This window comes from Phascolarctos cinereus, unplaced genomic scaffold (genome assembly GCF_003287225.1).
Source record: "Phascolarctos cinereus isolate Bilbo 61053 unplaced genomic scaffold, phaCin_HiC Scaffold_1;HRSCAF=81, whole genome shotgun sequence".
Classification (NCBI taxonomy): Eukaryota; Metazoa; Chordata; class Mammalia; order Diprotodontia; family Phascolarctidae; genus Phascolarctos; species Phascolarctos cinereus.
The window spans coordinates 12,298,846-12,443,024 of record NW_027555514.1 but is presented as its reverse complement, the minus strand read 5'-3'; the positions used below and the strand labels follow the sequence as shown (position 1 = coordinate 12,443,024).

Here is a 144,179-nt window from a genome sequence, read left to right as displayed (position 1 = left end):
CCTTGCAACAGTGGGTTGAGGTAATAGTTCTTGACAATTTGAAGTGCCCCCAAAGAGGGAAGTCTAATGAATGGACTTCCCCACCCCCAACTGTAAACACAGTAATGGCCCATAGTAAATCTGTTTTATAGACCCTTCTCTGCTGTTTTAATTTCTCTGGTACAATAGGGAGGGGATTTTTGAGCAGCTGCAAAACATCTCCTAGGGAATGTCCAATATTGTTTTTTAATCTAACAACAAGAATGATGAAAACAAAACCACTTGGTTTTTACAGGCATGACTTCTGATTTACCTATGTGGTGATTGATCCAGCTGATGTGACAGACTAGCATTTTCATAGCTTTTAATAGCTTTGTGGCTCCAATTCTTAGCAAAACCATGGAAGGTGGGAGGGAGGGAGGGAGGGAGGGAGGGAGGGAGGAGAGAGAGAGAGAGAGAGAGAGAGAGAGAGAAGAGAGAGAGAGAGAGAGAGAGAGAGAGAGAGAGAGTTAGGAAGACTATGTGATATATCTCTGTGCTTAAGGTGTCATAATTTCTGAAATAATAGTGGAGTGGTCGAATCAGATATCTAAATAGTGGAGATAACTGGGCCTTTGCACTAGGATGCTGAATTTGGAGGCCATTGCCAGTGTTGGCAACACTTTGGCCCAGTGGGTGCAGCTTCTCCCTATTCTGCTCTATTCTTCGCAGCCTTCACAGTTATCCCTGAAGCAGTGGCCTCATGTTAGTGAGTGTATTGGGGTCCTCCTCCAAATGAGAATGCCTTTTGTGGGACTTGACTTGGACATAAATATCCCTATTGACCTTTCTGGATAGATTTTCTTCTATCTCTGTGTCTTATCATATACTTTTCCTATATAACTGTTGTTCCAGGGATGTCTGTCACATGAAGGGCTCATATGGCTTCAGGTGTCACACTTCATTTACCTCAACAATGCAAACAAAAGCGTGAGATGAACCTCACCACTTGATGACCCGAATGGCTCTTTAGCAAGAACTCCTACTTATAGTTCTCTGGCTACACCACATTAAATGGCAGTTAAAAGAAAAAGAAATTAAAAAAAAACATGGGATATTGTCACAAGATTGAGACATTTTGGGGTTGAGAGGCAGAGATCAATTTTAATGTTCCCATCTTGGCAGGGAGGAGAAAGTCCTATGCTATTCTCTTCTGTGGGGATAATGGAGATGAGTGAATATGAGACTGGTAGAAGCTTTGTTTTGTTTTGTTTTTTTCTTTAGGAGTATCAAGGAGTAGGAAGACTAATGCCCACAGGTAGAAGAGATCAGCTTTTTCCTTGCTGTGGAAAGAGCATTTGGTGTTATTGGAGCATATGCTGGAAGAGATTCCAGTAGGGGCTCAGAGAAGTGGACAAATAATTCCTACTATGCTTGATATGTGCTCTTTGCTTCATGTTGGGGTATCGATAAAATAATTCAGAAATGCCTCAGGGTTTGGCTAGTGATATTTAATCAACTGTGTGTTAACAGTAGAACAGGGGCTTCAGAGGGTGCAATGGAAGGCTAGGGTGGAGCAGGATTGGGGCACTGGAGGGATAAGACTATCATTGACCAGGATGAGGGACTGTGAAGTCATAGTCAAGGAAAACAGTTTTGGCTTTGACATCCTATGTTCCCTAATCCCTGGGATTCTGAGTAGCCAGCAGGTAGGATACTGTCACAGGCTTCACACTAGCAGAGGTAAGCTGATTCATTCAATTCCTGATCAAGAGATAGACCAGCAGAGATGATAGGTTTCTGGCCCTGATTGCTTATTAATGCAAGAGTCAGTCAAATCAACAAGCGTTTAAAGTGTTAAGGTTCCAAAGGGCAAAAGACAATATTTCAGTAGAGGAAAGGCACCAGAATTCAGGGTGATTGGAAAAGGTTTCCTGTAGAAGGTGTGACTTTAGCTGAGACTTGAAGAAAGCCAGGGAATCCAGAAGGTGGATATGAGGAGGGAGAACCTTCCAGGCCTGAGGGACAGCCAATGAAAATGTCTGGAGCTAGAAGCTAGTGTGCCTTGTATCAGAAAGAGGAAAAAGGAAGTATTAACTATATCTCAGAAAATGTGGAAGGGAGTAAGGTGTAAGACTGTAAAGGTAAGAAGGGGCTGGCTATAGAGATTAAAAGCCAAACAGATGATTTTATATGTGATTGTGGAGTTAATAGGGAATCACCAAGGTTGATTGAATGGGGAGGGGTGTGACATAGTTAAAACTGCCCTTTGGGAAGATCAGTTTGGCAGCTGAGTTGAGGATGGATTGGAGTGGGGACACTAGAGGCAAGGAAACCAAGTAGCAGGGTATTGTAATAATCTGGGTCTGAATTAGAGGACCTAGCTCAGAGTGGTGGCAGGATTATAGGAGAGAAGGGGGAATATGTAAGAGATGTTACAAAAGTAATTGTACAATTTTGACATGCTTTGGGAACAGAGCCAATGTGGTGGGGGCAGGGTGAGGCCAATAAGGATTCAAGGTTAACACCACCTAAGTTATGAATCTGGTGATCTCAATAGTAATAGGGAAGTTAGGACAAAGGGTTTGGAGGTGGTGGTGGTGGTGGTTGGGTAGAGTGACAAGTTCAGTTTTAGACATGTCGAGTTTAAGATTTCTATAGGACTTCTAGTTCAAGATGGGAGACTGGAGGCCAAGAAAGAGATTAGGGCTGGACAAATATATTTGAGAAGATAACTCAATCCATAAGAGCTGATAAGATCACCAAGTGAAAAAGTAATGAAGAAGAGAAAAGGACCCAGGAGAGAACCTTGGAGGAGATATCCAGGGTTAGCAGATGTGACCAAGATATCTAATAGTATTCTTGGGCTCAGTGTTTATGGTGGCTGGTTGCTCACAACTAAAATCCAAGCCCAAGTGAAGGCACAGTTTCATTGATTATAGAGTACTGACATTGTCTCAGCACTTCAGATTGGGGGGGATATCTTAGATAGCATGGTGGGGATACCAATAATTATAGCTCTCATTTATTTATTGTTTAACAGTTTCCAAAATATTATTTTTCAATCTGAAGAAAACCCCACCTCTCCCTTCAACCCCAACCTTACCCCCATCCCACCTCTCCCTTCTAATTGAGAATGAAGGAAAAACACAATTCTTGTTACAAACATGCCTAGTTTGGCAAAACAAATTTCTGTGTTGGGAGTGTCAAAAATATATATGTCTTATTCAGGAGGTCAGAAGCATGTTTCATCATTAGTCCTCTGGAATCATGGCTGGACGTTACTCTGATATGAGTTCTGAATTTTCTCCAGTTGTTTCTCTTTGTCATATTGCTATCTCTGTATCATATTGCTGTCTCTGTAGAAATTGTTCTTCTGGTTCTGTTCATTTCACCATGTATCTGTTCATACAAGTCTTAGTAAGTTTCTCTGAGATCATCATCTTCATCCCTTCTTACAACACAATAGTATTCTATCACATTTATATTCTAGAACTTGTTCAGCTATTTCCTAATTTATGGGTACCTCCTCAGATTTCCATTCTTTGCCACCTGAAAAACAGCCATATATATTTTTGTGTATCCATAGTTAGAGTGTATTTTGCTTAATACTAATCCTTCCCTTAATATCCTCTTCCCCTAATTCACCCTTCTCCCCTTTATTTCTCTGTTGAATGAAATCTATTTCTGTGCTCAGTTCTCTCTGTCTCTCTGTGTCTCTGTCTCTGTCTGTCTCTGTCTATCTCTCTGTCTCTCCTTCCTTCCTTTCATCAGTTCAGATGAGAATGAAGTGCAAGTGTCAACCTCCCCTGACCCCATGGTCTTTGTATTGACTTCTACATGCATTCCTCTAACCTTCCTTTACCTTCCCTACTCCACCCCCTCAGTATATTCTTCTCCTCTTTTACATTCTTTTCTTAAGATCAAGACATAATGAAGGCACTCCCAAATCTTCTGTCTAATTAGATTCCCATCCCATTTGGAGCCCAGATGGTACCTATTCACTTGAATGCTTTGACTAGATTCTAGAAACCAGTGCTCTAGAAACTATTCTGATATTGAAGAAGTCTTTAAGATATGGAGCTGTGAAACCACAGAAACACCCCAGGTAGGGTGTTTTATTTATTGTTTGAACACTGACCTCACAAAGCAGCACATACCAGTGCTAACTGTTAGACGTTTCTTGCATGCATAGAAAGGAAACCTGCCTTCATTTGGCATTTTAGCCCATTGGTTCTAGGTCTTCCACTGGAAGCTACAGTGTCTCTATTTCATATTATAGTCCTTCATAGTTTTGAAACCAGTGATCACATCCTCACCTAATCTTCTCTTGTTCCCCATGTGACGTGAATTCCAGACCCCTCCCCATCCGAGAGATCTCTTCTGTACACTGTCTAGTTTGTCAAGATCTCCTTCAAAATGTGGCATGGAGGACATGACATAATGCTGACACTGTCCATCATTTAAAAAAATGGCCCCAGAATCTATCCTGCCCACTCACAACACTATTGTGTGCTTAGAACTTGGGTTTGCTTCCCAGCCTTTTGTTTGATTTTTGCTGTTTGCAGTAACAATCTAGGCAAGAACATAACTTATGTGGGCTAGAGGGCTACTTTCTGAGCCTTGCACAGTCTCCTCGTGCATTTCCTTTGATTTTTGTTTGGGTCTTCAGTTTTCTTGGTTTAGGGGACTCCCTGCCAGGGAAACTCCTACTAATGCAGATTGACCATCCAGTGATTGAGTGCAAGGGGCACTGAAAGGTTAAGTGATTTGTTCCAGGTCCCCTTGGCTAGTATTCATTGCAGGCAGAAATGGGACCCAAGTCTTGCTGCTTCCAAGGCTAGGCTGTCTCCACTATGCCTGCCATACATTCCAATATTCAAAGAATGTTGGATTTCAATGTAACCAAAACCAAAACCTGCCAGCACTGCCTCCCGACTTAATCTCCACTTCTAGTAGACTATGACTCATGAGTCTTGTTCTGCTGCATTTCTGCCCAGCTTATAAATTTGTCTTGTTTACTTTTTGTTTTTAAAGCCTAACTCACTGTTCCTAATGCTTGCCCCTATTGAGTTTCACCCTGTTTTTGCAAAACATTTTTTTTCCCCAAAGCTAGGCAGCTTGGGATGGCTCAGCAAGGGTATGCTTTTCCATGAGGAGCAGCTAGGAAAACTTGGTCCAGAGGCCATGCTGATGTTGCAGGGCCCCTGGGGGAGGGGAGAGGAGATGATTTGATTTTAATAGATTTTTTTTTCTCAAGATGACTGAAAGTGCTCCTAGGTTTATCTCTAGCTTTTGTGGCAGTGATCATAGCCTAGCCCCACTGATATGCAACAAATATTGTGATTTCTGACAGTGGGCTCCATTTTCTGCAGTTGGGTTTAGGGATTTTATGGATAAGGGCCCTAGCTGAGTCCTCACTGCTTGCATCATCTCTCTTAAGCAACTGATGAGGCTGGAAAACTGGTAAAGAATGCTACACCAGACTCTGGAAGAAAGAAAATAGCTCCTTATTTCCCTCCCCCTCAAAATAAACTATACTTTCCCCAATTCTATAGACGACTTATCTGTTACTATGATACCCCAGTGAAATAAGGGCAAATGGTTAGTCTCAGCATAGTCGGTTAGTCTCAAAGAGTAAGACCCAATCAAACATCCCCAGAACAGTAGAACAGTCCTGGGCCCAGTGGGTACCTAATAAACTCTGATTGAACTGTGCCTTAGCCTTCTCTGGCCTCCTGCTTAATAATAGCTTCTCCTTTTGACCAAACACACTCCTCTGTTTAGTAGTCTTCTGATGAACTTGTCACACCATATCACGTGTTAGGATGAAACAGACTGGCTCAGTTAATAGAGAATTGACCTCAAAACCAGGAAGACCTGGGTTCAAGTCCTGCTGTAGAATTAAGGTTCTGGTAGGTCACTTAGGTTTTCAGTGTCTCCAATGATGCCCCCTCACATGTTTTAGCATCCATATTTTCCCAACCATCTACGTGGCTGAGGGTTCTACAATACTATGATCTCTGAAGAATAAGTCAATCAGCAAATGTTTTTGGACACATATTCTGTGTCAGTCAATGTGCTCTGATTGACATGGCAGATCACTTGAATGGTGAAGGACATGTGGTAGATATAACTAAGTCACAGCCTACAAAACATGATCATATGGCCACAAAAAGTGCTGTGAAAGATGGCCTTCAGGAGATTTGTGGTCAGAAAAGAACTTTTCAGCCTCAGTTTCCTTATCTGTGAAATGGGCATAAAGATACCACCTATTACCCAGGGCTGTGTCAGTAAAATAAGATAATATTTGGAAAGTTCTTTGTGAACATTAAAGCACTATTTAAATCTTAGCTAATATTATTCACAATATTTGATCATTGTATTTCAACACAAATGATTTCTCTTATATTCCTAAGTATCCTGTTTCCTGCATTTATAAATGGAATTCTGAGAAGGGCCATAGGCTTTGCCAGACTCCAAAAATTCCATGAAACACATAAAAGAGGTTAAAAAGGAGTGGGCGAAGGCCCCTGGGACATTGGATAGATTTATGGGCAGGCATGGATAGCAATCGTATTAAGGGGCAAGAATCATAACTGAAACTCTCTAGGCCCCAAGTTGCAGAGCAGATGTTGATCAGCCTTTGTAGAGAGACTTTCTTGGGTGGGAGTTCCTTATACCCATGAAATCACAAGGCTAGCCTCATTCTCTCCTATCGTAATGTGTGTTATACCTCTTTGCATTACTGTCTAGTTTCTCTTCTAGACTAAGAAGCTTAGTGTTCTGTCTCATCTACATGTTGATTCTCCCTGCCCTTTTCCAGCTAAAGGACTTTTGCATATTGAATGAATGGAAATCTAACCATGCTACCATAAATTCTTGGAGTTACATAATCTCTCTTGAAAGAAATGCTTCTTGTCATTTGGCAGGGAAATAGAGTTTTTTTCTGCTCTCTGCTTCCTTGATTCTAGAGAGATCTGATAGGGAAAGAGGCACAGCAACTGAATGGAGACAGCTGGCCTGCTTCATGCAGGCCTCTAAAAATGCCACTGGTTTTGGGTTGCTTGCAGTTAGTAATGAGAATCCATTAGAGGGATGTCACTGTTATCTCCCAACTTGTTTCATGTAAATGTTTATATTATATATAGTTCTGATACCACTGCCTATGTTTATCCATTATAAGAAGCCATCATTTTTTGAAATAAATTTCTTGATTAAATTTGGTACTTGAGTGGATTTACGATGTAATTGATGTGTTGGCTTTTTTCTGTCCATAGAGGTCGTGATCCCTCCTTGCCTTCTTAGCCGTAAGGTGGCCTATATTCTTCCTTAAATCCTCCACAGGGAACCTAGAAGTCTTATTCCAATTCTTTTAATGTGTGGCAAAGAGATAGAGCATTGGACTTGGGGTCAGGGAGACATAGGTTTAAATCTCATCTTTGACACTCAATAGCTATATGACCTTGGGTAAGTTACTTCCTTCTCTTGGCCCCTGTTTCCTAATCTATAAAATGGAAGTAATAATACCTACAGATATTACCTTATAGTGTTGTTGTAAGGATCTAATGAAATAATGAAAGTGTTGTGAAAGCCTTGAAGTACACTAAGGCAGTTATCTTCCTTTCTTTCACATTTTCTTCTTCCTCCTCCTCTTCATTGTCTAGTTGCCTCCTTTACCACCCTTTCACTGGCTAACATTTTGCTTTGTGGGAAGAATAGCATCCTAACCCCCTTTCCCCATGCATATTAGTTTTTATTTTCTTAAAAGCTATAGGAACCATCCTCAAGACATGGTAGCTTCAGGGGACTAAAGACTCAAGTTGTTGACAGAACTTCTTGATTGCCTGAGTCTAAAACACCCACAGACTCCCAGGAGCTGCCTCTGCAGTTTTGCTGGTAGAAAACAGCGGTCAACTCAGATACAAGGGAGCCTTGCTCATCTGAAATATCTCGAGGTATTCTTGATGCATATCTTGGTTGAATATCCTTTTCCTGCAATGACTAAATGAATATTTTCATAACTGTTGAATGACCAATGGATTTCCTATTTTGTTGCAATATCAAACATAAGCTACCGGGAAATGACTTTAGGTGGGACAAGCTTGGAATCCTCTCATATTCCCAACTCACTGGTCTAGGTGGGAGAGGTGGAATCCTCTTTGCTCTGCAATGCCATTCCAGACTCTCCCTCAAACAAGTTCACTTGCCACCTTTCCCCCTTTGAGTTTCATGCTGGCCACATTGGTCACCCAAACTATAGCCTAGATTATTAGATGTTGACCCTCAGGATGATTTCCTTCTCTCTTCAATAAATTCAGTGCCTAGTTCACAGTCTTTCCATCCTCTTTATCTCCTACTTTTATACTATGGGAATTCAACATACATACTGATGGTCCTTCAAACAGCCTAACTTCCCTGTTCTTCAAACTACACCATTCCCATAACCTACTTCTCCTCTCCACTTCAGCTACATGCAGACACACTCATACTCTTGACCTTGCCCTCATCCATACTTGTTTTACTCCCTCATTCACAAACTTCATGTTTCCTTTATCTGATCATAGTCTTTTATCATTACATCTTTTCTTTGTCTTAAAACCTTTAACCCTATTCTTTACCTTAACCATGACTTCTATTCTCTCCACCCCTCTGTTTTTTCGCCTTTTTTTTTCATTGGCTACACTTCCCTCTCTACTCTATTTCTTCCCCTTGGAGAGATAGAAGCTTTACACCATCCATTACTTTCAAATCCATTGCTCTCTTGTTCTATTGCCAAACATGTCTTGCCAAATGTCCACCCACGCCAACTGTCAACTCTACTACCCTCGACCTCCTTTGTGCCTATTTATGTATTAATAACTACAGTTACAGAAAAAACGTAAAATCGCGGTGATTGGGGCCACCAGAAATTTGTGCTCTCTAATCCCAATAGCACCCCCCACCAACTGCTGCAGCAAGGCAAATAGTATATTCCTCCCTAATTGATTCACTGTCTCACTGTCTTCATCCACTGTTCCAAATTTTCTCATTTCTCCTTAAGACTCCTGTCACTTTCATCCTCTCAGTTACAGAATTCCCCTTGGAATTTCATGGAAACAAGTTGTTTGTCTCGAGCTCATTCTTCTCCCCTTTCTTCATTTCATATCTTCAGATACCTTCTGTCACTTGAACCTGCTTCACTCTAGTCTTAGATGAAGAGGTGGCCCTTCTCTGTGCCAAAGCCAACCCTCTTACATTCAGCCTTTTTTTATGATTCATTTATTTGCTTTTCTTTTTAAATTTTGAGTTCCAAATTCTCTCTCCCTCCTCTCCACTTTTCCCCTCACCTACTGAGACAAGCAATAGGACATCAATTATATATGTGAAATCATGCAAAACATACATAATTCCGCCTCGATCCCATTCCCTCTCTATTTCTCCAGCAGATTGCTTCCACCATCATCCTACTGTCTCACTAATCTTCAGCATAATAAAAGAAGGTAAGGAAAAAGGAAGAGAACCTATATATTCCAAAATGTTCATAGCAACTCTCTTTGTGGTGGCAAAGAAGTGGAAATTGTGGGAATACCTGTCAATTGAGGAATGGCTGAACAAGTTGTAGTATATGATTTTGATGGAATACTACTCTGCTATAAGAAATGATGAGCTTAATGAGTTTAGAAAAACAGGGAAAGATTTGTGCAAAAGAATGAAGAGCAAAATGGGCAAAATTAAGAGAACATTGTATAGAATAATAGCAATATTGCTTTAAGAATAACTTTGAATAAATAAGTTATTTTGACTATTTTAAATACCCAAATAACTATTAAGGACATATAAAAAAGATGCTATCTGCATCTAGAGAAAGAACTGATAAATAAAAGTACATTTAGACTAATTTTACACACATGCATATATTTATGTATGTGTATCTTATTTGTGCCTAATGGTAGTCATCTCTAGGTGGGGGGAGGGAAAAAAAAGAAATTTACATCATAATTTTGTTGTATATTTGAAAGAAATAGCAAGTTGTGCATACTAGATTGGCAGTTTCACGTGCAAGCATCTTTTTTATTGCACTGTTATGGCACTGCTTATTTTATTCCATAAATTAAAAATAAAATTAAAAATAAAAATAAAATCTATGTCTCCCTTGATACTGGACCTTTCCATGCTGCCTACAAATATGTCTGTAATTTAATAGAGAAAGCACACATAGAGACAAAAAACAACCCTCACTTATCCCTCTATTCCTGCTTAGCCACAATTCTTTATCTCTCCTCTGTTTCAGAGCTAAACTTCTTAAGAAAGCAATCTCCACTTTTAGTTTCTACTTCCTCCCCTCTAACTCTTTTCTAAAACTTAAAATCTAGTCTCTGACTTCATCTTTCAACTGAAACGGATCTCTCCAATGTTACCAATGATTTCTTTTTCAAAATTACTTTATTTATTTATAGTTTTCAATATTCACTTCCACAAGATTTTTGAATACCAAATTTTCTCCCCATCTCATCTCTCCTCCCATCCCAAAATGGCATGCATTCTGAATATCCCTAATCTGTCCTCCCTTCTATCTCTTTCCCCCATTCTCTTATCCCCTTCTCCTTCAATTTTCCTAGAGGGCAGGATAGATTTCTATACCCCATTTCCTGCATATCTTATTTCCCAGTTGCTTGTGAAAACAATTTTTTGTTTTATTTTGTTTTTAAAATTTTGGGTTCCAAATTTTCTCCCTTCCTCCCTCCCCACCCACCCTCGTTGAGAAGGCAAGCAACTTGATATAGGTTATAGATGTGTAGTCACGCAAAACACTTCCATAGTAGTCATGTTGTGAAAAACTAAGTATATTTCCCTTCCTCTTATCCCACTCACTATTTATTCTATTTTCTTTTTTGACCCTGTACCTCTCTAGAAGTGTTTGCTTCTGATCATCCACTCCCCAAATCTGTCCTCCCCTCTATCATCCTGTTCTCTTGTCCTCTTCCCCCCTATTTTCTGTAGGGTAGCATAGATTTCTGTACCCAATTGAGTGTGCATGTTATTCTCTCCTTAAGCTAAATCTGATGAGAATAAGATTCACTCATTTCCTCTCACCTTCCTCTGTTTACCCTCCACTGTAGAAGCCTTTTCTTGTCTGTTTTATGTGAAATAATTTGCCCCATTCTACTTCTCCCTTTCTCCTTCTCCCAGTATAATCTTCTCTCATCCCTTAATTTTATTCTCCAGATATCACCCCTTCATCTTCAACTCACCCTGTGCCCTCTATTTATCTATTTATCTATATATACATGCATATAATTTTTCCCTGCAACTACTCTAATACTTACAAAGGACTTATGAGTTATAAATATCATCTTTCCATGCAGGAATGTAAACAGTTCAATCTTAATAAGTCTCTTATGGTTTTTCTTTCTTGTTTAACTCTTCATGTTTCTCTTGAATCTTGTATCTGGAAGTCAAATTTTCAATTCAGCTCTGGTCTTTTCATCAAGAATGCTTGAAAGTCCTCTATTTCACTGAATGTCCATTTTTCCCTGAAGGATTATGCTCAGTTTTGCTGGGTAGGTGATTCTTGGTTGTAATCCTATCTCCTTTGCCCTCTAGAATATTATATTCCAAGCCCTGTGGTCCCTTAATGTAGAAGCTGCTACATCTTGTGTCATCCTGATTGTGTTTCCACAATACTTGAATTGTTTCTTTCTGACTGCTTGCAATATTTTCTCCTTGACCTGGGAGTTCTGGAATTTGGCTACAATATTCCTAGGAGTTTTCCTTTGGGGATCTCTTTCAGGAGATGATCGGATTTTTCAATTTCTATTTGCCTCTGTTCTAAAATATCAGGGCAGTTTTCCTTGGTAATTTCTTGAAAGATGATGTCTAGGCTCTTTTTTTGATCATGGCTTTCAGATAGTCCAATAATTTTTAAATTCTCTCTCCTGGATCTATTTTCCAGGTCAGTTGTTTTCCAATGAGATATTTCACATTGTTTTCTATTTTTTTCCATTCTTTTGGATATGTTTTACAGTGTCTTGATTTCTCATAAAGTCTGTAGCTTCCAATTGCTGTATTCTAATTTTTAAGGAAGTATTTTCTTCAGTAAGCTTTTGTACTTACTTTTCCACTTGGCCAATTTTGCTTTTTAGGGCATTTTCTCCTCATTGGCTTTTGGACCTCTTTTGCCATTTGGGTTAGGCTATTTTTTTGAGGGTTATTTTCTTCAGTATTTTTTGAGTCTCCTTTAACAAGCTGCTGACTTGTTTATCGTGATTTTCTTGCATCACTCTCAGTTTTTCCTCTACTTCTCTTACTTGTTTCTCAAATTCCTTTTTGAGCTCTTCCATGGCCTGGGACCAATTCATATTTTTCTTGGAGGCTTTGGATGTAGGGGCTTGGACTGTGTTGTCTTCTTCTGGTTGCATGTTTTGATCTTCTTTGTTACCAAAGAAAGATTCTGTGGTTTGATTCTTTTTTCTCTGCTTGCTCATGATCCCAGCCAATTTCTTGAGTTATAAACACTTTGTTAGGGTAGGAGTCTGCTTCCAGTGTGGAGAATGAGCTGTCCTAAGCTTCAGGGGTTTTGTGCAGCTGTTTTCAGAGATACTTCTAGGGACCTGAAAATTTTCAGTTATTCCAAGGTGGTATGATAAGGGGCGAGGTGTTTACTCCTTTCCTGGCCTGTGCTCTGGTCTATGAGTAACCACAAACACTCCTTTCTGTCTTGGAACTATGAGGAGAATTTTCTCTGTGCAGTCACTATCAGCTCCACCATACCTGCACTCCTCATCGCCCCAGGACTGCCACCCAGAATTATGACCTAGATCTGAGCAAGGGCAAAGCAAGAGAATCCTGCACAAGCAGAGAGAACCTTGCAATTCCCCTGTGATCAGCCACTCAATTTCCCCTCAGTCTGTGGGCTGTAAGCTTTGGAGGCAGCTTCCCTTCCCGGGGCCATGCTCAAGAACTGGGACTGGAACCCCATCACGCTTCTCTCTCACCACCACAGAAACAGACTTTTACCACTGACCTTCTAAGTTGTCTTTGGTGTTGGTGGGTTGAGAAGTCTGGAAACCGCTGCAGCTGCCTGTGATTCCTCTGAGGCCTGCTCCAGGTTTGCTGAGGCCTGCCTTGCCTGAGCACCCATGCTGAACTGCGCTCTTCTCCCAGCCTAGCGTAATATGCCTTTCTGATCAACCATCCAGGTTGTCTTGGGCTGAAAATTTGTTTCACTCTGTATTTTTGTGTATTCCGCTGCTTTAGAATTTGTTTAGAGCCATTTTTTATAGGTATTTGGAGGGGTTTAGGGGAGAGCTCAAGCAAGTTACTGCTTTTATTCTGCCATCTTGGCTCCGCCCTCCTCTATTATCAATGATTTCTTAATAGAGAAATCTAATGACACATTTTCCTCATGTAATAAAATACTTCATAGTTCCATGGCACTTCGTGGTTTACCAAGTATTTTTCCTTAAGTAACCATGTGAAGTGGGTAAGGAGAAAAGATTAGTATCCTTATCTTACTGAGGAAGTAACTGAGGGGGAGTAGCTGTCCATAGGGTCACCCAGCTAGTCAGGAATCAATTCAACAAACACTTATTGTGTGTAAAGCACCATGCTAGTCATTGGGCATTCAAGGAAAAAAATAAAATTATCCCTTCCCTCATGGAACTTGTATTCATGAGTACACATTTTCTTTTCTTTCTCTTTCTTCTGATTTTTTTCCCCTTCCCCTTACTTTCTCTTCCCTTCCCTCTCAACTTCACTTGGCTTAATGAACTCTTTGTAAGGAAACTATGTCTATTCCCAAACTTAAGAGTTCTTGAGTGTTGTTTTGGAAAATGTGAGGTTAAGTGACTTGGCCAGAGCCACACAACCAGGATGTGCTAGACAAAGGGTACAGATGAGTAAATACAAACTATATACATATCAATCCAAAGTAATTTCAAGATGGTGAAAGTGTTCACAGCAGAGACATAAGGAGAAGCTTTCTGTGGGAGGCGGCCTTTGGGTTGTACTTTTAGAGACATTAGAGATTCTGAAAGCTCTGAAACCAGGAGCAAACCCAGACCTCTTGATCCCAAGATTAAATTCTCTTTCTATGATGACATTTGGCTAAATGCGAATTTTAACAATCTCAAGATCACCTATACAATTCTATCCCTCAAAACTTTACATTAATCTTAACTATATGGTTAACCGAAATCCCAAGTCATAACAAAGGAAAAATGACAGCAACAACACCTGGTCAGCCAGTGTATTGGAAAAATTCTGTTCCCTTATCACAATACTGGTTGTTGAATACTTGAGGATTTTACTCATTAAATTAGCACAATTTATAATGTTGGACCAGATGATGTTGGAAGGTGATCAGACATCAGCCCAAGTAAGTGCGCAGCAATCATCCAATTGACATTGAAGGCTAACCTTGTATTCCATGAAGAACCACTCAGGCTCACCATTCTCATCTGTGAGCAATGAGGTGCACTCAGTCCTTACTTCAATGCAGTGAATTCTGCTGATTTTTGAAGTTTGAGTCCAACTGGCAGGATTCTTGTAAGAGAATTTCACAGCTTTATCACCCCATCTTTAGGTCATATCTCACTTCATCCCTGAAAGTTAAGACTTTTTCAAAGAGCCATCAATGGTAGAGTCCTATAGTTCTGATGATTTTCTTCTTAGACAGGTATTATGGCTTGGAGAGGTGCCTGTTTGGCTTTCCTTTGACATTACTACTTGTGTGAGATATTGGAAAGGTGATCACATCACTCCAAGTGTCTGTTTTCTCATCCAGTAAAGCACTATTGGACTTATTTTCTACGTCTAGTGTCAGTTTCTTCATTTTTAATTTGGAATAGTGAGAGCACCTGCCTTACAGAGTTGTTATGAGAATCAGATGAAATAACAAGTTTGAAGATTCAGCTGAACCTTACAAGTCATCCCAGTTCTTCTGCTTATGATCTCTTTGACCTTGGTCAAGTCACCTCACCTCTTTGGGACTCAATTTCCTCATCTGTAAAATGAGGCTTCAAGGGTTGGGTCAAAACTACCTACCTGATTTTGGCTTTGATACCTTAAGTAGGTCAGAGCATGTCTTAATCAATTAACCAGCCAGTCAATAAATTGATCATAGGCTTTAGACTAAGTATGAAGAGTCTTTGAAAGTTGTTTATTGAAGTGAAATAATGACAGATAAGAAGCCAGTTCAGGAGGTATTTTTGTCAGTCCCTATGGGTCCTGAATATAAATATTGAGTAAGCTGGAATTGAGGAGTTCCAGAAAGTGGGACAAGTACAGCACCCCAGCAAAATCCACTAGGAAGCAGTACCTGAGTTAGGAGCAGGGGCAGGGGCAGGGGCAGAGCAGAAGTAGGCTTGGCTTTGGCCTTAGGGTCCCATATATCCCTTCCCACTTTGGCTAGAGAGATCAGTGCAAGCTTCAAAGGGTCTGGAGGAGGTTAGACATCCCAGTGACCCTTGGGTGTCCTAGCTCCATCCCTGCTGATGGCAGCCTCTGTACTGGCCAAGGACAGAGGGCATAGATACATGTTCCTACAAGATAGGAGGAAAAGAAGGACACCATGACTAAGGGGGAACTTCTTGATCATCCCTTGGGGATTAAGGTGATTAAGGCCTGTACTACATGCAGGGAGGAAGCCTAGGTTAAGAGAAATGATGGTGCTTGCCCATGTTCACTTAAGCAGTGAGTGGAAGAGCTAGGATTTGAATTCAGGACTTTGGGCTCCAAATCTAGTAATCTTTATATTAACTTTATGTTTATTTATAGTTATATATTTAGATTATGTAATAGATAATAAATATAAGATATTTATAACTTTATATTAACCTATCCTCCAATACACACACATGCTCACACACACACACCTTAGCTCTATTCTCACTTAGAGTAGCTCAATGATTCTTTCCTCAATTCTCTCAAAACATTCCAAGTCCACCATTTCATCAGGGTGGGCACCACCTCCCCCAATGTCAGTTTCAACCTGAACCAAGCTAGGCTGTTCCTCCCCCAACAATGTGTCTAGGTTCCTGCCCCCTCCCCAAAATCTCTGGCTTCATTGGACGCGTGTTTCACTGTCAGAGTCTCTGAGAAGGCAGGGACCCATGCCCCACACAATGAGACATGGGAGGAGGATTTGCTTTGGGGTGTTGATTACTTTAAAGGAGAGGACAATAAATTCATCACAGTCCTCAGGACAGGGAAAATAAACTCACCTTGAAAACACAGGCAGTACAGTTTACATAAGCCCATGACAACTATATTCAAAAGAATATGTAAAACAAAACAAAACAAAACTGGTCCAGTGTCCTTGTGGTTCTCTGATGCAATTGTCCTCCCCTTCACACACCCTACAGCCCAGTGAGAATGGCTTTTTCCTTTTGCTCACCCATTCATTTCATCACCTAACTCAATGTCTTTGCATAGATTATCTCCTGTTGCTGTAATGCTCTGCCTCTTCAGCACACCTAAGACTCCAGAACTCTCTTTAAAGAAAAGAGCAGGTGCTCTCTCCTATGTGACACCTTCCCTGATTGCAGCTGCTGCTAATGCCTGACTTTTATGTTGTATATAAATATAAAAGTATTTGTGAAACCATGTTCTTGGTTAGACCAAGCATTCTTAACCTTTTCTGTTGCCATGTCCTTGACAGTCTGGTGAAACCTATGAACCCATTCTTTGAATTCTGTTTTTTTAAAAACATAAAATAAGACCCTTCCCTTCCCTTCCCTTCCCTTCCCTTCCCTTCCCTTCCCTTCCCTTCCCTTCCCTTCCCTTCCCTTCCCTTCCCTTCCCTTCCCTTCCCTTCCCTTCCCTTCCCTTCCCTTCCCTTCCCTTCCCTTCCCTTCCCTTCCCTTCCTTTCTTCTCCTGATAGAATGTAAGTTTCTTGAGGGCAAGGACTTCTTGATTGTTATCTTTGTATATCTGTATATATGCCAAATCACTAGGTGGACTTAAGTTTCAGTGCCTTAAATCCTTTCACCTTTATGGTATTGTCAGAAGCCAACTTCAGGCACAAAGGCATCATTTCCTATTTATTGTTGTCTGTACTACCTTGTCGAAATAACTTTCATCTTCTACTTAACTTAATAACTTCATTTTTACTCCCAAGAAAATAAGTGGGACACACTCTGAAATGAAGGAATATAGCAACCTCGAAACTACTCAAAAGGTGGGATGAGAAGAGTTAGCTTTTTTTCTGAACAGAGGAACAAAATTTCTTTTTAGCGCTTATCAATTTACTTGTGACAAAGTATTAATAGACCTGCTGACCCTACTAAGGGCAGCTAATAATGGAAGGCCTGAAGTGAGGAAGATGAGTCTTCCTGAGTTAAAAATACACCTTCAGACACTTACTAGCTGTGTGACTCTTGGAAAGTCACTTAACCCTGATTGCCTCAGTTTCCACATCTGTAAAATGAGTTAGAGAAGAAATGGCAAACCACTCCAGTATCTTTGCCTAGAAAACCTCAAATGGGATCACAAAGAGTCAGACATGACTGAAAAACAACTGAAAACAAAAATATGCATATGCCTAGCTCAGTAGTCTGGTACATAATAAACCTTGTTGATGGACAAATGAATTTCTTATTTGACTCTGAGAAAATTCGTCTTGGCTCTCACTAGTGTGGTACGACTACACCCAAGTAACTTTGGAAGTCAGCAAGACTGGGAGAACTCTCAGCAGGAGCTCTCAGACACTACTTAAGAATGTTTGGCCTCTGATTTGGGGCTTATTTCTATGCCCATTGGCATGTGGGGAGCCATCTGTTTCCTATCTGGTAGGAATTTGCATGAGGCTAACTGGACAATCAGTTGAACCTGCTTTGGACCCTTTTGAGATTCTCTTTCCCCTCTTAAGTATCAAATACTCAAGTCTGGCATGGTTTGGAAACTTTTGGCTCAAATCTGAGGATCTCTTTGCTGAGGGGGCTGTGCCAGGGCACTCAGTCCACACCCAGCACCTTGAAATGCTTCTTTCTAAAACACTCTACAAAAAGCTGAAGAACTCAGACTCAATCTCTCCCAGGTACCTGCTAACTTAGTCCTTCATAGTTTAGAAAAAATTATCTTTCTTAGTTCTGTACAATCCTCTTGACCTTGTCAGAACAGAGCAGCAGATTTCTCTTCAGTTTTCCTCTTTATTTTCTTTGATTTTATTTATTTATTTTTCTTTCAAGTGGGGAACAAGAAGCAGAATCAATGTAAGGATGGTCAGTTTCATAGGTATGTCCCAAAGGGATGGAGATGCCTCTGATGTCCCTGCCTTCACCTCCTGAATAGTCCCTTTACCACCCAAAGCAGGTTGGTCCTCCCGCTCAGAACTTGCTGGTTTCCTTCAGCCCTGTGTCTCTAGTAAGGTCCAATGGAACCAGCCCTGACTTGGGAGTCAGGAGAATCAGTTTCACACTCTACTTTCAATATGGCTAGACATATTGAATCTCAAAGATCCTGTTTTTTCCTTTTCCCCTTTCTCTCAGTCTTTAATTGGGGCAGGAGGAAGGTGATTACCACCAGTGACACCAAAGATGAAGGAGGGCATCATGCCATTTTCTAAAATGCTCAGAAGTGAACCACAGGAAGTTCAGAAGGAAACTGAAAAAGGTAGTTTTGAGAGTCAAATGGAATTTTGTATCTACTTAAAGAAAAAAAAATAAGTATTTTAAAAGGAGATTCACTGTTTTATGTAGAATCTTCCTTTTGTGTTCTGTCATGAGTAAGGTTACGCTCAGGGAAGCAGGGTTAAGTTCAGAGTAAAAGAAAAATAAAAACTAGGGGGTCGGACTCAATGGCCTTTGAGTTCCCTTCTAGCTCTAAAACTGTAGTTTTCATTGCTCTCTGGTGCTGATGACGATGAGGATGATGATGATGATGATGATGATGACGAGGAGGAGGAGGAGTAGCGTAAATGATAAGAATGAGTTATATTTATATAATACTTTCCATGGGACCACCTCTTGATGTAGAAGGGCTAAAATTTCATTTCTTATGTTGTGGAAACTGAAGCCATGATTAATGAAGTCACTTGCCCAAGGTTACTCCATTTTTATATGGCTGAGCCAGGACTCAAAGCCAGGGCTCTTGGTCCTCAGCCCTGAGTGCCTTCCATCATAGCCCATGACATCTCTGTCCACAGCTTCATGATTAGTTAGTATCACTGTGATTGACCATCTTAGACAACTGCAGCCTACAATTATTACTTGAATGAATGAGTACCCAGACCAAGGCTTTCTTGGGGTTGGGCTAATAGAAAAGTATTTTCTCAGCCAACTCTCCCTTCCTCCTTTCCATAGAAGGGAGTCCATGGGTGTAGAACATTGATTATACCATCACAAATTTTTTTGATGTATTGTTCAGTCTTGCTAATAAAAAACTTTTGTTCATTTTTTTTTCTTTTTAAAATCTTTGTTGTAAGTGTTTACTCTTTTGGAGGCTTGGAAGAAGGAATACAGAGTGAAATCTAGGCAGACAAAGAAAAAAATCTTTAAAAAAAAAAGTTCTTTTTTTACCTGGAATAGTTAAGCCTCTCTACGTGGCTTGCATTCAAAACTATGGCCTCCAGCTTCTTAACTGACCAAGATGAGAAGACATTCCAAGAGAGGGCAACCCTTCTCCTCCATCCTCCACCCCCCCAATTAAATCTCCTGAGAAGTTTAATTTTAGAGAACAATCAAATAATGTTGAATTTTTCTAAGCTCTTTTCTTTCCTCCCTCCCTCCCCACTCTCTCTCTCTTCTTTCCTTTCTTGGAAGTATGGTAGAGATTCTTAACTGTACTGATATCTCTTATGTTGGCTTCCATCTTAGGGGTTATTAAACTTTTTGTGTCACAGACCCAGTGGGAAGTCTGGTAAAGTCTACAGAGATCTTCTTAGAGCAATGGTTTTAAGTACACAAAATAAAATACATAGTATTACAAAGGAAATTATATATATATATATATACGTATATATACATATATATATGTGCGTGTGTGTGTGTCTGTGTGTGTATACATGTGTATGCATACATATATACACACACACACACACACACACACACACACACACACACACACACATACATACTTGTTGTTCTTCCTTCCCAAAGAGGACAAATGACATCACTGTGTCAGAGTCAAGTTTCAGTGTATATTTCCTCAACTCTAGGCTAAGAATCCCTGTTTTAGAATAAGCCCAAATAAGTTATCTGACACACACACCCCAGCCTCACTCCAATCCATTAAAACAATTTCTTTAATGCTTCATATTTGTAGACACAGTATTTTAGAGCTGTAAAGAACCTTAGAGATCATTCAGTTCAAACCTCTCATTTTACAGATGAGGAAACTGAGGCTCAGAGGGGCCTAAGGGGTCTTGCCCAGAGTACTACTTACCCTATAATAGAGCCCAGGTCTTAAATCCTCTCTTTAATTACTGTTGCTCATCATGAAAGCAAAGGAAAAGTTGTCTAGGTCAGCACTTCTTGACATATGGGGTCATGTAACTGAATTTGGAGGTCGCAAAAAGTTTGGCAATAATAAAAGATTTCTGAACACATAACGACCCAAAATTAATTCAGAATCAAGCAGATAATGAATCTGAGGTGTTTCTGGCAGCGTTTGCATATGTTGCATTGCACAATTTCACTGCAGCCTTGGTTCTAAACACACAGCATGCGCACTTTTCACTGTGCATGCCGTCACACCACGCAACAGCACCGAATGCTGCCAGAAACACGTCGGCTCAGATTTGAGACTGTTGTATGTTATGAATTGCAGTGTTTTTACTGTACACACAAAATTGTTAAATGAATCTTGGCTTGGGATTAGGACAGAATTTCCAACAATTTCTGAAATGGCCCTAAATATACTTCTGCCATTTTGTACTATATATTTATGCGAGGTGGCATTTTCAGCATTGACAATTATAAAATCAAAATATCGATCAACTCTGAAAAACATCGAACATGCTCTACATCCTGCAGTATCAAATATTCCACCAAGATTTAATTCTTTATGCAAAAATAAACAAGCCCAGCCATCTCATTAGTATGCAAATTTACTTTCATCTTTAATAAATGATAAAAACCATATGTACACCAAAGAATTGTTTTAAAATAAATTACTGATAAGAAATCATAAAGAAAATGTTTGATTTGTACACCTATTTTATATACCTATATACTCAGGGTTGTGTAAAAATTTCTCAGGTGAAAAAGGGTCATGAGCAGAAAAAAGTTTAAAGAGCCCTGGTATAAGGTGAGAATGATTCCCAATGTTCAATGTTTCCAGGCCCCCTTCTATTACTTCCCCTATAAGTCATCTCCCCACTTGACCTCACAAGGTTGATGGTTATTGCTCAGGCTGAGGTAACTTGTGTTTCTTTCTTTCTTTCTTTCTTTCTTTCTTTCTTTCTTTCTTTCTTTCTTTCTTTCTTTCTTTCTTTCTTTCTTTCTTTCTTTCTTTCTTTCTTTCTTTTTAAGGCAGTTGGGGTTAAGTGACTTGCCCAGGGTCACACAGCTAAACGTAAGTGTCAAGTGTTTGGTCTGAGGCTGGTTTTGAACTCAAGTCCTCCTGATTTCAGGGCCCCTGCTCTATCCACTGTACCACCCAGCTGCCCTGGTACCTTACATTTCCAGGCAAGACATTGGATTATCTCTCAGTGCCCTTAGTAGTGTAATGGGGAGTGGCAGAGGGAGAGGGGTGTCATAGGCCAACAGTGCAAATAAAGACTCTACGAGAAATTCCTTTAGACCATTATATTTTTATTTAAAAACAGACAGCAATTAATCTCAATTAAACATTGATTTTTAGAATGTTCCATCTATGAAAAATGGATCTCCCAGTTGTTATAAGCTCTGTTAGAAAAATAAACATCTCACAGGAAGCTACAGTGTCAATTCATTAATAAATACTTCAACATAGAAGTTAGTAGTCAGCTAGAATTAAAAGTCAGACACATAAATGACATTAAGGGAAGTCAAGGCAGCCATTGCATTTTTCATTGTTATTACAATTCTTTAATTTTAAGTATCAGTAAAAGCTGGAAATGAAAGACTTGGTAAGTTTAATGAGAACCCGGTTCTTTTCCTAGGAGCTATTTTAGGTTCAAAATTCTTCAATTAGAAAAAATCCAAGAGCTTTAAATTTATTTTTACAAAGGTAGTATAGGTTAAAAATGTGAAAATTTAACAGAATAAAGGCTAATCTATTGATAATTTAAGAACATTAATAAAAAGATTTTTTTTACAGAGGTTGAATTTTAAATTCCTTCAAAAAATACAAGTTAAAAGTAAAACAAACTTTAATTTCATATTAAATAGAGTTTCACTGAATTTTGGTGCTAATTTGTGCAAATTTGATTTTCCCCATAATTTAAAATTCAGACCTCATATGTCTACCAGCATTCATGGCCAATCAGCTCTGTGTCCTGCTATTGTGCGAATGCAGGAGGTCCTGCCTACACAAGAACAAAATCCACAGGTGGAACAGAGTTTTAGACAAATGAACAAACAAACAAACCTTTCTTGACTGAAAAGGAGCAGGAGATCAAAAGTCAGACAACTTTTTAACAGAGCTCTACGTAATGTAAGGGGCTGAACAGGCACTGAGCAGGAGCTCCTTTTTGGAGGTGTGGGTACATGGGGGTAGAACATTGCATACAATGTCACTTTTTAAAAATGTGTCCATTTTGCTGAGATTTCTCTCTTTTTTCTTTTCCTCTCAATCATTAGTTTTATTTATTTATTTTTGTTATTATAAGGAATGGCTCTCAGGGAGGGGGAAAAAGAGGAGGAAAGATACAGGGAGAAGTCTAGGGATTTTTAAAATCAAAGGAAAAATTGATTTGAAAAAACAAAGCCTAACTTACAAATTCAATTCAATTTGATGAGTATGTATAAAGTACCTGATACTATAAGGTACTGAATTAGACACTGGAGATAATAAAGACAAGAAAAGAAACAGTTCCTGCCCTCAAGAAGCTTATACTCTGCTAGGGGGAGAGCCATCTTACCCAGAAACGAATTCCAAGGAGGTCAGAGGGTAAAGTCACCCTCAGCTTCTTGTTACCCAGGGCTCCAGTGCATTCAGCCCATGACTCAGGCATTTCAAATAACCTATATGTGAAGTTGGATGGGGAATAATGACCCAGAGTTGTATGTGGACTGATGTGGGAGCGAGAAAAAAGGAGGAGGGTAGAAACAGAGACTGAGGGGAAGGCAGGGCCAATGTACTCACCCTGAGCACAGATTGCATCGTACCATACTGACTACTTGTCAACAAAATGAATGATAACAGAAATTGACATGACGTGAAGAAGGTAGATAAGACACAATTTCCAGTTACACATTGGCTTTCTGATATAATGGGCTGTCCAAGAAAATCTGTCCTAAAGTGTACTCATAAATGAAGGCATCAGAAGAGTAAATCTTCAACCAAACTTAGGCAAGCTCTTTTTTTTCTCTGAAAGACAACTTGCTGTGTGTGCATCCTGTAAATAAGATCGGGGAATAGCTTACCTTTCTACAGCACTGTTAAGTTTTGCAAACAGCTGACTGTCACCTGGCTTTGGACCCTGCTCTCAGGAGACAGTGACCCTTGAAGACAAGGAGGATTTTACCCAGCCTCCACAAAATTCAAGAGGCCTGACCTTGACCTTGAACTAGGAAATGCTGGGAGGCCAGTAGATCCAGAGGAGGCCATGTTCTGGGGGAGAAAACAGGTTATTATTGGTCCCGTTCTCTCTCTAATTCATTGCAGCTTCTCCTGCAGCCACCTACAATGGCTTCTTTCACAGCAGCCAAGATGTAAAGACTTGTGGCATCCTATTGCAGTTCAGTGTCAAGGGCAGAATTTGGGGAACATTGGGTAAAACCCATCTGGCCTGGAGGCCTGTTAACTGCCCTAATCTCTTGAATAGCTGTGTTTTCTAGGTGGAACACATTCAAATCTTTCTCATTTGATCCTCACAACAAATCTATGAGGAAAGTGCTAGTATTATCTCCATTTTACAGATGGTTTGAGAGGCTAAGTGCCTTGCTCAGGGTCACTTGGTCAGCCAATAAGCATTTATTAAATGCTCAATGTGATGTGCTAATAAGCAGATGTCCAGCTGAATCTGGACCAGAATTAAGACCCAGCTTTTCTTGGCTTTGAGTCAAGCACTCTCACCTCTCCATTCCTCCCATCCAGAACATTTACATGGGATGCTGGGCAATGGAATAGATGCATTGAGTCATCTCCTGCTCCATTGGGAAGTGCATGAGAGCTGTCTGCATTATTCTGTTCCTCTGAAGCAGTCATAAGGCAGGCTGCATGATCACTTCACAAGCATCTCGAAGAGAAATCAGTCATTGGCATTCATATAAAAATAGCACTCCTCTCACATTTGGTGTAAGGGTCACATGACATAATATCTGTATTTTTGCCAACTTTAAAGTTCTGCTAAATGTTAGGGACATTTGCAGGTTTGTAAAATGCTTTAATGTAAGAGCTCAGTTGAGCCACACCCCTTACATATATGTAGGTAGGAAAATAATTACGTATTCAAGGACGAAGTGACCCCCAAGATGGCACTGCATGAAAAGAAACCCTGGAGTCAACTTAGGCAAGAATGTACAATTGAGGAATAGTCTTTGATCAAATATGAAGTACAATAAACAACAATTCCCAAGTAGAGTAGTGCAGTGGGGAGAAGATACTGGCTTTGCTACCTACTATTACCTGTATGACCTTAGGCAAGTCATTCTAGACTCAGTTTCCTCATCTATCAAATTAGGGTGGAGGATTGGATTAGACTAGGTGACCTGTGAGAACCCTTTTAAATGTATATTTGTGATCCTATGTGCTTTGATCTCTCTTTACAAGAAAGGAGGAAGAGAAAAAGGAGGAAGGAGGAGGAGAGAGAGAGAGAGAGAGAGAGAGAGAGAGAGAGAGAGAGAGAGAGATAAGAAGAAGAAGAAGAAGAAGAAGAAGAAGAAGAAGAAGAAGAAGAAAAGAAGAAGAAGAAGAAGGAGGAGGAGGAGGAGGAGGAGGAGGAGGAGGAGGAGGAGGAGGAGGAGGAGGAGAAAGAGGAAGGGAGGAAGAGATTAAAGGAAAGCTAAAAATGTATATTTCTTTGGAATGAATGCTAACTAATGATAGAAGCCTTCCCTAGGAGAGTACTTCTGGCTATGCTTGAGAATTTCTCTCTAAATGAACTTTCCTCTAGGTTCAATCAGCTGCGACTGAAGATATACAGACATGTGGTAAGAACCTTGAGACAAACCTTTCTGGATGCAGTGCTTCATGGGCCCTGTAGTAATTAACTTTAAGCCAGAGCTTTCCCCCCTGGGTTTCCTTTTTCTTTCAAACCCTGGCTCCTTTGTTTTCCCTTTTTATGGGTTCATAAGAGAGTGAAATCTCCAGTTGGACACTTTGGACAAAAATTCAGTTCTATTAGGAATGTCTGAAACCATGAGAGAATTCATATTCCTCAATAAATACCTTTCAGCTAATGAACTGAACCCTGACTGCATCCCTAGCATATAGAAGAGAAAACATAGACTTTAGAAGAGACTTTGAGGGCCACTGAGTAAAAGCCCTTCATTTTATAGATGGTGAAAATAAACTCAGAGGAGTTAAGGGACTTGACTAAGATCACACAGGCAGTAAATGACATAGGCAAGATTTGAACCCAGATTCTCTGATCCTAAAGTTGAGTTTATTTCTGCTGCATCACATCACTTTATGTACCTTGTAGTGTGTGTGTGTGTGTGTGTGTGTGTGTGTGTGTGTGTGTGTGTGTGTGTAAGAGAGAGGAGAGAGATTTCTATGTACTTATTTATCTGGGGGAGCACAAACACTGTGCCATACCAAAACAATCTGCAAGGTCTTCATAAAACGAATCCTTAATTTTCAGTTCAAAGCAAAGGGGTTTTTTTTCTTTGTTTTTCTCCCTCCTTTAATCAGTCACAAAAAGTTTCTGTGGTAACATGAGTAGGAACTAGGCTCTATTTACATATGTTAGCCAATCTAATAATACCCTGTTTCCCCCTCACCTTTTAAATTAATTAAAAGACATTAACATTTCCTTTCAAATCAAAAAAGTCTAAATAATTTAAGAAAAAACAAAAAAAACCCTAATAAATAATTATATATCTAAGAAAGAACAAGCATGGTAGGTCATTATGAAACAGAGATGCAGTTAAGTAACACACCGTACTTCACTCTTAAGAAAAATGGCTTCCACCCTCCTTTCCTTTGTTCCTTTCTTCCTTTATTCCTTCCTCCTTTCCTTCCTTCTGTCCTTCCTTCCTTCCCTCCCTCCCTCCCTCCCTCTACCTCCCTCTCTCCCTCCTCTCCTTTCCTTCCTCCCTCTCTCTCTCCCTCCTCCTTTCCTCCCTCTCTCTCCCTCCCCTTCCTTCCTTCCTTCCTTTCCTTTCCTTTCCTTCCTTTCCTTTCCTCCTCCTCCTTTCCTTCCTCCTTTCCTTTCCTTTCCTTTCCTTTCCTTTCCTTTCCTCCTTCCTTTTCCTTTCCTTTCCTTCCTTTCCTTTCCTTTCCTTTCTTTTTCCTTTCCTCCTTTCCTTTCCTCTTTCCTTCCTTTCCTTTCCTTCCTTTTCCTTCCTTTCCTTTCCTTTCCTTCCTTTCCTTCCTTTCCTTTCTTCCTTTCCTTTCCTTTCCTCCTTTCCTTTCCTTTCCTTTCCTTTCCTTTCCTTTCCTTTCCTTTCCTTCCTTTCCTTTCCTTTCCTTCCTTTCCTTTCCTTCCTTCCTTTCCTTTCCTTTCCTCCTTTCCTTTCCTTTCCTTTCCTTTCCTTCCTTTCCTTTCCTTTCCTTTCCTTTCCTTCCTTTCCTTTCCTTTCCTTTCCTTTCCTTTCCTTTCCTTTCCTTTCCTTTCCTTTCCTTTCCTTTCCTTTCCTTTCCTTTCCTTTCCTTTCCTTTTCCTTTCCTTCCTTTCCTTTCCTTTCCTTCCTTTCCTTCCTTTCCTTTCCTTTCCTTTCCTTTCCTTTCCTTTCCTTTCCTTTCCTTTCCTTTCCTTTCCTTTCCTTTCCTTCCTTCCTTCCTTCCTTCCTTCCTTTATTTGTCAGGTGAATATAAAGTTTTTGATGCAGCTGAGCTTTGGTGCTGAGAGGCCTTTGGATCTCAGGTCACTTCTTTGGGAACGCTAAATTAACCCAGGCACCACAATTGCCTGGGTCCAAGGGATTAATCTAGAAGACACTACAACTGACTACCAAATCGCACAAGTTTTCACATTCAATCAGTGTCATAATTGAGAATATTTTTATAATATTTGAGAGATTTGATCATTTAAGGAATTTCAGTCTTTCAAGAAGCCAACCTTAGGAAGAATCCAATAGTTTGACCAAAAGGAATAAACAAAAGTCCAGCCTGGAATCATGCCCATGTTGGGGGTTACAGGGACACATCTTGGGGAATTAACATCTATAATTCTGTTTGATTAAAAATAATTCCCATATACATGTATTTGCTACCAATGAAATTTCAGTTGTATGGACACAAAAAACACCAAATGCCCCATTATTTGGAAGCTCATTAAGGCCTGATCAAATCTTTAGCATTTTTCACTTGTTCACAGCAGGCTGGTGCTATGTGGGCATGGCAGTGAGCCCTCGGTTGGACTTTTGTTCATCTGGAGATCTGAGCTCATTTTAAATGGGTTGGGAGAATAGGTGCCAACTTTTTGTCAGGACATGATAAGGAAACAAAATTTAAAGTGATTATTTTTGTTATAGTTGCTCTGGACCTGTGATTTAACTGGTAGAAGGAATTCCCAAAAGGCAAATGACCTCTAGCAATGAAGAGTCTCACCTTCTCTGCCAATTAGAGACAGAGGCAGAGTTACAACCTGGGGCCCTTGAGAAGGGAAGTGCCTTAGCCAATGCCATACAGCTAGGATGTGTCAAGGACAGGACTTGAACCCAGGTTGTCCTGACTCTCTGTTTACTCTGCCACACTGCCTCTTTTGAACATGTTTATAAGTATATGAAAATGAAGATGACATCTCCACTGAGGAAGTTACCAAAAAATTAAGCAATCAGGTAGGTAGTTTGGGATAGTGGCAATTCCTTTTGTTAATAAGTTTGAGTTGAAAGGTGATGAGGTCCCTTCTAACTGTCAAAGTCTGTGATTATGTATATTTCAGAGCTTCTCATACCCAACAAGTTTTTTGGGAGCATTTGCTTCCTTTCTCTCCTTTATTTTGTGCATTATGAGATATAGATATACTTATATCTATATGTAAATATATATAAATATGTGTATATTTCCAAGAAAGAAACAAAAAAACCCTTTATATTTTGATATTAATTTGTAAGATTTAGGAGGTAGCCTATTGTATCAAAAATGAAAGAAAAAAAAAGCCCTAGCTTAAGAATGAGAAGATTTGGGATTTTGGGTAAATCATATAATCTCTTTGGCACTTCCAATTTCTTATCAGTAAAATATGGAACGAGAGGAAGAGAAAGTCAGACTACAGGATCTCTAATACTCTTTTATCTTTTTTAGAATCTCTGATAAGTAAAGGCAGCTCAGGTCCTATTTCAATAATAGGGAACATATTAGTCCTCAGGCTAGTTTAGCACACTGATGGGGAAAAAATATATTGAAATCCAGTTTGTATGGCAAAAATCGGTGTATTGCTTTCCTAAGTTAAAAAAAAAGATGCAGTCATTTGGTGCTTTGTCTGATAGCACAATTTTCATATAATGTGCTGAGGTTCAATTTCACCAGCAGGACAAAGGAAAGGGTACCATGCATCTAGCTGATCAGGTGAGAAAATCCCAAACCCCAAAGCAATAAGAAATGAAAGGATGGAATTCTCTAGAAACCTGATGCTTTGATACAGGGTCTTTTTATCGACCACTTAATTATTCCCAATGAGAAGAGACTCCATGATACTGGCACTCAACACCCTTGATTTTCCCAGTGGCAGTAGCTAAGCACGTCCTTGATCCAGTAATTTATGGCATGCATTAAGATGAAAAGATCAAAAAACCAAGCAGGAAACACCTCTGGAATTAGAGTTTGTAAAAAACAAAACAAAACAAAACAAAAACCCACATATATACACAAACAATAAACAACAAAAACAGACAACAGCAACAACAACAATCCTAGAGTTTAGAAAGCAAAATCACTTACTATGAGATGAAGGTTGCACTGACCTACCACCAATTATCTATCATCACCTATCACCAAAATACCAAGGTAGAGTAAACAATTCAATCTGGATGTTTTCTCTGTTCAATTCAATTCAGTTTAACTCATTAAGCATTCACACCAAGTGCCAGGCTATGGACAAGGCATTGGGGAGACAGAGAAAAAATACAAAGTAGTGCTAGCCCTTAAGGAGTTTACATTCCACTTGAAGTTCAAATATGTATAAAAAAAAGTGTAAACACCTGGTTAATTGAATTAAAATAAAAACCACTTTTCATTTGGAAATTTGGTGATGAATGAATATAACCCAAGAAAGGACTGTACCCTTGTAGTATACAGTGATGCCAGAGTCATCTCACAGAATTGTCCTTTCCAGCAGGGAAAAGGGATGGAGGTTAGCTACCTGTAAAGTGAGATCAGTGCTGTTCAGATCTACATTCTATGCTGTAACTAAATAAGTTATATATTACATTAAAGTGCTAGGACAACACTAGTCTCAAACAGTAGTAAGCCACATTTCTCTTTCACAAAATCAGCAGCTATCACATCCAAAGGCTATGTCACAATATGGAAGCACGTCAGTCTCTAGCAGAACTTTCAACCACCAATGGTGTGACCAAAGAATATTTGGGCACCTCCTGCCACTTTTCAATGTGAAGACTTCTTTTTTAGGAGATGGTCATGGAGAAGGTTTCTAAGGAAGGCCCCATTCCTTTAGAAGTTGCACTTAAAAGTTTCATGAGGGTGTAATTTACTGATGTCAATGTTTATCTCTTCAGGTTTGTCACGGCGGTACGTGACAGTGTGCGTGCAGACGGCTGGCAGAAACATCTTATCCTTGAAGAAGAAGCCATAGGGATGTCAGTGCAAGACCAGGATATTCGGTACAGAAACTCAACGTACATCCCCCTATCCCGCCACTCCAAGGCCTTTTCCAAAAGCAATTACCTTCTTTGATGTGGACACTCTGTAGCTGGCAGATTTCACTTTATTTCTGGTCCTTTGGAGGATGACCTGTCTGATGATGAGAACCTTCAATAATCCAATAAGGAATGTAATGATGGAGATGATGAAAAATATTCGGAAATGGCTTGGGTTAGAGAAACATTCTGTAAGGGGTAAACAGACAGGAAGGCATGAAACTTGAGGACTACCAGGAGGTCAAGAAGTGCTACAAGGTCAATTTTTTTTTTGCTTTCAGACTTCAATGTTTATAATGCAAGTTTACCTCCCCTCACCCCCACCTCATCCATACACACATGCAGGCTCAATTCAGACAAGCCATCATTTGTGAAGCACCTACTATGTTTCAGGCACTGTATAAGCCTAAGTATTGGGGAATACTCAGGCCATAATAGAACAAGAGGGAGACAGCTGTCTCAAAACCCACAGATGACCAAGCAGGAGTAATACGTACTCATGATACAGAAGGGAAATGATCTACTTGTAGAGACTATGTCTCTGATTTCCTCGAGTTATAGATACTCTATAATTAAGTAATATCTTTCATCTGGAACTGTGATTTCATTGCTGTAGGGCAGAGGTCTCAAACATGGGACCCGTGGGGCCTGAAACATGACTGAGTAGAGCCTGAACTAGATTAAATGTAATTTGGAAATAGCTAACAAAATAAATAAAAATACAATAAAATGTAGACAACATGACATTTTCAAGCCCAGTTAGAATGTGGTCCTCGGAGATCCTTGTATGTGGCTTTGGGGACCCTGTTTCCACTGGTGTTTGACATCAGTGGTGCAGGAAGCTCATATTTAACTTACAATCTTGAAGAGTTGCCTAGGAAACACAGCTAGTATGTGTCAGAGGAAGGACTTGAACATCCATCTCCGTGACTTCAAGGCCTGCTGTTTATTCAATATATACATTGCCTTAGAGGCAGCATAGCATAAGAGATCAGGGTAGCTATGTGGTGCAAGGGATAGAGCAGTGCGCCTGCAATCAAGAAGATCTGAGTTCAAATCTGGCATCAGACACTTACTAGCTGTGTGAACCTGGGCAAATCACTTTACCCTGTTTGCCTCAGTTTCCTCATCTATAAAATGAACTGGAGAAGGAAATGGCAAACTACTCCAGTCTCTTTGTCAAGAAAATCTCAAATGGGGTCATGAAGAATCAGACATTACTGAAACAACTGAACAATGACAATAGCAACAGCAATAGTAGATTAAATGTTGGACTTTGAGTCAAGAAGTCTTGGGTTCAAATGCTGCCTCTGGTACTTAATAGCTGTATGATCACAAACAAGTTTCCCTTAAGCTTTCTGAGCCTTAATTTCCTTATTTAAAAAACAAGAGGATGAGAATAGATGTCTTCTAACACCCCTTTCATCTCTACATCTGAGACCTTGGCCTAGCTGTCCTTAAGATCTAGACTGTCATCCTAAACTCAGAAGAAAAGATGGGCCAATAACATAGTGAGAGCAATTGATCGCTGAAGGACAGACCATGCAATACCACTGCTATCCACGTAACGGTCGCCGCCATGTTGACAGGGCTCCCCTGGGCAGGATTTACAGGAAGGAAGAGAGGGACAAGGGCCCACAGATGGGAAGGCATAAATGCATTGTTATTTGCCTCATTGGAAGGAGCTCCCACATGGATGAGGTCATAGATCCATGGCCGTTTTAATAAAAATCATCTGTTATGCAAGGCTGTCCACAATCATGGAGATCATTTCTCTTTTAAAGAATCAGCTGCAAATGCCTGAGGCTTTCAACTAAAATTGAATTTAATTATGCCCAAATGACAGCATTCGTGATGGTCCTTGATGTTCTGGTGAGTGCAAAATTACTTCAGTCAAATTTTGATGACTCTGGGGACCAACAATACTGAGCTCTTTCTCTTGCTATATATTCTCCGCGTTTGTTCTGTTCCAGTCATATGAAATAAAGTTCACATCTGAAGAAGCCAAATCAGCACTATTGGAAGAGATTTCTCTAAACATCTCCCTTGAAATCTCTGTGTCGCTCTTCATTAGCATTGGCTTCTCCAGTAACTGGGAGGCTCTGGGCAGGCCCTGCCTGCCAAACCCAGCTATCCTTGTTATTTGTCTTTCACTTTCTCTTTGGCAAGAAGTGAATTCTTGTTGTTTTTTTAAACGTTCACAATATATTCTTTCAAGAGCAAATGAATACTAAATGGAAAGGAGAGTGCTGTGTCAAGAAGCTAGGCATGCTGGGCCTCCTATTTGGGACCAAATCTTTAGCATATCTTCTTTGGCAGGTGTAGTGGGGCTTCAGAGCCAGAGACAGCACCCAGATCATCTGAGAAGATGATTTCATAATACCCTGGGAACCCAGAGGTGGCATGGAATTGCCCAGTGCAGTCTAAGTTAACTGCTTGTCCTCCTACCCATTCTCCAGGTGAATTCTTGAGTTTCTGGGGATCCTGGGTTGATGCTGACTTATCAAATGATCTTCAAGCAAAGACTAGACCACTCTGCTGTGTATATGACAGAGGGGGAATCTTTTCGTGTAGGAATGAGACTCATTGGCTCCTGAGATCTCTTCCAATGGTTCTGTGATTCTGTGACTAGCCCAAGAGAGACTCATGGGATGGTACCAGCCTCAACACAAGGTGTGGTCAAACTGAACATGGATAGTTTAGGATCCTGAATTATGCAGAGTTTCCCTGAATTCTTTGAAGGAAATCAGAACGCAGCAACAGCAATAGTAATCCCAATTAGTTGGGATTAATTAGGATGATCAACCATTAAAGGCTCAGCTGCTCTGATCAATACAATGATCCAAGACAATTCCAAAGGAGGACCTATGATGAAAAATGCTCTCTACCCTCAGAGAAATAACTGATGAATTCTGAATACACATTGAAACAAACTTTGTTTTTGAGCTTTACTTTCCTTATGTTTTTTTTGGGGGGGATTTGTGTTTTCTTTTGCAACATGGAAAATATGGAAATAGGTTTTGCGTGACTTCACATGTATAATCAATATTAAATTGCTTGCCTTCTTAAGGAGAGGGGAAGGGCAAGTAAGAGGGAGAGAATTTGGAGATCAAAATTTTTAAAAAAAGTCAATTTTTTTACATCTAATTGAAAAATACTTAACAAATAAATAAAAATATCAAAAAAGAAACAAATCAGGAGTAAGGAAAGGCTTGCCTCATCACTGGACCCTGATTGGCTGCAGCCCAGTGCCTTTGCCTAGAGATGAAGTTATGCAGATCCCTTTAAAGAGTTTAAAGGCTGATGGCTAATAAGGATGCGTGTGCCTATATGAGGAAAAAGGCTAACCTCTGGAGAGGACACATAGCATCATAACATTCAGATGATTTGTGTTTTAAGGTTGCCATGAGCACGTGAGCTTGCATATTTCAGCCAGTGGGGCTTGATCACATCCTAAGTGACAATTAGCTTAAGTCTCTGAGCTTTCTCTGGCCATATGTCCTTGGGATATATTACCTTGCCATAATACCAGACATCTAATAAGTGAGATTTCAGGTTTGCGAAGCACTTCATGCAGATGAGCTCATTTGATACTCCCAACAGCTCTGTGAATTAGGTGTGGTAGTTCTTACACAAACAAGAAAACTGGGGATTAGAGAGAATGAGTGACTGCCCATAGTACTACAGTTAAAGAATGTCAGAGATGCAATTTCAATCAGGTCTTTCTGACTCCCAGAGCACAGCTTTCTCCATACAGGAGGTGCTTAAAAATTCTCATTGAATCAAATTGAAATTGAATTGTGTTTCTCTGCTGTATGTATGTAAATATGCTCCTTGGGCATCATGTGTGGCACACAGTAGTCACTTAATAAATGCTTACTGACTGACCAATTACATGTTGTGTTTACCAATCCACTGTAACCTCCTTGAAGGCAACGACTTCAATTTTTTTCCTCTTGAACTCACAGTGCCTAGCCTGTAATAGCTGTTAAATGGATGTGGATTAATTGGCTAATAGAAGTTGTCCTGCTTGGCAACCAGCCCCTTTATCAACCTTCAAGGTGATATGTTTGCTCCCTGCTCCTGGACTGGAGTCCTGCCTAGAATGTGACCACAGGACAAGGAAGTCCACTTGAATTAGAGCTGACTCGGGGGGGAGATTGTAGTCCAGTCTTGGAGTGAGCGCTCTGTCTTTGTGGGCCCCCTGGTAACTACGAGGGAGCAGGGCTGAGGTAGGGGTAGGAGGCATTGCTGTGGGTTGAACAGGGGTCCTTTCTGAAGTTGTTAGGAAGACTATACACATGGCTTTGGCTTCTCTCTTGGGGAGGGGTGCAGGGTCAAGCAACGGCTTGTGCCGGAGCCTTGTCAAGAAGAACCTTTCTATGGCTACACGAGCCAGGCCTATGTTTGCTTATTCAGCATAATAGATGACGTGGTAATGACCATGAGCCCTGATCCCTGCATTCTGAAGAATGGCAGGTCCAGCTGGAGGCAGATGGAGCTCGTCCTGGAGCCAACTGCACATTGGGAGAAGCTCAGGAGCAAAGAAAGCCTTGGGGGAAGGGGATATGCTTATATGGAGGCCCTTCAAGGATGGGCAGAGCAGAAAGACAGTGGTGCCCTAACACCACGGATGATGTTTACTTAGTGCTCCGAGGCAGGCAAAACCCTTTATAAATGACCTCATGTGAACCTAATGCAGCCCTGTAACACAGACAGTCTGATGTAGTGGGTAAAGTTCTGATCTTGTAGCTCTGAAGGCCTACATCCAAAGCCTGCCTCAGATACTTACTAGTTAACCCTGGGCAAATCACTTAACCTCTCTCTACCTTAGTTTCCCTATCTATAAAATGGAATTAATGATAATGTTTAACTCACAGAGTTTTTTGTGAGGGTCAAAAAGGATGTAAATAAAGAGTCTTAGAAACCCATATATATTATATATCAGTTATTTTTATGTTCATTTTTCACCCTCATTTTACAAAGGAGGAAATGTGTCCGGGGAGTGACTTATCCGTGGTCAGCAGGGTATTAAGTTTTAGAAACAGCAATTAAACTCAGGTCCTACCAACTCCTAGGCCAGTACTACATCTACTCTATGTCTGTATGTGTGTGCACGTGTATGTGCATGTGTGTCTGTATATGTGCGTGCGTGTGCACGCGCACATATGTGCACGTGTGCGTGTGTGCCTATCTTTATAACTGGAGGTGGGAAGACACTGATTTTCTTGCCTTAGTGAGTGAGTACATTGTAAAATGAGTCAGCTCTGAGCAGAGTCCTTCTATTTTCCTGCACGTATTTGCACATTCTTTTGTGGATGGGCCTAGTAGTTCATTAACTACAGTTAATTCACAGCCAGAAGGAATATTTAAGGATGATGGTGCAATGGAAAGACCTGGCCATGCTACTTACTACCTGTAAGGCAGTAGACAAGTGACCTCCCTTCTCTGCTATTCTATTTCTTTGTACATAAAAGGGGGGGCCTGGATGCCCTCGGAGGGGATTTCCAGTTCTAGAGATACCTTCCCACTATTTGATGTGGCCTCACAGACGTCTCACACACTCGCTTTGGCCACATCACAGGTGAATTGGACTAATCAATTAAGAAGTACTTAGTAAGTGTCTATGACACGTCAGCACTAGGGCCACCAAGACAGGAAGGAAGTGCTTGCCCCCCAGAAGCTAGTGTTCCATCAGGGGAGGCAAGCACACAGCACTGCGTATAATGGGCACACGATAAATGCTTGTTGTCTCATCATGCAACATGGCAATCCATATGAGAAATTGGGATGGAAACCAAAACGTTCCACTCTGGCCCAGTCAAATCTTTGGCAATGCCAAGCCTGAATCTCTGGAAGACATTAAAAATAAGGCACCACTTGGGATGGTCTTCCTTTGTGCCTTTCCTTGGCACTCCCTGCATTTAGCACAACGACGAATAAAGGCATGTTGATAAATACGTCTCAGAAGTGTGGCCTTTTCTGGGACACCAGGAGCCACAGAAGGGCCTCTTCAGCTCCGTGAACCAATTAGGATGAAATAAGACAGTCATTTACCTTCTGTTTGGTCAATATAATAGGCCCTTGGAGGACACGAAGCTCTGCACTGATGAAGTATAGCTTGAGATAAATTGTGAGGATGGTAGCATTGGACACAGCTCCTGCAAAGTGAGAACCAAAGTAGCAATGTTTACACATTTAGGAAAAATCCCACTGCTGGGTTTGTCTTAAGAGATGAGGTTATCAAGAGGCTCCCCAATGCCTGGAACAGAGCAAAAGAAAGTTTATTTGTAATCAGGAAAATGTGTATGATCAAGGCTCCATCACAACTAATTGATCTAAAAGACCTGACTTTTGGGGCAGCTGAGTGGCATAGTAGATAGAACACAGACCCCGAAGTCAGGAGGGCCTGAGTTCAAACCTGGCCTCAGACCACACACTTGACACTAGATGTGTGACCTTGGGCAAGTCACTTAACCCCAATTGCCTTACCAAAACAAACAAACAAAAAAAAGACCTGACATTCATGATGCGATGAAGACAAAAGAATTTTTGTGTGGGCCATACATTGCCAGATGATTACTCATCAAGAAGAAAAAACTGTCACAAAATGGACCCTATCCCCACCTGAAACACTGGAAATATGTACTAACACTTATTTAATCTTACTATTTTACCTTTCTTTAAGGACCAGCTCAGTTTCTGAGTTCTCTAAGAAACCTTTGAGTGATCGGTATTTCCTGCCTCCTTTCATTATTGTGTCCTGACTCTTCTGTATGGAGTTCACATATTTCCATTAGAATGTAAGCTCTCTGAGGTCAGGTTCTTTTCCTTTCTTTCCTTTTTTTCTTTCTTTCCTTTTCTTTCTTTCCTTCCTTCTTTTCTTCCTTCCTTTCTTCCTTTCTTTTCTTCCTTCCTTTCTTCCTTTCTCTCTTTCTTTCTTTCTTTCTTTCTTTCTTTCTTTCTTTCTTTCTTTTTCTTTCTTTCTCTCTCTCTTTCTTTCTTTTTCTTCCTTTATTTTTCTTTCCTTCCTTCCTTCCTTCCTTCCTTCCTTCCTTCCTTCCTTCCTTCCTTCCTTCCTTTTTTTCTTTCTTCCTTCCTTTCTTCCACATTCTCAGTACCTATCACCATGTGTGGAGCTTAGTAAGTGCTTAATGAATGCCTGATGTATTGAACTGAATTTGCAACTTAGTTTGAATGACACAAACCTCTCAGAAGGATGTGCTGGTCAGATTTTTATAGGAGAAGTTGAAATAAAAGAGTTCTGAAACCAGGGGTAGCCATAAATCTATACCAGATTCCTAGGTAGAAGGGATCCTCAAGGCCATGTGATCCAAGCCCTACCTCTGATAAAGGAGGACCATGGTCTTAGAGGTCTAGAGATGGAAGGGACCTCAGAGTCCAAGTCCCTCATTTTCCAGAAAAGGAAACAGGCTTAGAAAAGGGAAAGAGGGAAAGTCACTGAGGCAGTAAATGAGGCTGGTGCTGGGATTTCAGTTGAGGCCCTTTGACTCCAAGTTCAGAGCTCTTCAGAGCTCTTCCCAGAGGGAAAGCCTACAGGCGTCCAGAGTTCTTCAGGGGATCTGCCCAATTACTTCCCAGGTCCTGCTTAGTTTGTGAGACCAGAGAAGATGGGTCATGTTTAAGGTTGGCATGGCTGTAGGCTTTCAGGTGGGCATGGCTATAAAAAGAGAAACATATTGTTAAAGCTATTCACCATTATTTCTGTGTTCTAAAGATATCTCCCACAAGGGTCATGCTTCATTGTGGTCAGCAAGTGAACTCCTTGATTTTTTTCAAACAAGTATTTATTAAATACCTACTATGTGGCAGGCACTGTGCTCAGCTCTTTATACATATTTTCTCATTTTATCCTTACAACAACTCTGGAAGGTAGATACTATTATTACTCCTATTTTACAGATGAAGAAACTGAGGCAAACAGGGGTTAAGGGACTGGCCCAGAGTCACACAGCTCAGATTTGAACTCTAGGTCTTCCTGATGCTAAGTTAAGCACACTATCCAGTGCACCATATAGCTTCCTCTTGAAAGGAGTCATGGTCTACTAGGTGGGCCGGGCCCATGGATGGACAATATGCTTGCTGTCCCACAGCATCCTCACAAAGGAGGTCTATTACGACACAGGTTGCAAGGTGCTGCTTTTTTGAGTGTAACAACTCTTGAGGTCCAAGTCAAGGAAGGCTGTGTTCTGGGCCACTGTAGGTGTCAGGCTTCCTGAAAACAGGCCTTATCACGAGCTTCTGAAAAACTCCAGAATCCTAAGCTGGGTCTACAAGGCTCTCTCGTCCTCTACAGCTTCCCTTGGCACAGTTCTAGTTGATGCTCATGTTGTGGAGAAGCAAAACTGTGAAGAGCGGGGCTGCAGGATTCAGCACCAGCAGGATTTGGAGTCTCCTGTAACTGGGCTATTTGCTAGCTAGGCTTTATGCCTCAATATACTCATCTGCAAGAGGAGGGGTTTGACTAGGTATCTTCCCAGGTCCTTTTCAGCTCTAAATCTACAAGTCTATTCAAATGAAGAGTACAATTTATGAGATTCTGTTCTGCTGCCCTGTCCTTGAGCTGGTACCAAAGCATCACTACTAGGCCCTAGCTTCTGGCAATGGCAAACAGTGTGGCACAGCAGAACACGCACTGTCTCAGGACTTGCATTCAAACCCCACCTTTGAAGTTTATTCCATATGTGACCTGGGGCAAGTCATTTCAATTCTTTGCACCTCAGTTTCCTCATCTGTAAAATAAGTGTTTTGAACTAGCTGGACTAGATGTCTTATCCAGCTCTAGAACTAAGAGCAGTGTGTAGAGTGCAGGACCTGGAGTCAGGAAGACCTGAGTTCAAATCCAACTTCAGACATTTGCTAACAGTATGAATCTGGGAAGCTTAATTTCTGTCTGCCTCAGTTTTCTCATCTGTAAAATGGGGATAATAATAGCACCTACTTCCAGGATGGTTGTGGTCATCAAATGAGAAACTATTTTAAAGGTCTTTGCAAACCTAAAAGTGTTAGCTTTTATATATATATATATATATATATATATATAATATATATATATATACACACACACAAATGCTAGCTATTACAATAGCAACTTGTACTTAGAGGTTAGTTTTATTTCTAATATATTCTACATAGTCACTCTGTTATTCTCACAACACATCTAAGAAACTGTCAGTGAGGGTAATCATGATTTTTAGATTGGGAGAAATGCTTCTAATTGGCAGAACAGCTTCTAATACATATTTCTGCTGAACCACAGTTGATTTAGCTTCCCATTAGATTCACTTCAACAAACGTCTATTAATGGCTGCTATATGCCAGGTACTAGAGATACAAAGACAAAAAATACAACAATATCTGTTCTTAAGGAGCTTATTTTGTCCTGATATTTTAAAGCACTAGTGGTTAAAGAAATGCTATAAAATAGACATTTGGATGATTTCAAATGGTGCGAAGCATGAGAGAGAGAGGAGTAAAGTTGGGTATGAGGACCAGATGGTGATTTTGGAACTTACTGGTTTTCATCACAGGCTGTATCACAGGTGGGGCAGTATTCACAGAAACGGCCAACGATGCGGGGATCCGTGCATTCGCACTTCCCGCACACACAGGCCCCTCTCCCACTGCACACCTGGCCTTTGGAATTGATGCAGCGTTGGGCAGAGGAAGATGGACACTGACAACGGTCTCCTTCCCAGCCTCGGAAGCATTTGCATCGGCCTCCTTCACATTCTCCATGCCCTGCAAGGAAAACAACAACAACAACAACTTTAGAACATAAGTTTGGTGCTCCATGGTTTTGGGGAATAGTTCCAAAGCACTTATTGCCTTGTCTGCTCCATGGAAACCCAATGACAGGAAGATGAATGAAGCCAGCCTCCTTTCCTATTGGCCTAGCATCAATATTTGCTAGGCCTGGTGAGTGGCTGTTTCCAAGGCCATTCAACCAGGAATAATCTCATCCTACTTAATGTATTGTGTTGACAAGCGTGAAGTCAACTCTGCATTAGGCTGGCATTAAGACTGTTTCGTTCTGTGGCCTGTTGGAGTTATTTGGGCTTTACCTAGGCTCAGAATGAAATCTCCTAGACTACTTGATTGGCACTGCACCCTAATTTCAAAAAAAAAAAAAAAGCAAAACACAACTCTACCAACAAGAAGCTGAACTCATGTTAATTATCTGAGTTATAACCTGAAAAGTCAGGACATTCTGTTAAAGTCTCCGTAGTGTATAGTGTTGTGCCTGGTGTTTGCCAAAGTCTAGGAGGACATAGGCCCATTAGTCAGACTCTGCTGGCATCTGGGGACAGGTTCTTCAAGTTCCCTGGTTATTGGTCAAGCCTGCTGGGAAGCAAAGTTAACTCGAGAATAATAGGTTATTATTAGACTAGGTTCATTTGTTAGAGCCAAAAGCCAATAGGTCCATGTTCATGCCCACCCACCCCCAACCCTGATATATGCCCTTTTGTTTGAATCTATGTCATTTCCAGATAGTAAAGTCTTAATCTAGGATACTTGTTTGTAAATGTGAAGCATTAGTCAAAAAAAATACTGTCTGGGAGAGAGGATGGCCAGCAACTCTAAAAAGAACTTTAAACATATGCTCTCCTGACAGTGGGGCAAGCTGCTGTGCTTCATTTGTACCTGGAAGACAGGACATTGATATTTAAGGCTGAAGTGCAAATATTGGTGGTCCAGACTGGAACTAGAGTGGTGCCGCTGGAGCAGTGTCCTAGGGTTCAAATTTAGAAGATGCTGACAGTATTTATACTCCTCTATAGAAACAACTGAAATGGCCAAGTAGTTAGCAAGAATATTCAGATGCCCAAAGGAATCTGTGATCTCACTGATTTTGAGCTTCCTTCCAATAAAATGGCTTGCACTTGCTTCCTGGTCTTGTGCAACTCTTATCCTTGTCTTCTTATAAGTTCACCACATGAAGTCCACCCAGCTTACTGGTGGCCTTCCTGTTACGATTACAGAGGCAGCCAAGTGAGGCACCCTAGCTGTCCACTTCTCACCTTTCATTCTTGCCATATGATGACGACAATGATGACAGCAATAATAATAATAGCTAACATGTATATGGCATCTACTGTGTGCCAGGCACTGTGCAAAGCACTTTACAAATGCAATCATTTGATCCTCACAACAACCCTGGGAGATAGGTGCAGTTATTATCTCCAATTTGCGGATGAGGAAACTGAGTTAAACAGAGGTTAAATGACTTGCCCAGGGTCACACAGCTTATAAGTGTCTGAGGTAGAATTTGAACTCAGGTCTTCCTGACTCCCTACATGGTGATCTATCCACTGTGACACTAGATGAGCAGGACAATTTCTCTTCCAATAATTCTGATAAAGAATGTTATTAATCCTTTACACTCATTTTTCACCGTACCTCATTGGTTGTATGTTCCAACTTACTCATCACATTCACCATGTATTGCTCTATTCCCATCTGGAGAGATTGTCATCTTTAATTATTTGAAGAATTTTGTATTCTATCCACATGGTAATACCAGAAGAATGCTGGTATTAAAAAAATGGATGTTTGCTTTCATGGGAAGCTGGGGTCATTAAAAAAAAAAAACCACAACAAAACCTGTGCAGTTAGCTGAAGGCAATCTGGCTGGCATGTCTCTTGTTCAGTCCTGGGCCCAACATATTGTCAATCTGCATACAAACATACATGATAACAGACATGCTCTGTGGGTTGTTCATTCAGATCCATGTTGTAATCTGCATATGGTCATTCTTCATTCAATCGATTTCTTTTTTCAGGCTTGGATGATCAGGCCAAATTCCTTTGAGTGATTACAGATCTATTCCCAAAAGCTTTGCAGGTTTCTGAGGCTTGATGTCATTAGCATTATATCATTTCACACCCCCCAAGTAAATGATTCAAGTGTGATGGGTCTACTCTTGTTGATGGACAAAAAAGTTCCTTGTCACGAATCTTACAAATATTTTCCATTTTTCTTGCTCATAGCACTCCTTCCATTTTTTAGTTGGACATCTTACCAAACTTAAAAACAAAACAAAACAAAACAAAACTGGCTTGACCTTCCACTGCTCTCTGCTTTATTAGCAATTGTCCACCATCCTTCTTCAGGAGATTTTACAAACAAGTTTGTTTCTTAACCAGGTGTTGCCATTGGTACTCACCTTTCCAATTGGCAAGTAAATCAGATGTTGCTAGGTAAGGCATTTCAGGGCACTTTTGATTCCTTTGTTGTGGCAATTAATTCACGTTGGTTAAACTTCTGGATAAAATTCTTGTAATCACTGTGGATATCACTTCTATTGTCTGTTTCCCATGTTTTATTGTCAGTCAGTTTAAATAGTGCATGATTAAGGTTTTTCAAATGTAAGTCACACCTTTTTCTCATTTTCTTCTTACTTTTTACTAATTCTCATCTTAGTTCTGACAAATCAATGGTCTTTCTGGTTGCAGACCGCTGACCCTGGGCACAACAATGACAAATCTTTTCCTGTTTATTAAACTAATAGTCTAATATATAGTGTTAGAGGGTACATACTATGTCCTGGGCCAACTAGTTGTTTTCTTAAAGAGAACACTGGTGATATAAAGGCAAGGCAAGAGACTTGTAAGCAGTCTTCTTGAACTATCTGCTTTCTTATATATTTCTCTTCATCCTCCCCTTTTCTTACCTTAAATTTGAAATTGGTGAGGATCAGAGTATATGTTGATTTTAATTTGTAGGGTCTTAGCAATTTTTTTGCAGAATTTCTCTACCACCTGATCTTCAGCAAACGGTGTTGATAGATAAGCTCTAATTATTTTCATGGTGGGCTTCCTACAAATATTTACCATTAATACTGAAATATACTTCTTGTTGCCTTTGGGAATATGATAAAACCTATTCAGTCAATGCTTTACTTTGCCTCTTCAAGGGGTACCTATGAGTCATCCATCATTTTCGCTACAATTTCTACTTTTGTTCATAGAAATGTCAAGATTGACATGATGGCTCCTCCTCAGGTCTTTTTGTTGGTCACTGGATAAGGATCTCACAGAGTACTAATGGTCAAATTAAAATGAATAAACAATCTAAGCACTATGTGATTTTTAGACAACTTCTACTCCTTTCTCAAAACTTGGCAACCATCACTGGAGAGGTAGAAGGGGGCTCCAGAGGACTGAGGACCAAATAAGCCATCACCAGGTGGCAAGCTTGCTAGCAATGTGCCCCTCCACCCTCCATTAGATTGGTCCTCTGAAAACAAATTCAGTCTGTTGTCAGGACTATACTTGAAGCCTTGCCATCTTGGTAAAGCCTTCCAGTTTTATTTGAATAGTCTTTGTGAAGACAGAGTTATCTCCATGCCATGATGAGGCATCAGAATGGGCACAGGTAGAGGAAAATAGTCAAAAAAGAAAACTACAAAATGGCAACCTTGCTCCTCCAGTGGCCACGTGTTTAAGTGATCTTCTCTCCAGTCTAGCCCTGTTCCCCTCTTCCCTCCCTATCATAACTCCTCTGTCTTAGGATCTCTTCCTCACCATGTTCAAATGAATTTTCTTAAAAAATTGGCTCTACTTGATTTGAAGCATACTCCATACTGCTCACCCAAGGAGCCCAAATGGTTCTTTAGGGTCCTAATGTTGGTTTAAAGATGCTGAGGATTTGTAACAGTGTTGTGAGTCATGTGGGTAATCTTCAGTAACACTTCTATGCTCCTTGAGGTCCAAAATTAGATACAGAAAAAAACACCTAGCTCAAAAATAGGACCATTTCTTGTAAAGGGTGGCTAATGCTTCTGCCTTTTCTAAAGTATTCATACTCTCACTGTTGAAATAAGGCATGGCAAGTTAAATATTCTGGATATAAAACATCTTTAACACAAAATGACCAAGAAATACTCTCTCTGATCAGTAGCTACATAAGTTGAAAGATTCATAAAGTATGGTCCATGAATTTGCTTTTGAGTATTTTATAACTATTTCAATCCAGTTAGTTACCTTTGTAATCCTCATATATTTTATTTTATAGCATTCCAAGAACTGATCCAAAGGCTTCCTCAGACTGCCAAAGAGATCATGACACAAAAAATGTTTAAAGCCCCCTGATTATTGGAATGGGAAGAGATGGAAAGGCCAGATGATCACTTATTGGGGGTGCTAAGGGAACTCTTTTTTCCTCTTTGGGTTGGACTAGATGATGATGTTGAATTTTCTTCCAACTTGAAACTCTCTGAAATCGTATAGTCCAACACCTTCATTTTACAGATGAGGGATGGAGACCTGGAGAATTAAAGGTATTTCTTCAAAGTCACCCTTCTAGTTAGTCCCCAAACCGAGACTCAAATTCAGCTATGCTGGCTCCTGGTCCACTGTAGCATACTATGTCCTTTAGCGGGATTTGCTAAAGTTTTAAACCTAGACAGGGCAATAAAGTCTACCTATCATAGTTTTTTGACACACCATTTACTCTGTCAAAAGGAAGCCTTCATTTGATGAAATTGTTGATAATACTTAGATAGTGAGTAATTCATATAAGTTGCTATCACTTACTACAAAGTTGCTAGATGTTACTGAAATAAATGAACAGATGTCTTCATGGTAAATGGATTTCAGAGGAAATGGATAATTGAAATGTATTTGGCTAATCACGACAAGAGATTGCCTTATAATGCCACACAATGAACTTTTGTGCTTCACCCAGGTCTTTTCTCTTAACTCTAGATGGCAGTAAACATGATCAGATAATTTATAAGCTGATTCTAATTCTTAAATGCCATGTACATGGAACACAATGGAGAAATAGAGGATTATTTCAAATCAAGTGCTTGACTCTTTTTTTTTTGGGTTAGGCAATGGGGTTAAGTGACTTGCCCAGGGTCACACAGCTAGTAAGGGTTATGTGTCTGAGGCCAGATTTGAACTCAGGTCCTCCTGAATCCAGGGCTGGTCCTCTATCCACTGTGCAACCTAACTGCCCTTTGACTCATTTTCCTGAACAATTATCAACCTTTGTTTTTGATCATTACACTAATGTTCTAACTGTCAGCATACAAAACTTAAATGTGTTTTTATATTAAGTGAATATGAAAAATATTAATAATAATAATAACAACCTACAAATCACTTTAAACCTCCCAAAGTGCTTCATATATGTTATCTCATTTAATCCTCTCCTCAACCCCATGAGGTAGATGCTATTACTATCCCCATTTTAGAGTTGCAGAAACAGGCCCAGAGAAGTTATTTGCCAGGCATACAAGTAAATAATGAATAATGTGCTCCCTCATAGTATGTGTGTAAAATATCTGTGATTTCATCAGCTTCCCAGATTGAGAGATTCTTCTCCAAACCAAATTAAACCTATCTATGATTTAGTAGATAAGCTCTAAGAAAGTACTTGACATGCACAGAGATTTCATGATTTCCCAGGGTTCCACAGTCACTATGTGTCAAAGGTGGGATTTGAACCTAAAGTCTTCTTGACTCCAAGCCCTGGACACTGTACTCTACTGCCTGTTACATTTTACAAGTCCCTATGCTTTAGCAGCTACTTATTGGAGACTCAGAACAAGTTTTGTTTTAGTTTTTCCTAATTTTTTTTTCCAAAGATGGGAAATGGGTTGACTTATGAGTAGCTCCCAACAATTCTTACAGAAAGAACATCCTCTGAGCTCTCAAGGAAAGTAAATGTTCATGTGTGCTCAAATGAGTGAAGTTAGTGAATCTGATTCTGGCAACCAGCAGACACATATCAAAAATTACTTGGGATTGACCCTCTTATTTCTTCTCCCTATAAAAAGCCAGGAAGTAGATAAGTGTTGCCATTTGGAAAAGATTTGAAAACATAAATGCATATGCCTTGTGGTACCCAACAATTTTTTAGACACGTCTACCATATTAAGCCTAGATAGTCAGGCCAAATCCAATGATGCTAAATTTACACATGGTAATTTCATGCAATGTTAACACATAGACCAGTGCAAAATGGAATAGTAAAAGTGGAATCAAAGTTTTGAGCTCACCAGCACACAGGTTTCCATGGTGATATGGGCAGGAGAAGTCATCCATTTCACAGTATTTTCCATATACTTTTCCAAGTTTAGTTTTGTGACAGAAACATTTCCCACATATGCAGACACCTTGACCACTGCAAATGGGCTGGTTCTTTTGTGCCTTGCAACTGTCCAGATGGGATTGATCTCCATCAAAATGGCACTTGTCACCATCACACTGGGGACAAGTAGGACCTAAGAGAGTTTCATCTGCACATTTCCGTTTGGGGCTTCTGCTATCATCACACTGGCAGCTACAGTTCCTATAGATGTGCACTTTAGTGCTTTCATTGAAGCCAATAGGCTTGATGATGGCATAGCTTCTCCCACCAGCTCCATCACATACATCCATGGTCACAGTGACATTGAACAGAACCTGGTGAAAAACAAAGCACAGTGGGCATTACAGGTTCCAGCCATCTCTCCTCCCAAAAATATATCTCTATCTTCCAGCCAAGAGTGATGGTGGAAGTAGATGGGCTGACCTTGACATTTAAGCCAATGTCAACAAGCATTTATTATGCACCTACTATATTCCATACACTGTGCTAAGGGCTGGGGATACAAACAAAGGCAAGGAATTCTTTCAAGGAGCTTACAGTCTAATGGGCAAGAAACCATCTCCAACTACCTGTGAGACATCTAAAACTGTATGTCCCATAGACATCTTAAACTCAACATGTGCAAACCTGAACTCATTATCTTTTCCCCCAAACCCTCCCTTCTTCCAAACTTCTCTGTAAAGGGCACCACCATCCTTCCATCAATAACGTTTGCAAACTAGCTCTCATCCTTGACTCCTCACTCTCTCCCCATATCTAATCTGTTGCCGAGTTCTTTCAATGTTAACTTTATCTCTAGTATATGCCCCATTCTCTCCTTTATCACTGCTCCCTCCCTAGTGCAGGCCCTTATCGTGTCACACTTGGATTATTGTAATGGCTTGCTGGGGTGGGGGGGGTGTCTCCCAACCTCATCTCTCTTCACTCCAGTCCATCTTCCACTTAGCTATCTAATTCATAAAGCCCAGATATGACCATGTCATCCTCCTACTCAATAAACTCCAGGAGGTCCCTAAAGCTTCCAAGGTCAAACGCCTCTTCCTACCTTTACAGTCTTCTTCTATCTCAAACCATCCCAACCTTACCATGTACTTACCAATCCAATGACAAAAGCCTTCTTGCTGTTCCTACCACAAAACCCTCCATCTCTAAATTCCAGACCTTTGTTCTTGCTCCCTATCTCCAGATCCTGGATTTCTTGGTTCCATTCTAGTCTAAGTTGAAAATCCCAATTTCTACAGAAAGCCTTTTCCAATCCTCCTTAAAGTTCATGCTTTCCCTATGATGATTATTTCCAATTTATCATGTATATAGTGTTTTTGTACATAATAGCTTTCACGTTGTCTCCATTAGACTGCAAATTCCTTGAGAGCAAACACTTTGTTTTTTGCCTCTTTTTTTTTTTGTATCCTGAGTGCTTATTACTGTACCTGGCTCATAGAAGATGTTTAGTAAATACTTGTTGGCTCACTGGCACAAACAAAATAGATCCAGAATACATTTGAAGTAATGAACAGAGGGAAGGAGCTGTTATTCCAGGGGATCCAGACAGGCATTCTGTAGAATGGAACATTTTATCTGAAGAAGGAAACCAGGGAAGGTAGGAGATGGACATGAGGAGGGAGAAAATGCCAAGCCTGGGGGACAACTAGGGAAAATGCCTTCAATCTAGAAATGGAATGATGAAATGGCTTGTTGGGAGGAAAAAGCAAGGAGGCCAGTGTCACTGACTCCAAGAGTGTTTGAAGGGTTTGAGGTATGAGAAGACTTAAATGAGGCAAGGGGTAGGCTGTGAAGGGCTTTAAAAGCCAACCAGAGGAATTTATATTTGAGCCTGGAGGTGATGGGGAACAACTGGACATTATTGAATGGGGGGAGGGGGAGTGGCCTGGGCAGATCTGTGCCTTAGGAAGATTAATTTACAACTGAGTGGAGGAAGAACTGGAGTGGGAGAGGCTTGAGGCATGGAGGACAGCCAGCAAACCATTGAAATAGTCCAGGATGATTATGGCACCAGGGCAGTGGCAGTAGCAGAGGAAAGAAGGGGCATACATGAGAGATCTCATGAATGTAAATCAACAGGACTTGGAAAAAAATGATATTGGAGGTGAGGGAGAATGATGGAAGAAGAGAAGGGAATAAGGCATTTATTAAACTCCTACCATGAGCAAAGCACTAAGTTAAGTGTAAGTTAAATGTTATCTCATTTGATCCCACAATAGCCCTGGGAGGGAGGGGCTGTTTTCATCCCCATTTCGAGGGACTGAGGAAAACTGAGGCAGACACAGGATACGTGATTTGCAGGGGGTCACACAATTTGGCTTGACTTCAAGTCTTCTGGACTCCAGGCCCAGTGCCGCCTAGAGTGCAGAGATAAGGATGACACTTGGGTGAATAGAAAGATAGCAGAGTCCTTGACAGGAATAAGAAAGTGAGGAAGAAGGGAGGGTCAGAGGTTAGAAGATAATGAGATTTATTTTGCACATGATGAGTTTAATATGTCTACAAGGCATTCAATTCCAAATGTCCAGTAAGCAGCTGTAGATGTAAGACTGGGGGTCAGGGCTAGATACTTAGATCTGAGAATCATCAGCTCCTTCCAATTTTAAACCTTTGATTCTTTAATCATGTATTGAGATCGAGGGAGAAGAGACATCCAGTCTAAGTGCTCTAATGGCCAGCACAAAACAGTCAACGATGAGCAATACCAGAGTTCACAGGACCATAAAATTCAACCTTGATGGACTTTTTGACATCATCCACTCTAGCCCTCTTCTTCTGTAGATAAAGAAACTGAGGACCACAGAAGTTGGTGATTTTTCCTCAAAGTCCCACAGGTAGCAAGCAACAGAGTCCGGATCTGGACCCACATCCTGTCATGCCAACTCTGGTGCTCTTTCCTCTGTAGTGAATAACCTTTAGTTGAAAAGGAATCAGTGGCCATTTCATCCTGCACAGCCTCTCTACTAGAGACCCAATAAAGTATCTGGAAGGTCTTGGCTGAATGGGGTTTCCACCAACTCCCAAAGCAGCCTATTCTACTTGTGAACAGTTTTAATTATTAAGGAGTTTTCCCTTACATCATGCCTAGAGAAAGGTGGCCAGCAGCTTGGTTAGGTCCACTCAGGAAAGCTATTGTGAAGTTATGCTTCAGGAATTGTGTAGCATGAGAAGGCATTTGATGCACCAAGATCTGCAACATCAGCAATATCTGCCCACATCGTGAGACACTGGAAGCCCTGAAGGAAGAACCACTGTATGTTTCATCAGTTTGGAACTGAATTTCAGTTACACGGTGAACTCTCAGTGCAGAAAGTCTTCCTACTGATTTAGAGCAGGACCTCCTTTATGACTTAAGGTTTTAGAGAATTTCCTGAGGCAGTCAGCGGTTGAGGGAACTGCTCCTGGTCACATGACTGGGCCGCACCAGAGGCAAGCCAGCCAATGCCATCTCTCTCAAGTCAGAAGACATGGGCTCCGTCATGACTACAGTTGTGACTTTAGGCTTCAGTTAAGCTTCAGTTAATGCCTGTCTAAAATGAGTGTGTGTGTGTGGGGGGGTAGATCCGATGGCCTCTGCATTTCCTTCCAGCTTTAGGGTTGGTACCTATTATTGTTATCCATGACCTGTTACTACGCTGGAGCAAGAGATTCTGAAGACACTCTTGTGCCCTGCCCTCTCATTTGGAAATCAGGTAGTGACTGCCGTTTTGTGATGCTGGATTCGTGAAATCCAGCAAGAGAGTTCCGGGACCATCAGTAACCCAGATCACACCATGTAACTGCCCCTGGCCTTGGGCACTTGCCCTCCTGCTTGTGATTAATGACATTTTCCATGCATCTTAGCACAGTGCCTGGCACTTATTACATGTTTACTGATAAGAATCATTGCTGATGATTTCAGCAGGCTTAAAGAGTATGACCTTAGAGACAGACTGAAGTCAAATCCTTTTTCAAGAAGCCTTTCCTGCCCCTTAATGCCTGTGACTTCCCTTGGAGATTTCCTCCCGTTTATCCTGTGTAGGTCTTGTATGCAGATAGATGTTTGCAGATGGCCTCCCCAATTATAATGGGAGCTACTTGAAGGTAGGGACTGTGTTTTTGACATTCTTTGTATTCTCAGGGCTTAGCACAGTGCCTGGCACACAGTAGGTATTTAATAAATGCTTACTGATAAGGCTTTAGGCAATTCCAAAATGTCATTATTATAACCACCAACATACTAATCCATAAAACAGTGAACAGAAGGAAATAATCGGAAAATGGTAACTTGTTCTGAACACTTCTGTCCGAACTCCATTTACAAAGATGAAAATGAGCTACCAATAAAAAAGACAATGGCACTCATACCATCTTTTGTTTCTGTGGTACTTGATGAGATTTCTCCTAGCAGTCCTCCGAAGGAGCTGTCCCAGCACCATTAATAGATGGGGTGAGGTGGTGGGACACAATGGGCTGCAGATGCCTGTTATCATAGGCCTTGGGTTGGAATTTCAGCTCCGGGAATTCATCTTTATGACTTTGGGGAAGTGACTTCACCTCCCTGGGCCTCCTGTTATGCATCTGTAACACAAAGTGGGTGGACTGGGTGACCTCTAAGGTTCTTTCCTAGCTCTGAGTTCTCTGAACTCTGAAGACATTAAGTGACTTGTCTGTGGGTGCAGAGTTGGTATACATCCAAGCTGGGATTTGAACCAAGACCCCCTGGCTCTAAGCCCAGGGCTTTCTCTGCTCAGTATTCGGCTCTCGCCTAGGTAAAATGCAGGGTCATGGACTATTTGGCACAGTGGATTGCTTCCACCGGCTAAGGTGGAGGGCTGCTCCCCTGTGGCTTTCCCAGTTGGCTGAGCAATTTGCTCTAACAGACATTCATTCTTTTCTTTTTTCCCAGAGGCCTGAGCGGAAGGCGAAAACCCTCCACTTTCTCTTCCTGCTCTGTGCCAGCTCAGGGAGAAACCTCTACTTTCTCTTCAATGAGGAACAAAAAGAAGCAGATTCTCTGGTCCTCCTTGTGGCGTATGAAGCTTTGTTTCTCCTTTAGAATGGGAGTGAGCTGCTCTGGGAGCTCAGAAGTTCTCTTTTTTTCACCTCAGAGGACCCCAGGTAGTGCAGGGGAGGGAGGCAACCACTCTGAATGGCTTCATCTCCTTGGTGGGCATTGCTAGGCCCGGAGGGAAGCATTTGGGGCTGGCATGAACCAGGAACCCTGTCATGGCCCTGTGGCTTTTTCTTGCTAATCTCCTCCTCTTGGCTACCTACATGGGCTCCACTGTTGGACTACCCTAAAGCCTTCAGAGGCTTGAACAGTTCTGGAAAGGGAAAAATCCTCTCTGCTTGTCTGTCCTCCATTACAACTAAGACACACAATTTTCTGTAACCTTTCTTGTTAGTCCGTAGGCATTATGTTTAATCAAAGATAACCAAACTAAGCCTCTTCCATTTAAAATGGGTTAGGTTGATGTAGGCTATTGTTTGGGATTGTTTTAAAAATCAGCACAGTTTGATGCTGCATTTAAAAAGTTGTATTTTTTCATGCACATGAATCCTAAGGATTAACAGATGTGTGGGGGCATAAGAAGGTTTGTAGCATAAGGTGCTGCCAACATTAATAGCAAAACCTAACTAAGGAGTTTATGTAATGAAAAGGTCATATGAGTTTTCCCGAGAGTAATGCTGTTTGTACTACTCGGTTGAAGGAGAAAGAGAAAAAGAATTAGACAAAGAAGAGGAAGAATGTTAGAACTAAGGAAGAGGAGCCTGCCAAGCCTGGACTATTGAAAGGAAGGCTTGCTCCTAAGAGGTTAACCCTTCCTGAGCAAGGGCATTTCAAGAACTCTCCACTGCAGATCTCAGTTGCTCTTTTTCCTTCATAAAAACCTAAGACAATGTTCAAGAAACTTAGAATTATGTTCTGTTACAGCTGAATGGGAACTAGGAGATGAACATAAAACAGCCTCCTTTTTTCATCTTACAAAGGAGACAGCTGAGGCCCAAGGAAAGAAAAGGACTTACCCAGGGTCACGCAAGTTTGATGGGGGGAGAGCTGAGAGTAGAGGTAGAATTTCCCAGATACTACAATTGTTAGAAAATTACAGGAAAAAATCAATATAGGGGTGATCAAAGAAGAACAAATAAGAATCATAAAACTGCAATAATTTGGTTTTTTTTAAATATAATTTGATGGAGCTTGAGATGGTCTCTGGCACCCAAAGATTCTAAACTTCCTAGCTAATTCTTAGGGAAATTAAAAAAAATGAAGTCCAAGTTTCATTCTAATGTCTAGATGCACTCTCTGGAAAGAAAGGCAACAATAGTCCAATTTTAACAGAAATTTACAGAATTTTGTGAATATGTTCCCAGAAATCAGGACCACCATTTCACAAGTTAGAAGATTTTCCTTATGTTCTTAAAGTACCAAATAACATCACATACTCAAGTACTTCTTTGGAAATTTTGCATCCTATTCCCATTGCATGTGATCATGTTTGAAATTTGAAATGTAACTGCGTGGGCAGGACAGGTGTGGACTTCTAAAGAATCTATTTGATGGGTTCTTGTCTTTGTTTTCTTTGCTCTTCTTTTTTACTCTTTCATTTCAAAAATTATATTATTATAAATCGTTTTTAGAGCTGGAAAAAAACGCTTTACAAATCAACAAGTATCACTTCTAATTTTATTGATGGGGAAACTGAGGCCCAGAGATTTTCAGTAACCTAGCCAAGGTCACCCAGGGGCAGAGGGGGCAGAGAGAGCAGTAGAAGCCAGATTTTGCCTCCCACCCCAAAGTTGTCCCTTCATTTGCATGACACCATTCCATATGAATCTTGTTTTAATTCTTTCTTTCCTTTTTTCTTTTAATTATGGCTCCAGGAATCTGTGTAGGTAGGTTGGATCCAGTGCTATCAGTAAAGTGGTTTGAGGACCCACATGTTTTCCTAAATCTATCTTCTTCTAATTCTTCACCCATTTTTGCTCCTACCTATATCCCAAGCGATTTGTCCTTGTCTCCTAGAATGTTTGGAGTAGAAACTAGCAAAATTTCTACTAGCAAAGAGACAAAATAATGAAATTGGTAAATTACAAACAGAATTTGGAGCTGGAAGGAACCATGTAAATAACCTAAGCCAATCCAAGAGAATATAAGCTATTTGAGCACCCTATTTTTGTGTTCAATGAAATGCTTGTTAAATCAAAGCCAACTCTTTAATTTTATGGATGACAAAACTGAAGTTTGAAGAAGGAAAGTGACTTCCTCAAGATCATAAAAGTCATGAGCAATAGAGCTGAGATTGGAACCCAGGTTTCCTCTGACTCCAAATCCAGTGCTCTCTCCATAACACTACTGATCAAAAGACATTAAGGCATTAAATTATCTGAATGATACTGAATGCTTGGAAAGGCTCTTGTCCCAAGAGGTTGGCACCGAGATTTTTAAATTTGGAGAACATGTCCATATTGGAAAGCGCTTTCACGAGACAAAGACAAGCACTTTAGGAGTTCAAGAAATCCTTTTAATAAAACCCAAACATAAGCATTCCTTCAAAAACAGCATGCCTTACAAATTCGCCAAATTTCAGTAGAGTTTGCCACCTAATTTACTTTCTGAGAAAAGGTGCCAAATAATTGAGTTATTGGGGAACAAGATTAGCTTGGCCTGAGACAGAATCCTGTAGTAGAAAGTGCCCTGGCCCATGTGCCAAAAGATCTGGATTGAAGTCCTAATTCCATTGCTGGCTAGCATTATGACCATGAGGAAATCAAGTCAACCAGCATTTTTCGAGCACTTAGGATGTACTAGCATTGTGCTGCTCATGGGGAGGACGTGAGCATTTCTTTTGGCCTCAGTTTCCTCCATGGTACAATGAGTACAAACCGTTTGAGAAGGCCACTTCTAAGGTCCCTTCTAACTTTGACATTCCCTAGCTGAATTCTCTGAAGGGGCTGAGAGGGGAGGGTCCCCATGTCTACATACTTCATCGCTGCTGGTCACATTTCTGCATCCTTCCATCCCTGTATGTCTGCTCCCATCAGGACACATGGCTGAGATGGTAAAATGGACTCCTGGTATCTGATTCTCCACCTGAACTCTCACTTCGGATATCAGTTTCTGCAAAGGACAACACCTTCAATTACAGGGCACTGAGAGTCCCAACAAGAAGTGATGAATCAGAGTCGAGCATATTCAAAGCATGCTTGACATCATGGCTCTAGCAGGATCAAAGAAAGAGTGATTGTCTACAACAAAGGAATGAATAAAGGCATTGTTTTCATCACAGGGACCCAATTATGCCTCACACGTATAAGGGAGAACTAGCAACTCCAAAGAAAAGGATTTGGACACCCACATTTTGGTTGCAGTCTCTTTTCACAAATTTGTTTCCTTTATAATAGTTTACAATGTTGTGGTAAGTCTGGGTGTTCCCCAGATGGGCATTGTTTCTTAATGTTAATGTTCTCCTTTCATAGTATAGCTCCAATAAAACAGTGGGGAACCCATCTATCATCATCGAGGGTAGAGAGGCTTGACAGCTGGAAGTCTGGAGCCCGCAGCTGCAAAAGAAAACATTTCACTTTCACAGACTTGAGGCCTTTAGAAAAGCTCATGGACTTGACTGACAGAGATTTGACAAGAAACTTTCCTTGCTGGGACTATTTCTACTTGTTCTCCTTCGAGGAGGAGATGCCTGAGCTTGCCCCCACCTTTTTTTTTTCATAACTGAAGTAAGGGTCTGGAGACTGCCAGGGATTTGGGAAAACCTCTGGCGCCTACCATTGACTGCCATGTTTGTCTAAGCCTGCCACCATGGCAAGGCCTCTGACAGGGTCAGAAACAAACTTCTAGAATAAGGGCCCTTTCTCTTACACCACAGACATCAGTGCCAATGGATTGTAAGGACCTTTGTAGAGCACAAGTCAATAACATTCTGGGCCTGTAATACTAGAGAATAGCTTGATCCAGAAGTTCTAAACACAGGAACCGAGGAAAAGAAAACAGAGGGGAAATGCAGTATAGTCAGAAAGAGAGATAGGAGGGGCAAGAAACTTCAAAGATTACTCAATGGTGAATGGTCAAAGCTTTTGGTCTTTCTTAGGAGTGTCACAAGCAATGAATAAATCCCATGCCTTGCAGTTGGGATGACCCTCAGGTCACTAGCTATGTGACCCTGCTTGGGTTACTTAACCTCTCTGCCTCAGTTTACTCATCTGTCAAATGAAACAATTGGATTTAATAACCTCTAAGGTCCCTTCCAGCTGTAAATCTATGAGCCTGCAAGAATTATGAGAACAGTGGGGAATATCCCATCTGACTTCATCATTTTTCAGCTGGGGAAACCAAGGACCAAAAAGGTAGGCAAGTTGCCTATAGTGACACATCTATGAAGGAGCAGCTCCAAAGAGTAGGCTCCCATGGGCAGATGATTGCTTAATAAACGTTGTCGATCCTAATTGGATTCTGGGAGTAAATTTAAGAGCAAAACAAACTCCTCTCCCTTTCCCAATGTTTCCATGAGAAGAGTCTTTGAGTTGGGGCCTATATTTGCTGCTTTTGAAACTCAGAGAACTCATTTCTGTTTAAATGTATAAATCAACAGTTTAGATGGACGAATAAAGGCTACTGGTATACCCAACAGATTGCTGAATTATGGCTGATCAGGCACACTGAGAGGAAATGCCTTCATTCAATCAGATTTCTGGGCCTGTCTTGCTCATGACTGGCTTCTCAGAAGAATCGGGGCTTGAGAGCCCAAAGAACTTGAGAGGCTGGAGTGGAATGTCTCCCAGTCCTAGAATACCGAAGTTAACTCTGACACTGCATCTGACTTCCTTTTCACACTGAAAATGCAATGCTGCCCAATTCAGAGTGGGGAATGTTATCCCGTAGTCACTGAATCTCAGATTAGGAAAAGACGTCTGAGGCTGCCAAGTCAACCAGTACCTGAGCGAGAATCCATAGTATGACATCCGCAATCAATGATCATCTAGGCTTTGTCTGAAGACCTCTTCTATTCCCCACTGGCAGCCTACTTCACTTTGACATACATTCAATCTGCCTCTTTGTAGCTGCCCCTCCCATTACTCCTACTTCTGCCCCCCCCGAGTCAAGCAGAACAAGACTAATCCTTCTTCCATAAGACAGCTCATCACACACTTGATCACAGATCTTTCCCACTTAACATTTTCATGTCCTTAAACCTATGAAATGAACTCAAGGTCCTTCACTATGTTGGTTATGCCTTCTCTGGCTACTCCACAGTTCATTCAAAATACTCTTAAACTCTGCCCGCTCCCATGCCCCAAACAGAGTATGATACACCAGATGTTGTCTGATTAGGGTAGAGGACAGAAGCGCTGCCTCATTCCTCCTCGTGGATGTTCAAGCACTCTTAAGTTAGCATCCAAGGATAAGAGCTTCCTCAGGGACAAAGCATACTCTAGAATATGACTTGCCAATGACCGTAAATGTTTTCATTTTAAAAATTGGTTCAATGCATCAAATACCTGTTAAAGTACCTACTGTGTGCTGGGAGGAACTATGGAGCAGTACGAACCAAATTGAATTTTCAGGAGATTTGCAAAATAGAGACATATGGGTGATGCATAGAGATATCCCAGCAAGGATAGAATTAGGAGCATTGGCAGACAGAGGCTGTGAAGAGGCAATTTTAGGCTTGATAGAACAACTTGCCTCCCATCTGCAGTTCTTTAAACAGGAAATTTTCTGCCTAAGGAGGAAGGAAGCTTCTCCTCCCCACAGGTCTTAAAGCCAAGGATGGAGAAGTGCTTGGGAGGTATTGCAGAGGAGAGCATCAGTGGGTTATGGGTCAAGGTTAACATGGTAGGCAGTGTCCAGTAGAGTGCATCGTACAGCTTTGTTACATTTATGGAATGAATATAAGACTACTCCTAGTGCATTTGCAGACCTGAGAATCATCAAAGTTGAGAGCAATGATGTCTTGATATTCTTTGCTTCTGTCCTCCATCATGTCTTGTACCTCTTGGCCATATGCATCTACTTTCTTTTTCCTACCTTGGTGATTTTACATAAGCTCCCCACTCTCCATGCTGCAAATTCTCTCCCTCCTCACTTACACCTTTCAGACTGCCTTGGTTCCTTCAAGACTTACCGGATATAGGAAAAGTTTCCTCGTTGGTACTTGTACCTCCACCATTTTGCACAATATTGTTTTATATTTATTCTCTTTCTGTCTCTATATAAATATACTAACACACACACACATGAGTGTGGGTCACTTTTCTACATCTATGTTGTTTACCCCTCATTTAATATAAACCACTTGATGTCAGGAATTGTTTTGTGTTTATTTTTTATCCCCCAGTGCTTAGCAAAATGCCTGGTACACACTAGGTGCTCAATAAATGCTTTTTGATTACTGAATTACTATTTTAGGAGGCCACTGGTTTCAACATCTTGACTAAGGTGCCTGATTGATTCAGTCCAATAACTTTCCAATTCAGTTTAAAGGAAAAGTCCACACTGTTTAACTTAGTTGGTTTAAAAAATCCTCTGTCTGACCACCCCTTGGGCTCAGGGCAGTGCCCAGCTCAGTGGGCAGAATGCCACATGCCCTTCTTCTTTGCTTCCATCCTGCCACCCCCAATGAGATAGATGATGGAATCCTTCCTGGAGTTTTTATAATCTGTAGTTTTGCAAAGTTTCTCATTAACCATGGGGAAGTCGTCAGCTGTTGCTGGGTTACCCATCCATTCATCCTGCCTTCTAGCTTCTACTTTGCCATAGGAAACTCTGGGCTGAAAACCCTCAAATAAACAAATTAACAAAAAGGGAGACTTGTGCCTAGCCAACATACCTGATAGGCATCCACCACCAAGTTGTTGAGGTTTGCTGCTTTTGATTCAATTTGGCCAGCCACGGTTCCAGGCAAGAGGGGCAGGAGATCCTGTAACGACACGGGCACACACATAGCTATACGAAGACAATCTGTGATGGGATACTGAGCATTTCCTGCGTGACTGATGCTGGGATAGGTGGAGATCTGGGGACCCCAGAGTGTTGTACCAGGAACTCAGAGTTGAATTGGGAAAATAAGACAAACAAATGATTCATGAACATGATTAGATTAGTGGGACCACCTTTTTTTGTTCTGGCCCTGGTCTGTTATTTTGTTGGAGTAATTGGTGGTGCCTCTTGATTTCCTCCCTGGACACCATATTCCTACCCTGATTACTTGTCAGGGATGTGTGTGAAAGAACGAAGGGAGGAATGAAAAAGCATTTCCCAAGTGTGTACTATGTACAAGTCACTATGCACAACCCAGGAGGCGTTACTATAACAGAGAGATAGGCTGCAGTAAGATGACTGACTGGAACGTCATAGAAGCAGGGACCTAACGTTTAGCAACAGCCAGATGGTACAGTGGATAGAATGCTGGAAGACCTGAGTTCAAAAACTGCCTCATTGACTGCTGTCTGACCCTGGGCAAGTAAGTAAGGGCACTTCATCTAAAAAATGAGTGAGTAGACTTGATGGCTGTTAAGGTCTCTTCCAGCTTTGTCTGGTTCTATGATGATTTTTCTCCCATCAGAAAGGAGGAAGGCAGGGTAGGGAAGGCAATAATAACTTTTAGGGAAATGCTGGTTGAAATGGTGGGCTGAAGGGTTCCTAGGTGGGAGATTCATTACCCTTCTATGCAGAGAGATGAAAGCATCAGATCTGCAGAGATGTGGCCACCTTCTCCTAGGTCAACTTATCCATTCCCAGGTTAGAAAGCAAAAAGTGTTGCCATACACCAAAACTGGACTCTGCCCTTGCCACAACTTTGAGGTCTGTTTATTGGCAGCATTTTCTCTGGGCCTCACTCTTCTCAACTGTAAAATGAAGGGTTTGGACTAGATGGCCTCTAGTTCTCCAGAGAGATAAAGTGTAATACATTTTGACATGTCTAGTAAGTATAGTGATTGGTGAGGGAGGGAGTACTTTTTGACCACCTGACCCAGTGGCTCTATCCCAATAATTTCTACAGGTCTAGAAACCTCCTGGCCCTAGGATCTAAGGAGTAAAATATCATGGAAGGTGGAAATTTTTAGAGTGTGTACGGAAATGGCATCAGAAACTGTAGAGGTCATGGAGGATAGGTATATTGTTGACCTGGAGCTGTAGTGGCAGCTTCAGGAAGGTGCTGAGGGAAGAAGGCAGATTTTGGGGTGTTTCTGGATCATACTTTGTACCCTGATGCCTTCTTCCCAAAGACACTCTGGATAGCTCATTCTGCGTCACTTGACTTTTCACTATTTGCACAGCTCCATTAAAGACAAATACTTTGTCCTCGAGGGAGTTCCAGGTAAAAAGATGGAAGAGGGCACTGAGAACTGGGAGAAAAGTACCTCAGAGATCCTCTAAGCCAGCTTTTTGATTTTAGAAATGAAGATTAGTGGCATGGAAAGACTGCGTGAGTTAGCCTTAGTAATAAGATAGCCAGGTTCTGAACTCAGTTCGTATGACTTCAAATCTAAGGCTGTTTTCACTATACCACTCTCACTCAAATCTCTGAAACACACTTCAATCTGTGTTCTCTCTGGGCTACCCACACTAGTCCCTAGTTTCCTCAGGGTGTCCCAGTTGATTTTAGGTCATCTTTTGGGCAAAGAATCTTGGGGAAGGAGAATCAATTTCGGGCTTGACCCTGGTGGATTTTTGGCTTGGTTCAGGATCCTCCCTAAACCCTGTGTTCCTGAAAATGAACTTCAACTACTGAGGTAGACCATAACTGACCTAGTCAGATGTTGCACCATCTAGGTCTAGTCTATATCCTGAGAGTTAACTTCCCGCCTAGTGTAGACTCAGAGTGCATGATCTAGACCAACAGTGACAGGGACTGGGCAGAAAACTTCAAAGTGAAGCCTGAAACCAATGGTCATCTGGCTCACAAAATTTTCAGTAATGAACTCCCTTTGGAATCTGTCCCTCATTCACTTGAAAGGCAGAATAGTGCAATGTCCAGAGTGCAGGATGTGGAATCTGAAGAGCTGGGCTGAAATCCTGGTTCTGCCACTTAATACGTCTGGGACCTTGGGCAAGCCATGTAACTTCTCTGGGGCTCTGTTTCCTCATCTGGAAGAGGAGGGTGTAGGAATAGAGGACTTCTAACTCCACTTCCAGCTCTAAAACTGTGATTCCATGGCTGTTATGTTGAAGTTCTGGATGATAATCTAGAAGAGGAGCATGTGGAGACATCCTCCCACCCCAGTCTGTCTTGGTATGCTCTTTTTGGAAGAAATATGGTGAAGTACTTGAGGACAGTCCAAAGTGGAACCAACTACACACAGTTTCTCATTTGTGCTTCCAAAGAATTTCTTCATTTCAGAAATACCACTCATCAGTCCTTTGGGCACATGAATAAAACTTCAAAAGCAAAAACATTGCAGAATTAGCCTACCTTGTACCAATGAAACTGTTTTCCTTGGACTGCAAAAATAACATTAATATTGTTGTCTATTAATTTTTCTGCAAGTTGCCCCAGTGAGGGATGCTCCTGTAAAACAAAAGGGAATAGAAGGAGTCAAATTTAGAGGAGGGGCCCCAGGCCCATAGGTTCACATAAAAAAAACCCAAAAAAACAAAAAACAAAGAGGACCCTAGATTTGCTTCTGGAGAAGACTTCAGTTCTATCTAGTTTAATCTTATTTTATAGTAGAAGAAACTTAAGTGGCTTGCCCATGGTGACCGAGATACTTGCCCAAGTCTCAGAGGTGGTGACAGAGCCCAGGTCATCTGACTCCAAAGCCAGTATGTTTTTCACTACATTGATCTGCCCTCAAGTCTTCTAAGTCAGGTAAGCCTTTTGAGGGTAGGCACATTTTTCTGTTTTGAATCCCTAGCACCTAGCAGAGTATACTTGGTACATTGTAGGTGCTTAATAAATGCTTATTGAATTAACTGGGCAGAGCTATAATTTTGATTGTAGCCTCAGAGTACTTGTCAAAAGAAAACCAACATGTTCATCTATGTATCATGGTGATCACTGGTAATAAATAGATCTGCTTTTAGGTGGGGGAAAGTCACCATCCAGAGAATAAAGGGAAGGCATTCCATTTGATAAAAATTCATATTTAATATACCTTTAGACTAAATGGTGGAATTAAAATATTGGGATTATAGGAGTGTGTCTGACTTAGAAGCCAAAGCTCATTAGTGGGAATTTTATTTTTTAAGGTGTCTGACATCAGATGGGCTCGTGCTAAATTCCGAAGAATGCTGTCTTGAGTGATGAAATTCATCACCAATAAAAGGCTACCTTGCAGCTGTATCATGCAAGTTAAATTAGCACATGCATCTATCAGCTCCTTCGCCAGCACCTTGACCATTAGACCGAACTGACCCTGAATGGTCAAACAGAACTTTTACTGTGAGCTGTCCTGTTGAAAAGCAACAACGTCTTATTTGGCTTTCTCTGACAAATCAAATTCATACACAATCCCTGGCTTATGGCTTAAAGAAAGAGAGGAGGAAGAAAAGTTGAGGCTTTTCAAAGTAAGAATTATAACAAAAGTATGGTTTTGGTTTAAAATGAAGTAATTAGGCTTAAAAATGAGGTGTGAGTGTGGCCTCTCCATTCTCATTCCCCAAAGCAGGCAGTATTGACTATAAATGAGAAAGTGACAAAGAGGAGAAGGGTATACTATTCCTGAGGACAGTGTGAATACCTAGCTGGCTTCTTGACCTGTTTAAACAAGAGATCGGCTTCCCCAATATATGGATACAGAAAATATGGAGAAACCCACCTGGGAGAACATCAAGGTGTAAAGATTAAATGGAGCCAATATGTGGATGGTTCTGTTATAACCCATTCTCATTGTCTCAGTTCTGCAAGGAGACACTGCATGAAGTGAAACTCAGATGTAAGAAGACAAAGGGGTAAGAGGATGTAGATTAGCCAAGTATGTTCAAAAGAAGCCGATTTTCAAAATAATCCTATTTTAAAGGTACTCAGGGATCAAATTTCAAGATATTAAGAAAAGATGCCAAGAGAATAGCAACATTTCTGTACAATTTCTGCTACTGTCTCTGCTCTATGAATCTTTGTGAGCATGGTCTAGACATACACTGATGGTATCCTTGATGAAAATGTGTGAAAGGAGTAAGCTGGCATTAAGAGGAAATTTTCTATAGCAGACCAGAAGTTAAAAGTTAAACAACTGGCTGAGAATATAGCAAATATAATATAATACTATGTCTACTTTCTGTTGATTTAAAAGTAGTATTGACTGGGAAGAACAACATATAGATATAGTGCCTCATGTGCTTGTGTATTAAAATTATGCGATATTTGATGGCAGATGTGATCACCAAGATAATTTAGTCCAACAATGAGTTACTGAGTACTAACAAATGAGGTAGCAAACCTAAAGATTGTTCACTTTGGGTGATTCTCAATGTAGTAGAGAATATCCTGCACAGAATACAAAGAGGAGGGTCCCTACACATCAATAATGGAACTCTCCAGATATTCCTGTTTGTGTATAATTTTGTGCTGGCTTGCTCAATCTTTATAACACCCCAGTACTTTTTTAATGAAATCAATGGTCTTTGGAAAGAGATTGAGTATAGCCATCCAAAAGGAAAAACAAAGTGGATGAAAATGCATATTGCCTAGATTGTAACCTTCAGTTGGCTTGTTAGTCCACTTACTAAGTTATTCTATATTTATGTATGATACTAGGAATTAATAGGAACAGAAGATAAGACTGGATTGCATTTTGGAAGTTGTGCAGTGGTTTCAGTGATTCCAACCTGCTCTCTGACACAACGGCCCTGCTTTTTAGCATTAGTATTTTCCTAGTGCTACTTTATGGCTTTATCTATAACAAAAGACTTATGAATTCTGAAGAATCAAAAATTTAGTGACTCAAAGCCAACCCTCCCCCCCAAAAATTGAGAATGTCCTCAAGTAGGCAAGGGCCCAATAAAGATTGACAGAAAGACCTGGACAGAAATCACAGTTAAAGGGATGAAAGATTTTGACCACCATTAAAAGGAGAACCCACACCAATGAGATATAGCATTCCCAGGAATGCTGAATTGGGAATGTACATCATCATGGTCCCCACATACTGAGAGCGCTAGAGTTTACGAATCATTTTTCTCACGACCCATTTTTTAAGTTTGAGGAACTGAAACAGAGGGAGTTGATGTAATTTGTCAAAGTTTACCTAGGTAGTAAGCCATGGAACTGAGACACATATACCTAGGTTTTCTGCCACCAAATCCAAAATTCTTTAAATATGTAGGAAGTATTTCATGTGTGTTTGTTGAATTCGATTATTTCCCCATTCTTTTGCTGTCCATTTGTTGGGACTCTGATCACATGGTCCTGCCCACCTGCCCACACATGCAATAGTGTAGCAGACACCTCTCATGGGCAGGGTTAAGCACAAATGGAATACTTCTGCCTTTTTTACAAAGTTGTTATGAACCAGCTAATCTTGTGGTTGAGATATCTGGCACTAATAGGATTCAAACTGAAAGCAAATTTCAGTCATTGGTCCTTCCAGGATAAGTATGTTTGTTGAAAAACTTAAACTGAAAATTTTTCCTTACGGATAATGTCTGTGGTTCATATAGAAAGTGACCTCTGTCTGGATAGCTGTAATAAATGGGTGTAGAGAATGCTTGGTGTGGGATCTCCCTCTGCCAATGCAGGTTGGTACTTTCTCTGCAACTTAGTCTTAGAGAGTTGCCTGTGACACTGAAAAATCATAATACTTGCCAAGGGTCATACAGCTATTATGAGCCAAAGGCAAGACTTGAATTACCTAATCTTCCCAATCTTCCCAACATCCAGGTTAGATCTCTATCTATTTCCCTATCCTGCTTCTCCATACTTGCATATTAAAAACAAACAAATCCATCTGTGTTAGTTACATAACTAAATATAATACTTCTCTCCTGCTTTCACCCAACAAACAACTTTTATTCCTGTGAAAGACACAAATCAAAGTAATTTTTGCTTTGGGCAAAGGGAGCAATTTAAAATGGCAGAAAATAAAGCTTCATAAAAAGAGATTTAAGGAACATCACCTGGCCTAGCCATTGCCTACTGAAAATTGACCTTGGAGCCAGTTTTATCAGTGAAATTAGCTCCTCTGGAAAGAAAGAATTGGAAACTGCAAATATAAGTAGCTGTTTCATGCCAATTAAGTAGCTGATTAGACATGTCTTTAAGCCTTGCACCTAATGGAATGGATGTCAAATGAATACATCAAAGTTGCTTAATGAGCAACACATATAAGGTTGGGTAAATCTGGTTGTATTATGAATTTTTTTAAGCTTTCAAGTATTTATTGACTACGTTTGGTTTGCAAAATTGGAACATATTTTGCCAAGCATTGCCCCTCACCTGAACTCTTAATTTTTAAACTCATGTGAATTTTAAGGGAAATTTAATCCATATGTGTCTAACTTGTTTGCACTTAACTCATCATAACATTGGTTTTGAAAGAGGTATGCACAATTTAAGCAGCCTTCTGGGGCTTGTTAATGCCCCTACAAACAGGAAATCACCTTTATCAAGGATGCATAAACTCCATCTTGAAAAGCACTTGTCTGGTCAGCAGATTAGGAAGAGAGGTTCAGTTGAGTTTCTAAACTTGGCAAGAGAGATCCCCTGAACCCCCGAGGGGAGGGTGGGAGTGGATGAAATGTTTTAATAGAAAATTCCAAGTATATTGTGAGAGATTTTTCTCTTTCATTACAAACTTAGAACAGATGTTTCAATAAGCCACTGTTGACAACCAAATGGTAGATGAATTGCCATGACAGAAGCCCCCTTCTTCTTCTTCATGCAGCCTACTATCATTACCGGCTTTTATCTTTTCCGTCTCCCCTTTCACTAGCCAAGAGAAAATCCTCCCTCTTGACTAGATGTCCAGGTCAAGTGACATCACTACTCTCCCAATGCAGACTCCCCCTCAAGCTAACCTACTACAGACTGTTTTTCTAAACTTGCAAAATAATTAAAAGTGATAATAGGTATGTCAGGGCAACAGGGAGGAGTGAAAGGAAAGGGCTAAGACAGTTGCTAATTACTTCAGGGTAAAGAGACTGACTCTTCTGCTATTTCTCTTCTTCACTTACACTTTCTCAGAGACCTGTGGGAAGTAACTCATAAAAGTCTGAGAAGGGAAGGGAAGAATGATTCATGGGGAGCAACATCAGGCTCAGAGATAGCTGGGAGAAGGGAGGAAGGACGGGATCTTCATACCTGGCACACCATGGTAGATGGGAGAAATGGGAAAAGAAAAACAGCATGTTTTGATAGAGACTCACAAACTAAATGTGAAATAGGTAGCACCAAAAACCAAATTGAATAATGCCACTGTGAAATTAGAAAATCAACCTTAACCAACCACAACCACTAGTTTGCATAAATTATTCTATAATAAAAGAGCATAATTTTAGGCTTTTATGTGAAGAAGTAATTGTCACTTCTTGGCACAGTCAACAAAGGCATTATTGACTAAAGTAATAAATTTGGTTGATTGATTTCAAGGGAGGTGACATGGTTTATATGCAATTAATACAATTCACCAGACATTTACTCGGTCCCTATCATGTGCTGGGGCTGGGGAAAAAAGAGACTTTGAGACAGAGAGAACCATAACAGCTGGAGGTATGAAGAAACACCTTGGATGGGAGGTGGAATCTGAGCTGTGGCTATTAACTGCACTAGGAAGGCACTGGTGATACTGGGATAAAAATGGTCCCAGATCTCGAGGAGTTTACAGCATGGTAGGAGTGATAGGACACGTACACAAGTAACAGGACACAAGGAAGGCTATAAGGGCAAAATAATATAAAGCAATGAGGGAGAGAGTTCACTCTCCACTAGGGGACTAGGAAAGGCTTTGAGAAGGAAGTAGAAGGATTGCAATAGGTAAACATGTGGAGGGAGTGTTTTCCAGACCTGAGTACATGCATGGAGACTAGAGAAAACAAAATAAGAGTGGATGACAGCTAGTGGCTCTGTTTAGCAGAAACCCATGACTGCTTGAAGAAGAGTAATTTGCATGAACTAATTCTGGAAAGGCAGATTGGAAAGGGATCAGGGAAGACTTTTACTCTGAGTATAAGGAGATTAGATTTTGTCATATGGCAATAGGGAACCACTGGAAATTTCTCAGCAGGTGAGCACCCCAGATATGTGCATTAGGAAGATTTTAATTTGGCAGCTATGTGAAGGCTGTGTGTATATATATATATATATATATATATATATATATATATATGTTTGCAGATTTGCAGATTTGCGTTGTTTTTGTTTGAGTTCCAAAAGCACGAAGGATAGTAGAAAGGAGCCAATTCAAGGACAAGTAACCTGGCAGGCATCCTAGTGAATTTCACAGCTCACTGACTTTGACAGACCATACTCTGGGTGACCAGAGTTGCTCAGTAAGAAAATGAGGCAGCTATACAAAAACAGAATTTTAGAGCTAGAAGGAACCATCGAGCACATCCCCTTTGTTATATGAGTGACAAAACTGAAAGTCAAAGTTTAAATAACTTTCCCAAAGTCATACTAGCTGGTGGCAGATTTTGGACTTGAACATGATCACTGGACTCCCAGCTCAGTGTTCCTGTCACTCCCTTCTGTTTCCCAATTTCAACTTGGGTCATTTCCCCTCAAGTTATGCAGGCTAAAGGCAGACCATAGCTATATTATTACCTTAAAGCAGGCTGCTTTCTGAGCCTGGCTCAAACTTGGATACAGAGGTGGTAGATCCTTGATTTAGTTGATATGGACACAACCACCACTGAGGCACACTGAGGAGATCAAGGATGCTAAATATCAGAATATGTTAGAGTCTTCTATAGAAGGCTCAGCTCGAGCGCCATGTGCTTTATTAAGGATTTATTGGTTCCCCCAGGCTGACATAATTCTTTGCTTCCTTACATTTTCCTATAGAACTTTGTTTCTCTCCTATGCCCCAATCACCACCTATCCCTTGTATTATATTGATCTGATATTTGTTGTATTATATGACTGTTTAAGTAGAATGTGAATTCCCAGAGGACAGAGACAGTTTTTGCTAGTGCCTACCTCATAGTAATAGCAGTACTAATAATGATAATGATAACAATATCTATTATTGATATGAAATTTTCAGATTTGCAAAACACATCATATACTATTCTTGTCAATGCTTGTGAATGAATGCATGAGTCTACAGTTCAGCATCTCCTATGATCATTTTAATCAGTCGTGATACCTGATAACTGATTATCTGAATGGTGGCCTCCAGGCAGAAGGAGACCCTTCAACACTAAGCAAAATGATATTGTATTTCGTAAGGTAAGAATATAGATTAACATAGTTTAGCAAGATTTTCCAACAAGGGTTGAAATGAAAAGGTATTCTGCTTAACACCAAGTTAGTCAGAAAACTCAGTGAAGTGGAGCATTTCATTCCATCAACATGCTGTGTAACTGAGTTTTTTTGTGCCAAACTTATGGAACCAATCATTTTCACCACAGATTGAGAGTTGGAAAGGTCCTTACACATCACCATGTCTGACAACTCAGTATAGTTATAATATAATAATATAATATAGTTATAATATAATACTATAGTTATAATTACTCAGTGGGAATGTAAGCCCATTACCAATATTATTGGGGAACCTTCCCTTCTTCTCTTCCCCACCCTTGTTTTTTCTTATTCAAATCAAGGAGTCATAGCTGCATGGATTACCTCACTGACTTTCTGAGAAACAAGAACTGACGTGTATAGAGCATTTTAAAGTTGGAAAAGGACTATCTCTTTGGAGCTATACAACAGTATTATGAAACAAGTACTTCTGATATTATCCTCATTTTATAGATAAGGAAACTGAGACTTACAGAGGTCAAATGACTTATGCATGTCAATATGGCAAGTGTCAGAGGAAAGACTTGAACCCATGCCTTCCTGAATCAGAGTCTAGCACTCTGCCCATTACTCCATGCTGACTTGTGCATTCTTCAGAATGAGCTGACCTCATCAAAATCACTTAAATATCTTCTTGGAATTCATAGTCTAAAGTCCAGAGGCTGGAATTTCATGGACTAAGGTGCTTAATTAAGTTTCTAAAAAGTGCTCTAAGATGTAGAAGAGATAAAAAAAAAAAAGGGCACAAGGCTTGTATTGAGAAACTTCTATGCAGTCAAAGCTTTCAGTTAACCAGGGTTCTCCTCCTCCCCTTCTCTTGCTGACCTGGCTTTGTAATTGTTCAAGTCCAAAGAAGATGCTACTAATCCAAAGGGATTCCATCTGGCTCTTCCTAAGTAGAAGCAACACACATAGTTTGTTTGGAACTTAAACAGAACAAAAGCAATAAATAAAAATAGTTGGTATTCTCATCCTAACTTTTTGCCTAACCACAATATAGTGACTAATTTGTATGTGTCTCTATGTGTCTGTGTGTGTTTGCATACACCCCTCAGTAATTTCATGGGAATCACAGTTATATTTTAATTTCTAAGTCCCCAAAATTCCTTCCTCCTTCCTTTCTTTCTTTTTTTCCTTCCTTCCTTCCTTCCTTTCTTTCTTCCTTCCTTCCTTCCTTCCTTCCTTCCTTCCTTCCTTCCTTCCTTCCCTCCTTCCCTCCTTCCTTCCTTCCTTCCTTCCTTCCTTCCTTCCTTCCTTCCTTCCTTCCTTCCTTCCTTCCTTCCTTCCTTCCTTCCTTCCTTCCTTCTTTCCTTCCTTCCTTCCTTCCTCCCTCCCTCCCTCTTTCCCTTCCTTCCTTCCTTTCTTTCCTTGACTTCACAGAAAGTTCTGTAATAGTTAACTTATGGGGGCAGCCTGGTATAGTGGACAAAGTACTGAATTTATGGTCAGAAAGGCCTGGGTTAAAATAGCTGTGTGACTTTGGGCAAGTCACTTAAACTCTTTGAGGTTCACTTTCTTCAGCTGTAAAATGACATGGTTGGATTTTCCAACCACTAGGATCCCTTTAAGCTCTAAATCTTGAATCTTCCAAAGTTCAACCACTTGTAGAAAGGTGGCATATTAGGAGCGGCAATTTTGAATCCTTTTCATGAAGATTCCAGGCCATGATGGTAATAATAGTGATGTTAATAATAACAGCTGCCATTTCTATAGCACTTTGACATGTTCAAAGCATTGTAAAGAGAAGTAGCATGGCTTGGTGGATGACCTAGAGCTGGCCTGGGTGTCAGGAAGCCCTGAGTTCATCCTAGCTCTATCTCCCTGAGTCATCAAACATCTCTGTGGCCCCAACAATTTTCTAAGAAAGACAGAGAGAAGGTGCCGACTTGCAATCATAGAAGAAATTTCTTCGCTGGGAATTGCCTCTTCAGTTGAAATCCCAGATAGGAACCAAAAGAAAAATTCAAAACTGAAGTTTTCTTGAAGCTTCAGAGCAGCAGAAAGTGGATCATTATTTCCAATTGTAGATGGGAAAACTGAGGTTCAGAGAGTGAGGTCACTTACTCATAGTCATTCAGTCATTGTCAGAAGCAGGATTATTGTGTAAGATCCTGTAACACACAGCCAAGGACTGAAATGCCTTTAAAAGTTTGACTTTTACAAATTTCATGAGAGTTAATTTTCTTTAGAGATTAAAAGAATAATTTAAAAAAAAACTTTTCAAAACTAAGACCATTGGCAAATGTCAGTCATGAGGTGTGCTGGTAAACTCCTTGAGGGCAGAGTCTACTTTGGATCCCTGGGGCCTGGCCCAGTGCCAGCCTTGCCTGGACTCAGCAGGAAGAAAGGAAGGTGGAACTTGAGAGTTTCTGCCTCTGAACTACTTGGAACAGCTGGGTAGATCATATGAAACATGACCTTTAAATGGACAAGGTCTTACTGTAATAGCCCAAATTAATCTGTTTCCTGGAAACCAAGTGTGCATACCTCAAATAGTAATTAGGTAAGGATGGCAGAGAGGTGTGTCTGTGCATTTGCTGGGACTCAGAAGACAGAGTAAAAGATAAACCTGCTTACTGACTTTGCAAAGTCCAGGCCATTCATTTTAATTCAGAGATTAGCAAACAGGCTCACCAAAGAGCAATTCATCTCAGATAGTTGTCAATCAACATGCATTTATTAAGCACTTATTGTGTGTCAGGCTTCCTGCAAAGTGCTGGAAACACAAAGAAGGTGAAAACCTGGTCCTTGCCCTGTGGAACTCAAGGCTTCGTCAGGGAGACAACTTCCAACAAGACATCTTCACAGAGAAGATAGACATGGTGTCTATGGACAGCTCAGTTATCTTCTTCGCTCTCTTCCACAGCTGTCTCAGCATCCCCTTCTTTCCAGGAGCACAGGGTAGAATTCACCTCTTACTGGATCATAGACGGAGCTGGAAAGCACCTTGGAGGCCATCTATGACAATCCCTTCATTTGACATGTGAGGAAACTGAAGCTGAGCTTGGTGATAAGACTTAGCCAGATTCCAATCCAAATCTCCCGAATGCAAATCCAGGGTCCTCTTCTCCATCTGTGCTAAGCTTCCTGTCTCCTCTCAAGGGCCCACTTAGACAGATGTCTGCCTTAGGTTCAAAAACACCTTTTTTTTACCACCACTTTAAATTGAATTCAAACTGAGTTTGAAATGTTTCCTGTGGTGCCTTGCTTTAATCATGGGACAGTTATCACTTCTTGGAAATATATTTTTTCCTGTTGAGAAATGGGCATGGACAGTGGGTGGGATTTAAAGACGACTTCAGTGCTGTCATTGATTGTGACTAATGGTGGAGGGTGGGGGTGGGGGTGGGGAGATAACTCCTCTGGTTGGCTCTTTCTTAATATTAATTTTTAGTTAACTTTATTTCCCAGAAAATGTAAGAGAGTCTTCGAAGTTCTAGAATGATGGCTGACATCAGAGTTGATTCATTTTAAGAGGAGTTCCGGTTTTTTCTCTTCATGTATATATGTTCTTAGGGTTTCCCCCTAGCAGAAACTGCTTTTTGAGGGCAGTAACTCTTATCACAGAGCCTGGTAGATAGCATTTGATAAAACCTTCTTTTCTTTCTTCTTTTCTCCTTCTTTTGTCTTTGTATCTCCAGGGCCCAGCACTTATGAGATACTTAATAAAAACTTATGAATGAATGGCTCTATTCAGTTCTGCCCTTCCCTGTGTAGCCATTCCCATTGATCTCAGCCACTCCTATTGCTGTGATTGGCTCCCGTAACCTTCCTGCCTCTGTTAACAGTGTGACCAATAGCAGAGCTAGTTCCACAAAGCAAGGTGAAAAGTGAGGGGTAGGGTGGGGTGGGAGAATAGTTTTGGGTCTGGAGGCAAAGGTTCCAAAGTGAATGAAGGAGGGATGTGGGGGCTGGCCGGGGAAGCCAAGCCCCAGACCTGAAATTCCAGTGCCATCACCCTTCTTATGAAGGTCAGTTTGGTAGAATGGAAAGAGCACCTGGATTTGGGGTCAGAAGACTTGGGTTCCAATTCCAGCTCTTTTATTATGGCCCACTGCCCAGATGGAACTGCCTCAGGTTGGCAGATCTGCAATGGAAAACAATAACGAAACCAAACACAAGAGCTCTAAGAAAACAAAGCTCAAAGAATGACCATCCGTAGGCTTAGCAGAAGGCAGAACATATTCAATTTTTCAATAATGGAAGATTTTATTTGTGTTCTTACCAAATGCATATATAAATAGTGGTTTCTTATTTGTAAACTGTGCTACATGGAGTAAGCAGCTTTGGCTTTTTAATTTGTGTAAACCAGCTCCTCTGGTTTATTTCTTCCTCCAATAGGAATGCAAACATTCAGAGAGATCAGTCTGAAATTGTCCTTACGAAGAAAACCACAGCATACTTCTTTTGTTGAAGGCTGCCTATGGAAGCCAGGAGCCTATCAATTTGGAAGGAATGGCTGTGTGTGTGTTTATACATGTGCGTGCATGTATGTATGTGTAGATATGTACATGTGCCAGAAATCAGTCTCTACTGTTTACATGAATTAAAAGACTTTTATCAGTTCCTTCCTCTCAAAAATAAAACTTCAACTAGGGAAGACTGAGGCTACCCAGTCAGATGTCACCTAATACTAAGGAACTTGGTAACTTTGACCAAGGGCCATCCTGCTCACTGGCTTGAGAATAGAATAGAAAATCATCAGCCTGGCCTTGAAAGCACCCAAAATCTGATTGTGGCTGTTATGGCTGGCCTTTCTTCACATCACCCTCTTCATTCCAATCTAACCGAAACACCAGCTATTCCCCCCACACACTGTCTCATCTCCAGCTTCCAGGCCTTTCCCAAGCAGTCTCCCATGTCTGCAATGCATTCCCCTCTCACTTCTGCCCTGTAGAATCTCTAGCTTCCTTCAAGGCAAAGTTCACAAGCCCCCTCCCACCAAAGGCCTCCCCCCTGCCCCCACTCAGTGATCTCTCTCTTTCTCCTCTTTCTCTGAATCCCTTCATACAAATTTGCATATACTTTGTATTTGATTCTCTGTGGGCTCCCGGTATTTCTACAATAAGATGCAGGTTCCTTAAGGGCAGGGGCTATCCCCATTTTTGTTTTCGTACCTACAGTACCCAGACCAGTGCCTTGTCCATAGGAAGTGTTTCATACGTGACTGTTTAAGTGAACAGAAATAAAAACATCTGATTCTTCTTTTCACCTTTTTATCCCTCTTAAAATTAATGTGCTGCAGATGAGCAAGGGGTGTGGCTAGTTCAGCGTCCTCTGCCTAAGCCTTAAAGAAATGTCTTTTTAATTGAAATGGACTGGATAGAGCTGATCTTAAACCGAGGCTATCAAGGCTCTCCAAGCAAATCCTGACTTAAGCTTTTCTCAAGATAAACACGTGTCTGGCTTCCTTCACGTCTCACCTCAAGTCCCACATTCTGCAGTCCCTCTCAAGGCCAGTGCCTTCCCTCTGGTCAGTAGTGCCCACTTAGCTTGCCTATAGCTTGTTCCAACAGATTCTTTTCGTATTGTCTCCCCTGAACCAGACTGTGATCTTCTGGAGGGCAGGGACCATCTTTTACCTTTCTTTGTGTCCCCGGCACGTAGGAGGGACTTAATGCTAGTTGGCTGACAATAGACTTAGTACTAGTTTATTCACTGTGGGATGCTGTACCATGGAAAACGTATCTTAAGTAGGAAAAAAGGGCTCACCTACTAAGGATTCAGAACATTTTTAGAGAAGGTTGGCTTGCCTAGTCAAGGAGGTCCTTTAATATAAATATTATCAGATATTTATTTTATTTACTGTATTGCAAATTCTATCTAAATAAAATTATTAAATAGTAAAATATATGAGGGATAACTGATTTTTTAGAAGCTCTCCACTTTAAGTAGATGACAGAGTTTCTTCTCTACACACCAGTCACTACTTCTTTGTGAGTGGGGCCTGTTCTTTGCCTTTTGATCTTAGGGTTTTGAATAGTACCTTACTGGTTGCTTAATAAATCCTTGCTGAGTGACTGACAGAAGAAAGGTTACTAAATTTTTCAGTTTACTTCTCATGTCAATGGCATTTGAAAGATGGGTCTCTTAAGGGGCTGGACACACTATTGGGACATACAAGATGTTCCATGTGATCTTAAGGATGCTGCCTGTGGTGAAAAGCTGAAGAGTCTGAAGTCTTCCCAGATGCCCTTGTGACTGTGGATTTAAAATGTAGATGGAGAACCCTCCCCCCCTCCCCCTTTTCCCTTCTGAGGCTTCACTTTACTTTTTACAGCCACTGGGATAAATGCCTTAACTCCACCACTGCAAAAGGCCAGAGGTTGTATTGCATTCTTGTAAGTATCCCCAGCACACAAATATGTACCTAATAATTTTCTGTTGAATGACTGAATCCCTACAGTGAAGTATAGGGTATTTTCATTTTGCCTAAGGAAACTTAGCAATTGGAAGAGCATCGATTTGGGAATTAGAGGTCCTGGGTTGGATGACCTGTGTGACTGTGGACAAGCCATTTGTTTTCCTAGGTCTCAGTTTCCTTATCTGTAAAACGAGAGCATTAGGCTAGATCCCAGAGCTAGAGCTGGAAGGGACTTTTGAGGCTCTCTAGCAAAACTGTCCCATTTTGCAGATGAAGAAACTGAGGTCCAGAGTTGTCCAGAGCCACGCAGTTGTATGTAAGATAAGATTTAAACTGAAGTCCTAACTTTAAATCCGGCAACAGTGCTGTACTGCTATTGGACAGTACACTGTAGCTTTAAACCTCTGATGCTATAACATTAACCCAACATAAATATAGGTTAAAGGGATGAATTCAGTGAGGGCATCAAAGCCTCCACAGAGGAATGCCCATTCCAAATAGGGCATTTGCTGTAGATTAAATACAAGAAAGGTCAGAGCCAAATTATCTGGGGCAAAGAAAAGTCTTCACCAAGAAAACAATATCCAGTGTGTCTCCTCAGATAGAACGCAACCTCACTGAGGGCAGGGATGGTCTCTGTTTGTCTTTGTATCTCTAACACTTAGAACAGTACCTGGACAAGGCAGATGTCTAAGAAATCTTTGTTGATTGGTTGATGGCCTGGCTTATAATAAAGTAAATAGAGAAAAGTTACTGACAGATAAGAAGGTAACACCAATTAAATTGGATGGGTTAGTCTAAGACACATGCAGCCTGTGGGAAAGTCAAGAGGAAGATATGCTCAGATATCTTCTAATGACTGATCTTACTCTGAAACTCCAACTGTGATTTTTTAATCTTTAAATGTACAAGTAAAGCTTACAAGCAAACAACCAATTAATTTCAGAAAGATTGTACCTGAAAATTAAATTTTTTCTTCCCATCAAAAACCATCCAGACTTACTGGTCAGGTCAGCTGACTAAAGAGTTAATTACCAGAAGACAGAAAAATTCTGGGGTATTCATGCATAACACTAATTCTTGTGTCACTGGAGGATGTTAATACATTCTTGTGAAATACTCATTACTCAGATGTCAATGCAATGAACTGATAGATATGATACTTGGCACATTTTCTAGACCAAGAATTAGCCTGTGTTGGAAATGACTGACATCCAGGAGTGTGCACCCAGAGATATGATTCACTGGAGTCTGTGTAATTCATACCTTGCCCTGAACTCAGGAGCTAATTCACATATGCAACACCTCTGGTTTCAAAGTATCTCCCACAGGGGAAGGGAGGGAAGAGTACAGAGTCTTCAGATAGTAAGTCTCTCCACTAAAACCCTTCCTATTCCACTGTACATGGGAGTGCGTTGGCCTCGGCGCTGCTTTTCCAATGCTTGGCCAAGGAGCAGATATCACTGCAGAGGAAGGGATCCCCCCAGACAGCCCCATTTTAGTTACATACAGGCTGATTCCTTTCTCTTTTAACAAACGCAAGTGATCCATTATATAAATTATACTCTGCTTTTCATTACATGCCTGAGTCAGCTACTAATGATTCCCTAGGACACTTGACTCTATATTTTACAGATCACCATTAAGAGAAGTCATTATTCCTTAGGTCCTATCTCATTACATTTCCTGGCTCTATCTTCTGTTTGTTTGGGTCAATTCCATGTAGAAGAACAGCTGAACTGCCCACGCTTCAGACTTCAGCCAAAGAGTGGAGATGAATTACAGAAGAATGGGCCCTTACCATGCTTGTGGACTTAATGTAGACATTGTCTTTTAGGTGGCATTTTCCATCATTTGGCACCACGATCCCTGCAAGTTTGCTATCAAGGGCAAGGTGAGAAGTCTGATCTGTCATCACAAGAAGCAATCTTTTAGCTTCCTTGCGCCAACCAATATGACTCTAAAGTAAAAATAAACATGCAATCAGACCTGATGAAACCACTTAGGATCTGTACCATGTACCTTAGCTTTGCATATACCTAATTGATGATGCTGGGTCAGAAGAACTACTGAGTGGGTGATGGGATCAAAAACCATTGCTACTTCATCCTAGCATTTATATTTCATTTTATATTTCCTTTTCAAATCTTTGTTTATTTTATAATGAATTCAGTAATTTGGTTTCATGGTGAAAAATGGCTGGGTTCTCTTTAATATTATAAATTTCTTTTAAAAAAATATATGCACAGGGGTTATACTAGATGGTTGCTGAGGTCCCTTTGAGTGTTAACAATGTGATACCATGATCCTCAGCAGGAATTCAAGATTATAACAACTAGTACCAATATACTAGAGTTGTTGGGCATATCAAATTTGAGAGTGTATTTAAAGTCCTATCAAAATATCAGTATCATTGTCTGTCTTTTGGGTGAATTCAGAGATATTACCAAAGAGGACAACTTTAATTTTCTTGGAAGGTTATCTAAACTGTACAACTTCACTTTCATCTGAAGATAATGCCATTTTTTTGGAAAAGATGCTCCAACAGTGGAATTCTGTTTTTCTTTTCTAGGGCCTTCTTACATTGAGAAAGGAAATCAATGTAATTTCCTTCCCCATTATCCCAATTAAGTAAATACGCCTTTCTCAGAAAGTCTTGATGTTGAAAAATAAAGCTTGCCCACTCAAGATTGTATTTTGAATAATACTTTGGAAGATGAAAACAATATACACATCCATGGGGATTGAGGTCCTAATCCCATGTTGTCTGTGGAGACCAGTAGAAGAGAAGAACCTTGAGAGCAGAAAATCATTTTCTTTTTTGTCACTGTATCCCCAACACCAAACATAGAACCTAATGCAAAGTGGGCAATTAACAAATACTTATTGATAATTGATTGTTACTGATGTAGAATTGGAAAGTCTATTCTTGAGTTCTGGTTCCAACCATTTCTACTGTATAACCATGAATGACTAACTCATTCAATTTCTTGAATCTCATTTTTTTCTCATCCATAAAATGGGGACCATAACCTTTGTAAAACCAGTAACACAGTGTTACTGTGAGGAGAGTGGTTTTAAAGAGTGATTAAAATAATGTATGACACTACGTAAAGGTGAGTCACTTTCAATGACTCTTAAAAAGTCACACTTGGCAACCTATGGCAACCTATGGCAATCATCCTGTAAGGCAAGTGAGCAAATACCTGCATGAGTTAGGAGCCCCAAGTTCTTGAGCCCTGGATGAAATCTAATAAGCAAAAACCAAATGACTATTTGTTGGTAATATTGGAGAAAGTTTTTTTTTTCAGTTATGGAATAGATTAAATAGTTTTTGGGTCCCTCCTAAGGGAATTTCTGTGATTCTCATCTCTCTAGACGGAGCAATTTTTCTTAAATCCATTTAAAAAAGATCCTTCTGAAGATTCCAGAATTCCCACCTCTGGCAAAAAGCCCTTGGGAGACTATCTATGAGTTAAGTAGCCCATGTACAAAGCCATTCTATTCTGTCTTAATTCTTCTTCCTGCACCTTTCTTCCCTCTTGCCTAAATAACCTAACCTACATCCCAAACAGAAAGTACTGAGTTGCTTATGGGAAGCAGGGTAAGCTCATGGGATTAGGATTCAGAAAACCAGGATTTGGTACCTACTGTCATAATTTACTCCCTATACAATGTGGGGCCTGAGCTCCCCCATGGATATGTATTAGGGGACCGATCAATGAGGCCAGTCCTCAGAGCATGCACAACATTCCTTGCTGGTTCCAAACCAACCAGTGAACTTGGGGAAGTCACTTGCTGGCCATGAGTGACTGAGGGGTTGGTGCTGTGTAGTGATGATGGGTTTTCTAATTCATTTCAGGAGCTCAAAGGACAAATGAGAGACCCAGAACTGAGTTACAATACAAAAGGAGCTCTGTATCACTCCCTAGCATCTTTTTTGTCTTTAACTTTCCCCTGACATCTTTCAGGTGAAGCCTGGCTGTGGTCCACCAGGTGAGAAGGGCAGCTTTGGCTGTGCCTTCACTTCTCATCTGGCTGCCATGAGTCCCTGAGTGCACAGTGCTAGTTTCGGGGGTCTTTAGTCTTTCCTGATCTTAGACAGCAGGACGTCCAGAGACAAGGGTATGACCCTGTAAGCTTCAGAAGTTCAGAAGGAACATCAGAGGTCCAGGAACTGGAGTCAGTGGCAGAGCCTGCTATACCCACAATGGCCAAGCCCAGTGGGGAGTCCTGAGGAGGGATCTGACACCTGAATCAAGCAGTGAATCAAGCTGACACCTGAAAAACTGTCCTGCAAATCAGGGAGCCACTTGTCCATTAGCTAGGACACAGCCAGAAGTGAACATGGTGGGGCCTCCACCAGGAGCTGAAAGGAGCTCCAAGGCTAACCCTCGGCTACATGGGTTCTCAACTTGTGTGTTCCAAGATGTTTGTTACAGGTTTGAGTCTACTCCTCCCAGGGGCTTTTTGTATGTGTAGGAAGGAGAAGGTGGCCCACATGGGACAAACTTAGGAGTTGAAATCCACTCTCTTCAGGGACTTGTGTGTACCCTGCTCTGGTTTGGTGAGGAATATCTTTGTGGTTCTGCTCTCAGAATGGTGAAGCACAAAGGGGCCAGATCAGGAGACAGAGAACTTGGGCTTGAATCCAAGCTCTGTTCCTTATGACCTATGTGACCTTGGGCGACTGCCCCAAGCTTTGAGCTCTTTATCTGTAAAGGGAGGGGTGTGGATTTAATGACCTCTTGTGTCTCTCTCAGCAATAAGTCCAAGAAGCTATCTGTTGTTGTTGTTGTTCTTACAGTTGTTGTTCAGTGATTTCCATTGTGGGCTGCCTGACTTCAGACCTGGCACTGTATCCACTGCACCACCAGTAAATTTATTTGTATCTGGTTGATTAGCACTGGGGAGATATGTACTGGTGATTGATATCGTAGAACTCACTGGATGGGGGCTTGTGAGAAATCGCATTGGAAGCCCTTGGGTTTACCCTTAAAACTCTGAAAATAAAAAGTAGTCAGCCACTCTCTGGGGACTCAACATGAAAGTTGGCAGAGTGAGCTAAGGGGAGGGTGATCAAAGGGTACATGGAAGGGACTGAATTTGATATCAAAGCTCTCTTCCAACATACTGAGTGTAATTTTTTGATCCCAAATGCATTCCAATTAATTTTCATTTCACTAGAGTTGATCCAGTCTTTGAGTCTATCAAGACCTTATTAACTGTGAATTCACACTTTCTACTTTTGGCTAAATGAGAAAATAATCCTAAAATCAACCTGATCTTTAAGGATTCTGCCATCACTGATAATTCAAACATCCCTTTACCTGGCAAACAGCGGCCTGCAGCATGGCATCAAAACCTCCTTCAGGTGTATCGATATTCCCTGAGATTTTCTGTCTGTCAACTGCTCTTTCAAACTCCGTGATGTTTTCTGTCAGAGACAGCACGTGAATGTAGCCATGAGGTGGCATGCAATCTAAATTGTAATCACTGCATGGGGAGATAAAACATGAGGGTTAGTTTCTTCTCTGCTTTCAGGAAATTCCCTTTGAGTAACAACTACAGGGATGAAGTGGTAGGCAGCCCCAATTTTCCATTAACTGCAGCTTGAAAAAAGAAAATCTATATTGGAAAAGCCATGAATAGAATGGAAAACAATATTGTTGAATATTGCACTTCAGAAATAAACATCGAAGGGGAAAATACAGACAGATATTGAAATTCTATAAATTATAATAGCAATGACAATTTCTCTAGGCCAAATGATAATCACTCAGTTAAAACAACTTCATCTAGCCTGGCAAAGATTTCTTCAATACCAATGGGTACAGGATTTCCTTGGTATGGCTACTACCCCCATTGATGGGAGTCCTAGGCCCTGTTTACCCTAGGATAGGGTTTTCATGAGTAAGGATGTTTGTGTGTGTGTGTGTGTGTGTGTGTGTGTGTGTGTGTGTGTGTGTATGTGCAATCGATTTATAACAGGAATTCTTAACTTGGGGACTGTTAATTACATATATGTGTATGTAACTATATAATAATTATGTGATATGTAAATAGGTAATATATCTATATAGAAAGATAGATAATTATGTTTCAATATAATTTTATCCTTTATAAACCTACATTAAAAGTTATTCATTTAAAAACATTATTCTAAGAAGGAGTCCATAGGCTTCACTAGACTGCCAAAGCCAGAGGGCCATGTTGGATAGAGTGACAGGCCTGGAGTCAGGAAGATATCTTCCTGAGTTCAAATTTGGCCTCAGACACTTACTAGTCATGTGGCCTTGGATAAATCATTTAACCCTGTCTGCTGCAGTTTCCTCATCTATCAAATGAGCTGGAGAAAGAAATGGGAAACAATTCCAGTATTTTCACCAAGAAAATATCACATGGGCTCATGAAGAATTGGACACAATTGAAAAATGACTGAACAGCAACTTTTCTACAATTATATATGTGTATACAATCTTATTTCTCTTTATGTCTACAACACATATAGTACATACGTGTACATGTATATATACATATGTATGTGTGAACATATATAATATATTGATGCACATGTGCATGTGTACTTATGTAGTAATATGTAGATGGCTTGTGAACTCATGCATGTACAATATATGTGTGTATACATACATGTGTAATCTGTTATAGCCCCATATATACACATATAAATGTTTATGCACATATGCATGCATATATTCAAAATCCATCTATATAAATAAATATATATATATATACATATAAACAAATACATAGAAATTCATGTAACAATATGTATATGCGTATAATGCTTATATATCATATTATATATGGACATAATCATAGATCAGGGTTTCTTAAACATCTTTGGGTATCATGACCCTCTGATTTTGTCGGTTTGTTGAAGCCCATGGCTACCTTCTTAGAATAATGTTTTTAAACACATAAAATTTTTAAAAATAGATTTACAAAGGAAATAAATTATATTGAAATATTTATCAATCCATCTATGTATCCATCCATCCATCCATCCATCCATCTATCTGTTTACAGACTCCAGGTTAAGAACTCTTGTCATAAATAGATTCTATGCACTTGAGACAAATAGAGTTTAAGTGACTTGCTCAGCATCCCAGCACTAGGAAGAGAGGAAGGATTTGAACCCAGGTCTTCCTTCTTTCAAAGCCAGCCTTTAATCCCTGGTGTCTGTTTCTCTGTCTCTGTGTTCCTCCCTCAACCTCCCTTCCCCTCCCCTCTCTCTTCTTCCTCCCCTCTCCATCTGTCTGTCTCTCTCCCTCCTCTTCCACCCTCCCGCTCTCTCTCCCCCTTCTGCCTCTCTCCTTAGCCATGTTACTGCTGACCCTGAAAGTTAGTATACAAGAACAACTTTATCTACCAAGCATTCTAAATTTTTCATTCATAAATATTATACAAAACCCCAAACAGCAGCCAAAAAAGCAGCAACAGCAACACCACAAGCATCCTGTGGAGCACCTAAACCTCCCCCCCATCCACCTGCCTGGGCCATGCCCCACCTCCCAGCATCGTGTGCCTCAGCCATGCTCCGGGTACCTGCACTGGTTGTGGATTCTGCCAGGGTGGATGCTAATATAGGGAGACACTGTTTTATCAACGTAGGATCCAAATCCGAGTCGAAAGTCATGGGAAAAAGGTGCCATTTTCCGGGATAAGTCATTTCCAACAGAGTTTAGTTTTTCTATATTATTGTGCATGGAGGCTGAGACATCAACAAGATAATAAAGATCCACAGGGTATTTTTGTAAAGGGTGGACTTTCAGCAGAAAGCTAGCTTCAGCTCCTAATCAAAAGAAAAAAGAATATAGATGTTCAAGTAATCTTTTTTTTTGACATCTGATCATTTATTGGGGTAGACTGTCAAGAAGAGAGCATAAATTCTGAAATTTAAGTTATCTCCTATAGCTTCATGATTATTAAAAAAATAAATTATTATGTCACTTAAAGAAGCTGGTGAAAATCTCTCCAGTGTATTTGCCCAACTCCCCTGTCTTCACATTGGATTCTCAATAACTATGAAAAATATTGAATATGAACTCCCATTGGCATCCAGGAGATGATGGTATGTTAGGCATGTCCAGGTATGAAGGCAGAGTCAGCTTTCTGTAAAGCAGAAGCATGTGGCTGACTTGTAATGCCATTCCCAGGGTACCAGGCAGGCCTCTATACTCAAACACATCTTTACTGGCCTAGGCTCATGGTGTCATGGACAGCTCTCTCTTTTACATTCCTGAAACACAAGGTTGATCATGTTACTCTCCTCTTCAAAAATCATCAAGGGCTCCCTATTGCATTTAGGACCAATTAACTCCTCAGCTTGGCAGTTGAAGCCATTAGCAATCTGGCTCCCTCTACTTTTCCAAATTTCTGGAACATTACTTCCTTTCATAGACTGCAGACAAACTGGCTTACTTATTATTCCTTGAACTAAGGATTCCATCTTCTAGCCAGCATAAAGACTCAAATTCTACCATTAGAGAGTCTTTGTTTTGGGCTATGTAAACATACTCTGTTTATTCAATGAGTATTAAGTGCCTAAGAAGGGACAGTTAAGTGACACAATGGGTAGAGCACTAGGCCTAGAAGCAGGAAGAGCTGAGTTCAAATTTGGCCTCAGACATTTACTAGCTGTGTGACCCTTGGTTAGTCACTGAACCCCATTTGCCTTAGTTCCTTATCTTTAAAATGAGCTAGAAAAGGAAATGGCAAACCAATCTAATATCTTTGCCAGGAAAACCCCAAATAGGGCCATGAAGAATTGGATGTGATTGAAATGGCTGAACAACAACATCACTGACCTATGAATCACCAGTTTACCTGGTATAGGACATCCTTGTCTGTTCATTAAAGGAATCCCCTAATGACTTCTACAAGGTCGTGCTTCTCTCTTCTAATTATTGCACATATTTAAAAATCATAACAAAATTTAATTTTAAAAAATTGCATCATACTTTAGTGGAAGGAGCCCTGAATTTTGAGCCTGGGGACTTGGGTTGAAACCTTGGAACCATAACTTCAATGCTAACCCTAACCCTCTGACTGTAACCCTAATTCATCTTGCTACCCATGTGACTTTTGAAAAACCACTTTTGCTACCCATGCTTCAGTTTCCCAGATTCACAGACTGTTACAGGATTTGAGAGTTTGAAGGGACTTCAGTGGCTATCAAATCTTGAAAGGAAACCCTGATGTCACATCTTTGACAACTGAGTATCCAACCCCAACCTGAAGACCTTTAATGACAACAAGACCATCACCCCTGGAGGCAGACCACTCCATGTTTGGACAGCTCCAGTTATTAGGAAGTGTTTGCTGACAAAAAGCCTAAGATTGGCTACACCTGAAGCTGTCAAAACCTGCATTCAAATCTTCCCTCAGACTCTTGTTTGCTGTGTGATCCACACAGCAAGGTACATAAAGTCTTTGAGGCCTCACTTTCCTCAACTACAAAAGGAGAATAATAATAGGACCTACTTCAGAGGGCTGTTGTGAGGGTCAAATAGGATAACATAAATCATCTCTCTCTCTCCCTCTCCCTTTCCCCACCATCTCCTCCTCCTCCTCCTCCTTCTTCTTCTCTCTGTTGTTATTGTTGTTTTGACTTTGTACTCTCAAATCTCCAGGACTGTAAGTTGTAGAGAAGGGGTCAACCTGTACTGATATAAGGAATTTTCTCACCTGGGAATTCCATATAGCAATGAAACAACCAGTCCAATTCCCATCCCTATCCCTCATTTCTATTCATGGTTCCTGAAACAAAATAGGTGCTTAATAAATGCTTATCAATTGAATGATTGAAAACAATCATAAAGTTCCAGTAAACTTCTCTGATTTTTCTAATTTTGAAAACTACAAGTTTTGTGATATGTGTGGCATGATAGCACACCCAAGATGCCCTTTGAGTTCCCCTATGTTACATACACAAATAGCTAGTTGGGGCTATAGCATGAATGAATGGCTTGATCTAAATCATCAATGCTTCCTAGAAATGACTGCTAAGGTCCTCTTAGCTCTAAGGCTTCTATCCTTTGTCAAGTTAGCTCTGGCCCAAAGTGAAATGGGAAAGCTTCCTGGAGTCTTCAAGAAGATTCAGGATGACCCCTCATCAGGTATGCTTCTGAGGGGATGCCTGTTCACATCTGGATTGAAATTGATGACATTGAGACTGGTTCCTCCCAGCTCTGAGGCTCAGATCACTGAACATTTTACTTCCATTCAGTCATGATCCAGGAATTTCAACCAGATATTTAAATGAAAAATCTCATAATATAGCTCCCCCCTTTGTCTGTGTAAAACAATTAATTTCAGTTACTTTCAGAGCTGGGTTTTTCTGAGTCATTATATTGACTGAAGGGGGTTGAGAGATCAGATAGAAAGGTGTCTTCACTGACTTTTCTGGTGCCTTTAACAATCACAGGAAGAGCACAAAAAACTTGTTTCCTCTTCATAGAATGTGTTTCCAAGCTGCATGGACTTGATTCTTCTAATCAACATTTGGTTCTATTTCCAAAATCTAGATGAACTCCATTATATACTCTATTATATAATATATAATATAATATATCATACCATATACGTGTTATATATGCATGTGTCTATTTAACATATTATTCAATTCTCATGGATCTTGGTCAGGCTATTTTCCCTATTTCTTGAACTCTGAGTGACATTATTTTAACATTAGAATCCTAGCAAAATATAATCACTTCAACAGACATGTGTTAAATATCTCCTATGAACATGTTACTGTGCTTGGCAATGGTGGTACCATTTGGGAATTAGGGAAGAGGAATGGGCACAATTCCAAAATGTGACATTCAGATACAGAATGCTCACTCCAAAGATGTCCCTTTCTTTAGATAAAACCTTTGAGAGATACCAAGCTGAATCACAGAATCTCAGAGTCATAGGGATCCCCAAAGTGACCTCACCCAATCTCTCTACTTGGCTGAGAATTTTCACTACAATGGATCTGACAAGGGGTCCTCCACCTTGTCACAGAGTCCTAAGGGGAAGGGGGGCCACTGCCCTGTGAGGCAGATCATGTGGATTTTGGCTCAATTTTTGTGAGAGATCCTCTTAAAAGTCATGGCAGCCGATATAATAGCTGATACACATTTTCCACTGTTGGTGGAGTTCTTCATGTAAACAACAATTAAGTAATTAATTCTAAGTTTGAGTATAGGTGATCCATAACATTCTAAAAATATTCTAGCAGGAATAGATATAAAGTTGGAAGACTGGTAGAACTAAAGGGGAAAACCCACTGTCATCTATCCTTTACCCACTTTCTAATCTATTTCATTCCTTCTTATTTAAGGAATGTGGTTTCACAGGAAGAAAACATTGAGTCTGGAGGCAGAAGACCTAGATCTGAATCCCAGCTCTGCTACTTTTCTATTTATGGGGTCCTGGGCAAATCATTTAACTTTCCCTAGTGTCAGTTTCCTCAGCTGCAAAGAAAGGGGGTGGCATTAAGTTCTATGACCTCTAATGTAGACTAGTCTAAGATCTAACGCTAGCTTCATGATTTAGATACATAGATCACCTTCAAAACAACCACCAGAACAAGAATATTTAAGACACAGGCATGAAAGAATGTGAGATGGGGAAGCCAATGCAAGTCAGTATTCTCTAGGGATCAGAGACTGAATTTGAAGGATCAGTAGTATTAACCAGACTGCCCAAAGGAGCCATGATACACAAAAGGTGAAGAATTCCCCATCTAGTTGGGTGTTCTGGTGCCAGCCTCTAATGCCGGCTGCTGGGGAGGTTGAGGCTGATGGAATACTCAAGCTAGGGAGTTCTGAGCTGCAATAGGGACTTAAATTGGGTATCCAGAATAAATCCAGCACCAATATGGTAAGCCCCAGGGGGGGTAAAGGGCCACTAGACTGCCTAAAAGAGGAGTGAACCAGTCCAGGTTGAAAATAATAGAATTGAAATCTGGGCTGATCAGCAGTAATACTGGGCCAATGAGTAGAAGCTTCACTTCCAGCCTAGGTGAGAGGAAGACAATCAATCTAAAAAAAACAACAACACCCCAATCTATTCAAACATTATAGATGAAGGGACTGAGGCTTACATAGATAATTGGCTTGTCTAAGGTAACACATGTAGGGAAGGTGAGAAAAGGGAATGTGATGGCTCTGCTTTAATAACCATGAGAGTAGGGGTATGCCAAAGTCACATTTGACTAATGAAGGAAAGCAAAAGGGGACCAGGGTAGTGAAAGGTGTCAAGCTTAGGTCCCAGAAGGATCATTTGAAATAGTAAGGGATATTTAGCCAGGAAAAATGAAGACATGAGGGAGGCATGATAGCTGAAGGGCTGTCACTGGAAAAGGCACCAGGCATACTCCCTTTGGCCTCTGAAGGCAGAACTAAGAGCAATGGAAAGAAATGACCAAGGTTCAAGTTCAATTTTCATGGCAAGAAAAAGGCCAAGTACTAGCACTGAGCCAGAGCAGGTGGACTGCCTGTACCATGGAAGTAGCGGGCCTCTGGCCCTAGTGGTCTTTAGACAAAGTTGGATGACCATTTACTGGGTATGCTGTAGAGAGGCTTCTCAGTCATCCCTGGGGTCCCTTCCAAAACCGACATCATCCAGATTTTAGGATAATTGATTTTGACCACAGCAGGACCATCCACAGAAGCTCATGCAACCTCTTCTTCTATAGTTGAGGAAACTGAGAACGAGACAGGTGAAGTGACTTATCCAAGTGGTACATGACAGGATTTGAACCCAGGTCCCCTGATGCCATATAGCATGTGTTTTGTAATGTATCATTATGCCAGATTCACAGAAGAGGAAAAAGAATTTGCACATAGGACCACAATCAACACCTGACACCTCCCTCCAGTGAGAACGAGGCCATGGCACCACGCCAGGCTTAAGGGATCTTGTATATTCTATCCAGCCCTGCAGGGATCTCTGGGAATCCCAGTCATCCACTAGACAGACCTCCAATATCTCTACATCTTATACTTATTGCACTAAATAAAAGATGCACTCAACAAATAAAATGGGGGCTAAAGATTGAATTGCTAAAATCAAAGTCCAGAAGATCAAGGGTGATATTGATGACATGTTTGTTTGGGGGCAAATAACACATATGTTTGACATCTCTAGATAATCTGTCCCCATCAGTTTTTTTTCTCTCCCTTTTGAGAGTCTTCATGTTAATATAAGGACAGCACCGGGTGCCTTACATGACTATGCATTTAAATATGTAATTTGATTTATACTTTAACATAGATAATTCATATTTTGAACACTATGAGCTCATTTTTATGAAGCAGTTTAATTCCTAAACCAAAATAATATTTGAGTTTTTAAAACCACTTCTTGGTAGGAGGGGAACTGGATTGTGCAGAAAGTAACAGGAAGCCAGGATTACGAGGTGGAGGTAATCTAACTCTATGCCAAAGCAGCAAGGATAGGAAGAACAAAGAAAAGGATTGGGAGAGTCACCAATGTGGGAACGCTTGGACAATTTCTCAACTCTTCTGTGCCTCATTTTTCCCATATGTAAAATGAGGAGGGGATGGAACTTGAAGACCCTAGAGTTCCTTCCAACTCTGCATCTATGATTCCATGATCTGAGACCCTCTGAACACCAAAAAGTGCATGTAGTTAGAAACTTTCCCAGAAAGAGATGAAAAATACTCAATGTATTAGATGAAGTTCATGTAGATTCAAAAGTAGACATTCCTTAAGTTTTAGAAGGTGTCAGTTTGGTGCTAAGTCAAGAAAGAAGAAGGCTGCAACCAGCTGACGTAAGGTGGGCAAATGAGGTGACTACTTCATGATCTGATACAAAGGGTGATGATAAGCTCACCTGACCCAGTACACTTATCAAGCCTAAACCTCCAGCCTGACCCATGTCATGAAAAGCCCAGCAATGAGATCAGTCCTTTGGATAAAGGCCTCCCCATTAGTGTGGAGGAATGAATGCATTCCGGCATGCCTGGGTGGATTTAGGCAAGACCTCCTCTTCTCGTGGTCAACAGATACACTGAATACAATCTTCTGCTCTCAAGCCACAGAATCCTAGGGTTCAGAATTGAAAGGGACCTTAGAACTCATCTAGTCCAGTTCTTTCATTTTACAGATGAGGAAACTGATACCAAGAGAGGGGAGGTGATTTGTTCACTTATGTCACCGAACCAGGATTCAAAACCTCTCACTTAAAAGACCTTTTTTCATTCTATTATACTGAGCAATGAGCATCCATGATGACACAAGGGCAAACCTACTATAATATTTCTAGGAATTTAAAATAGTCTGCTTCCTGTGGGGGGCTATCTAGAGACTATTCAGCCATCATCACCAATCAACTCTTGTTTTCAGTACATGAACAGTTGGGAGAGTGTTAGCTTATCAGAATGTTGAAGCTGTCAACAAACAAAGCCCTGAGGAAAAAGGACACAGGTTAGGAATGCTGTGATGGATGAGAAGGAAACTTTGGGAGCACCAGGAGGCAGGGTGGAGAAATGAAATCAATACTTCCCTAAATTCATGTGGGGATCTGGCTGCATCTCTGTTATTCCCAGTCTGTCTGGGGCCAAAGGAAGCCAAATATAATCCAGTTGCGATGAGTGATGAGCAGCTGTTTTGTGTTAACATTGTCTGAGACTGGGAACTTCAGCAAAAGAAGCCTCAAGGAGCAGGTGGCTCCCTGGGTAAGGCTTGATGAGAGACTCAGGTCTGCCTACTAATGCTGCCTAAGAGTCAAAGAAGTCTGTGAGTATAAGTGAACGGATCTGTGATTTTGTAACTCTGGGGGACTTCCTGGAGTGGGAAGTCCCTATGCCGATGCAGATTGCACAGCAGGGTGGAACCCATGGCTGTGGTTTAGATAAATCTTAGAGAGTTCCTTGAGGCACCATGTTTAGTCACATAGTCAGTACGTGTCAGAGGTGGGAAGTGAACATGGGTCATCCAGAGTTTAAGACCAATAACTTTTCCTCTATCCTATGATTTCTCTACTTTAGATTAGACAGATGAGAAAAGAGATCCTGCATGAGTTGGTGGAGATTAGCATATGGCCTGGTAATAAATGACCTCTATAATCTAATTGTCTGGATAATCAGTCTACTTGCTAGAGCCCTAGAGGAGCAGATAAGGTCAATCAAACAATAAGTATTGATTAACTGCCTACTATGTGTCAGGCACTGTGCTAAGTGCTGGAGACATAAAAAGTGGCAAAGATAATCCCTGCCCTCAAGGAGCTCACAATCTAACAGGAGTGACAGAAAGCAAACAAATATGTACAAATAAGATATACACACAATAAACAGGAAATAATTAACAGAGGGAAGGCATTGGGATTAAGAAGGGGTGAAGAAGGCTCCCTGTAGAAGATGAAATTTTAGTCAGGACTAAAAGGAGTCCAGGGAGGTCAGTGGTTGAAGCAGAGAAGGGAGGGCATTCCAGGCATGAGGAGAGTCAGAGACAATGCCCGGAGCCCAGAGATGGAGTGACTTGTTTGTGGAGCAGCCAGGAGGCCACCGTCACTGGATTGAAGGAGGTAGTAGATAAGAAAGCTGGGGGAGGCAAACTGCCGAAAGTCTAGACACAGAAGAAAAGACAATAGTTGAGAAGATGAATTTCTGTGAGTAGAATATAGCTCTCGAGGTCTTAATGTTTGCTGTGGCATAGCCCCCTTGGCAATTTGGTGAAAAGTGTGATGCCCCTTAACACAAGCATGTTTTGAAACAACTAAGGTTAATGTTAAATTTTAGATAGTAGGTAATGAAAATGAAGATGTAATTTTTTCCCCTTCAAGTTCATAGACTCCCTGAAATCTACTCACAGAAAATTCTTGGGGGTCCATGTACTCCAGGTTAAGAACCCTTGACCTAGAGGTTGCCACTGAGTCGTGATTCATGTGGCTAAGGCATGCCTGAGGAAATTCGTTTCTATGGAACCAATTTATCAAGAGATTTGGGGTGCTAAAAGAATTCTCCTGGCCTTAAGGTGAAGGGGAAATATTTAGGAAGGATGTGAGGATATGAAGGGTAGTAGATGGGGTGTGTGTGTGTGTGTGTGTGTGTGTGTGGTGTGTGTGTGTGTGTGTGTGTAATAAGATAGGACTGGGAGAAATAGAAGAAAGAATGAAGATGGGCAAAGATGGTATAGACAAAAAAGGAGGAATGCAGTCCAGTTCTCTTCCACAACTATTTAAACAAAAATTGAGGAAGAATTTAATAGTAAAGAGGGATCAGGAAACCACAATGGATCATTCTTCCACCCCAGGCCAGCATAGGGAGACAGCCAGAGGCCTGCAGCAACTGAGCAGCAGTTCCAGCTAGGAAGGCATGAGAGGAGCCTGGCAGCACCAGGACTGGGCTGAGCCCTGTGCCTGTGTATCATGAGAAAGAGAGGTCATGGTCAGGATGAACAGAAGACAATTATGCTGCTCTGACCTAATGCAGACCAAGACTGGAACCTGCAGATGAATACCAGGGCAAGGAATGGAATCCCTGATAGAGCATGGAGCAGGGACAAGAGCAAACCTGCACTTATGTCATTCAGACCTTAGAGCAGCCCCTCAGATTCAATCCATAGACCCGAGTTAGGGCCAGCAGCTGAGTAACTAGTGTAGTGAGCTCACACCAGCAGTTCTGTTGCTCTGAACTTAAAGAGCCTTCCAGAGAGCTGAAAGGGATTGGAATTAGCCACTGTCAACTGGAGATCCAACCCAGGGCAAGCTTGTAGGTGTATCACCCACATCCATACCTAGGACTCAGAGACTACAAAGCTAAGAGCAGGAAGGGAGAGATCATGCTTTGCCCTATATTAGACATGTAGTCTGTGTTGAAAGTTTGCAGTTCCCTGGTTTGAGGTCCCCCTAATATTCTTGAAGAATGTGGCAGTCAATACCCAGAGAAACCTTCCAGAAAAAACTAGAGAATACAGATCAAGGTCAAGTAAGGCCCAGGCATTCCATAAATACACAAAGTCTAGCCCCTACATAAAGTCTCAATTCAGGAATTAAAGCTAGAAGAGTCAGCAAACAAAAAAGATACCCGTGATGAAGAATTATTATTGTCCAAAGACACCAAAGACAGGAACTGACAAGAGAACAACCCCAAATCATCTATAAGCAGAGCCTCAGAGAAAAATACAAGTTGGCCACAAGCGAAAACAGAATTCCTGGAAGAAATCAAGCAAGAGTTAAAAATTCATATTATAAATCAAATTCAACTTCAAAGGATAGAAGTAGAGAAGAAATGAGAGCACCAGGGTAAAGATTTTGAAGAATTAATAATTTAGTATATGAGGTACTTAGCCAAATAAGAAATGCCTAAAAAGCAAGAATGACTCAAACACAAATTAATAATTTTATGAAATAAGAAATAGGCAAATAAAGCTAAAAGACTAAAAAAAGAATAAAATACAAGCTTCCTCATTTCAAAACAACTAATGTGGAGAATTGTAGGATGACCTGAAAGATGTGATCAGAAAAAGAGTTTGTATATCATATGTCATAGACCTATTAGAAACAAAGAGTAAAGTAAAAATATGAAGAATCCATCATTCTCTTTCTTAAAAAAATGAAAATTCCCAGGAATATAATAACTAAAATTCATAGCTTCTAGTTTAAAGGGGGGAAAAGTTAGAAGCATGCATAAAGAACTCAAGTACTGAGGAGCCACAGTCCAGATCACACAACGTCTAGAAGCTACCATTACAGAGGAGAGGAGAGATTGGAATATGATATTCCAAAAGACATATTACACACACACACATACACACACACACACACATCTGCAATCAAGAACAACCAACCCAGAAGAAATGAGTATTATCCTACAGTGGATAAAATGAGTTTCTAATAAAATGGAGGACTTCCAAGCATTTATAATTTAAAAAAAAAGACTAGCACTGACAAGAAACTTAAAATGCAAATACAGGCATCAAGAGAAACATAAAAAAGGTCAATACATTGGTGTAATTAGAAGAGACTATAGAGGATGAAGTTATATATTCTAATGGGGGGAGAAGAAATAGGTGTTCCCTAAGAGTCGTAAAGTCCTGAAGGCTCTTAAAGACAAAGTTACAGGAGTGAATTTGTTAAGCTCTTAAAAGAAGAAATGAAAGAGAGGGGGAAAAGAATAAATTAGAGAAAAAGAGGAAAGTGTAGCATGGGGAAATTTTCCCACATAATCAGGGTGCTAAAGTGGAAGACCATACAACCAAAGAAGAGAAGGTGAGGGGAACAGCTGGCTTTTCAGCCTCTCTTTTATCTGAACTAGTCGAAAGAGAACAGAACACACATATACATCCATAACCACACTCACAAAGAATTTAATACAGATGAATGAATGGAGTCAAGCTTAACACTGACCTATGTCCCTGTAAAGTACACACCTCCCGTTATCCCCCTACACACACAGGCAAGACATGTGTATATAATATTACACATGTATTAACATAAACACACATATAGGCAAGGTGAAGTAACAGTCCTAGGGTCACAAAGTTCAGACATATCTGAGACAAGATTTGACTTTGTCTTCCTCCAAGTCCAGACCTCTTTCCATATGCTCCCTGGCTGTGGAAGGAACATTCATATGGACTTCAAAGTGCACTTTGTCCCCCAGAATTACTTTGCATTTACTTGCTGAATATCTTGTATTTACTTCTCTGCCTGCCCATTGTTTTGCCTGATAGAAGGTAAGATCCTTTGGGTCTGGGACTGTTTGGTTTTGATCTTTACCTCCCCAGCACCTACCGTAGAGCTGAGTATAAAGTGGTCCCTAACGAATATTTGCTGAATGCAATAGGTCATTCCCAGGTGTCAGCCAAAGCCTTCCCAACCATGCCCACAATAATCCCTGCTCACAATTTGGCATTTAGTATATTTGGACTCCTCTTCTCCATAACCATTTATATATATGTCGTTTCCCTATCCAACTAGAATGTAAGCTCCTTCAGGGATAGAGACAGACATTCTCCCATTCTTATCCCCCATTGGCTGCTATCAAATCCACTATGATGACCGAGAATGTTAGAACTGGAGGAGATCAGGGCTACTTCAATCTGGTCACATATGAGCACAGTGCAGACCAGAGAGGTGAATTAACTTGCCCAAGGTCACACAGCCAATTACTGGCAGAGCCTGGATTAGAGGCCATTTCTCCTCACCACTAAATCAATACCAAACCAAGAAGAATCCAATGAATACAATCAGAGGAACAGTTTAAATCAGCAAACCTGGTCGCAGTTGGATGAGCACCTCCCCAGGGCTGACTTGAGTGTTCATTTCACTTCCTGTGGGTATCGTCACACCAACCGAAGGAGATTCTATAAAATCGGACAAGCAGCCTTTGCTTACTAAGTTGGAAACCATGTCACAACGTTCATTCGCTGCTGCTCCAGCCATGAAATCCTGTTAAGAAGCAAAAGTACTGGTGGTTTGAAGGCATGCAACATCTGTTTGACTCAAAGAAATCCAGATTAGTGTTTCAAGAAATGGGATCAAGATATATAACACCTGGGGGGATACAAATGGCCAGAGAATTTAATTTACTTTAATTTAATTCTATCCAATTCAGTTCAACAAACAATGTGCCAGACACTTTGACAAAAATGAAAGAGTCTCTGTCCTCAATGAGATTACATTCTGTAAGGAGCCCACAGTGGGCATACATGGTCAAGAAAAAATGGCCACCTCATCATAAATAGTGCTTATATTAATGGTCATTTCCAAATTTTTGAAAAGAAGGTAAATTAGGAATTAGGTACAAAATGAAAGAACAAGGAATACTTACTGAGTTTAATTGAATTGGAACATTCTGAATAAGCCATATTTGTAAGAAATAGTACTAGGTATAGCAAATACTGTTAACTAATCATAGTAGAAAATCGCCTTGGTAATGCTTCCTGAATAATGGCCTGGGGAAAGAAATGTAACCAGAGTGGAACATTTGTTCATTCCAAATATGAAACTGAATTTGCAGAGAAGCCAACTGGTCATTTATTACAGATCATGGCGTTAGAATACTCTATCAGAAAGCAGGCACCAATCCAAACTGAAAAAGTAAGAGGCAGCATGATGTAGGGCAAAGCCCAGTGAGCTTAGAGTCAGAAGGACTCAATTCTAGGTCTATCCAGTTAGCTCTGGGGCTTGGCTCATTCTCACCTCTTTGCAAATTTATTTCTTCACATATGAAATAATGGTTAAGATTATATAAAGTCTAAGGTCCCATCTAGCTCTAAGATTAGAGGCCTGAAGTGTTGACATATATAAATAATAATGATAATGATAGTTGACATTTATTTAGCACTTTAAAGTTATAAAGTGATACATATATATATGCATACATACATATATATTACATGCATAAAGTATGTATAAATACATACATGTGTATATGCTTTATTATATCTATCTATCTAGTGAGAGAGAAAGAGAGAGCTAGAGTAAGAGAGAGCGAGAGTGAGAGAGAGAGAGAGAGAGAGAGAAAGAGAGAGCTAGAGTAAGAGAGAGCGAGAGTGAGAGAGAGAGAGAGAGAGAGAGAAAGAGAGAGAGAGAGAGAGAGAGAGAGAGAGAGAGAGAGAGAGAGAGAGAGAGAGAGTCATTACTACTCAGGGACTTGCAGAGGAAAATTCTCTATATATTCATATTTGTATAGAAATATATCATATACATGACACATATATTATATACACACAGACATAGAGATAGATATCTCTGTCTCTACAATCAAATCTGTGCCTTATGAGAAGTCTGCAAAGCTGACATTACAGATATCATTACCCCCTTTAAATAGATGAAGAACTGAAAAATCAATCGCCAAGCATTTATGAAGCACTTTTTATGAGTCACTCAGGAAGATGCGAGTTCAAATCTGGCCTCAGACACTTAATAGATGTGTGACCTTGTTTGCCTCAGAGGCAGCTAGGTGGCTTAGTGGATAGAGTGCTGGGCCTGGAGTCAGGAAAACCTAAATTCAAATCTAGTCTCTGATACATGCTAGCTGTGTGACCCTGGGCAAGTCACTTAACCAGTGTTTGCCTTAATCTGATGGAGAAGGAAATGGCAAACCACTCCAGTGTCATTGCCAAGAAAACCCCATGGACAGTTTTGGAGAGCTGGACACTGGAGTAATGATGTGTCAGGCACTGTGCTGGGAATACAAATACAAGCAAAATGAAAGACAAGTCCCTGGTCTCAAGGAGCTTACATCCTAAAAAGGGAAGACAATTCAGAAAAAGGAGCTGAACAGCAGAGGGGAGGGGAAGTAAGTAGAGTCCAAAAGGAGTGAAGAAATGAGCATGACTGGCCTGGACACTTAAAATGGTGGGTTCTAGAGGATCCGATCAATCCAAGGAAGGGGCCACTATAGTGGAGTGATTTTGAAGGGGGAGAAGTCTGGGGCGGAGTGAGTGAAGGTCCACGGTGTAGGGTCCTAAGGTTGCTATGGTATGGTGAAGAAAGAAGTTGGGAGAGTCATAAAGCAGAGCCCAGGGCCAATGAGTGCACCATGATGGGTCTGCATGCAAGTCCTGTTGAATGTCTAGCACCTTAGCTATCAGCTCAAGTTGAATTTCTGAAATGAAGCTCTCTTAAATTCTTGAACTCAATTTCCTGATCTCAGTTGCCTCATCTGCAAAATGGGGATAAAATGCCTATTGTGCCTACCCTGTAGCACTGAGGGGAGGCTCAAATGAGCTACAGTACCAAAGGGAGCATTGGCTTTGCAGTTAAGGGTTGTGGGTGTGAAGCCTCCTTTGGTGACTTAGTAGTAACCAGGGAGACTCTGGCCAAATTACTTAACCTTCTGTGCCTCAGTTTCTCCATATATAATGAAAAGTAGAATAGGTTGGAATGGTTTTGGAGGTGGACAATTAGGAAAAGGTTTGGCTCTCTGCTCGAACTTAAATCCTGGGTGTTCCAGCTAAATCCTGGCTTCCCCCATTCCCCTTTTCTCTGTCTGAGTACACAGCACAAGAATTTATGTCTGACCAGGGTTCTCTCTAGAAGACAAACCCAGGATCGAAGAAATGGATAAAAGAAGTGAGAAAAGAACATGCCAGTGTTTGTTACTGGACAGCCATGACGAGGGGAAGTTGGTGAAATAATCGACATTTTGGAAGTTTTCTCAGGCTTCAAAGAGCTCCTTACAATGGGCACTTCAGTCCAATTCTTTGCCCAAGGTGCCTGCAGAGAGCTAATGGCCAGCTCGGTCTCTCCCTTCCCTCCTTCCTCTTTTTTTCTTTACTGTTGCCCTGGTGCCATCCCTCATCTCCAGCTTAGCCCATTAAGTCTGAGTGTATCTGAGGAATCCTACCCACTGATAATGCTTCTGAGCTAATTCTTCCAGCCTGTTCTGTCATATGCCATTAAAAATGTTTGTGCAAATATTTTACTTTAAAACATTTTTCTTATTCACTTATTTTTGTATTAATTTTTTTTTTATTTTACAAAGCGTTTATTTTTTTCTACCTTTTTCCCACTGGAAAAAAAAAGAAAAAAATGAATAGGAAACCAAAACAAATTATAACAAGTTAGCATAATCAAGCAAAACAAACTCCATTATTGGCTGGGTCCAAGAATGAGTGTCTCATGATGTGGCTTGAGTCCATCACTTCTTTCTGTCAGGAGGTGGAGCAAACTTCATGCTCAGTCCTCTATAATCATAATTTATTATTGCATTTATAAGAGTTCTTAAGTCTTTCAAAATTTTAATTTTAATAATTTTGTTCTTATAGGGTGAATAATTCTGATTCTGCTCACTTCATTCGGTATAATTTCATTATGAATCTTCCCGAGTTCCCCTGAAATTGTCTTTATTTCTTACAGTACAAAAGTATTTCATTGCATTCATTTACAATAATTTGTCCAACAATTCCTCAATGGATGGGCATACCCTTAATTTCAAATTCTTTGCCACTATAAAAAGAGCTGATATAAATATTCTTCATATATCTGGGTCCTTTTCCTCTCTCTTTGATGTCTTTGGGACATAGGCCTAATGGAGGTTGTGATTAGGAGAAAGAAATGCACACTAAATGTGACTTTTGGGACAAAGTCCCAAATTGCTTTATAGAATGGCTGAACCTCCTCACAGCTCCATCATCAGTGCATTAAGGTGCCTCCTTCCCCTACAGCCCTTGAAATATTTATCATCTTCCATTTTTGTCAACTTTGCTAATCTAATGGGTGTGAGGTAATACCTGAGAGTTCCTTTCACTAACATTTCTCTAGTAATTAGTGATTTGCAGTATTCTTTCAAGTGGCTAGAAATTGCTTAGATCTCTTCCCATGAGAACTGTTTGCTAATATCCTTTAACCATTTATTAATTGTGGAACAACTCTTTGTTTATTTATTTCAAAGCTCCTAAGCATGACTTGAGTCCACTTTCTTGGTCAAAGATTGTCAGGAATATCACTCACAGGGCTGAGAGGAATCCTTGCCCCTCTAAATCACAAGATCCAGAATGACAGCCAGTTCTCAAAGTGTTCTTACAAAGTGATTTCATTAGATTGCCTTTAAGGTTCCTTGCTGTTCTAAATCCAAGATGACATATGTATGTTTATATGTATATAGAGGCTGTGTATCTGTATGTATCCCCACATGTACATATTGTGTGTATATCTACATATCACTTTGCAAGCTTTAAAGAACTATATAAATGCCAGTTGTAATAATTCCTGTTATTGTTATTATTTTATTCCTTGCCACCATCATCAGACCTGATAACTCATAAATGCCTAAGGATAGGCACTGCCTCAGAAAATCCCCTTTATTATTAATCATATCACATCCAAGTATACTGTCTAAGGCACTGGCTGGATCACCCATCCTAAAGTGGGACAGAATGCCAAAGTATGGCGGATAGCCAAACAAACCCCAGAGGAATTTGAAACATATGAACAAATCATCAAGATCATTTTGGGCCCAGAATTACAATTGAATGTGACACAACCTCCTCCCCTACCCCCAACACACATCTTTCTCTTGGAAAAAAACAAGTAAATCAACAAATAAATCAACTTACCAAACTTCACACATTTTTTCTCCAGTTCTGATGACATGGAGTAGAAAGTACATTGCACTTTGAGTCAAAGGACCTAGGTTCAAATCCTAGCTTTGCTCTATTCTACTTGTGTGACCTTAGGCAAGTCATTTCAACTCTACAGATCTCAGTTTCCTCCCCTGTTAAGTGAGAGGCTGAGTAGATAATCTGTGAGGTCCCTTCTAGCTCTAGAAGTATGATCTGATGTGCCGTGAAGTAATTATGGAGGGAACTGGAAGCTCTGAGTTTATATTTCAGCTGAGGACTCTCCAGGTTATGGTAGGCACAGGATGCCACCATCATTGGGGCACTAGAAATCTTGTGGTTTGGGGCAGGAACTATATTCACTTGCAGCTGAATAGCATTTGAGTGATTCTTGTCAAATGCACGTCAGAGAGTTGAGCATCAAGAGAAGTCAAAAAAAAAGATAGATTGAAAGGGATATTTTCTCTTGATACTGGTACTAAGTGAACTGGCCAACTGGAGATGTTTTCAGGTAAACTACAAGTCTTTATCAAATCCTCAGCCTCCCCTCATGCAGCACTGGGCTCTTTCCTCCTTCTGGTCTCTCTTCCACTTCAGTGTCTGAGCCATTACTCTCCTCTGGTTCTCCTCCAATCTGTCTGACCACTTGTCCAGAATCTCCTCTAATGCCCTGAGATTTTTGCACCCCCAAGTCACTGGCCTGCATTTGCCTCTTTCTGCATTCTCTCTCTTAGTGATCTCATCTTTTCCCATGGGGTCAGTGATTGCTTTACTTTAGATTGCTCTGAGTGCCTAGCCCAGATTTCTGCCCTGGCTAAAATGCTTCATTTCCATCTCCCTCCTGGATACCTCCTGCCAGCAGTTTGACCCTAATCTATGAAAAACAACTTATCATCCCCCCACAAATATCTTCCCTCTCCACCCCATTTTCCTATTTCTCTTGCTTCCATTTCTATTCTCCCAGTGACTCAAGGCTGAAACCTAGTCTTCTATACTTTATACTTCCTTCCCCTCCTTCCCCCTGCAACAATCAGGTGCCAAGGCTTATCAATTTTCTCTCCTCACAGTCTCTGGCCCCCACTTCCCCTTTTCACTCCCACATCACCACTGTAGAACAGATCCTCATCACAAAAACTACTATAATAGCCTCTTAATTGTCCTCCTTGCCTCCAGGCTCTGCCCTCCACAAGACTACCCAAAAAATCCTCTTAATGTACAAGCCCCACCATCTTCACCTTCTGCTAATCATCGTCAGAGGTTCCAGATTAAATAGAGGATGAAGCAAAACCAGTCCTTAGCCTGTCCCCTCTAAAATGACCTTTCATCAACCCATATTTACCTATTCGTGTTCAGGTCCTCTGCCCCATTAGAGCATGAGTTCCTTGAGAGGAGGGACTGGTTTTGCTTTTTCTTTTTATCCCTGGAGGTTGGCACAGGACCTGGCATATAGTAGGTGCTTAACAAATTCTTATTGAATAACTGATTGATTGTCATTTACAACTACAAACTTTGTTTCCCAGTCTATTTCGCATGATTTCCCTTCACCCATTATCTATTTTCACTTTGTTACAACTAACTGGCCCCGATCCTGTCCTTTTCTCTATAGTTTCCATGCATTCTTTAAGCTCATTCTCCTGTTCCCTCTCCTCTTTTCTCTCTTTCTCAATTCTGGTCTTTTTTCAAGGTTCAAATCAGATGCCACCTCCTTTGGGATGTCTTCCCTGATGACTTCAGATCAAAGTGACCCAGATGGCATCAAATTTTTCTGTAGTTCTTGTTTTGATCTTTTTTTATGTTAGGAGGAGTGGTAGCTAGAGCACAGGGCCTTCAGCCAAGGAGATTGGGGTTTGAATCCTGCCTCAGACATGAGCTGTGTGATTATAGGTAAGAAAATTTTACCTCTCAGTTTATTCACCTGTGAAATGGTTATAATAATCCTTGTACTGTCCACTTCCTGGGACCATTGTAAGAAAAGTGCTTAGAAACTGTACAGTGCTGTAGAAATGAGAGATAAATGTGGATAATAAGAGCCCCTCCCTCCAGGATCATTGTGAAGATCAAATAACACAATAATTGTAAGACGCTTACCACAGTGCCTGGTGCACAGTAGGCACTAGATAACTGCTAGCTATTGTTACTGTTGTTTATTCTTATTACTATTATTGTTACCGATTCCCTTGTATCACCTTTATAATGTGTTCTCACTATTGTAGTCTCGCTATTCTTTTTTTTTTTAATGCCTCCGCAGGTACATCTCATTCACATAGACTCCTCTCCTATCCAGTGAACTTTCCCTTAGAACAAAGAATTTCTTTCAGAAAGTTCCACAAAACCAAGTAACAGCAGATGCACCCTTCTGTATCCATAGTCCCCCACTTCTTCAATGTAAGGTCCCCATTAGGTTGTATGTATGCTCACTGCAGGCAAGGCCTACCTACCTCACTGCTCTCAAAGGCAACTAGATGGTACAGTGGAGAGAGAACTGGACCCGGAGTCAGGAAGACCTGAGTTCAAATCTAGCTCCAGACACTTACCAGATGTGTAAATTTAGGCAAGTCATTCAACTCCTGCCTCAGTTTCCTCAACTGTAAAATGGGGACAGTACAGTAATAGCCCTTCCCTCCCAGGGTTGTTGTGAAGATCAAATGAGATGATGCTTGTAAAGTGCCTGACACATAGTAGGCACTATATAAATATCATCACCATCATCATCATCATCATCACTATCAAAGACCTTAGAAATATGAATTATTATTACTACGTCTGTCTCAGGCTTGCGTTAAGTTCCCAAGCTGAAAAACCTTTGAGTCCCAGCCTCTGGGTGTTGTCTGATGACCAGTCTATCAAAGAGAGGAGGGTAGCCAGCTCACCATCAGAAGGTTAACCACCAGGAAAATTGGTTTATTTTTAGCTTTAGAATTGATAAAATCACCTACTAAGGCACAGAAGAAGGTGAACCCTGGAGTGCTTGTCCTCACATGTAAGAAGTGACAGATCTTTTGAGGTAAGAGAAACTAGCTTTTTATAGAAACGTAAATAGTTTTCTTCTAAATAAATGAAGAGTCTTTGATTTCAGAGATGTTTTGCTCAAGAGCAAAATGCAACCCATCTTCCTTGTTCAAGTTCCCTAAGGCTCAGTATCTTCCCAGAATCACAAATTTCCAAAGACAGAAGCAACCTCCATAAGCACCCAGTCTTATCTGGTACAAGAGACAAGGGCCCCTAGCTCCAGAAGGCAGGACCTGAGTTCTCATCTTGCCTTTGATGTTTACTGCCTGAATGACTTTGGGCACATCCCTTAAGCACCCAAGGGTTAGGTGACTTGACTTCTGAGACCTACCTGGAAAAGAAAGAAAGAAAATTGTCCACATGCTGGACAATTCTGATGTCATACTCACTTGCCTAAATAGCTCCAATGATATTGAACTCAGTTTCTGAGTTCTGAAGTAGTTTATTCCAATTAAAGACAGCCCTAAATGTTAAGAGGTTTTTCCTAATATTAAGTATAAACTTCTCCCCATGCCTCCCAAGACCCTTGTGCCCTGGGGACAAACATACATTTCCTTCTTTTTCCACAAGAGAGCCCTTCAAATATGTGGAAATATCATGACTCTCCCTGCCCCCATAGTTTTCTCTTCTTTGGACTAAACAGCCCTGTTCCTTTAACCGTTCCTCAGAAGGCATGAACGTGAGACCCAATCCCATGCTGGCTCCACTACTTTTGGTTGTCCTCAAACTTATTCTTGTCCTTCCTTAAATAGAATGCTCAGAACTGGAAAAAAAAATACTCTAATATGGTTGCTATCATCTGACCAGGGTAGAACATAGCCTCCAGCCAGTCACCTCTTGATTCTTGGAAAAAGAAGGTGAGACACTTGTCCAGGGTCCTAAAGCTCATAAGCATCAGAGCCTGGATTTGAGTACCAACCTTCTGGTCTCTAGAACAGCAGCCTTCCACCCACCACAGCACATCCCCCCTCTACATTAGTGTTTAGAGTGGGAACTTTTCCCAGCACCACAATAACCACAACCACCACCACGAAACAAAAACAAGTTGTGCCAATTCAGAAAGAATCAAATAAACGATATCTTCCCCATCTGAGAGCAGAATAATTCACATTTTGCAGGTGACGATGGCCATCAGCTGACCTTAGACAGAGTTCCTGTCATTTCAGTGTTTTCCCCCTTCCCTTCTCATCACTCTCCACATGACAGGAATAGAGAGATTACACAGAGTGAGCACTGCCTGCCATTCAGCCCTCCTTTATTCTGGGGCTGTTCAGGGGATTCCCCTCACAGAGCTGCAGAATTGTGCACTGTCATAGCAGCCACTAGTGTGTCCAAGGTGTCCGATCTGAGCGCCATCTCAATATTCCCCATTCTCTGAGAGAACTCCACCTAGCTGGGGCTTGCAGAGGAGAAGCAGGACATATGGTAAATGTTAGTCCCCACAGCATTTTTCTCTGAGGAATTGCACATGATTTGTAAACAAAATAATCTGGCATCAGATGTCCCAATGAGGTATTGTATCTGTTAGAAAAAACAACGACAACAACAAATAAACCAAACCAGATGAGGCGGGGTGAGTGCGGAATAAAGAACTCAAGGCCAGGTCTACATACCAGGAAACATCTGAATGGAAATGGGGAATTTCAGTCAAAAACAGAGGTACTCAGGCTAGAGTAACCATGACCACCTGGATTTGAAAGTTTACAGCCAGATGCTTGGTGACAAGAAGCCACCGTCTTAATTTCTTTCAGATACTTGCTAAATAACCACCAGCAAACCATCATTAAGGAAAACATCTAATCCAGCAAGCACTCCACTTACCACATTGTGCTGCCTTTCGTGTTTTAATAACTCCATTTAATAAGTATTGATTAAGCACGTTCTAAGTTTGGGGCACTATGTCAGGTGCTGGGAATGCAAAGTCAAGAAGAAGAAAAAAACCAGCCTCTGGCCTCCAAAAGCTTACATTCTGTTTGGAAGCCACAATGTAATCAGATCGGTGATGAGAGAAGGACTCAGGAGGAAAGGAACACTCACAGCTCTGGAGATCAGAAAGGGCTTCCTGTAGAAGTGGGTACCAGAGCTGAGCTTTGAATGAGCCATTCAATCAATCAATCCACAAGCATTTATGGAGATCCATTTCAAGGGAATGGATAGACAGCTCGACTGAAAGCCAAGAAGACCTGGGTTTAAGTACTGGCTTTGAAACATTTTGGCTGGGGATGCTGGGAAGATCACTTCAGCTCTTAGTGCTCTGGACACTAAACCTTCAAGCTGAAGAGAAGGTACCTATATGCACCGATAGAGACAGTTTCTTCATCTGAGAGTCACTTACATCAGTGACATCAGAGGGTCAATACTTATCCTTATCTCTAGCCATCAGGTATAATGTTAGGTACTGGGGACACAGTGGCAAAAACAAAATAATCCCTACCTTCAAGGAGCTTACATTTTAACTCAGCAGACCACAGTGCTATCTCATTGTCCTTTGAGAGTCTCACCAGGCACAATTTGGAATCGGGCCAAATGGTAAAGGCAGAAAGGACACTGGAGTGTGTTCTCATATCTCCCACAAGTGTTAGAAGTGGCATGTGGAGAACAGAACAAAAGGGCATCTCATAAAGTTATTTTAATAGCATCCCTATCTTTGCCAATTAGAATTATTCCACAAACAAAGACAGCCCTCCCAGAGGGAGGACAAGGGAATCAATAGGGAGTGGAGAAGCAAGGTAAACATATTTTCACATGGTTTCCATGTTCCACAGCTGGAATATCTTTTCAAACCTGTAATTGTATCCTTGTGCTTTAAACTAATGCTTGAAAATGACATGTGCAAGGTCCAAACACTTAGGAGATATTCAAATAAGACTGTCTCCCTCTCATCTGTGAGGGACACAGCTTCCCCTCTCCTTCTCCACTATTGTCACACCATGTATGCGTACCTGGCCTTTCAGACCCGATCATCATCACTTCTACCCATGGATACTTCCCCTACCATATTAGTGCCGCTTCTTCTGGTAAAAGGCCCTGACCCACTGCAGAAGTCTGAAGTCTTCCTATGCAGGGTAGGGGCAGGAAATTACAGAGAGAACTTCTCTCCCTATTTTCATTGACTGAGACATATGTCAAAGCTGTCATGAACAACTCTGGCTCCTGGGCTGAGCAGAAGGAAAGGGGCCTTGTAACAACTTTTTCAAACATTTAAAAGTTGAAATTCACCAGAGGAGGGGAAGCTTGCTGACAAAATCAGACACGTGGCTTCGTAGGAGAGATATTCCAAGATAACATGAGGCCACAAATGGGGAAGCTGCTGCCAGCTAGGAAGCCAGGGTAGGACCAGGTGTGGAAGGAGACTTGTCTTTCAGTTTCTTCCTTAGGTGTCCAGCACCCAGCACATAATAAGTGCTCAGTAAATTTCAGTTGACTGAGTTGGGGCACAGTCAGAGTGGAATCAAAGCATGTCATCTAGTACTTTCTGCTGTTTTTGAACCAGATCTCTGATTTATTAACTGACTGATGGATAGGGGACTCTCTCTACCTTTATAGTTTGACACTTTCTCTGTGACTCAGAATCGTACAGAGTAGCATAGAGTATTGCAGGGTTATGTATCTTCCTTACACAGCTAGCATGTGTCAGAGGATTGCAGCTAAGTAGTACAGTGGATAAAGCACTGGCCCTGGAGTCAGGAGGATCTGAGTTCAAATCCAGCCTCAGACACTACTAGCTGTGTGACCCTGGGGAAGACACTTATCCCTGTTTGCCTCAGTTTCCTCATCTATAAAATGAGAAGGAGATCGTTAACCACTATGATGTCTTTGCCAAGAAACACCAAATTGGGGTCATGAAGAGTAGGACATGACTGAAACAAATAAACAAAAAGTGTGGGTGGGATTTGAACCCAGGTCTTCCTGATTCTGTTGCTGGCTCTATCTCTTATTCCATGTCATCCCTCTCTGGTCATTTCTTACTTTAACTAGTTACTCTTGTGAGTCACATGCTAATCTCAGTTATTTCTGAGGGCAGAAGCAATTTAAGTGTTATCAGAGCCCTAGGGCAAAGACCCAAAGGCCCTGCCCTAGTTCCATCTCTGCCATTTCTATAGCACTCATAGCTGGCTAGGAAGAAATTTGGCTGAGAACTGGAAGTTGTATCGAGTTTTCAGTCTAACTCCAAACCACTCTGGCTAAAACATACCACAGCCACAGCTGATGACCTCCTGGCACTTACAACAGCTATCCGGGAATATTATTAAAGCACTAGCCCAGGAGGCAAAAGACATGGGATTCATTAGAGTCTGGAATACTTGAAAAAGTCCTGGATTTTGAGTGGGAGAAGCTGTTGGAATCTCAGATTTGCTATGTCCTATGGGTGTGACCTCGGGTAAATCACTTCCTTTCTTGGGCCTCGTTTTCCTAACCTATTAAATAAGATGGTTGGAATAGAGCAGATGTGGTAACCTGAGAGGAACTGTGCTGCAACGGATAGAGACTTGGCCTCAAAATCAGGAAGGTTTGAGTTCAAATCCTTCCTTTGACCCTTGTGAGCCATGTGACCCTGAGCAAGTCTCTCAGCCTCTCTGGGCCTCAGTTTCTTCATCTGTAAAATGCAGAGGTTGAAGTAGCTAGCACCTGAAATTCTTTGCTGGTCTAGGTCTATGATCCAACCATCTTAGAACCATCTTATGCATTTGGTAAGATAGCTGTATCTGGTTTGGGACACTACCAACAAGCTTTTACTGTTGCCCCTGCCTCTGATTTAACTTAAAAATTCAACATGAATTCAGCACCTACTACAGGCAGTGTACTATGCCAGGCATTGAGAAAAGAAGGACAAAACCCAGCAGTTCCTGCTCCCAGTGGCATCCTACTGGAGTAGAAATGGCATAGAGAAAGGCCTCATGTGGAAGGGGGTATCTGTGAAAGAAGGAGGGAATCTATTAAAGAAAAGGGGGGATGGGTAGTCAGGTCTAGCAACAGGAGGGACAGTTTCGTAGATCTGGATTCACTTCTACCAACTCTTATGACCCTCTTCTGTGGACCATTCAAAGGGGATCCTGAGGGACAGGATCACCCCCTATGGAGGGGAATGCTGTATTGGGGAGTAGGGTTTTGGAAATGGGGGGCAGCCCTGTGGTAGTTTGGTATCTGCTGATCTGCCTGGTACCAGTTCCAGAACAAGATGTCTCTCCCAGGATAAGTTTATCACCTCTAATCTCACCAGCATGCTGCCAACTCAGGCCTTGACTGACACCATGTCCCTTAGCCTCCTTTCTCCTCTGATTGGTGAGGTGATGGTTGGACTCCTCCAGTGCCTTTCTTTATAGAAGGCAGCAACCAGACTCTAATTCTTTCTACTCTGAATCTAGTGCCTTGCCTTGTTCCAACTCCATGGAATAAGTCAGGTACCCCTGAAGTCCCCCCACCCCCACGTGGCTGCTTCCTTTTTCACATTGTCTTCCTCCCATTAGATTGGATGATCCTTGAGAGCATCTCAGAGATCAGGACTCCAAGGCTGGATATCCAAGCTCTGGTGGAAAGCCAGTGTATAGGTGGCAGAAATTGAACACAGCCCACATTTCTACAGCCCTTTAATGTTTAGAAAGCACTCTTCTTTAGCCTTGTGAGAAAGGTAGGGCAAGTATTTTTTTTTTCATCTGATATGGGAGGAGACTGAGACCCAGAGAGATTCTGTGACCTGCCTGCATCCTAGTAAGCAATTAAGTTTTAACATGATATAGTGGGGAGAGAGTGAAATTGAAAGCTGTACGACTAAGGCTTAGAACCAGCAAAGCCATTTGTTCAAAACCTGTGGGATTTGAACAAATCACTTCATCTCCTCATCTGAAAAGTGAGAGGACTCTGCTAGATCCTTGCCCAGGTCCCAGGCTCCTATGACTCAGTGCTCTCTCTTCACTGTGACCTGCTGCCTGTCTGTCAGAAGCCCTCCACTCTTTGCAAATAGCTTGAGATACACTAAAGCAGGGATTCTTAACCTGGAGCTTATGAACTTTTGTATTTTAAAAAATATAACTGTATTTCAATATAATTTCTTTTGTAATTCTATGTATTTTATTTTATTCATTTAAAACCTGATTCTAAGAAAAGGTCCATAAGCTTTACCACCAGACTGCCCAAGGAGACCATGTCACTAAAAAGCTCCAGACCTCTGATTTTGGAGTCATGTGATCTTTTACTCTTTTTACTCCTAAATCCCCACTCCCAGAGCTCTAGCAGCCATTCATGAGAGCATAAAATCAGACTGTGAATGTCTCAACAAAGGCAGAAACCCAAATCAGCAGAGGGTTTCCACAAGGCAATAACATGCTTAACAAATCTAGGCAGTCTATATCTGTGAGCTACCAATAACACACACAGATGATGGTCCCACTAGCTTAAAAGCTAAAAGACTCCATTAGAATTTGCTCCTTGGGGATTTCTGGTTGGGTGTAGACCTCAAAATTCTGCTATTTGTAATGAGTTGATTTTTGGCAGAAGACGAAATACAATTCTTGTGGCAAAATTACTATCTCTGCATACTGCTCCATCACCCAGATTGCAATCTCTCATGATAACTTACAGAACAGCTTCGTGTGTGTGTGTGTGTGTGTGTGTGTGTGTATGTGTGTGTGTGAGAGAGAGAGAGAGAGAGAGAGAGAGAGAGAGAGAGAGAGAGAGAGAGAGAGAAAGAGACAAAGAAAGAATAATTTTTTCCACCAGCCACTAAGGAAGTGATGTGCTGTGCTGTGTAATGGAGGGCAGGACTTATCTCCAAGTATTTCAAACAAAGACAAATGAAACACAATTGATAAATTAGCTTGTTGACATTTAATAAGCCTATACATGAGCATGATTCAGCTTGGAAATATAATTAAATGCTTAAAATAAATGAGGGCCGGCACGCTGTGCCAAAGTCGGCTGAGCCTACAAAAAGTGACTATCTCTGTCTGCCAATGCTGTCTATGGACCAGATGGAAAACATGAAGTGGTTTGCACTTTATTTTTAAATTACTGTAATTTTCCTAATAAAAAGGTTATGCTTTATTTTCATAAAGCCAGATAGGCTGTCTCCAATAATAAGGCCTAGGAAAATTGTCCTGATGGCCCTCTCCCTCCCTCCCTTTCTTTCCGTCGGGCACTTCCTCGACCCAGTTGACTAAGGTCATGAAGTCCAGCTTAGAAATCAGAGCACAAGCTTACCTCTTGGGCGCACCATCCGCACTCTGGGCCCAGCACCAGGCACTTGCTACACGTTGCTGCATTCGAGCTGGTACATCTGTTCTCTTCTGTAATGGAGGACAAAATAGTTGATTATTAATGAGCTCTCCTCCCTGGAATGTTCCTTACCATTTGACACCCGACAACTGACTTGAGAGAAAAATCAGCCTGGCCAATTACAAGACTTTGCAAGACAAACACAGTTTTACTGGAGAAGTCTGAGTTCATTGATTTAGAGGTAGAAGAGATTCTAGGGGTCATCTAGTTCCTTCCTCTCCCCATACACACACACACACACACACACACACACACACACACACACACACATTTTACAGATAGGGAAACTGAGGCCAAGAAAGGTTAAATGATTTTAATCAATCAACCATTCAATTCAAAAGCATTTATTATATACTAGTCATATCAAGCACCATGCTAAATACTTGGGGTATAAAGACAGGAAAAAACATTCTCTGCCATTAAGGAGTTTACATTTTAACGGAGGGGACAGACAATATCTGTCAGCTACCATGAACCAAGTACATGCAAATACATAGAAGAGAGGAAAGGTAGCCTTGGAGAGTCATATAGGTAGGAAACAAAACAGACAGAATTTGTATCCAGGATTTAGATTCCAAAGAAAATTCATTTTCCATATCCCACAATGTCTCTCTTTTTTATCTCACATACTTTAGTCCATAAATATAACATTTGCCCAAGATTTTTAATGCTTGATTTTGTGTATGGGAAGGGTGGGAAACATTGACTTTAATTTATATTTGATAGTTCTGGATAGATCCTTCTTCAAGGAACCCAAGAGGAAGGGAATCCCTGCTTGATATTCATATATGGAAATACATTAAGCATTTGCGATTGCCTTGAGTGTGGGAATTCTCTTTTCCAGCAAAGATGTCAGCTGTTTATACCTCATAGAGAAGTGTTAGAGAGTTGCTAGAGGTTCACACACTTGCTCAGGCTTGCATAACTGGCAAGTGCCAGAGGTGGAAAGTGAACCTACATCTTTCTGACTATAAGACTAACTCCCTATCCACTATGCCACATTGCTCTCTGGAATGTGACCCAAATTCAATGAGTCCCAAGATGAACATTGAATAATAGAGATTTCTGGACTCAGGAGACCACTAAGTCCAACTCTTGACTATAGAACTTTCTAGAGAAGTCATATGGACAAGTGTCTTGACCTTACTGCCTCAGTTTCCCAATTTGTAAAGTAAGATACCTAATCCCTAGAGTACCTGCAGTAAACTTCACAGGGTGAAGAAACAAATGAAATGATGTTTTCAATGTCCTCTGTGAATCAATCTTTCAATTCTCTTATGTCAACAATCATGATTCTTTCCATACCAAGATTGTGTTACTATGGTATCTAGAATGATAGGTCTCACCTGGTCTGGACCTCTACCTAAAATCAGGGGATGGATTTGATTCTCATAAATCACATTCCTGGGTCATGATCCAGGCATGTATATTCTGGATCAAGAATTCATAGAGAGCTGTCATGGCCACGATAATACTTCACCATGAAGGCTTTGGCTTATTAGAAGACATTTCCTCTCTCTTGGCTTCAGCTTGCTCATCTAGAAAATGAGGAGTTTTACATAGATGACCTCTGGTTCCTTCCAGCTTGCAATCCTTGTGATCCTACAAATGCTATCTTTGACATTTACAATCCGGGTGCCCTTGGGCAAGTCATTGAACTTTTCTGGCCTTCAGTTTCATCATCTATAAAAGAAGGGGTGGTTGGACAAGGCAACCTGTCTTACTGATGCTTAAATCTAGGGGCCCATCAATGCCACCTTGGACAGCTCCTACCTGAAGGACTTTGCACAATTCATTTATTTCTCTAGGCCTCAGTCTCCTCAACTCTAAAATTAAGAGATTGGAGTAGCTGAGCTCTAAGGTCTCTTCCAGTTCTGGATCTATGATCTTTTGGTTCTTTGCGGGAAAAAAAGGGACAAAAAGGACTAGCCAACAAGCCATGACTCAGATGAGGTTCTGTTCTGAGCTTCATCTCCTGGCCTTTTCCACCTGGCTCACCTTAAGTGAATGTCCAGCTGGATTTTCCATAGACTTCCACCCTTGGCTATGATATTTAATAATAACATTTTCCTCTGGAAACTATTTTTCTGTCCCCCCCAAACTGGACCCCCACTCCACCCCAGATACTACTGTTTAAGGTTAGGAATGACTCAGGAAATGACCATTGATTACTTTCTCCAGTTTGCCATCAGGCTACAGTACCCTAGGGCTAATTATAAAGCCCATTGGCACCCCTGGGCATAGACATCATGTTTTGGCCAATGACTGCCATCACCTGAGCCCAGCATCAGTCACTCACCAGGCACATCTCCTTGTCAGCCATGCTTAGGAGGCACTGATGTCACCCTGACTGAAAGATAACTCAGTCCTCCCCTCATAATCTCCTGGCTTTGCTCATTCTATAGCTATCTTACTCACTTTGAAGCCTGGTATTTAAAAATAGATTTCAGAATTTGGGCAGGCAGAGGCATACCAGTGGATGCTGGGTGAGGAAAAAGACAGGAAAGGTGACTCCTTTCACTCTTTTCCTCTCTGGCTGGCCCTGATGCTTCTGCTCCCTGCTCCCAGTCCCATTTCAGCCATTTGGAGGCACTCAAGGCTAAACTGTCCCCTGAGGGCTCAAGGGACAAATAAAATCTAGGGATAGGGAGGGGGAAAGCTAGAGAACTGAAGGGTAGCTTAGCTAAATGGGGAGGGTGGGAAGTCAAGAGGCCCATGGCACTGTCTTATGGGAGGTGATGGGGAGGGACACACACCCTCATTCTTTTTATCCTCACTCCTGTCCCCATCACATTAAGAAACAAGCATTGTCTCCTGATATTCTCCCATCACCTTCCTCCTTATGTGCTCTTTCACCTAATTTCATATAGCTTCACACTGACCTTTCTGGTCCTGAGCTATTCAATGAAGTGGCTGCCATGAGCCAGGCACTGTGCTAGCCCTAGGACATAAGTGCTTATAGGAAAACCACTGCTTGGTTGACAAGTTGGCTATTTTTGTTGAACTACCTTTTCTTTTTCTTCTTTTTCTTTCTTTCTTTCTTTCTTTCTTTCTTTCTTTCTTTCTTTCTTTCTTTCTTTCTTTCTTTCTTCTTTCTTTCTTCTTTCTTTCTCTCTCTCTCTCTCTCTCTCTCTCTCTCTCTCTCTCTCTCTCTCTCTCTCTGTCTCTATCTTCTTTCCTTCCTTTCTTTTTTTCTTTCTCTTACTTATTTGCCATAAAGGATGATTATCTGGGTGAGGGATAGGGGAAGGAGATATTGGGGAATAAAGGTGATATAAAACAAATTAGCATTTTTAAAAGGCACTTCTCAATACTTTATACTTTCTTGGTCATCAGCTGGGCTTTCCTCCAATGAAACTGAACCTTTAAAGATAAACATATCCCAGAGAACTTGGGTGTATGTTTTGGAACAGGCAAAACCTAGACTTCTGCATTTTTTCTGAACTGACATTATCACAGACTTGTAGCTAGAAGGGTCCTGACAGGCCTGAGGGTATCTATTTAGAGCTTGGACCTATGTTAGAGGCTTGGATAGTCCAAGCTGTCTCCCCATTTTGCAGATGAAGGAATTGAGACTCAAATAGTTAGGTGATTTGCCTAGGGCCACACAACTCTTAAGTATCTAATGTGGGCTTTGAATCTAGGTTCTCCTAATACCAAGTCCAGCATTCTATCCAATAGGCCATGTTGCTGCCTGGATTCTTATTTTTCTTCTTTTCTAGTTGAGAATGCTGAAATCTAGAGAAGGTCAATAATTTATCCAAGGTCTCACAGACTATTAATAAATGACAAAGCCAGGATTCAAACCCGGGCCCTCTGATGCTGAGTCCAGTGCTGTCTACACCTTGAGGTATCCTACGCCTTCAGGGCCAATAAAACTGACAAAAAAACTAGAATCCAAGGTGTTTATGCATTTAACTGTGCCTTTGCTGAAATTCAACCTGGACCACAATTGCAGAAACCTGGAACTGGGCTGTGCCTATTTTTAGCCCTGATTTCATCCAGTCAGGGAAGCCTTTTGTGAAACAAATTAAACTGGCACAGTACTGGGGTACAGGAATGAGGAGGGGGCAGGGATGTGTTTCTCAAGTTAGTTGGATTCTGACCTTGATTAACTCTCATTCAACCTAAGGGCAGGAACTGATCAACTTGCAAAGGAAGGAACTCAATTTACTTCTGCTTCTATCATCCCTGCCCTGCATCCTTGGCATTTGGGGGGCCAGCCTCCATTTTGTAAATTCAATGACCCATCCAGGCCTGATGGGTGACAGCTTGGGAGGTCACTTTGGCCCTGCCAGGGGTCAGGGCTGACATGTCTCTGAAGCCTCCCAGACACAGGAGTTTGGCCTCAGATGGATTTGGAAGAGGAGGGGTGTCTTGTGTTTCCTCAGAACTCAGTGTAGACTCCAGCTCTGGCCTCTATGGGAGCCATGTCAAAGCCTGCTGCTGGAGAGTGTCATGGTCAGATTCTCAGAAGACAAGCCAGATAAACTTTGGCAAAGATAAATTTCAGGCTTTCATTTTTCATACTGAAATGAGGCCTACGCAAAGGGCTGGATAAAGGAAGTTTGTCATTTTGGAGGCCCTGAAATCTATAAGGGGCACACTCCAATGTAGCCCGCAGGAGACTGAGGATTCCTTCTCTGTGCCCTGAGAATTCTGGCTGGCTAAGCTGTCCTGAGCACCAATCAGCTCAGCCAGGTCTGGTTCTGAATAAGTCTGAGGCAGCCCTGGTCTCAGCTGAAGCTGACAGAGGGCTCACCCAGCCAGGAACAGGCTAGGATTAGACAAATGTGGGAAGTCACGTGGATTCACTTGTAGAATGGTAGGACAGGCAGTGTGGGATTGTACATGGAGGGCTGGACTTGCAGTCAGGAATCTTGTCTCAGATGTTTATTTGCTATATGACCATGGGAAAGTCACTTAACTTTTCTGATTTTCAATTCCCTTATCTGCGAAAAAGCAGGCATAAAAGTACCTCTAGGACCTGCTTCATAGGATTCAAATGTGATAATATCTGTAGAGTACTTTGCAAGTTCTAAAGAGCCATAGAAATCTCTGTTCTGAGGTCTGTTCTCTGTGCCTATTCTGGTCCTACGCTCCCCGGCTCTCTGTCAATGCCATCCACACCATTGTCCCTTCCACCAAACCCCACTCATCTCTGCCTGCTGAAGTCTCTGCCATTGAGTTCCAACTCAGCTGCCTGCAGGAAGATTGTTGTTCTTGTTGTTGTGTTTGTCCTTCATTCTCAAGAGGACCATGACATCAGGGAGGTGATGACATGACCTGCAGTTGACTTTGATTGGGGAGAGGGAGGGCTGTGCAAAGTCACCAGCCTCCCTTTCTCCTCCAGAGCCATCTGGGTCCAATGGCCAGATATTCATCAGGATGACTGCAGATGACCCAGGATGCAATGGGAGACCCTGGCCCTTTTAAGTTAAGGTCTTTTCAGTTTCTCACTTTGAGTGAGGTAATGCCCATTCAGTGAATAGGCCTCTTTAAGAAGTGAGCCAAGGGATGGCCCTTTTAATAAAAAAAAAATAAAATCAAACTAGGAGGGGAAGACCCTCAGGCTTGCAGTCCAAAAGAGAAAGTTGCTATTTACATTCATGCTGATCCCAGAGGGCCCCAAAAAAAAAACGATCTTTAAGTGGTGCTTGGGCAGGGACCTATCGTTGTTCAAACCAAGAGCTTCAGAATCAATTGGATTTAAGGCTTGGTCTTTGAGAGAGAAATCTAGCCAGTAAAGCCCAAGTTAAGTAAGCAGCTATCAGCCCTCAAAATTTGCCTTCTTTGGGCAGAACACCCTTAGGTAAGGGGAGAGGACAGAGAAGGGGAAGGGAGAAGGGGGAGGGGAGGGGAAGATAGGAGAGGAGAGTCCATCAAAATCCCAAATCCTGAGGTGATATAAAAAAAAAAACAACAACTTTATAGCTGAGAAGAATAATGGGTCCTTGTCTACTTGGTCTTAAGACCACCTTTCTAACCATTTCACAACACTGCCTGTCATTTATGACATACGTAAAATGACCACTTAACAACTGCATGTCCAGAAGGTGAAGAAAGACTAACAGAAGTCCATAATTTAGAGCTTTAAGAGATCTCTGAGGTCATCATCTAATCCTATACTTCTAGACCACTCCATGGATAGAAAAGAACATTGTCAGCACCTTCAGGCACTTTTGTGGTGCTGCACTGGCTGCCCAAAGTCACCAGTCATCATCAAGCCAGCCAATTACAGTCTAACAATGACGCTAACTACCAAATCTTTCTACAAGTGGGAAGAAGTCAGGGTCACCTCTGCCTACCTATTTATGTGCCCAAAGCTATTTATGGAGTCCATTAGTGCAGTATTCTTACATAAAGCCCTGCTTTTAGGGAAGAAGTAGCAATGGCTAGCCCTTTCCTAGTATTATATCAAATGAAAACTTATAGGAAGCTCAAAGACAGAATGGCACAGTGGCTACAGAACCAGCCTTGAAGCCAGTAAGACCTAGGTTCAAATCATGCCTCTGACACAAATTGACTGTGTGAGTCTGAGCAAGTTACTTCAGTCCTTGGCACAATAGGCAGTTCTTTAAGACTATCAGAGACACAGCAGGAGCTGATCTGATTGGCAGTAGAGGGCAAATTTGGCCTGGGAATTCTCTATACCAATGAAACTACAGATCCAGTCCCTTCCCCTATCCCACTTTCAGGCACTAATGGTTTATATTTGGCATGTAAATGGCTCTGTGACAATATTGACAATTACCGCTCACATTTGTATAGGACTTTTAAGTTTCTTTAACAGCCCCAGAAGTGTCAGTCAGGAAGCACAAGGATTGTACTCCATTTTACTGAGGACAAAACTGAATTTTTTAAAGCCTAAGCAGTATGAAGACAATATCCTCTTGGGAACTACTTTTATTTTTTAATTATGATTTGTTTGCCCTATGCTACAGCCTGAATCTATGAATTCTTTAAAGCAGGCAATGTCACAGAGGCAAATCTGGGATAATAAGTAAACAGATGTTACAATTCATCATTGTTTCAGAGGAAATGACAATTGTCATTGGGCAAGGCGGTGCAGTGGATAGAGTTGTGCCAGAGTCAAGAAGACCTGAATTTAAATCTGGTCTCAGACACTTATTAGTTGTGTGATTGTGGGATTGTGGGCAAGTCAGTTCACCTCTGTCTCTCTCAGTTTCCTTATCTATAAAATGAGTATAAGAATAGCACCTCCCTGGGTTGGTGTGAGGGTCTAATGATATAATAATCATAAAGCACTTAACTGAGTGCCCGGAAAACAGTAAGCGCTCTATAAAGTTAGTTATCATTACCGTCACCAATATTCTCATCACTATCATTCTCATTATTTGTTCTATCTTTATTTTTCTTTACGACACATACCTATGGTATAACTGATAGTGGAATTGTGGGGTTTGAAGACAACTAGAACATGTAACCTGAATGCTGGACATGGTCCAGGCCCTTTGGCCCACTTCTGTGGAGATTCCAAGGGCAGTCAATGGTCACTGCTCTTTCTCTCTTAGCAGACAGTCTTTTCTCTTGCTTTCCTATGAAGATGCATGCAAGCCTCATAGACCCATAGACTCAGAGCTTCAAAGAAGCTTCAATCCAACACTCTTGTCTGAAAGCTGAAGCCCACAGAAGAGAAACATGACTTAGCCAAGGTCCCTCAGCTAGTCCCTCAGTTCCTTTCCATCACTCAGTCCATGAAATCTTTCCATAACCTTTCTCATACTTTTTATTTTATTTTATTTTATTTTGAGGCAATTGGGGTTAAGTGACTTGCCCAGAGTCACACAGCTAGTAAGTGTTATGTGTCTGATGCCAGATTTGGACTCAAGTCTTCCTGACTCCAGGGCCAGTGCTCTATCTACTGTGCCACCTAGCTGCCCCTCATAGTCTCTTGTCATTCAGATTCTTCTCTCCTCTCTCAGACAGAGTTAGACCTCTCCTTGGTAATGCTAAACCCTCTACTTGGCACTCTTTATCTAACCCCTTGTTATTTTTTATATGACCTTTTCTCAGAAATGATTCCCCCCTTCATGTATCCTTGGTAAGCCTCTAATGGTTCCTTTCCTTTGGCCTTATGGCTTGTCTCCCCTATCCTAAAACAGCCTGCCCTTGACTCAGTTTCCATCCCCAGTGTCAGTTATCCCACCTCCCTTTCACTGTCAAGCTTCTGGAAAATGTAGCCTCCCCCACGTCCACAGGCTCCGGCTTCTCCCCACCCCCTTATGGCTCAGCCGTTCACCATCTGGCTTCTGTCGCCATCACTCTGCCGAAACAACTCTTGCCAAGGTTGCTGACGACCTCCAGATCCCTACACTCAATGGCTTCTTTTCAGTTTCCATCTTCCTTGACCTCTGTGTAACAAGTGACCCTGTTGTCCACTGCTCCTTGACATTCTCGTCCCTTACCTTTCACAGTCCTCGGCTCACATGGCACCTAAATCAAGGGCTCCTTCATTTTCCTCACTGCTTCTTCAGCACGGCGATCTCCTAAGATACTGTCTTCGATCTTCTTTTCCATTCTCTCTCCTGACAAACTCATCCCCTTCCATAACTTCAGTCATCCCCCAGAGGCAGAAGCCTGTCCACTCTTTGGGTCCACATCTCCAGCCTCACATTTTAATCTGCTGATGGGATGGCTCAATTTGCATGTCCAATCAGCACCTCAAAGCATCATAGATTTAGAGTTGGGTGGGAACTTAGAAGTCAAGTTGTCTAGCCCCCTGATTTTATAGATGAGGAAACTTAGGCCCATGGAGGTTGAGCGATTTGCCCAAGGTCACACAGCACAAGTGTCAGTGGTAAAATATGGACCCAGGTGTCCTCTGACTTTACAGTCTATTCTCTTTCCCCTGTACCACGACATCTTTCAAGGATTAACCTCAAACTCAGCATAGCTAAAACTAAAGTCATCTCCCCTAAGACCTTGTTTCTCCTATAATTTCTCTATTTCCATCAATAAGATCACCATTCCCCTCCCCTACCCCATCATCCAGGCTTGAAACCTGAGAATCTTAATAATAATGATGGCTAGGGGCAGCTAGGTGGCGCAGTAGATACAGCATTTGCCCTGGAGTCAAGGGGACCTGAGTTCAAATACGGCCTCAGACACTTGATACTTACTAGTTGTGTGACCCTGGGTAAGTCACTTAACCCCAATTGCCTTGCCATAAATAAGAACATCAATAAAAACATTTTTCAAAAGCCAACAGTAATGGCTACATTACTTATATAGCACTTAACAATTTGTAGAGCATCTTAATATAGGATCTTATGTGATCCTCAAAAGATAGGTGCTATTGTTATCCCCATTTTACAGATAAGGAAACTGAGCTAAATGACTTACATTGTCACACAATAGTAAGTCTCCGAGGCAGGATTTGCAATAAGGTTTAGACCACTGCACTGCCCCCTACATCACCTAGCATCCTGATCTTTGTATTTCCTCAGTCTCTATACTGCCAATCCCAATGTGTTGCCAAGTCCTATCAATTCTCCCTCTAAAAAGATCTCCCAAATCTGTGCCAGCCTCTTTACTCCTATCACAACCATGCTAGGCACTTGTCCCTTCTCTCCTGGACTATTGTAGGAGCCTCCAAATTTATTCCAGTCTGTTTCTCCTCCAATTTATTCTTTCCACTCCTGATCACATAAATTATCTAAGGTACGGTGCTGATTACATCATTCCTCTACTCAAAACATTTAAGTGTCTTCCTCCTGTGCTCCAAATTAGAGAGAAATTCTTTCCAATAGAATTTAAGCTCTTAGAGGGGAGGAACTAACCATCATTTTTGTGTTTGTGTTTGCCTAGTGTCTGACACAGTGAGTGCCTGGCACACAGGAGGTGCTTAATGCTTTCTGATGAATATCCTGGCCTTCAAGGCTTCTAGAAGCCTGGATCCAGTCCAGTTTTCCAGCTTTATTTCCCATTAGCTCCCTCCATGGACTCCATGTTCCACCCAAACTGGCCTAGGTACTTCCCTGTGCTCCCCAACCTCAGTGTTCATCGTGTCTATACTTCCCTCAGTGTCTTTGCTCATGTTAACCCCAAGCCTGCTGGGGATACAGCCTGCCAGCTCTGTCACTGTCACCTCATGGACAGAATCCCTTTCTTCCTTTGAGGCCTTATACAAGTGCCCATCCCCCTCAGTGAAACCTTCACACATTTTCTTGCTGGTAGATGATCTCTCCTGCTGCAGGGTAGCATCACCTCTATCCTGAGGTATCCTGATTTCTGCTGTCTCAGGGCTCTTTGTGGGCCTGTCTAGTCCCCTTTATAAGAATGTGCGCTCCTTGAGGGAAAGATCTATGCGTGACTATGTCCTTGTAGGCTGTGTGCCCAGCAGGTTGTGTGAGGGAGGCTCTAAACCCATATATTACAGGTAGAAGTCCCAAAGAGGGTGAGCCTGGGACCTAGTCTGAGCTATCTTAATTAGGAAATGCCTTCCCTGAGGAAACAGAATCAGAAGTGGGATGTCTAAGAGGGGCAGGATTCCACAGTCTGATGGGAAGCTACCTGGCTCTGTTGAGTGGCCCTATGGGATTGTCAAATGTGTCATAAAAGGGGAAAGGAAAAAGGATGGAGAGGAGGAGAAAGCAAGAGAGAGGCAGAGGGGAATGAAAGAGAGGGAGAGACAGAGAGAGATAAACAGAGAGAGACAGAGAGAGCAAAAGAGAGACAGACACAGAGACAGAGAGATACACACAGTGAGACACACAGAGACGCAGAGACAGAGACAGAGAAATGGAGATAACAGAGAAAAAAAGAGAGAGACAGAGAGGGAGACACAGACAGAGCGACAGAGAGAAGAAGAAAGACACACAGAGAGAGACGCCCAGACAGACACAGAATCGGAGACAGAGAGAGGTGGTCACAGACAGAAAGACACAGAGATAGAAAGACGGAAAGAACCAACAAAGAAGCAATAGAGAGAGAGACAAAGCAAGAATTAGAATGAGAGATGCATGTTTGTTGAGATTTGAACAAGCTTTTCCTTGTCCTACTATTCCCCAAATGTTAGATGTCCCCCCACCTCACTCCCTGCTTCTCTGGATGATATACTTTGGTACAGTCCTAAACTTTTAGAGATCTCCCCAGGATTTTCACCATCACCAGCTTGCCAGGAAGGTAGTACAAGTACCATTACCCCCATTTTACAGATGGGGAAACTGAGGCCCAGGGAATGTGAATGACTTGCTGAGGATCACATGGAAAGTAAATGTCAGAAGCAGGACTTGAAATTTTGTTGCCTGCCCCTATGCCCAGTGCCCTGGGCACTCTGATTACTCCTTTGAAGTTGCTTCCCCTTATAAAAGGCAAGCTCCCTGAGGGCAGAGGCCATTACCTTTTTCCCCTTTGTTTCCCCAAGGTCCTGCCCAGCTCTCTCCCTAGGAGGAGTTTAATGAAGTTTACTGAATGGGGTTTTGTTACTAGGCCACACTATCTGAGGAGGTTTCTTTTTTTTTAATTATATAGAAGTTTTTATTTTAAATAAAATTAAATAGTAGTTTCTTTAAAGTTGATATCATCCCAGGGAATCATATCAGAAGTCATCTAGTTCACATATGAATAAGAATCCTCTCTATAATGCACCAGATAAGTGGTCTTCTAGCCTTCGCTAGACTTTTTCAGCACACTAACATAATTATGTTGTTCTTGATTGTAATGGGAGACTGGCCAATGAGGTCCCTGTCCATTAGAATGCATAACATGCTTGAACTTGGACCAACCCACGTGGAGCCTGCTTCTGGGCACGTGTTATGGAGGAGCCTGTCCCCCAACGTAAGAGCAGGTGTCATCTATTTCTTTTTTTTAATATAAATTTATTTATTTTTAGTTTTCAACATTCCCTTCCACAAGCTTTTGAATTCCAAATTTTCACCCCATCTCCCCCTCCCCCCACCCCAAGATGGCATGCATTCTGAATATCCCTTTCCCTAGTCTGTCCTCTCTTCTATCTCTCTCCCCTTCTCTTATCCCCTTCCCCTTCCATTTTCCTGTGGGGCAGGATAGACTTCTGTACCCCATTTCCTGTATTTCTTATTTCCCAGTAGCATGTGAAAACATTTTTTTTTAAACATATGTTTTAAAAACTTTAGGTTTCAAATTTTCTCTCTTCCTCCCTCCCCACCCACCCTCATTGAAAAGGCAAGCAACTCAGTATAGGTTCTACATGTGCAGTTATGCAAAACACATCCATAGTAGACATGTTGTGAAAAACTAACACTATTTGCCTTAATCCTATCCTGCCCTCCCCTTTATTCTATTCTTTCTTTTGACCCTGTCCCTCCTCAGAAGTATTTGCTTCTGATTACCCCCTTTCCCAATCTGCCCTCCTCTCTATCATCCCCCTGCTCTCTTGTCCCCTTCTCCCCTATTTTCCTGTAGGGTAAGACAGATTTCCATACCCAATTGAATGTGTATGTTATTCCTCCTTAAGCCAAATCCTATGAGAATAAGATTCACTCATTCCCTCTCACCTTCCCCTTTCCCCTCCACTGTAAGAGACTTTTTTTTCTGTTTTTTTTTGTGTGAGATAATTTACCCCATTCTACCTCTCCCTTTCTTCTTCTCCAGTATAATCCTCTCTCATCCCTTAATTTTATTCTCCAGATATGACCCCTTAATCTTCAACTCACCCTGTGCTCTATCTATCTATCATATACATACATATAATTTTTTTCCTCCAACTACCCTAATACTGACAAAGTCTCATGAGTTATAAATATCATCTTTCCATGCAGGAATGTAAACAGTTCAATCTTAATAAGTCTCTTATGATTTCTCTTTCCTGTTTACCTCTTCATGTTCCACTTGAGTCCTGTATTTGAAAGTCAAATTTTCTATTCAGCTCTGGTCTTTTCATCAAGAATGCTTGAAAGTCCTCTATTTCACTGAATGACCATTTTTTCCCCTGAAGGATTATACTCAGTTTTGCTGGGTAGGTGATTCTTGGTTGTAATCCTATCTCCTTTGCCCTCCGGAATATTATATTCCATGCCCTGCGGTCCTTTAATGTAGAAGCTGCTAAATCTTGTGTTATCCTGATTGTGTTTCCACAGTACTTGAATTGTTTCCTTCTGGCAGCTTGTAATATTTTCTCCTTGACCTGGGAACTCTGGAATTTGGCTATAATATTCCTAGGAGTTTTCCTTTGGGGATCTCTTTCAGGAGGAGATCTGTGGATTCTTTCAATTTCTATTTTGCCCTCTGGTTCTAATATATCAGGGCAGTTTTCCTTGATAATTTCTTGAAAGATGATGTCTAGGCTCTTTTTTTGATCATGGCTTTCAGATAGTCCAATAATTTTTAAATTCTCTCTCCTGGATCTATTTTCCAGGTCAGTTGTTTTTCCAATGAGATATTTCACATTGTTTTCTAATTTTTCATTCTTTTGGATTTGTTTCTACTGTGTGATTTCTCATAAAGTCACTATCTTCCAATTGCTCTATTCTAATTTTTAAGGAAGTATTTTCTTCAGTAAGCTTTTGGACTTCCTTTTCCATTTGGCCAATTTTTCTTTTTAGGGCATTTTTCCTCATTGGCTTTTTGGACCTCTTTTGCCATTTGGGTTAGGCTATTTTTTAAGGTATTATTTTCTTCAGTATTTTTTTGGGTCTCCTTTAGCAAGCTGTTGACTTGTTTTTTGATTTTCTTGCATCACTCTCAGTTTTTTCCTCTACTTCCCTTACTTGCTTCTCAAAATCCCTTTTGAGCTCTTCCAAGGCCTGGGACTGATTCATATTTTTCTTGGAGGCTTTGGATGTAGGAGCTTTGACTTTGTTGTCTTCTTCTGGTTGTATATTTTGATCTTCTTTTTCACCAAAGTAAGATAATATAGTCTGACTCTTTTTGCACTGCTTGCTCATGATCCCAGCCAATTACTTGAGTTTTAAACTCTTTGTTAAGGTAAGAGTCTGCTTCCAATGTGGAGAATGTACTGTCCCAAGCTTCAGGGGTTTGTATAGCTGTTTTCAGAGATACTTGTAGGGCCCTGTAAATTTTCAGTTCTTCCAAGGTGGTATGATAAGGGGTGAGGTGTTTACTCCTTTCCTGGCCTGTGGCCACAAGTATTCCTTTCTGTCCTATAACTGTGAGGAACGGTTCCTCTCCACAGCCACTCCAAGCTCTACCATGCCAGCGCTCCGCCACCCAGAACTGTGACCCAGATGCAAACAGAGGCAAAGCAAGAGATTCCTGTCTCAGCACTGGCAAAGAGATCCCTGCGATCCCTCTCTGATCAGCCACTGGATTCCCCCTCAGTCTGTGGGCTGGAAGCTTGGGAAGCAGCTCCCCCACCCCGGCCACGCTCTTGGGGAATGGAGCTGAAACCCACCTTCCTTCTCAGCACCGACAGAAACAGACTTTTCCCACTGACCTTCTAAGTTGTCTTTGGCATTTGTGGATTGAGGAGTCTGGAAACCTCCACAGCTGCCCAAGATTCAGTCCTCTGAGGCCTGTTCCAGGTTCGCTGCGGCCTGCATGCCCACGACGCAGTGTGCTGTGCTCCCAGCCTTTTCTGATCAATCATCCAGGTTGTCTTGGGCTGGAAATTTGTTTCACTCTGTCTTTTTGTGGGTTCTGCTGCTTCAGAATTTGTTTAGAGCCATTTTTTATGAGTATTTGCAGGGGTTTGGAGGAGAGCTCAAGCAAGTCAGTGCTTTCACTCCGCCATCTTGGCTCTGCCCCCCCGGAAGTTTTCTTGACACAGCAGAAAGTGAGAGGACCCAAGGAGAGAAGGCAGAAAAACAGTGACTGCAGCCACCAATCAGGGCATCTCCTTGGGGGCGAACCAGCCCTAGCCCTGTACCTGTGGGGCTTCAAAGCTCCCTAGTCCAGGCAGTTCTGGACTGCTCAGATGCAAAGCCTATTCAGAGCCACTGGATCTGGCCTGGAAAAGCTGGACTGGACATGTGCTCTGCTCCTAGTTTTAACTGGAAAGGTTCCATGCATTCCAGCTGTCTTCTTTGGGAGGCACACTCCCTGTTTTGAAAAGCCAAAATATTCACCAGTTTCCCACTCTGCCCCTCCAGATAATGTTTTCAATATAACATATTTCATTAGAGTTTCAGGGCCTCTTCCTATTTTCCATTCCAATTCTTGGCAGGTAGCAATCTCTCTCTCTCCCTCCCTCTACCTCCTTTCCCCTCTCCCCTTTTCATTTCCTCATTAAATCCTTCACTTTTCTCTTTCTTCCTTCCTTTCTCATTCTTTTTTTTTCCTTTCTTCCTTCCTTCTTTCCTACCTTCCTTCCCTCTCTCTTCCCTCTCTCACTCCCTCCCTTCCTCCTTCCCTCCCTTTTTCCTTCACTAATAAACAGCTGCTCAGGTCAAAATCCCTAAAGGTTAAAGAAAGACTTAAAGTGTAGGCCATGAGCACCTTAGAATCTCCAAAGTTTCTTTGAAATTTGAAGAACTTTTGCTTGAGTGGATTTTCTTACACAGCCAGCAAAGCAATGTCAACTCTGGAAAATGGCTTTATTCCAAACAAACTCCCTCTCCCCTCGGGCCTCTTAAAGTCCCAAGGCTTCTGCAGGACTGGCTCTGAGGTTCTCTTGTCCAGGAACCCCTTCCTAATCTTAGTGTTGGTATTCTTTGCTCCTCCTCCTCACTTCATCCCCCCACCCAAGTAGAACCTAAGCTTCTGTAGGGCAGATAAAAATGACTTTGATTTTGTTTTTTAGAGGTGGGGCAGATGCACCATAGCAAATGCTTCATGAATGCAGATTGGCTTGGATCGTTTCATGAGTTCATAGTAGGAAGAAGCTTCACAGTCATCTAGTCCTACCCCTTCATTTTAGAGACCAGGGCAGAGGTAGAGACTTGCCCAGGGTGACACCCCTAGCAGGGTGGTCAAGCCAGGGGTCCAAGAGGAGTCACCTGGATCCCCTTCTGTCTTTCCTGACCAGATTCATATTTTGGTTTTGTTTCTGTGTCATCGGCACTTGACCCACTGCCAGGCACGTGGTAAATGCTTACCAAATGTTTGGTGATTGATGGCCTGACTGATTGCCTCCCACATTGAGAAGCAGCTTTGGACCACAGAAAGAGTAGGAGGCTGGAAATCACATTCTAGCTCTGTGACCATGAGCAAGTCTCTTCTCTTCGGGCCTTAGTATTCTCCTCCTCAAAGGAACAATATTTGACTAGATTCCCTTTCTAGAATCACATACATCTCTATGCTTCTAAGGCTTTTTACAGAACTCACAGAAGCTTGGGGCAGCTAGGTGGCACAGTGGATAGAGCACCAGCCCTGAAGTCAGGAGGGCCTGAGTTCAAATCCAGCCTCAGATGAAACACTTTGACACCAGCTGTGTGAACTTGAGCAAGTCACTTAACCCCAATTGCCTAAAAAAAAAAAGGGAAAAAACTCACAGAAGCTCAATGTTTAATCAGCCAAGCAACAAGCAAGTGCTTCATAACAGCTGAAAAGTGGTAAGTGATAAGGATCCATCTCCCTTCCCCTACTCAATAAACCCTGGGAGCTCCCTATCACCTCCAGGATCAAACATAAAATGCTCTATCCGTCGTTCAAAGCCCAACACGACCCAGCCCCCTCCTTCCTTTTCAGGCTTCTCATGCCTTACTCCCCCATATATACCCTTTGATTTATTGACTCCGGCCTTCTGGCTATTCCCAGAAAAAGACTCCATTTCTCAGCTCGAGGGATTTTCTCTGGTTGTCCCCTGTGCCTGGAATACTTTCCCTCCTCAGCTCCACTTACTGGATTCCACTTTCTTTAGGTCTCAGCTCAAATTCCACCTTCTATAGGCAGTGTTCTCCAACCCCTTCTGATTCTAATGCCTTCTCTCTGTTAATTATTTCTTATTTATCCTGTAGATAATTCATTTCTACATATTTGTGTCCTTGCTATCTCCCCCCTTAGATTATGAGTTCCTCGAAGGCAGGGATTATCTTTTGCCTCTTTGTATTTGCAATGCTTAGCACAGTGCCTGGCATGAAGTAGGAGCTTAATAAATGCTTACTGGCTGACTGAGAAGAGCAAAAATAACCCTTGACCTCAAGAAACTTCCAGAGAGAAGCCCTAAGTTGACTCAACAGGGCCCATAATCAAGGAACCACTTAGCCAACTGAGGAATATTACAGAGGAGAAAGGAAAGAGTCTAGAATAACCAGGTGGTTTGCTCAGAGTTCCTAAGTAACTTCCTCTCTGGACCCAAAGAATAGATGTTTCTGCTTTCCCCTTTGGGCTTTTCCAACCACTATTCTCAGAAGAGACCTAAGAGGCCATTAAGGTCAATTTTCAGCTCTGTGCATTCCCCAGTGGGGAAGCCACCACCTCCTAAGAATGCCCCAAGGATCCTAGGTCATAGATTTAGGGCCAAAAAGGACTTGAAAAGACATCTTATCTGACCACCTTGTATTATAGATGAGGGGGCTGAGCTTCCAGACAGGTTCAATATCTCCTGGGATCACACAGGTACAAAGAGCCAGAGACAGGAATTCAGCCCTGGCTCCAAAGCCAGTGAATAAACTAGTCTGCAGAGTGATTGGAGGGGAGTTATGAAACTGGGGAGAGCATGAGGAAGATGGCATGAACGGGAAGGAAAGTAGTAATTTCTAGCTTCGTATCCACCCAAGAATTTCTGGTTATCTGGGAGCTTTGCCACAGAGGTGTGACAATGGGAAGTACATTAGAATAGGTTAAGGAAGCTGAATTTGAATCCTCGATCTGTCCCTAATTTGCTGTGTGACTGATTAAATCATAGAGCTCTCTAGATCTCAGTTCTGGCATCTATGAAAAGAAGATAACGCCTACCCACAGCCCAGGGTTGTTTTGAGCAAAAGGTCAGGTGATGGATGGGACAATTTGTGAAATGTTGCGTCAGTTGAAATTCGAGGTGAATGATTCACAAGCCTTTATACTCATTCATTCAGGTAACGTCAAAGAGCCAGGAAGACAGGTTCAAATCTTGACAGTCAATTACTAGCTGTAGGATCCTGGGCAAGCCTTGCAGCATCTCAGTTTTTCCAGGAGTAGAAGTAGGAAAAAACAATACTTGTTTGACCTTCCACACAAAGACATTATCAGGAAAGCAAGGGCTACCTAAAGTGAGTTGTTAGTTATCTAGAGAAACAGTGGGGTATGATGGGAAGCACAGTTGATTCATGTGACCTGGGTCTTCTGCTGAGTAGCTTTCTATCCACTTACCTTCACAGTGCCTGGCCCAGAATATGGTCTTAAGAAATACATTCTTGTTGGTCAGTTAAATCTTTGTGCCTAGGTTTCCAGATCTGTAAAATTGGGTTCATAGTAACTGAACCTTGCAGGGTACTTTTGAAGTTCAAATGAGATAATATGTATTAAAGTGTTCTTATAACCCATAAAGCATGGTTTAACTACCAACTATTTCTAAATTATAATTATCCTCCTTGGTTCACTAAATTTCAAATGTCAAGCAGAAGAGGAGATTGACAACATTTGATTTGAGGCAACCACAGGCCTTATTAAGCTATAGGTAGCAGAACTACCAGGCATAAAAACATTTTAAGACATCATTTGTAATGTGACCTCCAGTACAGTCTTGTTCTGATGCCTTCCTTGGGCATAGGAGTAACCCTGGGCACCAAAAGGCTAAGCCAGAGTTGCCAGCCCAGCTCTGACAGTTGCTACTGAACTGAAGAGGCTTGATTATGGCCAGGTGAGGGACTATTTACCTGTTGTCCAATGGCCAACCTTGCTAAGCTAGGAGTTCATCATGAAATTGGCCACAAGAGGGACCAATTTTTCAACTTTCAGGAATGGGCTGCCTAGTGAGTAAGTAAGGTTATGATCTATATTGGTGGAGAGAATGGATATGCACATGGACGGAATCACCAATCTTGGAGTACAAAAGCTTTAAAATGGTGACTTATCAACAAATCTAGGCAAGATGGATTAAATTAATGTACTATGACAGAATTTTCAATTGTTTGGCCATTATTAAACGTTGATAACATACAATTAGAATGCTTTAAAATAATATATTCATTTATTTCCTTGCAACATAACTATGAAATATGCAGGGAAGAGAGAATCACTACTATTGGAAAGATGAAGGAAAAGCAATAATGACCCTACAGTCAGAGACTCGATGCCTTTCTAAGTTTACCAAATGAATCAGTAACTCTGAAGAAATAGAAGTCAAGTCTTTGGCCTTTGTTTATGTGTCACCAGCTGAGCTAACCTCTTTCTACACCATGTTCATCATCTGGTGTATCTTCACCAATCTGTGCCCTTCTGTATTTCAGACAAGAGTGGCAAAGTGCCTAGCACTTAGTTGAATAAATGTTTATTAATGGACTAGATTGAGAGGGATCTCAGGACTCCAGCACTGGAAGGGACCCCAGGGATACACCTGGTTTCTGCACCTTCATTTTCCAGATTAGAAACATGAGATCAAGTGACTTTCTTGACCTCATACAGATTCTTGTGAGATACAAGATTAAAACCCAGGTCCCTGAATCTGGTGTCTTGCTCTTTCTTTACCCTGTCTGGTGCTTTGCTGCTTGCTGTCATCACCTGCTTTCTCAGCCGCCCTTCCTCCCATTGTTCTCCACCTTTTTTCTCTCCTCCCAACCTCTGAAAACCAGACCAGAGCCCAGATGAGAACATGAATGTTTTCAGGTCTAGGAAAAAATCTGTAGGCCCCCCTCCATGCTCTCAATGACGGGAATATCTTGCCATGGCTTCCTTTTCTTCAATTCTCCTTTCTCCCACCCACCCTTTCAACCTGGAGGGCTTAAATAGAGGCTATGGCAGAATGCAGTAGAAAAAATGTCAAATTTGGCCATGCAGGACCCCAATGATGCCAGCTGTGGCACTGTCACCCATGTGACCTAGGCCAGGATACTTCACCTCTACTTATCTTTAAACTGAGGATATTGAACAGGATGGCCTATAAGATGCCTTTTAGCTCCAGAGATCACATAATCCCATGAGTCACAGAGGGACAGTGAAAACTCTCAGGGGGACTTTATCTAGAGTGGAAGGATGACCACTTGAGCAAATGGAATGTTGTTAAAAATGGGTGTTTTATTTAGGAACCAAATGAGGATTTGAAAAATACTTTTTGGTGGAACATTTTTTCATGGAAATAGTTTCTAAAGTCACTGCCAGCAAAGAAACAAGTATTGGGTTTGGGCTGAGTAGGAATAATCAAATATTTTAGCAAATGACTTAATTTAGCATCACTTCCACAGAACTCTCTCTTTCTCTCTCTCTCTCTCTCTCTCTCTCTCTCTCTCTCTCTCTCTCTCTCACACACACACACACACACACACACACACACACACCTTGTTATTTGCTGTTATTTGCTGTTAAGTTTTTGAAGGGCTATTTGGCTTGGCTTGGCCCAAAGATCAGAAGTAGAAGCAACAAAGTGGACATTTCTAACCATTGAGCCCATCTAAGAGTAGAAAGAGCTGCCTTGGGTCAGGGGAGTGGGCTCCCTCTCAGTGAGGGGTTTCAGATAAAATATGGATTCTCACTTTCCAGGCATATTCTAGTGAGGATTCACATTTAGATATTGGTTGGATTTCATGGCCACTTAAGTTCCCTCCGACTGAGATTCTGTGGTTCTGGGATTATCAGGTAAGACTTTCTACAGAACTTCAGCACTTACTCCATAAAAACACATGAAAAACACTGGCATTGTCAGGAAGGTTGAATTACTAGGTAAGCTCCTAGAAGGCAAGACTGTTTTTCTCTTTGCTTCTATCTGTATCCTCAGTGTTTAGCACAGTCCTTGGCACATAATAGGAGCTTAATAAATGCTTCTTGACTTAACTTGTTTCTTGACTACGATGTATTAAAGGTAAGCCTCCTAATTGAAAAGTTTGTGTGCTATACGTTTAGGTTGGTGGCTTAGTGGGAAGCCTGGAAATTTCAGTATTATGGGGAAGCACATGTTGGCAAGACTGTTTATAACTAGTTACTGTGAAGTTCTGACTCCCTTGGGACACCCTGCTCCTATACAGCAGGGGGAAGCTTATAAAATCAACCCATCCTCAGGTGATATCAGCTGATGCTTTTATGTGAGTGCCACAAAGAATATTTTGATAGTACCAGGCATTCTTCTAGTGCTGTAAGGTTTACAAAATACTTTACAAACATTATGTAATTTGATCCTCAGTAAATCAGTCTGGCAGGTAGATGCTATTATTGTGTTCATTTTACAGACGGATAAAATGAGGCTCAGAATGGTGACATGACTTGAAAGGGTCACACAGCTAGTGTGTGTCAGAGTCAGAATCTGAACCTGGGCTTTTCCTGGCTTCAAATCTAGCACTCTCTTCACCATATCTCTCAGCCTTATATCAGTAGCCTCAATCAATGAGATATGCAGTGTGGGGTTCATTGAGCTTTACTGCCACATGCCTTTAGTATGACTCTGTCAATGTGCAGCCACCTGCATCATTTAACTGAACTCCCTGGTCACTGGTCTATTAGTAAAGAGCCTTTCTCTCGTTGTTGAGACATTTTTCAGTCATGTCCAACTCTTAGTGACCCCTTTTGCAGGATTTCTTGGCAGAGATACTGGAATGGTTGTCCACTTCCTTCTCCAGCTCATTTTATAGATGAGGAAACTGAGGCAAACAGGGTTAAGTAATTTGCCCAGGGTCACACAGCTAATATCTGAGGCCAGATTTGAACTCAGGTCTTCCTGACTCCAGGCCCAGTGCTCAATCCACTGTATTCCTAGCTGCCCTGTAAGGAGTTGACTCATTTTAATATATCCAAATTGGTTTTTTTTTTTTGCATCTCTGGCCTGTGGACCTCCAGCAAGGGGCAACCCATCAGAGCCCAAGTCATCTTAAAATGAGTGTCAGTCCCTTAGTTGTAAACTCAGCAGTTTGGAATGGATGGCCTCTGAATTCCCTTTCAGTGCTTGAGCTGTGTTCCTGTGACTTCCTGAGGCAGGCCATTCAACTTTTCAATAGCTGGAATTTTTAGATGGAACCTTCCAATGCACTGGCACCCAGGCTAGGATCTTACATTCAACATGTGACCTGAAGATGGGCTTGTATACTTCTACAATGCAGTCCTTCAAAAATCCAGCTGACAGTATGGCCTGGGTCTTTTATGTAGAAGAGAAAGGTGGAAGAATCCCATCCTCTCTATCACACCTCCAGTGGGATAATCTGAGCAGTTGTCTTCCCTGAGGGAGTGCCCGCTATCTCAGTGGATCTTTGCTTAAAGGCCTTTAGATTATAAACTCTGGGAGGGTAGGGGCCTTCTCTTTTTCTAATCTCTATCCCCAGTGCTTAAGTATAGTGGCTGTCACACAGTAGGTGCTATAAATAAAAAAACAATAAATGTCTAAATGGAATTGAGTGGGGATGTCCATGTCCTCAAAGCCATAGAGAAGGAGGGCTTTGAAGTAACCAGCAGAAAATGCCCCAGGTTTCCTTTCACTGTATCCAGAAAGGCAAATGAACAGCAGCATTTTAGTGGTAAAAAGGAAAGTTGTTGTTTCCATCCAGAGTGAAGAAGCCTAAGTTAAGCCTCAAAAGTCAGTCATAGGAAGGCAGCCCGCAGAAGACAATGTAGAATTAGGAAGCCTGACTTGCTATCTTTTTTCTATAAATAATTTCATTTGTGCACTGAAGCCTGCTGATGGCAGTCCTCCTTTGGAAAGTGACGAACTTGGCTCAAACAATGATTGCTGGATGGGTGACCAAGAAGCACTGAATGATTAACAGGCTACAAGAAGCCATCCAGGCAAGTGACCTTGGCCTTCAGTTAAAAGCCTTACTTTTTTATCCCTTGGGATAGCAGCATCCACGTCAGGCAAGTAGGGCTGGAGCCAAGGATGACCCAACTGGTCAAGTTTTCATATCACTTATTGACCAGGAAAATTGTTGAGTGGGGATAAGAAGAGATGCTTCAAATGAATGAGTATGCTTATACAGCTTCTCCAAGGGACTTTGGTTGGAAGGGGGCTGATCTAACCAGCTTTGCTTAATTATAAACAATATCAAGATTATACTACAAGGCAAATAAATGGCTTATCCATTTCCAAGAAACATGACTATTCTTTGAGCAATCCCATGCCACAGATACTCATTTAAGGAATTGGAGCGGGGGTCAAAATGCTGGCTCTAAATGGTCAAGAAAGTGACTTTGGGTGGGGAAAGGATGGGATTGAAATGGACACCTACATGGTACACATTGAGCAAGAAGGCCAAATGATTATTTTTTTTTGGCTGAGAAACAAGCCAATTTTAACAGGTGTGGTTTAAAAAAACCCTCTCTAATGGCGAGAAAATATTATCATTTCCCCCAACTATTTAATGTCTTTGGAAGAAAGTTCATTCAGAAAGGGTGAAAAGAAACTGAAAAAAATGGCACTGGATTTTTTGTTTCTTGATTAAATATTTTCATTTTGGACTTAGCAAAAGTAAAGCTAGAGGAAAACTCAACTTGGCTGCTAAAGCCCTTCACAGTCTGGCCCCAGCAGTCCTTTCCAGGATCGTTACACATTATTCCTCTTCCCACATTCTCCATTCCAGCCAAACTGGCTGAATTAGTCTTCCTGAACTCAGCATTACATCTTTCATCTCCAGGCATCTGCCCAGGTTGTCCCTCCTCAGTTGGCCAGTTAGAATCCTGACCTTCCTTCAAGGCCCCTCTTCCTAGAGGAAGACTTTTCCAAACTCTTAGTTTTTAGAGCCTTCTCCATCCTCGAATCATCTGATACTTTCTTAGTTATGTAAATGTAACACACATATGTCCAATATTATTTAGAAGCTTAATGAGCAAAAAGAGCATTTTTCATTTTGTTTACATATCTTTGGCATTTATCGACGATTCCCTGCAAACTCTGGGAGCTTAATATGTGCTTGTTGGGCTCAATTATCTTTTCATCCACTTTGAAGATTAAGTATAGATTTTTATTTCACAATTTCCCTAGGTCAATTTAGCATAGTAGCTGGGTGCAACTTCAGTGTAACAATATACTTTCAGGGAAGGGAAATTTATTTGAATACTAAACCAAATGAACCAATTATTAATCACACAGGCACATATATGGGGGCAATCATGCTATGAATTCCAAAGTTAGATGCAAATATTTGATCTTCTTGGGATGGCTGGGGGGAGAAATACAAACCTCCCTCCCTCCCCCCACAATTTCTGCAGCTGTTAGTACTGCAGACAAGAGTTTAAAATATGAAATTCCACTTTTATCAAGGCCAAAAGGAGATAGGGGATACAGAAACCAACTACCCAGCAATTGCCCATGTACACTAGCCAGGAAGATTTTCTGTTTGCTTTTATCTTGTTTCTGGTGAAGGCACTATTGGCTATTTTCTCTGAAAAAAAGATGTTGCTTGACCTTTCATTTTTGTTCATTTCTTAGGGGAAAAAAATAACCTGTTTGTTTTCACCTTTCTTTGCGTCTCTGTCACTAAGCCCAGTACCTGGCATACAGCAAGAACTTAATACATGCTTGTTGATCTGACTTGATTTATTTTGTATTTCTTTAGAATTTACTGAGTTCCAGCATAGGGAGGGACTGATACTGTGATTTCATTGGTCCCTTCAAAGGGCTCTCCCAAGTGAGGAATTTCCCTCTGCCAATGCATTCGGCACCTTCTCTGAGTCTGCAAAGTTATCTCTAGATCACTGAGAGACCAATGACTTGCCCAGAGTCATACAGACATGATGTATCAAAGGGAGGACTTGAACCCAGGGCTTTCTGGTCCCAAGGGTGGCTCTTTTTCCACCATGCTTCCTCTGTGGAGTTTCATAGATGTTTTATTCGCTCTTAACAATTTAAACTCCTTCAAGGTAGGGACCATTTCATTTATGTTTTTGAAAGGTGTGTTGAACTGAACTGAATGATAAAAGATGCAACGTCAGATTTCAAGGAAGATAAACATTATTTGGGGTTGAGCAGACATGTGAATCTGATGACAAGATTGATAATGAAACTAAAGAACTGGGGCCTTAAAAAGAAGGTGGCCATGTGACAGTCCAGTGGCAACAGCTGTCTGCTGAATAAATGAGTGGCCATATGCCTGAGAACTGATAGATTTACCTGTGTCCATCTGCTCCTGCCCAGGTAAATCCTCAGCCCACTGACTTTGATTTTATGAAAGACTGCATGTCTGCAATTGTAGGAAGAAATATTAGCTACATTTTTAAAATTATGTTTTGTAATGGATACAACTAGCCCTGAGCAGACAAAATGTGCATAGGGCCCCTCCTTGTACTGCTCAGCCAGCCGCCCCCACCACCTCCCTTCTCCTGCCAGATGCCTTGGTTCTCAGCTCATCCTGTTCTCATCTGTCTCTAGGGAAAGTAGCCTACTAAGTTAATTCACACTAAGGTGTTAGTGACCACGTGTTACTTTAAAAGGGAATTATCTAGAGACAACAACACTTACTTGATCTCTAACATTGACATTAAAGGCAGAAAGTAGACATTTGGGGAATAAAAGGGACGTGATAGTGTACCTCAAAGGATTCCCTGGTGACGACCATCTATGTTTTCCTTCAGGCATGGCCCCTAGATTATCAAACACTTTCTCTACTTCTGCCAACATTTCAAACAAAAGACAGTTTCCTCTGAAAGCCTGTTTCAGGTTGACTTGTTTGGAAAACTGGAATTTCTCAGTGTTGCCTTTCAAAAAAGAGCCTTGTATTGGAGTTGCACAGAGACTTCCAATCACTGGCTATGAGACTCTTAACTACAGAGCTGCAGAGCGCAGTTAATTGGAGTCCTGGTCCCCAGGTACATATATCTGAACCTTGCCTGACACAAAATCCCCTGCTTTCATCCTCACTTATCCTTCATGTTTTGGTGGTAGTGGTGGTGGTTGCTGTTCAGCCATCTCAATCGTGTCCAGCTCTTCATGACCCCATTTGGGTTTTCTTGGCAAAGAGACTGAAGCAGTTTGTCATTTCCTTCTCTGACTCATTTTACAGATAAGGAAACTGAGACAAAGAGGGTTAAGTGACTTGTCCGTAGTCACACAGCCAGTGTCTGAGTCCAGATTTGAACTTGGGAAGATGAGTCTTCTTTACTTCAGGTCTGGCTGTCTATCCTTCTTGTATACATGTATGTAATTGATTATGAAAAGTGCCCCTAGCTAGAGTGAAAAGAGCACTGGTTTGGGCACCAGAGACCCCAGGTTCAAATCCTGGCTCCATCACTTGCTATCTACACAATGTGAGGCACGTCCCTCTCCCCCTTGGCTTCAGTACCTCATTTATTAAAATTTTAATAAATGACAGGTTCCAAAATGGAAATCCTGTATCATATGAATAGCAGGTACTTTATACGATATGTGCATTACCAACTTTTCCATTGGCTATTGGAGTAAATTTTCTAGTTCTGAATTTTAGCGTTAGTGCATCAGTCATTTTGATGTTAAATCTAGTTAGCAACCAAGTGGCCAAAAACCCTTTAGCATTTCTTAGCTCAATTTCCACCATGAATTAGGTTGTACATTTACTGTTTTATAGCTTTGGTACTTTTCTCCTTCTGTAACTTTGACCTGAAGAGAATACAGAAGTTACCATCAGTAAATGCTCTAGAGCATAAACATTTGATTACAAGTCCCTTAAAAGCCAATAGTTTCTTTGCCTGTGAATTGTACCATAGTACAATGTCCTCCAGATCACAGATTATCACAGATAATCAATATTTGTTGAGTGAATCATTGCTATTTTTGTTGTTAAGAATATTCCCATGTCCATTATATAAGTTCAGGGATAGAGTCAGAATCTTGTAAATTCATAGGACTGAGACCTGGATAGGACCTTAAAACTCAGCTAGTCCCAAAGTGAGACCCATAGAGTTCACTTTTCTAAGGTCAAAGGCAATTTCCTATAGGAACAAATTAATTGACCTCTCTGTGCCTCAGGCAACTAAGAAGAGAATTAATTTTTAAAAACAAGAGTAGATGATCACGGGAATGTAGATTAGAACTGAAATGGCACCCAGTGTGACATCCGCATCTTATTAATGAAGACGCCGAGGAGCAGTGATTCCAAGTAACTTGTTCCAGGTCACCCCGAGGTGGTTAAGTGACTGAGCCAAGATTTTAGTTGAGACCCTTTGATTTTAAATCCAAGGTTCTTGAATGTAAGCTCTTTGAGGGCAGACACTGGTTTTATTTTGTTCTCTGAATTTCCCAGCTCTTGGCATAGCTCAGCATATTGTAGGAGCTTAAAAAATGCTTGCTCTGTTGAATTAGATTGAATAGAAAAGGGCGTTATCTGCCTTAGTTGAGAGTTTACAACTAAAATTCTCTTTGACATTAAACTTCTGTGTCTGGCACATAGTGGGTACTTAATAAATACTTACTGATTATGAAATACGTTCCTTGGGATCTGTAACTTCACAATGTAGGGATTTCAGTTTACTCTGACCTCTAAATTCTAAAAATATAGACCTAGGGTCATTTTACCTGATGCAACACAACAGAGCAAGCTGCCTGAGAGCCAGGGAGATTTGGATTCAAGGCCAGTCTCTGACCCTTTTATTAGACAGACAGGAAACAATTTATGAAGTGCCTACTGTGTGCCAGGCACTGGAGATACACATTCCCTGCTCTGAAGAAGCTCACAGTCTAATAGGGGAGACAACAAACATATATCTAAAAAACTAAATACAGGATAAATAGAAAATAATTAAGGGAGGAGAGACATTAGAATAAAGAGCATTGGGGAAACCTGCAGAAGAAGGGATTTTAGTGTGGACTTAAAGAAAGCCCTTAGGCAGATATGAGGAAGGAAAGCATTGCAGGCATGGGAGATGACAGAGAAACTGCCCAGAGCTGAGAGATGGAGTATCTCATTTGTGGAACAGCCTGGAGGCCAGTGTCACTGTATCCAAGAGCACACATTGGAGGGACAGGTGTGAGAAGACTGGAAAGAGAGGAAGAGGCTAGGAGAAAGGGCTTTGAATACCAAACAGCAGCTTTTGTATTTTATTCTGGGGGTGATAGGAAGCCACTGGGGTTTACTGAATAGCAGGTAGGGATGACACGGTCAGACCTGCATTTTAGGAAAATCACTTTGGTGACTGAATGGGGGGTGGATTGGAGTGGGGAGAGACTTGGGGCAGGCAGACCCATGAGCAGCTATTGTAGCAATCAAGGTGTGAGGTAATAAGGGGCTGTACTAGGTGGGGATAGTGTCGGAGGAAACAAGGGGGGCGTATTTGAGAGATGCTGCTGAGATGAAATCAACAGGCCTCAACAACAGCTTGGACATGGGAAGTGAGAAATAGTGAGCAGTTCAGGATGACTCTTAGAGTGTGAGCCTGAAGGATTGGGAGGGTGGTATTGCCTTCTGTAGGGAGCAGGGAAGGTAGGAGGTGGGAAGGGTTTTTTTGTTTGTTTGCTTTTAATGGAAGAGAATACTGAGCTCCATTTTGGGCATGTTGAGTTTACTATAGCTATTGGATGTCCAGTTTGGGATGTGTGAAAGGAAGTTGCAGGAGCAAGAAAGCAGAGAGATTGAGGCAGGATAGGTAGACTTGAGAATCATCAGCATAAACATGGTGATTAAATACATTGAGGCTCAGGAAATCACCCTGTGAAGTAGTCTAGTGGGAGAAGAGAAGAGGGTGCAGGACACTGCCTTATGGGACACCTACATCTAGAAAGTGTGATCTGGAGGAGAACCCAGCAAAGGAGACAGAGAATGACTGGTAAGAGAGGTAGGAGGAAAACTAGGTGAGAGTGACTTCCTGAAAACCTAGAGAGAAGAGAGTATCAAGGAGGAGAGAGTGATCAACTGTATCATAGAGTGCAGAGAGGTCAAACAGAATGGAGATTAGGAGGTAGCCACTGGATCTGGCAAGTAAAAGAAGATTGATAACTTTCAAAAGATCAGTTTCAGGGCAGCTAAGTGGTGCAATGGATAGAGTACCAGCCCTGAAGTCAGGAGGACCTGGGTTCAAATCTGGACTCAGACCAAATACTTGACACTTACTAGCTGTGTGATCCTGGGCAAGTCACTTAACTTCAATATCCTAAAAAATAATAATAATAAAAACATAAAAGCTAAAATGCATCAATAAAACTTTTTTAAAAAGTCAGTTTCTGTGGCTTGGGAAGATAGATTGGAAAGGACTACAAAGAGAGTGAAAGGGAAGAAAGGGGGCACCTATTGTAGATGGATTTTTCAAGGATTTTAGGTACAAAGTGAAGAAGAGAAATAGGATGACAGTGGAGATGGAAGGATCAAGTGGGAGTTTTTACAGGATGGAGGAGACATGGGCAGGATTCTAGGCAGCTAGGAAATGAGCCAGCAGAGAGGGGAAGGTTGAAAATTAGTAACAGAGTGGAGATAGACAGAGGAAGCAATTAATCTATTTGAGGAGATAGGATGAATGAGGTTGCTTGAACATGTAGAGGGGTTAGCCTTGGCAAGGAGTAAGACCACCTCATTATGTGAAACAGGGGTGAAGGAGGAAAAAGAGGCAGAAGGTATTTGAATGACAGGAGACAAGGAAAAGGGGAGAAGAGGGAGCACATGGCCAATGGCATCAAGTATTTTCTGTAAAATATGAGGCAAGGATCTCAGTTCCAAGGGTGTAGGGAGGTTTGAGGAGGGAGAAGACTATAAGGTATAGAGAAGGTTCCTCGCTTCATTGGAAGAGAGAATTCCTTACCAAAAGCTCCCAACACTAAAAATTCCCAGGTCTCTTCTCAAGCCCTAACCTTCATATATATATCCTACAGATCAGAAACCTTTTGCTTAGTATTAAGAGTTAAGGGACAGAAAGTTGCCTTTGAGGTTGTAAGTACAATCAAGTCATCACCAAGTACTTATTAAATGGTTATTATGTTTCAGGAACTCTTCTAAGCACTCAAAGTACAGGTGCAAGGTACCTCAGTGACAGCAACCCAAATATCTTCTTCTGAACAGAAGAATACCTTAGGGGGCTCCCAAAGTGATCCCTAAGGGTTGCAAAGCACCCCAACTGTGAAAAGTGATTAAGAACACTAACACATTTCCTATAACTAAAGAATTAACTCTGATTCCCCTCCAGCTCAGTGACCCTGACTTTGTATGTGTACTATTTAGGTTTAGAATGTTTTCAACTGGAAAAAACCAATTTGTCTGTTTCTCTTACAATGGGACTGAAGGGTGTTAAGTAGAAATACACCGTACTTTCTTCCATTGGGTTGGTAATTAATTAGGCTGAATATTGCACTTTTCCTCACTTTATAAATGTTATTTTCAACTCATAGAAGTAGCCCCTCAAAAGTAACCACGAGAAAAAGTAATTGCTCTTTTTTTTTTAATATGGGGCTGAATGGAGAAGGAATATCGCAGAATAAAATATTAGTCAATTATATCTGAAACTATTTAGGGAAGCTAAACTCCCTAAATGAGGCTAATGGTGATTCCATTATAAATCTTATTTTATAGGGTTAAGACTTGGTCACTTTAATTAACTTCAAGCAGAAAGTTGGCATACAGAGCCTGTGTGGGAGTTGATTTTATTCTACCAAATAATTACCACTAGCTAAGCTCCCCTAGCTCTTCGGAGGTCAGAGAAAGGTGCTCCTGGGACTCTGAAGTAAAGGTTAACATCAAAATTCAAACAGTAGATCCTGGCAAAGTTAAGAGTATAAATGAGACCAACTCAATTGCTTTAAAACCACAGTTGATATGTTGATGAAGGAGCCACGAGATTCTTCAGGTCCTTATATCAGGACTTTAGAGAGCAGCCAGAGTAAATGAAGAGGGAGTCACGGAAATCCCTAAGCTTTGAATCCCAACTCTAGCTCACCTTACTTATCTGGGCCTCATTTTCTTCCTCTGTAAAATAGGATATTAATACCTGTGTGCTCTCTAGTTTATAGGATTGAGAGGAGTCCAGGAAATGTCCTTTACAGAAAGAGGCTAGGCAGTATGGTATGCCCTAGTAGTCCATGAGGCTAAGGACCATTTGGTGCTACTATGTCGGTTAGAGTTGTGGGAGGGGAGGGTAGGAGAGATAGTTCATGGTTCTGAAGGTGGACAGGACTTTGGAAGTCACTCATCAACCTCTTCCGTTTCTAGGTGAGCAAACTGAAGCCCAGGGAGTTTTAAGTGACTTTCCCAAGTCAAATAAATGCCAGAGTCATGATTAAAATCCAAGTCTTCAGATTTCAGAGCCAGTACCATTCCCCTCTCCCCCCCCCTTACAGGGATTTGCAGTAATGTGTTTATTATAGTAGCTATAATGTTTAAGTGACAGTTCTCCGTTAAAAGTCAGAGCAGTGAAGTGGAAAAAATGCACATGGATTGATTCCTATTTCTCCATTTAGGATTACCGGTGTGACTTTGGCTAAGGCATTTAATCTCAGTGAGCCTCAGTTTCCTCATTTGTAAAATGCAGTGGTTGGGCTGAATGGCTACATGGACCTTAGGGTGCCCTCCATGTATGGATCTAGGAGGAGGATATCCACCTCACTGCCCTTACACCTGCTCACACACCGAATAGTCCTTAGCTCCTGGGTCAGTGAAAGAGGACGGGGATCGTAGAATCTGGAGAGTTCTCCAAGGAGGCACCGGAATGTCTAACTTTGTTTTAGTCCCTTTGTCTCCTCAGTAAACAGAAGCTGGATTCCCGGCTCTCTAGTTCTGGGGTTTCTCATGGTGCAGTCCCTAATCCCTGGCCCAGAGCGAATGAAACTTGATACACCTGGCCCAGCTGGAGGCACCTGCTTCGGGCACCTCCTGCTGGGAAGCTGTCAGCCACGCAAACCAGAGGCCAGCTCTGCAGCCAGCCACTCGCTGAATTCAGTCCGGCGTTAGTCCAGGTGCCTGAGCCTCTCTCCTGATAAAGCCAGCTCTTTCTTCTCTTTACCTGGCTACAGTGCCAGTTCACTGGCAGGCAATACGCCTCCCGTACCCATCGCGACCCCTGCCACTCCGCCCCCAAAAGTAGACCACTTACCGCCGCTCTGTCCCAGTCCGAAAGCCATAGAGAAGAGGCAGGCGGCCCCAAGCACGGGCCCCGGAGCTCGGCGGCCGTTCTGCAGGCACACCATGCCGGCGGCAGTCCAGAGCGCCAAGGCCGAGCCCCACATTGCTAGCAGCGCCCGGCAGGCGGCCCCTCCTGGCGGCTGGCTTCAAGCTCGTCTCCCGCCTCGGTCCGCGGCAAACCGGTTGGGAAGTTTCCTTCAGGGCCAAGTTTCAGTCCCACGTTTCTTCCCGCCCCTGGCAGGGGTCGGTGCCTCGGGGCGCCCTCTCGGCAGGGAGCAGGAGTGGGGCCAGGGCCCGAGCGGGGCACAGCATGTCAGGACGACCGCAGGAATCCGGGCGCTTCGCACAATAGGCTCGAGAGCTTGGCCGGAGCGCGAAGGCGAGGCAGAAGAGGGGGCCGGCGGGGACTGAGAGGGGTGGCGGGCTCAGCCGGGCTGGGGCCCCGCGGCAGCGGCTGTGGCTGCAGTGGAGAAGGGCAGCGGCGGGCGATCCTGCTTCATTCAGAGCGAGCCCTGGAGCCAGCGCGCGGGGGCCGGTTCTGCAGCCCGCGCCCCAGCCCCCGCCCGGCCAGCCCGGGACAAAGGGCTTTTGTTCCCAGCCTCAGCCCGCGGCCGCCCCCGACGGAGCTGCAGCGGCATAAATCAGCTCCGCCGGGAGCTGGCCCCAAACAAAGCGCCTGGGGGAGAGGCGGGGGCAGACGGGGAGAGGCGCCTGGAAGAGAGGGGATGTGGGGAGAGATCTCAGCCAAGCGCAGAGAACGGACAGTCCCAGGCTGGGAAGGGGAGAGGCTCCGAGCTACAGGTGGGCAGTCCCGCCAAACCTGCGCTCCTGCCGTGCGGGGCTCCTTGGCTCCTTGCTCACCTCAGCTTCTGGGACCCTGGCGGAGGGAGGTAATAGACGGCTCCGAAGAGCAGCCCCGGTTCTGGCTGAGCTGGGGAGGCACGGAACCAGTGTCCCTTCCTGGGTAGCAGAAGCCGCGCGCAGGACCGGGCTCCTGTCTCGGCGCACAAGCAGAAGAGACGTCGAGTTTCCAGGCAGGCGGGCAGCGGAGCCTGCTTTGGAGACTAGGTGAAGGGGGCGGGCGCGGGGGGTGTGGTGGGATAGAGGGGCCCCGGGTACGTCCCGGGGGGGAAAGGTAAGAAGGGGCTGGGCTCCCCTCCTCCTCCCCCTCCTCTTCCTCCTCCTCCCTTCGGACAGAAAGAGAGGGAGAGAGAACGAAGGAGAGGCGCTCGCCTCTGTCCAGGCTCAGCAGCCCCCAGAGCCCTGGGGCCTAGAGCGCAGCCGGTGCTGGAAGCAGTTCTCAGCAGAGGGGGGGCTGGGGACGGGGGCTGCTGAGAAGAGGCTCCTGGCTAGGCCTAGCTCGTCCCGTCGAGGCCCCTGGGGCAGCCTGGGACCAGGCAACTTCAGCGACTGGCCAGTTGCTAAGAGACCGGCGAGGGTTCCACACCGGCCGCAGAGATCTGGGCTGGGGCAGCGGCGGCCGCGGGCGCGTGGGCGGGACATTGGTAAAGCATGAAGTCACCGGCCCACACTCTTTCTTTGTTTTGCTCAGCCCAGCGTGTATGTATGTGTGTGTGTTTTCTCTCTCTTCCTCCCCCCGCCCCATTACCCCAGGGTCTGAGAGTGGCTGAACTGTGTCCACATAGCAACTTCGGTAACATTTGCCCCCCTCCCATCCCCATCGGCTTCCCCTTGTGTCCCTCCCATTCCTCCTGCCTGAGCTGCAGCAGTTCGCAGAGCCCGCCTCCCCTCCTTGCCTGTCCGACAGACCGCCAGCTGGTCCCGACGTACTTACTGACCTGGAGCCTCTCCCCCCACCGAGGGGGGATCCCCATGGCTGTCAACTCTCTCTTGCTTCTTCAGATTACACCAAGCGCCCCTGTTCCCCAGCTCTGAAGGTCATAGCCAGGAGGCAGTCTGTGGCATAGGAGTGCGGCCCTCTGCTCTGCTCTTCGCCTGTGGCCAGCCCCTCCCCCGGCTACTCTCAGCCGCTCCACTCCAGGACCGCTAGTGCCCGGGTTCCTCACCCCATCATTAAGTGGTGGCTCGGCTTTCACCCCACTTCAGAGTAGCCTGTGACCACAGCAACCAAGGGAACAAGGAGTTTAGAGACCTCTGCCTTGGCGATCCGGGGAGGTGAAAGACTTCTAAGATACAGAGGGACACAGAAAGATATCAGACTCAGATCGAGATGGCGACAGAGCCACAGAGAAAAGCTACTAAATTATCAGACCTAGAATATGCAGAGAAAAAAATGAGGAAGTGGTGCGAGTGAGCACCCCCCCCATGCTTTTTCACTACCACCCTCCAACTTTGGCCAGGTTGGAAGCCCCGCCTGCCTCACCCTCGTTCCCTGCAAATTTTCTTCTTTCTAAGGGTATTAGCTGTATAACCTTGTTCTTGCAAAGTTAACACGTCCCCCTGCCTCTTAGTTGACTACCCCCACCAAAAAAATATTTACGATATTTGGGACCTATTGGGGCAGGTAAAGGAGAAAAGTTAGCAGTTTCCCCATCTGAGCAACCTGGTGAAGTGGAAAGGGATGGGAGTTGGAGGCAGGAGGCTTGGGGTGGAATCCTTGCATTTTCTTTCCTCCTCCTCCTCTTCCTCCTCCTCCTTCTTCTTTTCTCTCTCTGTCTCTCTCTCTCTTTCTCTCTGTCTCTCTCTGTCTCTCTCTCTCTCTCTCACACACACACACACACACACACACACACACACACACACACACACACACACAAGAATCCATGACCTAATTACTTTGGAAGCTCCCTTCAACAATGAGGACCCAACTGACCCGTTACTTCTCATCCTCCTCACTCTTCTCCACATCCTCCCCTAGGGGGTCCTCTCAAGTACTGGAGGCCTCCTTCCTAAATTCCTCCTGAAAATCGTACTTCAAAGTAAATAGAGGGGGAGGGGACCTAACAGCTCGGTGGATCTGATAGGTCTCTGAAAGCGGCATTGAGCTTGAGTCTTGAAGGTACTTTCTACAGGGTCATAGGACCTAGAATTCTGAAGGACTCTACAGGGCATCTAATCAAACCTCTTCAAATTTTTTTTTCCATATGGGAAAACGTAAGTCTAGAGAGATCACATGGTTCATCTGAGGTCGCACAGTTCATAAAGAGCAGGGTTGGCATCTGACCCCCAGATCTGAAACTTCCAATACACTGACTTCTCGATTCAAATACGATGCTCATTTAAGGCTTCAGTTTCCTATGGAAACTGGAAAATTTCTGGAAAATGAAGGGGTCTAACTATATGATCACTGAAGACCCTTCTAGCTCTAAAGCCTATGGGCTTATGACCAATAGTTTCCATACTCATATTTGCTAAGTAGGCAGCTCTGTTTTCTCTTGCCTAATTGCTAACTGAGGTAGTGGAAAGTACCAAATTAAGTGGCCTCATGCCCAGAAAACTCCCCCAGTTCAGGTGTTGTGCCTTTTACCCACAGAGTAGGTGAGAAAACAGAAGCCAAAAGGTGCTTGGCAACAGATTCCCTCATGAGACTAGTTGTTCTGCCTTCTAGCACTCAGGTGTTTCTGCGCCTGGAAGAAATTCTACTCATCAGAATACTCTGGATCACAAAGGTATCTCGTGGTAAGGGAAGTCCAGGGGTTACAATGAAACAGTTCTGCAACAGAATTCATTAGCTTTTCCCCAAAATCAACCCTTCTTCTTAACTTTCTTGTTTCTGTAGAGGGCACCACCATTCTTCCAGTTCCCCAGGCTCACAACCTTGGGGTCAGCCTTCTACTCTGTATTCCCATTTACACCCTATACCCAATCAGTTGTCCATTCTGTCTCCATGACATCACTTCCCATCTATCCCATGTTCTCTATTCACCTGGCCTCGGCCCTAACTCAGTCCCTCATCAGCTCATGCTTCATTACTGCAATAACAAATGGGTGTCCCTGCATCTTGTCTCTCTCCTCTCCAATCTACCCCCCTTTATCTGCCCAGTTGATCAAACAATATTTATTAA

At 41.8% G+C, this 144,179-nt stretch overlaps 1 protein-coding gene across 2 annotated transcripts; it reads right to left on the bottom strand.

The window, feature by feature from the left end:
* Positions 1-26,894: 26,894 nt before the first annotated feature.
* Positions 26,895-141,773, bottom strand: ITGB8 (integrin subunit beta 8). Of its 2 annotated transcripts, XM_020993267.2 has the most exons (14): positions 140,165-141,773; positions 108,158-108,243; positions 93,158-93,332; positions 81,470-81,716; positions 79,231-79,396; positions 75,702-75,860; positions 60,550-60,645; positions 57,964-58,053; positions 54,105-54,239; positions 46,041-46,446; positions 39,546-39,771; positions 36,067-36,170; positions 30,038-30,198; positions 26,895-29,926 (listed from the first exon to the last, which is right to left on the bottom strand). In XM_020993267.2, the coding sequence occupies exons 1-14, from the start codon at positions 140,295-140,297 to the stop codon at positions 29,804-29,806; spliced, it is 2,307 nt and encodes a 768-aa protein (XP_020848926.1). In that variant the 5' UTR covers positions 140,298-141,773; the 3' UTR covers positions 26,895-29,803. The 2 variants fall into 2 exon arrangements, with proteins under 2 accessions (XP_020848926.1, XP_020848927.1); XM_020993268.2 differs by lacking the exon at positions 54,105-54,239.
* Positions 141,774-144,179: the final 2,406 nt, after the last annotated feature.

Bases quoted from the DNA above. Each gene is read 5' to 3' on its own strand.
- ITGB8 (XM_020993267.2), bottom strand. From the start codon at position 140,297: ATGTGGGGCTCGGCCTTGGCGCTCTGGACTGCCGCCGGCATGGTGTGC. The intron at 108,244-140,164 runs GTAAGTGGTCTA...CCTCCATTACAG, and splicing joins CGGACTGGGACAGAGCGGCG to AAGAGAACAGATGTACCAGC. The intron at 93,333-108,157 runs GTAAGCTTGTGC...GCTTCTTAACAG, and splicing joins GCGGATGGTGCGCCCAAGAG to GATTTCATGGCTGGAGCAGC.